Below are 144,179 nucleotides of genomic sequence, written 5' to 3' on the forward strand. Positions count from 1 at the left end.
TACCCTTTCCGCAGGAAGTAAAAATGGCCTTACTAAATAAATTTATGTTCAAGTGCAATTTCTTTATGGCACCAGGGAACAAGCATTTCAAACATCAAGAAATCATTAAACTGAAATGAGTCTCACTTGGCTAAAATTAAGCTGTTGTCAGTGATATCTTCCTTCTGAAAATTCTAGGGAATTTCTTTTTTTTTTTTTTTTTGCTTTTTGCTCTTTCCAGCTTCTGAAAGAGACTGCCTTTACCCCTTAGCTTGGGGTCCATCATCTATATTCAAAAGCATTCAATCTCTAAGGCTTAAAAACATTGGCCCAATTCACTCCAAACTTTGCTTCCCTTATCACATCTGCTTTTCTGTCTCTGACGCTCTCGCTCCTGCTTCCCTCTTCAACATATAAGGGCCCTGTAATCACAGATTGTTGGAACCGAGTGAGTTACAGAGAAACGCCACACTCTGAGACTAATTCAGGAGTCCTTTATTGCCGGCGACCGAGAGACAGCTAGAACTAAAAAATTCTCTCAGCCCCGAAGAAGGGGCTAGATGTTTTTTTTTATACCTTGGTCTAAAAAGTGGAGGCGGAGCCTAGCTGAAGCAATTTTACAGAAGCAGAACAAGCAAAAAGTTAAAAGATAAATGGTTACAGAAACAGTTACAGAAAAATAAACAGTTCCAGGTGCAAGGGCTTAAAGTATCACAAAGAGATAAATGCAGGGGCTTTGGGTACCATCAACCGAGTGCGTTCCCAGGGGCTGCTGGTACAGCTTGCCCCAGTATCTTAACAGTAAGTGCGTTCCTGAATGTGCTTGGAGTCAGCTTGCACCAGTTATGTCCTTAAGGGAAGGGGATAAGGGGCTGCAAATGAAGAAACCAAAATGGAGTCTGGCTCTCTCAGCTAAGTGAGAGTCAATCAGGTTAAAACAAGGTAGGGTATCACATTTCCCACTCATGTTTTTGGGGAATCAAATGATTGATTCCTCAGTTATAACGAGGGGGTTATATTGGGTTTTAAGATACATAAGTTTGACATAAGCTATGTGTTGCTTTATAAAGTTAAGAAACCAATTTAACATGCAAGGCCTGAAGACTAAACCTAACAAGAGGAGGAGGAGAGGTCCCGCCAACCCAGTAATTAGAGTAGTTAGCCATGGATTCCGGTTGAACATATTTTGGTACCGGGGGTGTTATTTTCTCGTTCTTGCTGGCGTCTATCTAGATTTTCTCTAACTCTTTGAAGAGTATTTTTATGACTCCAGACTGGTTTGCATAGAAACAACAACTTTCTTCTAGTGCTGCGCATAAACCTCCTTAGGAGAGAAATAGCAGGTCTAAGCCTCGGCAGTTTTGAAGAACTACTTCAGTTAGAGACTCTACCTGGGTATGTAGTATATTTACGGCTGATTGGAGATTGTTTAAATCAGCATCTACTTGTTGAGATAGGGATATTAATCCAGTTTCTCCTTGAATCAGGGCACTCATGCCGATGGCTGCTGACCCAGCTGTGCTAAGGCCGGCTAGAAGGGGTACAAGGAGTGGGGCAGCTTGGCGAAACCTTAACTGCAACTCAGCGGGGGGCAATGAGAGGTTGTCCTTCTGGCCCACTGTAGACATAGACCTGGGGCAGTACATGAACCAACACGCATAGGAGAGGTCCAGGTTCAGTCCCGTTGATGCAGCGAGTGAGGCCTGAAGTGCAGGCCAACCAAGTATTGTTGGGTGCCTGGTAGGAGACTGAGGCATTTAAGAAAGTAAGTAGAGATTGACTACAGGTAGCCTGAAAGGGAGAAGCAGGTAAGTTGTACCCGGCGCTAATTAGACAGGAGGCGTTCCCTGACATGTCTCCTAGTGTAAGGACATGGGGGCATGTATGACAAAAAAAGAGTTAATTTTAAGTGTGGCTTCTACTCCCAATCCAACATAATATGGGGGCTTGGCCTTTAGGCATAACCAACAATCTTGGGCTAGTCTAGCCTGGGTGAGATTAAAGAGGTGATGTACCCCATCCAGAATGGACATCAGACTGGGTTGGAGGTGTTGTCGTTGCAGCTGAGGTCTATGAACCAGGAATGCTGGTGGGACAGTTGAATCGACCCTGTCTGGGTGTTTTTGGAACATTGGGTCACCTAAATCAGTTAATGGTCCGATTGGCTTAGGAGGGCTCCATGGGACCAGGATTTTCTGCTGGATGGTGAGCAGAGTTCCAACATCAAATCCTGAGATATAAAGCCTTAATCCCCATGACATGCCGTAATACCACTGAGTTAAACTAGGGTTATGGACAGTTATAGTAAGAAGATTGCAGTTTCCCATAGTACACTGTCTAGAACAGGAAGTGCGGGCTATGGATAGGGTTGAGGACCTCGTTGATTCTCCAGAGTAAGTGGCCAAGTTTACACACCTCCAGTAAGGACAGAAAAACTGGTAAGAATCTCGACAACTAGAGTCGGGGTGATTTCCAGGACAGAGGTAAAAGTTAATGCTCTGGAGTCCTTTCTTTGCACCCTTGGAACTTCCACATCCAGTCTGGCTTCCGGTGTGTCCAAGCCCTGTAGCGAGGTCGACGTTCCCTACTCCTATGATCGGCAGATTGCATTGCTCTTTGAGGGTACGGGCAGGCACTGGAAACAAAGCACATAAATCGACTGCAAAAGAGACTTCCTTGGAGGTTCCCACCTTCCAGGTGGTGTTGGCAAACACGTCCTGTCATGAAAGAGGTGAGGAGAAAAGAGTAGGAAGGGGCAGGGGGCATAACAGGCATAAACAAACAAAAGAGGTAAATAAAAAGAATAAATTTGGTGGCTTCACTTGACTTAGGCGCAGTTTTAAGGGGCCTGGCCCGGGCTTGGGGACCCATGTTTCTTGCTGGCCTTTGTTGGCCTTTTTGATGCAGGAGTGATGAATCCAAGCAGGAATGCCATCTACTTTCAGAGCCGTCGGCGTGGTGAGGATGACAGTATGAGATCCTTTCTAGGCAGGAGTGAGTCCTTCCTTCTGGAACCTTTTAACATACACCAGGTCACCCTGCTGAAAAGAGTGGCAGGGTCCCGTCTGGTCAGGAACTGGATTGGGGTGTGCTCCCCGGACAAGTGGCTGGATGATGTCTTGTACCTGTTGGAGAGACTGCAGGTACTGTAACAAATTAGCTTGTGAGATTTCTGCTGAATGGGTATCCCTTAGCTTAGGCAAGACAGGCGGAGCCCTTCCATACATGATTTCAAAAGGTGAAAAACCAGCCTGGCAAGGGGTGCATCTTACTCTAAGAAGGGCTGAAGGAAGGAGCTTTACCCAATTTTCACCAGTTTCTAAGATTAATTTGGTAAGAGTACTTTTTAGGGTGTGGTTCATGCATTCTACTTGTCTAGAGCTCTGGGGTCAATAGGCACAATGGAGTTTCCACTGAATGTTTAATGCCTTGCTAACCAACTGAGCTATGGACGAGGTGAAGGCTGGTCCATTATCAGACCCTATGGCAACAGGCAGTCCATGTCGAGGGATGATTTCATTGAATAAAAGCCTAACTGCCATGGTAGCAGTTTTGTTTTTGGTGGCAAATGCCTCAGTCTATCCAGAAAAGGTGTCTAGTAGCACCAGGATGTATTTATATCCTGCCCGGTGTGGTTTTACCTTCGTAAAGTCAATTTCCCACCTTTCTCCTGGCGAGCCTCCCCGGAGGCAGTGACGTGGGCTGGGTTTAGGACCTTGTTTGGCGTTTACCTGAGCACTAGCCGTATGCTGGAGAGCTGCTTGGTTAGTTAAGTCCTGAAGGTGGGGGATCTTGAAATGGCTCTTTAAAAGCTGGGCCAGTTTTACTCCTCCCAGATGGGTGGTAGAATGTAGATGATTGATTAAAGCTTCCCCGAGAGCTTGGGGCATGAAGATTCTGAAATCAGGAAGAATCCACCAACCTTCCTGATTTTTACTGGCCTGAAGATCCGAAGTTTGTTTTTCTTCCTCTGGGGAGTATTCTGGGTGGCCTGGCAAGTCTGGTTGCGGAAAGGACACAGCGGGCAGCAGGGTGAAAGGCACGACCAGGAGCCGAGCTGCCTCTCAAGCTGCAGAATCTGCTCTTTGGTTACCTCGAGCAACGGCCGTGTCTTCTCTTTGATGTCCTTTGCAGTGAATTACAGCCACCTGCTGAGGGAGCCAAACAGCTTCAAGCAGGGTCAAAATTTCTTCTTTGTCTTTTATAGTTTTACCCGCGGAGGTGAGTAGCCCTCGCTCTTGATAGATGGCTCCACGTGCATGTGTAGTAGCAAAAGCGTATCTGCTGTCAGTGCAGATATTAATACATTTGTCCTTACCCCATCAGAGGGCCTGAGTGAGGGCAACCAATTCAGCCCTTTGTGCCAAAGTACCTGCCAGCAGTGCCTGGGCCCACAGTACATATGAATCTATAGTAACGGCCGCACCAGCCTTTCGTACTCCCTGTTTAAGGAAGCTGCTGCTGTCTGTAAACACAGTGGTATCTGCCTCCTTTAGAAGCACATCTTGGAGATCAGGTCGCCCAGTTTCTGTAGTCTCTAACAGTTCTTGGCAGTCATGGACAGGTGTGGTAAGGTGTGGATCAGGGAGCAAGGTAGCTGGATTTAAACACCTTGTGAGAGAGAAAGTTAAATGAGGCTGATCTAACAGTAAGCTCTGATACTGCAGGATGCGAGCATTCGACATCCATTTGCCAGAGGCACTTCGTAGCAAATTCTCTATGGCATGAGGAGCCGTGAGGGTTAAATTCTGGCCCAGAGTCAGTTTATCAGCCTCCTGGACCAGGCTTGCTGTTGCCCCTACAGCTCACAGACAACTTGGCCACCAGGAGGCCTCAGGGTCTAGTCTCTTAGACAAGTAGGCCACTGGGCATTGCCATGGTCCCAAAGTCTAAGTGAGTACCCCTTTAGTGACTCCCTGGCTTTCATGAACAAAAAGGTGAAATGGTTTTGAGATATTTGGGAGGACAAGAGCAGGGGCCTCCGTTAATACCTTTTTCAGGTTTAGAAAAGCCTGTTCTTCTTTGTCAGTCCAAACTAGCGGGCCATTAACTCCAGTAGCGGTATAAAGGGGCTTGGTGATTTCCGCGAACCCTAATATCCATAGGTGACTGTCCCACAGCCCCCGGGAATTCATGTACCTGTCTTTTGGTGGTGGGAGTGGAGATTCGCAGGATGGCCTTCTTTCAAGCACTGGTGAGTGCCCTTTTTCCCTTGTTTATCTCGTACCCCAGGTAGGAAACTCTGGGAAGACAAAGCTGGCCATTCTTGGCCGAGACCCGATACCCGAGTTCCTGAAGGAGGTAAAGTAGGTCCCTAGTATGTTGCAGGCAGCTGTCAGTAGTTTTAATAGCCAATAACAGGTGGTCTACATACTGGAGAAGAGTGCAGTGAGGGTTACTGGCTCAGAATGGTATAAGATCCTGTTGGAGGGCTTCCCCAAAAAGGGTAGGGGAGTTTTTAAAACCCTGGGGTAATTGAGTCCAGGTTAATTGGGTGGTGTCTCCCGAGCCAGGATCTGTCCATTCAAAAGCAAAGACAGGTTGGATTTTGGGGGCCAGAGGAATAGCAAAGAAAGCATCCTTTAAGTCAAGGACAGTATACATTGTATGTTCGGGCGGGAGCAGGCTGAGTAAAGTATAAGGGTTAGGCACAGTTGGATGGATGGTAACTGTCCACTTGTTAACTTCCTACAAATCTGTACAGGCCGGTAATCATTTGTTCCGGGTTTCTGGACCGGCAAAAATGGAGTATTCCAGGCGGACTCACATGGTGGGAGTATACCAGCTTGTAATAGTCGCTGAATATGGGGATCGATTCCCTCTCTAGCCTGCTGACTCACAGGATATTGTTTTACCTGGACTGGCAGCAGTGGCCAGGAGCTCTACAACTACTGGCAGATGGTGCTTTGCCATTCCTGGGGGGTTTGATTCGGCCCAGACTCAGGGAAACAGAGTCTGTAAATCCAGTAGGAGAGGATTAGTACTATTTCCCAGCAGTTGTGAGGGTGAAACTAAGAGATATTCCTCTGACAGAGGGGTGGTTAGCAGAAGCTGAGCAGTAGGGGGTGCTGTGTCCCCTAACATGATGTGAGCTTGTTGGGCCGAGAAGGAGATGGACGTCTGTAGCTTATGAAGTAGGTCTCGTCTGAGGAGGGGGAAGGGGCACTCTGGGACTGCAAGAAATGAGTGGGTTACTCTTTTCTGTCCCAAACTCACCTCTCGTGAGTGGGTGACAGGATATTCCTGAATAGCTCCCATAGACCCTTGCACAGCCACCTTTTTATTAGAGACACTGCCCAAGGGTATCTGCAGTACCAAGTGTTCCGCCCCGGTGTCAATTAGGAAGCGTATAGGCTGGCCCCCCAGTGTGGCAGTCACCATGGGCTCCCAGGGGCCAAGGGAGAGGGAGCCCCGGCCCCATCAATCATCAGATTCCTCCGCAGCAGGGAGGGTGAGGACCTTTTTCTCTTCTGGTTTTTCTTCTGGTTTTAATGGGCATTCCATTTTCCAGTGTCCAATCTGCTTGCAATAAGTGCATTGGTTTCTTTGTAGGGGAGCCTGCTCAGCTTTTGGCCTTTCTGGCAGGGACCCGGGATCCCTTGGCCAGTGCTCTGTGATGGGGGCCCTTCTGTCTTGGCTTCTTGGATGGCAGCCACGAAGATTTTTGCCTGTCTTTTTGATGCTTTGTCAGCAGCCCTTTCAGCTGCCTGAGCTGCCTGTTTTTGCTTTTTAACCTCTCAATTGTCAAAAACTTTCTGGGCTATCTCTAAAAGTTGGCTGGTGTTCATTCCAGCAAATCCCTACAGCTTTTGTAACTTTCTTCTATCAGGGGCTGCCTGAGCCACAAATGCCAAATTAATAGCACGGCTATTCTCGGGAGCTGCCAGGTCAAAAGGGGTATAAGTCCAATAGGCCTCTTGGAGGCATTCTAGAAACGCTCCTGGTGACTCATCGGGCCCCTGGACCACTTCAGTTGTCTTCGACAGATTCATGGGTTTTCGAGTGGCTCCCTTGATACCTGCAAGGAGATACCAATGAAAATTATCCAAAGCTCTCTTCCCACTTGAGGAGTTTGGATCCCAATCAGGCCAGGTAGAGGGAAAAACCTCCTCAAGGAGGTCTTGGGCTTCCTCCTCTGGTCTACTGGCTGATGTAAGGAAATACTTTCTGGCCTCTCTTTGGATACGGTCCCTCTCTTCAGAAGTGAAGGTTTAAAAGGAGTTGCTGACGGTCATCCCAGGTGAGCTGGTGGGTCCAGAGCACGGACTCTATCAGTGAGGTCAAGACTTGGGGCTTTTCAGAGAAGGGGGGATTATGAACCTTCCAGTTGTACAGGTCAGAAGTAGAGAAGGGGACATAAACTAAAAATGGAGCAGAACACTCACTGCCCGGGGGGATTTGGGACTCTCTCAGTGGGAGGAGGGGGGCCACCTCCTCCAGCCAAGGCTGTAATTGGGTGGCTATAGGGAGAGAGGCCACAGGGGACGTAGTCGAGGAGACAAGGGAAGATTCTGGGGGAGCAGGAGGGTTATAGGGCGGCAGACATGGGTGAAGAAAATTTTCCTCTTCTTCAGAAGGAGGCAGTACAGGAGGAGCCGAGGGAGGGGAGGGTTGGGGCAAAAGTTTGGTCCGGCTCAAAAGGACCTTGGAGGTGGGATCATGAATGGTGCATGAGCAGAGCCGTGGAGGAGGGCTCCAGACCAAATCTAGCCATTGATCAATGTAGGGAAACTGATCGGGGTGTCTGGGAGTTCCAGCAATGACCCGCTACACAGCCTGAACAATTGTGAGATTCAGTGACCCTTCTGGGGGCCACCCGTTACCAAACTTTGGCCATTCTACTTCACAGAGTGTCCAGAGTCTGCCCTTTTTAAGGTGGACTCCGTAATCATCTGAGAAGCCTAGAGAGAAATTCTGCAACATATATTGGAGAGTGCGCCAATCTCTACGGGGCCGGGAAGAAGAGTTTCCCATTCTGGAGGCAAATTAACAAGGTTTAAGCAGAAATATTAAACCCAGCATGGATAGAGATATTCCTGGCCTGGGGGGCTGCTGAATCAGAAGAACAGAAGTATTATAACCAGAAGAAGTAGGAAAACAGCTATAGCCAACGCTTCTTGCCACATAAGGCCTGTCTTCTCAAGCTTTGAGATCTAGGGAGAGGACAAGAGGCGGCTCCGTGGGATCCTCAGCCAGTGGGACCTAGGGGACCCCCACCTTCTTCTTCTTGACTTATGGCCCAAATATCTTTGGTGTTTCCACTACTCAAAGGCAAAAAGTTTGAACTCGGCCCTTTCTTTGAAGGGTTTAAGGAGGGAGAACAGAGCCAAGTCTTGGAGGCATTGGACTTGCTGCGACACAGGGAAACGAGACGTGCGGGGTAAAGGATGCCGATGAGGAGGAAAGGGGCCACTCGGATCTTCCCAAAGGTTGGCGAGTAGCCACGGAGGGGTAAAATAAGAGTCCAGACGGAGTAAAGCAGTATGGGCGTAGGTTTCTCTGCACAGTGCCTTATTTAAGGGCATGGGAAAAGTTACAGGATGACAGAAAAGGTGAGCAAGGAGATCAGCAGGGTGGCTATATTGGATCCACCACTAGTCTAAGGAGGAGGTGGACCAGTCATTGGGGCGTGGGGTATGGCAATCCAAACACCAGCAATCTTTATGGTGCCAGAAATTCCAAACAGGCGAATGTCTTCCACACCCTTTCCCATAACAACACCTGATTTGTTTCTGACAGAAAAGACAGGACTGGGATGGCCAGCCCAAATGACTAATGAGAGATTTGACCTCCTGGGATAGAAGATCTGTACTGAGGACCTTGAAGAAGTCCTTGCCCAGTCGTCTTGGGCAGTATCGATGACCTGACCTACGAAATTTAGACAGACACCAAACAGGACAATAGACACGGGGGTATATAAACAAGTATGGCAATTTTTATAGACAGACAAGGGGAGTGGGTCCCGTGATGGGATCAGTCAGATGCCTGCCTGGCTGCTCCCCTTGCGGGGACTTAGGCTCCTCCTGGCATTGGCAGGCCGGTATAAACCCCCGGCTCGGATCCAGCTATGCCCGATGCTGCCCTAAGCTTTATGAGGTCGCCACGGAACCGCAGGTGAGGGCCCTCTGAAACTCCATAGCTTTCGCCATGGAGCTACAAACTAGAAATTCAAGCACAAGCCCTTGAACTCCACATGTACTCACTCACTCACAGAGTTTATTACAATTTTTTATACCCGTTTAAAACCGAGGTCTCCTAGAGACCTGAACGAGAGAAGGAGAAGAGATAGAGAGAGACTAGACTTAACAGAGAAGACTGACAGAAACCAGGACGCTGTCCTCCAGCATCCTAGAGTGTGGACAGAGTCTGAGGGAGAAACCTAGTCAGAGCCATTTCCCTCCCAGGGAGACAGAGTCAGATCTGACTTACCTTCCCGGGACCGGAGACTGAGGACTCAGGAGTTGAATTTGGTTGGGCACACCAGCAGTTGATCCGTTCCCCTCTGGAAGACGGTGGCCTACGGGGCCCTGGAGCATCTTTAGGTGGCGCCTACCCTGTAAGCCCGCCGTTGCTCCGGGGGAGCCCGGAACGAGTCCGGCCCTCACCCGGTGGCGGATCTCGCTGGGGCCTCCAAAGTGTCATAACCGAGAGAGTTATAGAGAAACACCACACTCCGAGACTACTTCAGGAGTCCTTTATTGCCGGCGACCGAGAGACAGCTAGAACTAAAAAATTCTCTCGGCCCTGAAGAAGGGGCTAGATTTCTTTTTATACCTTGGTCTAAAAAGTGGAGGGGGAGCCTAGCTGAAGCAATTTTACCGAAGCAGAACAAGCAAAAAGTTAAAAGATAAGTGATTACAGAAACAGTTACAGAAAAAATAAATAGTTCCAGATGCAGGGGCTTAAACTATCACACAGAGATAAATGCAGGGGCTTTGGGTACCATCAACCAAGTGCGTTCCCAGGGGCTGCTGATATAGCTTGCCTCAGTATCTTACCAGTAATTGGATTCCTGAATGTGCTTGGAGTCAGCTTGCACCAGTTATGTCCTTAAGGGAGGGGGATAAGGGGCTGCAAGTGAATAAACCAAAATGGAGTCTGTCCGGCTCTCTCAGCTAAGTGAGAGTCAATCAGGTTAAAACAAGGTAGGGTATCACAAGATTACTTTGGGCTCAAACAAATAATTCAGCATAATGTTCTCATCACAAGGTCAGCGGATTAGCAATCTTAATTCCATCTGTCTCCTTAAAATCTCTTTGCCATATAACCCAAGAAATTCAAAAATTCCAGGGATTAGAATGTTCATACCTTTGGGGAAACATTCTCCGTATTATATAACCATTCTGAGGCCCCTACTAAATCATAAGCTAAAACTTATGATGATTATCTGGGTCCAGCATCCTTGGGGGGCATTTCGATCACAACCTTTGTTTTCCCAACTATGCAGAAAATGATTAACAGCAGGCCAAGCTTTTCAAACCCTGTACCTTCTAGATAAAAGCTGATTTTCAGAACTGGGCCTTGCCCAAGCCCCTGGGATACAACCTTTGAGCTGTTGGAATATTCTGCCTGATTAGATTGTTTTTGTATTCCTGATTCCTTGGGCCACACTGGACCGGTGTTACCAGATAACTTTATCCTGTGTGATTCATGGTGAATGCCTGTTTTTGCTGTGAGAAGGCTGGAGTCTGAGTAGATAGTCGATCATGCAGGCCCTGCACATATATGTGACTAATCCGCAATAAAAACCCTGGACTCAAAGCTCAGATCTGCTCTCCTGGTTGGCAACACTTTGAACATATTGTCACACACAGATGCTGGGAGAATGCACCAAGTCCTTGTTTGACTTTACTAGAGGAAACACTTGAAAAATGCTCCTGGTTTTTCCCAGATTTCTCCTATACTCCTTTTTCCCTTTGCTGATCCCAAAGTGTATCCTTTTTCTGTAATAAACCGTAAGCGTGAATACAACAGCTTTTATGTCCTGTGAGTCTTTCTAGTGATTCATTGAGCCCAAGAGTGGTCTCGGGGAACCCCACCAACACCAGTATTGTGAGACTGCAGAAAGTTGCGTTGCGCTGTCTGCCTCTTAGCATCAGCTTTCTGCTTGACTTCTCATTCTCTTGGCCCCATTCTACTTATGAGTCAGCAAACTCCTTAAGGATAAAGTGCTGCTATCAGTCTCCACTTCATCTCTATTCTTTCTGAATTTTGACTCCTTAATCCTAGTTTCCTTTGTACCTTGAACTTCATTTTTTTTCTTCCAAATCCTGTAAGACTGTAAAAATTCTGCTAAGGTAACATGCTTCCCGGTTGTTTCTTTTTATTCAGTTTCTCAGTTTGTTTGCACTGATGAAAAATTGACCGACGTAGAGCAAAACAATGCAGAATATTGGACTCATCACAAGCCATTTCTCTTTTCTATCAGATAACATCCACTCAAGTATTGTCTTCCTGCTGCTCTCTGATGACCTGTGGCTGATTTTGTTAGATGGGTTTATCTGATACAAGCTTGTCCTTCATAGGTGGGATCACATATCTCTCTATTCCCATCTATTTCTGCTTGTAATTTGACCAGTTCATTCCTGAGCTCATTCATTTCTTATAATTCCTTTCAAATCTTTCCAGTATCAGAGCTAAATACAGTCTACTACCATTCAACTGTCTACTCTTTTTCCCTAAAAGAACAAGATCGTTAGCTTCATAATCTGTGCTCCTATTTACCTTTCATGACAGTTTTCTTCCTGCATTCTCAAATTGCAATTTTCAACCTTACATCTAATTCCTTATTCAATGCCACATAATTTAGGTTTATCCAGAGTAGTAACGCATTCCTGATACCAATTTCTGGCTTAACAGAATGAAAGTTGATCACTCACTTGTGCTACATGTTGCTTTTGATTGAGATATAGCTTTGTTAGGCATAATTACTCAGAAAACAAGGGTGATGACAGCTGTTCAGTCTTATAGTTCCACTATACAAAATGTCTTCTTTTTTTACTTTTGCTGACAATTTTGGTCATAGTATATTGGTTATAACTAGTCACATGGCAAAGCCTAACTGTAAGGGGGCTGGGAAATATAATCTATGTTCCTGAAAGGAAAAGAACTTGGATATTGGTAAGCACTAGTAAAGTGCACCTCGGTAGCTGACATTTATTGAGTACCTATTTACAGCAGACTCAGTGCCACGAGACCAATATACTTCATTTTATTATATTCTTTTGTGTGTGTGTTTTTGAGAGAGAGTCTTGCTCTGTCGCCAGGCTGGAGTGCAGTGGCGCGATCTCAGCTCACTGCAACCTCTGCCTCCCAGCTTCCAGCAATTCCCCTGCCTCAACCTCCCGAATAGCTGGGGCTACAGGCATGTGCCACCACTCCTGGCTAACTTTTTTGTATTTTAGTAGAGGTGGGGTTTCACTGTGTTGGCCAGGATGGTCTCGATCTCCTGACCTCGTGATCTGCCCGCCTTGGCCTCCCAAAGTGCTGGGATTAGAGATGTGAGCCACTGTGCCCAGTCTGTTATATTCTTATAAAAAGTGTATAGCATAGCTATTAATAATTTTACAAGGCTGATGTAGATTTAGTGTTTGCCTACAGGTCACACAGCTAGTTAGTGCAGCAGCCTGGGTTTGAATCCAGAGTCTGACTCACTCTAACTCTGTGTATTCCCCTCTTGTGCATAAAACATTTGTGCTGTAAGTATTTGTTGAATGCATAAATATTGTGTTATGGTAGTTGATATAGTTTCATTCAGCTTTCTATTGGGAAAATATTGTTATTTCAGAACTTTATTTGTGACGGACATCATTAGAGAAATATGTCATGTGTCATATGTCATCTATCATCTCTGAAATATGTCATCTATCATGTCTTTAAATAACTGCTAGCTCAAAAGAGCTACATTCTGTAATTGGTTATTCACATCTATCCATGTATCATGTTAATTATCATCATCATTATAGTTATCTCCCTTTTCATGTCTGACTTTAGAAGAGGAATCTGACTTCTGTAGCAAATGTGTCTATTAGTTTGAGTTGTAGGTTGCAAAAGTAGGTACAGTAAAGAACTACGCATTCTGCTTAATAAAAATAAAGTATGTATTTTATGGATTTAATTGATATACTTCGTATGGGATTTTCAATATCAGTAGTATGGTATTACATTAAATTATGATTGGCACCATGCATATTTTAGTAGTAAAATCATTAAGTTATTTTGCTTAAGAAATTGGTCTTGGAAGAGCACACCTTTTGTGTCCTTTAGTTGTATATTCTGTGTGGGGCAAGACTGTGTCTTATAAAAATATCTTAAATCTCTCATTTTTATGGAATGTGAACTTAAATCTTATGTATGTGAGAGATGTGAACTGACACATAATACCTAGGACTGTTTCCCCTAAACATTTATAATTTATGTCAAAGAACAGTTGTCCTATTATACAATACAAAATGTGGTATATTGGTATATAAATATGAAATCATAAATTAAGATGAAATGCATTATTCATATATTAGGAAGAGAGTAGATTGCCTACTATGTGCCAGACACTGCAAGCTGCTATAGGGTGATGCTTCATATCTATTTAAAGGAAATTGGTAAGTTTACATAACCTGAATTTAAAAATGGGCACTTTTGCTCCCAATTTTTATGTCATTATGAGCAATCCCTGCATGGCAGTACCTCCTAAGCTTCTAAAATGAATAAGAAATGCTTCTAAAGGATGAGAATATTAAGTTTAAAGAAAGATGAGGGAAGTTTCTGTGAAATTAATCTTATGTCAGGAACGTCCTTGGGAGGAGAAATGGAAAATCACTGCTGCTATCACCCTTCCAGTTATAAAAAGAGGTTCATCGTTTTGGAATTAACTTGCTATGAAAAGAGCCTTAATTATCAGGTGTTTTGTATAACCATTTTTTTTTTTACAGAAAAATGTTTGTAACTTTGTGTGTTTTCCCTCTGAGATGGATGTGCTTTCTCTGCTAATTTTGGAGCCCTGCTGGTTCCTTTTCATCATTCAAATAGGACACAGCAGAGAGTGGCTGTCAATAAAAGAGCAATTTGTCTTTTAAACAGAACACACATAACAGCTCCTTTGCTGCCATAGCTATTGATTACAGCCTGAAGGGTTTGCCCCTCTTTTCAAGAGTCTTAAGATCACTGCTTCATATTGTTAACAAGGTTAAATTCCACTCAATTCCTTTTGCATAACTCAAACCGACATACAAGATTGAAAGCTGAATTTTTACTTCTTCGTGTTGCATTTCATAGTTATTAAGAAATTATACATATAGAGAAACTTGAGTTATCTTTGTAGGTTGTTATTGCAATGGGTTTTTTTTGTTTTTTATTTACAAAATTAGTTTTAAATTACAAACTCAATTTTAAAAGGGCCATTTTGGTATTGGCATATATTTTAAGAAAAGGCATAAGAGCTTCTGATTTGCAAATAAGTCAGACATAATAAGTGAGGTAATGCTGTGATAATGAACAATCTCTACAACTTAGGGACTTAAAGTAGCAAAGGCTTATTTCTTGCCCACATAGCATGTCCATCCTAAGCTACCTGTGAGCTTCCTTCATGTCCTTCTTATTCCAGGACCAAGGACAATGTAACCATCATCTGAAACATTTCAAGTTGCATGTCAGAGAAAAATAAAATGTAATACAGATACACTGGTTCTTAAGGCTTTCTTCTGGTAGTGATACACAACACTCCTGCTCACATCTTCATGGGACAAAGAGAGTCACATGGCTATGCCAAAATTCAAGTGCATACAAAAAGTTTAATTCTGCCATGTGCTCAGGAGAAGAAGCAAAATATTTGTTAATAGTCTTAAAGTCTACCACAGAAATCATATACACATTTTGGTATATTTTAAGAATGTGTATTTTCAGAGAATTTTGTGATTTAGGAAATTTTTTCTAGGTTCTTTATATTATCTCAATTTATGGCAGAAATATTTAGAATTTATCTAAAGAAGTATAAATGCACATGGACTGTAATAAACTTTTTTGACAAAGTAGCATCTGTGTAATGTCCAGACCTTCTAATCTGGATATCATTACCTTGTTATAGTTACTCATAAGGTTAATCTTCTTTTGATGACAAACTAATTCTTGACGGAAAGCTTTAACTTGGAACTTTAATGACCACAGATAATTAATTGAGAGTCATTAAACATAGAGTCTACTATGGAAACCATGCATAGTTTCTTGAATTAATTAATTTGATATAATCCTCAAATAATAACAGAAGTTAAGGCTAGTCTTGTTTAAAACTTCAAATCTTATAAATCCCAAATTGCAAATTCAAAATCCTCTCCTGACTGCAAATATTTCAGTGCTGTTATATAACTGTTCTCTGGGTATTAAGCTATTATACAATTGTTAAGTTTAGCCTAAAGCTCCTTCCTTGCATATTTTAAGTGTAGCATAAAGGCTTCTCTATAGGTAGTGAACCACAAACTAACTGGATGTGTTAACATACTGTACTCTACTCTTGTGCCAATCACTGACGTTCAGCCAATCAAGGATGGACAACTGTTCAAACCATGTTCAAATAAGGCAAACAAACACTGAGCTAGAACTGACCCAGCTGTCTCTACTCCTCAGTTCTGTCTTCTGTACACCACTTTCCTTTTTCTGTTTATAAATCTTCCTCCACGCAGCTGACCAAGCTGGAGTATCTGAATCTGCTGTGATTCTGGGGCCTGCCCAATTTACAAATCATTCTTTACTCAGTTAAACTCTGTTAGATTTAATTTGTCTGAAGGTTTTCTTTTAACACAGTTTTCCTAAAATTGATGCTGTTTTCCTATTGAAAAAAGCTTTAAATCTAGTTCAATGGTTCCTGAATTTGGTTGAACATTAGAATATCCAAAGTAACATACTAAACCTTTTTTATGGGTTTGTAGCTCAGGAAATGCCAGATGAGGGGATTTGGGAGGAAGCCTGAAATGTGTGTTACTCTGGAGATGATAATAAAATAATATCTTCCACTAAATATGTCAAATATTTTTGTAGATATACTAACTAATTATTGGGTGGTCACTCTTGTAAACAGAGAAAATGAAGCTCAGTCAGGTGGCAAGCACGGAGATTAGGAAAGTCAGAGTGAGACAGAGGTTATCCTTTGTTTTTACTAATAGTGTGATTTTGGACAAATTAGAGTTTTTTCTTTAAAGGTACATGACAGAAGTAAGTAATATATGTAATATATTTCTTGGCACACAGACTTTAAACAATATTGGCTTATATTGTGATTGTTCTTTCGGTTTATTATAGTTTTTGCAACTTTTGCTCCTGATATTATCTCAATTGAACTTTATGTAAGTTTTGACATTAAATTTAAGTTTCATAAATAGTAAAAGAAAGATGTCAGAATTATGAGTTCTTTTTCTTTTCTTTTTGAAAAATGTTCCAGGATACAAGAACCCTTTGGCTTCTGGGTTGATGTTAATTAAAATGAACTTTTTGGAAAGTTATTTTTCAGGTTATTTTGACATTATATTTCAAAATAGTTTGAGAGTTTTAGGGGGAAAATCTTTTAATATTGCGCCATTAAAAACATTTTCTATTTAATGTTTACCATTATAGTTTTGTTTTGTTTTTTTGAGGTGGAGTCCCACTCTGTCACCCAGGCTGGAGTTCAGTGGTGCAATCTTGAGTCACTGCAACCTCTGCCTCCCGTGTTCAAGTGATTCTCCTGCTTCAGCCTCCCGAGTAGCTGGGATTAAGGCATACACCACCATGCCCGGCTAATTTTTTTGTGTCTACTTTTAGTAGAGATGGGGTTTTGCCATGTTGGTCAGGCTGGTCTTGAAGTCCTGACCTCAGGTGATCCACCAGCGTGGGCCTCCCAAAGTGCTGAGATTACAGGCATGAGGCACAGCACCTGGCCAAAGGTGGCATTTTAAAAATCTTTTTTATTGTACATATTTAAAGTGTAAAATACGATGTTTTAATATACATATACTTAATGTAATGATTATTGCAGTAAAGCAACTAACATTTTCATTCCTTATACGGTTACCATTTTGTATGCTCATGGCAAAAGAACCTAAAATCTACTGTCTTAGCAAATTTTCAGTATATATTACAGTATCATTAATAATAGTAATCATTCTGCACATTAGCCCTTTTCATCCTGTGTAACTCCAACTTTCTAACTGTAAGGGGGAAGATAATTTCCTTTCCTTCCTTCTGAAGCATTGATAATTTGAGTCTATAAAGCAAACTGATAATAGACAGATTAGCAGAAAAAAAGCACACACATTTATCATGTGCACAAGAGTCCTGCAAAATATGAAAACTTAATGAAAGTGCCAGATGGCTCAAGGTTTTATACTGTCCTTAGGTCACAGAAAGAATAGGGGCTTGAAGCACTGCAGGACAGTTTATGGGAGGGAGAGAGAAGGAAAGGCATGGAGCAAAGGTGGTCTTGTTATACAGATGAAACTTGACAGGTAGCAGCTCTCAAAGAGTATGTGGTTGCCTATGGTACAAGTTTCTTTGTCAGACCCCTAGTCTCCTTTTCCTGTGAGATAATTATTCCAAGATCTAAGGAGAGGAGTGTTCATAAAAGGCCTGTTCGCCTCTGCTGTTTATTTCACTTTACTAATGTAAATTTCCTCTGCAGATACAAATCTGCCCCACAAATAGACAGCCTTTCAGCTATTCTTGTGTTTGCAACCCCTTTGAATAGCCATCTTGAAATATGCTGAGACATATACTTTGGGGTAAAATATTTTGTATTTTGTTCATAATTGTGCATTTTTTTAATATTAAGATAATTTATGCATTCCCTCATGGAGCCTATAAATGGGATGAGACAGTTGTAGAAGCTTGATGGTGTTTTATCAAATGTATTAAAAATTTACATGATTTTAAAAATATCTCTTGATAGATGGGGGAGAAAAATAAGTCTGTTTTTTTTGTCATTAGAAATGACATTCTTTAGGCTGGGCATGGTGACTCACACCTGTAATTCCAGCATTTTGGGAGGTCAAGGTGGGCAGATCACTTGTGCCCAGGAATTCAAGACCAGCCTGGGCAACATGGCAAAACCCTGTCTCTACAAAAAATACAAAAATAGCCAGGTGTGGTGGTGCGCACCTGCAGTCCCAGCTACTCAGGAGACTGAGGTGGGAGAATCACCTGAGTCTGGGAAGTTGAGGCTTCAGTGAGCCATGGTTGTGCCACTGCCATCTAGCCTGAGTGTGGCAGTCAGACCCTGTCATAACATAATATAACATCACATTATTTAGATAAGCTTCTTCAGACACTTATTTTACAGCTCAAGAAATGGAGGCCTAGAGCATTTAAGTCACTTGCCTAAACAAGAAAAGGTAAAGAAAATGGAAGGTAATGGGAGCATAATATCTAAGTCACTGAAATCAGGCATTTTTCTCAAATACTAATAGATTGGCTATAAAAGAAACCAAAATATTTTACCCCAAAATATTGTCATGAGATCCTTGGAGTATTGCTCTGCCAGCCCAAAACCTTTGTGACCCGTGGCATCTTCTGCATGAGTATTGCTTGCGCCCATTGGGCTTGTTCCGCCCACTCGGCCTGGCAGGCTGTGGTTGGCTTGTGCTGCTGGCCCAGATCCCATGCCTCCCAATGGCAAGCCAGGCACAGAACAGTGAGGGGTGTGTGCACAAGCTCAGGGTCCAGCCACTGTGCAAAGCCAGGTGTGCCAGCTGCAACAGGGTGGGCAGTTCCAGGCACCCGCACAGCTGCTGACAGAGGCTGCAGCTGAACCAGATGTACTACACGAGGCTTCCACTGTGGGCATCCACGTCTGGATGAGGGGAATGCAGTGGCACCCAGAAGCTTGGAGATGCCAGGAACGACAGAGCCACAAAGAGGATGTCACAGCCCTGTCTTGGGGAGCCCCTAGGTCTGAGGTCCCTTGAAGGGCAGCAGCTCTTCTCTCCTTCTCATTGCCCACAGTGTGTTGGGCCAGGGGGTTGAGGGCAAAGTTTCAGCCCTGTTTGTGTTACAGCCTTTTCAGTCACGCCATTCAGCAGGTCCCATGTTCTTGTCCTGCATCCAGGAAGAATGACGTACACAGACAACTGGAGAGTGAGTAAGGTGGAGAGAAGCTTCATTGAGCGACAGCTCTCAGGAGACCCAAAGTGGGTACCGCAGGCATGTCATCCCGAGTGTCCAGCTCTCAGCAGAGGAGACTGACAGTGGATAGCTCCTTTCCATAGGCAGGTTGTCCTGATGAGTCAAGGAGACCCGACATGGGTAGCTCCCTCCTGCTGCTGGTAGTCCTGGTGAGTCAAAGAGACCTGAAGTGGGTAGTTCTTTCCCGCATCTGGTGGTCCTCACATCTGTCTGAGTCTGACTCAGTCTGTTCTTTTTATGGGCTCAGAAGGGAGAAAGTGTGTGCTGATTGGTCCATGGGTAGCCATGGGTGGGCCCAGAAAAAGCACCATAATTTCTCAGTCCAGGTCACAGATTTCACCCAGAACTAGCAGTCCAGCCCACAGGCTTCAGGCTGGCCCTGGCTTGAAAGTGGGGTTTCACCAGGGACCCGCCCCTTTCCACCCAGGAACCTGTCTGCCTCCAGCTATAAACATGCCATTCATGGCACCCAGGCTGTTTGCACCAAGGGACACCTGCAGCCCCATGCAGAGCTGCCCTTAGTGCCCCCAGGCCTCCCTTCTGCACTAGTCAGTGACCAAAGTCCTGTGGGGGCCCAGGTGGCAAGGGGGGCTGCTGTGTCAGCACTGCCCTGAGCATGCACACACTCAGCAAGCTTGCAACAGTGCCCGGACTTGACCACAACTTTGCTCCAAAATCAAAGTGGACACTGGGAGCAGGGAGAGGCCGGGGAGTGGGAGCAGGCACTTTTGAGCTTGCAGGGGCTGGGGGGCTTCCTGGGCCCCGGAGAAAACAGGGATGCTGAGGTCTGGAGACATGGCTGGGTGGTTGTGGCTGGCGTGGGAGCATGGGGCTCCTGCCCTGTCAACTCGGTAAGGGGGCAGGGCTCCTGCCTCTTCCTGGCTCCCTCTGGACCCAGAGCACACGACCCAGCCGCAGCTCACTGGCTGCAGCCAGCCTCTTCACAGCAGCTCCTCCAGATAGGCTGCTGCTGCCATCAATATGGCTGAACGAAACTGGCAACTTCAGGTCTCTCGGATTACTTCCCCTTCTCTTAACCCTTTGTCTCTTTCAAAGCACAGAATGAGGCTGTTCTCTTCAGTTCCCTTTTCTACCTGGAAATCCCCCAGAACAAACACAATTGCCTTCCTTGTCCTCCCTGAAATCTCATTATCTATCTCAGACAACTGAGGAATACAACCACACCTGGATGGACCTGTTACAAGATAGTGCCTGCCTCTCAGGCTCATTCGAATTTCAAAGAGAATCATTTACAAGTTAATTTCTGTACCCTGGGCCTACTCATTGTCCCTAATAATCATTCACTGCTCCTCAAAGAGTTGTCTACATTCCCCATCTTCCATCCCCTATGAGGAAGGGTATATAAGCTTTTATACTCCATTTGCTTATTGGGTAATCATTATCTTACCCTGTGATTCTCCCCATGCAATGCACATTAAAATAAATTTTGTATGCCTTTTCCCCTATTAATTTGCCTTTTGTCAACTGGTTGTCAGCAAAACTGCAGAGGGGGACATGGATATTTTTCCTTGGTCCCTACCACTAACTTGCTAAAATTTGTTTTATCAGAAAGAATCTGAATATATGCAAATGAAATCTCATCAATGATTATGGGTGTTCACTAGTCTAAATATGATTGTTTACTATATAATATAGCTGCAATAGCATACTCATTTGAAATAAAATATTTAACATGTTGAAGTAGAATAGAACAATACTATAAAGTTAAATAATTTAATTTTCATAAGTGCAAGAGCTTGAGGAAAGCAGGCTTAATTGGAAATTATGGAAATTTTCTAAGATTTTGAAGAGATGTGGTGGTGAAAGATGCTGGCTTTCCTTTTAGCTGTCACTTCAAAATATATAGCTCCCTCTTACCTATCTGCAGATGTAGTACTAGATCTAACACTAAGAAGCCACAATTAAAGTCATAAAATGAACCAAAAGATGCTAGAGATGGACTGAGAGAGAAAGCTGAAATAGGGCAGAGAGAGGGAGAAAAGCAGAGGCAGGTGATTGATTTCCTGATGAAACTGATGAGAGGAAACCACAGGCAAGTCTTAAAGTGGGTGTAAGTCTGTGTGAGAAATGTTGATGAAAAAAGCCAAACTTTGTAAAATATTTAAAGAGGTTTATTCTGAGATAAATGTGAGTGACCACGGGCCAAGGCACAGTCTCAAGAGCTCCTGACACCATGTGCCCAAAATGGTTGGGTTACAGCTTGGTTTTATACATTTTAGAGAGATGTAATTCACCAATCAATACATGTGAGGTATATATTGGTTCAGCCCAGAAAGGTGGGACAACTCGAAGCACAGGTTCTGAGGTGCTTACAGGTCATAGGTAGATTCAAAGATTTCCTGACCTGCAATGGGTTGAGAGTTAAGTTATTACCTAAAGACCTGGAATCAATAGAAAGGAGTGTCTGTCAAAAGATAAGGCATTGTGGAGATCAAGGTTCTTATTACATAGATGAAGTCTCATAGAGGACCAACCTTAGAGACAATAGATGATCTATTTAGACCTTTAAGAGGTGCCATACTCTCAGTTAGTCTCTTCACAGTTGGGAAGGCCTGGAATGGGAGAGATCTATTTACGTTAATATAGATTCTTTACAGATGCATATTTCCCCCCACAGAAGACAGTTTTGCAGGACCATTTGAAAATATGGCAAATAAACATATTTGAGGTAAAATATTTTGATTTCCTTCTTTATGTGTCATGTGATGTCAGACTAGAGTCAGGTTGGAATTAGATATCTTATTGATACAAAGAGTCTGTTTTGTCAGTCTTAAGATCTCTGTTTTAATGTTAATGCTGATCAGTTGCACCTGAACTCCAAAAGGAAGCGAGTAGAAAGAAGCATGTCTGACCCTCTCTTTTCTGTCATGGCCTGACCTACCTTTTCAGGTTTCCTTGGGTTTGCTTGGCTCAGAGTGAGATCCATTCAGTCAGTTGAGGGGCTTAAAATTTTATTTTTGATTTACGGAAGTGTTTCCAGAGACAGATCAATTAGTCATGAAAGATCAAAAGGGAGTTTATGAATAAGTAATTCAAAATAAAAGCTATTGGAAATTTAAACTATTTTGAGCCTTAAAGGAATGTGATTATGGGCCCTTAGTCATGTGACAGGCAGCTGTAACCTTTGTTCCTCTGATTGTAGATTAGCCTTTTGTTTATCTACATTGTTTTGCAAAATGTTGTAAAAGACTAAAGGGTGCCAGAGAAGACCCCCTTCCCTTTCCACTGTTGATTTTCATTATAGATTAACTTCCTTTTTTTTCTTTTATACAAAGGCCTCAAAACTATCACATCACATTGTCTATGATGGAATGTTAAATATATTCTTAAATTGGAAAAGGAAAACAACTGTAACTAACCAAACTGCTGTAACTCATAAACCAGCCTTTTGTGAAAAATGTTGTAATCTTGTCATTGATTTGTTTTCTGCCTATATAAGCATGAATTGTCAGCTTTGGAGCACTTACCTTGTTTCTTTGGAGTCTGCGTTAGTCGAGTGGCTATTCTCAGCTTTGCAATTGAATAAACTCTTTTAAAATGGATTATGATTATTTTTATTATTTCAGGTTGAAAGGAAGAAGCAAAAATATCAGGCTAGATGAATTCCTAACAGGAAACAATATCTGGGTATTGAAAGAAGTGCAGTTGAAGAAACATATGGATGGCTGTGAGTTGTGTGTGTACCCGGAGTTTGCTAGGTCAGGAGTTTATTTCTCAATGAACATATGTACAGGGGTTTAATGGTTCTGGTCTATCTTTTAGAATATAACTGATTAGTTATTTATTTTGTCCTAGAAATATCTACATATGTTTTAATCTTGGAAGAGACCTAAAATATTTTTAGTGATAAACAAATACTTTTGCTGCTAAAAGTGCAAAAATCACACACTCTGGCTTTCCTGTTCATGCTTTTTCACTTTTTCATCTTTTGTTTTAGAATCAGGAGTTAGATGTGCAGGTTTGTTACAAAGATATATTGTGTGATGCTGATATTTGAAGTGTGAATGAATCTGTCGCCCAGATAGTGAACATAGTAACCAAAAGTTAGTTTTTCACCCTTGCTTCCCTACCTTCCTCCTCGTATTGTATTCCCCAGTGTCTATTATTCCCACCTTTGTGTCTATGTGTATCCAATGCTTAACTCCTACTTGTAAGTGAGAATATGTGGTATTTGATTTTCTGTTCCTGAATTAATTCACTTAGTATTATGGCTTCTAGCTGCATCCACATTGCTACAAAGGACATGATTTTCTTCTTTTTTTATGGCTGCAAATTTATTTCAATTATAATTTTATTATCTATGGAATAGGTACCCTAATACTCATATATGAGCATGAGTATTTGGAGGAATTTAGGAGGTAAGGGAGATGTTAGAAAAGAAAAATAGCTCAGACCAGTCTGAGCTATGTCAGGCATGAAAAAATTGTCAGGTCCAGAAATACATGAGAGTGGGACTTTACTTATAGCCCCCCACCCCCATATCCTCACACATGCATGGGTGTTTAAAGAATTTCTGTTTTTGATTAGCTGCCTCACCCGTTATCTTTATGTTCCTGGAATTTGTGATGCAAATAATGATGTATAGCCAATCAATAGCTTCTGTAAATTCTTGGTGAACTGCATCTTCTTTTCCTTTAAAAAAATCTCCTTTTTTTTTTTTTCTTTCTTTTTGTAGAGAGGGGGTCTCCCTGTGTTGCTTGGGTTGGTCTTAAACTCCTGGGCCCAAGAAATCCTCCTGGGCATCTCAAAGTACTGAGATTGCAGGCGTGAGCCACTGCACACAGCTTTAAAACCTGCTTGTCACTGTTGTTAATCAGAGTGTTTTTGGGGCTACTTCAATTTATGCTCCCAGGTTGCAATTCTCAGGCTTGACCCAAATAAACTCTCTGCTTATATTGATCTTGCCTCAGCTTCTTCCTTTTAGTTGGTTTGATATTTAACATTGTGTCTGGCGTATGGTAAGTACTTAATAAATGGTAGCTGTTGTTAATTTTTTGTATTTGCTCTGTGTCAGAACTGCTGTTTGATTTCTTATTGTAGCAGCTGAAAGAACAAAAGCATTCATCCTTCTTGGATTTGCATTTTGCAGTGTAAGCAGGTGGTAAATATGTGCCTTCAGGCATCCCCCTTGGGTACATAATCCTATATTCCTGGCCTGAGTTCAGTTCCATAGATTTTATCTCCCAGAGATATTTGGAGAGATAAATATATAACAACGAAGAAATAAAGAAGAGTTTCTTCCATAGACAAGTTTAGAACTGCATTTGGAGAACAGTGACAGCTATCCAGTACTCCCATGGGCTAACTGACTTAGAAAAGACATTAAAAGGAAAATAAATGAAATTGAGAAATTTCAGTAATTATTTCTAGAAATTCCTCTACATCATAGACCACCAGTTGGCAAGTGCTTCTGTTAGAGAGATAGAATGGAGGAAGACGTTGTGATACAGAAACCTGTAGCTGTCCCTTTGAAATTCACTCTTTCCTTACTAATAGAAATAGGAGAGTATTGGCTGACCTTCCTTATAGTTGATGATGGCCATTTGACACCGTTCTTTCCAGTGAGATATAAGTGAAAATTATGCTGCCATAGGGGCAGGAAAAATAATAATTTTGGACAGGAGCTGTGGCTCATGTCTGTATTCCCAACACTTTGAGAGGCCAAGGTGGGAGGATCATTTGAACAAGGAGTTTGAAATAAGCCTGGGCAACATGGTGAGACACCGTTTATACCAAAAATTTAAAAAAGTAGCCAGATGTGGTGGGACATTCCTGTACTCCCAGCTACTGGGGAGGCTCAGGAGGGAGGATCATTTGAGCCCAGGAGATAGAGGCTGCAGTGAGCCATAATTATGCCACTGCATTATAGCCCAGGTGACAGTGAGACCCCATCTCAAATAATAATAATAATAATAATAATAATTTTCTCTCTACTAAGTTCTTAACTGAGAACACTGTAACAAAAGGCAGTTTAGTAAGAGGAAAACACAATTTTATTTACATCTATACCTCATATATGCATGTATAAACTAAAAATAAAATTCTAAGCCCCTTAGCTGACTGAAGGGACCATCTCTTGGCCAAGGGAACCTCAAAGTAGACTTGAAAACTGTGTTCTAGGCCATGATGAGATGGGAAGGTTGGACATGCCTCATTATACCCCACTGCTTGCTTATTGCAATTAGGCTTTCTTCACTAAGGCCTAAACAAAAAGTAGCCCTTTCAAAAGACTCCACCACTAATATCCACCAACTGCCTGTTGCTTCCCCTCCTTTTTTTACCTGTTAAGAGACCACTGACCATGGAGGAGTTCTGGCCAGTCTATGGAGAATGCCCAATAAGAGTTTTTGTGTCCTCTCCTTTATTTTTTGACATCAGAGGGCTGAAAACTCCACCCTCAGATCACCGCTAGTTTTTGAACATGGAGACTCGTGAAGCTGTATTGCACATGTGTGCACATGTGGACACACACACACACAATTTCTCCTTTCATAAATATTTATGACTCCTCCTACTGCTTATTGAATATGTATATGTGGCCACCCTACTCAGCATAAATCCCTGTTCCCTTTGACCCTTCCTCAAAGTATCTGTTTCTGGCTTCTGGCTGGAGGCTATGCTTCCCAGTCTTTCAGAATGGCTACCTGCAAGCTATAATCCTCTATAAGAAACAAAGTCTCCTCTTCTCGTTTTCTACATTTATAAGTTGTGTTTTTCTTTTAAGCTAACACATGGGAGATACTAGGAGAAAATGAGGTGGCTTAGAATTCAGGCTTGAAACCATTTTCAGCTAAAGACAAATGGAATTGTCACAATATACCCCAACAGACAGACCAAATGGACTTTCTGTGGCTACAATGAGACAAAGCAAAACAACAACAACAAAAAAAACCCTAAAACAAACAAACAAACAAAAAACTCCAGAATTTCATGGCTAGTAGGATGAAGGATTGTTCATGTATCCTGTTGTTGTTAATTTACATAAGGTTTCTTTTCTGTAATTAAACAGAAACCAGCTCCTGAAAAACATTGCCAAAACAACTATAATTGAAAAATTTTCCAACCAATACTAATAAATCACTGGACTCCAACTGTCAATGCCCTTTCCTTGCCTTGTGGTCCTGCCAGCACTCTGATTGGACAAAGACCGTTTTTATCACATTCTTTATTGATAAGTGACCATAGATCTTAAGCCAGTTTCAGTCAGCTTGCAGAGACTATGTCCAAATTCTTTTTGCCCTAGAGTTTACCTTTTGACATAAACAGTCGAATCCCAGCTGAAACCTCACCCCCAGGTCAAAATGGAATGTATGTTACATACAAGTTTATCCAATTTTCAAGCACATGACTTCCCCTATAAATATTCATGGAATTTTCCCAACCGTGCTCTGTATGTATTTAAGACTGACTCTGTGAGAGTTTTTTGGTGGGTAGGTCTATGCAAACCAACCCCAAAGTCCCAGGAAGCTGAGAGGCTGAAGAAAGAGGTTGATACATCTGGTATCTAGAAACATTTAATAGGGACTTAGAAACAGAAGCCACACCTGTGGCTTGTGCAGCAGTGAGGCAAGATGATGGGTTCCCACACTATTAGCCCCCAGACCCAGAGGGGTTTATCTATTGTAGGGGAGATTACATGTAGAGGAGAGGTGCACATGCTTCAGAGGGAATGGGTAGAAATTTGCCCTAATAGCAGGATTTATGATAAGTACTTGTTCTTACACAAGGGACAGTAGATAAATTGGAAACCTCAGAGGCCCTCCAGAACTGGGGTTAATCAGAAGCCAACATGGCAGATTAGCATCCAAGATGGAGTTGCTTTAGCCTCCAGATTCCACTCCACTAATTTGGCTTTTATAATCTCACACACCCTCATCTTCTGTTATGGTCTCTGAGCATTTAGGGAGAGTACTTGATAGGATATAGGTTTAGCAGAAGTGCATTGGTGATGGGAAACAGATCAGGCCCAGTGGGGTTCCAAATGAAGAAGATTCATAGGCTATTGAATCACCTCTAGTCTTCAGAATATCATGCCTTCAGTTTCTTAGAAGTAAAACAACGAGAGATACACACCATTATATGCCAGTTTTTAAAGAGCATGAAGAAAACTAAAACCCAGCTCTTTTTTAGAGGCCTCTTGTAGCCAGCAAATAGTTCAGAATTTAGCCTAAATTGTAGGAAAATAATAAAAATTCAAAAACAATGGTCAGGACCTAGAATCCAATTTTTTCTCTCTCCAATTTCTTCATTTCTACCAAGGATAAATTATGGCAGGAACAATTTATTTGCAAAATTTTAGTCTTGTTATAGTGAGACATAATAGACCAGCTCCCCCTTCCTTCTGTGAAGCATGCACTTTCAAATTTTCGCAAAAGTCGCATTTCCCCAATTTTGGTGTTTCAATTTTTTCTCTTCTATAGTTCAGTGAGTGGGAGGGAGTGGTGCCAGTGGCTTCTCTCCTGTTTGGCAAGCAGGAGAGAATGTTACTGCTCTTTTACTACCACTGCTCACAGCTCGGCAAGCAGGAGCATTACAGGTCTTTTGCTTCCACAGTTCGACGACTTCCAGGTTCTTGTCCTGCAACCAAGAAAAATAAGATATGCAGACACCTGAAAGTGAGTAAGGCAGTAGAATTTTATTGAGCTACAGAAAGAAAGCTGTCAGCCACACAAGCAGAATGAAAGTGGGTAGCAGCCTGTGAGGCTGAGTCCAGGGTTTTTATGGGCTTAGAAGAGGTGAGTGTGTACTGATTCGTCTGTGTATGGTCTTGGAAAAATCACTTTTCAGTTGGCTAAAAGGCTTCATTCAGAAGGAACCAACTGAGAGTGGGTAAGATGGGAATAGAAGTTCTCACTCTGGTCAGGGACTCTATCTGGAACTGGCAGCTCAGTTTTCAGGCTTTAAACTGTCTTTGGCTTGAAGGTTAGGTTTCACTGGGAATCTGTCTCTGTCTGCCTATGAATATGTCTGTCTCCTGCTGCTATCAATCCCCCATCTGAAGAGGTACATCTAGCTGTTAGGATAGGGACAATGACCGTTCATACTGACAGGGAGCATTGTTTTGGGAAAATGGCAGTCAGATATCATTCAGAGACCTGTAAGTGTCCCTGATAAAAAGGAAGCCATCATCTAAGGCTCCATTTGCATGACCCTTTGGAGTTTGATGGCCTTTAGGCAAGAAGAAACAAATTTTACAAGGAGGTTAAGTATGCATGGACCAAATATAAGTATTATACAAAGAGGAGCTAAAAGGGAACATTTAGTGCCAGAGATAAAAGAAAAAAGTAAAGTAGACTAATTATTCTGAAAACAATGTTGTGGCCAGAACTGTTTCACCCTTGTGAAGGAAACTAAATCTTGTATGGGGGAGGATAGTTACATTTTAGAAGAGAGATAGTTGTTTAAGGGAGTAGATAATCCCATGGGTGTTCAGGATTAAGGGGTCCTTGGCAAAGACACCTTATAGTGAGGAACAGAATGAAGATAAGAACAGCAATCATAGACAGGACTATAAAGAGGATATCCATGAAAGGTTAATTATAAACACTTACCTTTTATGACTTTTAGCTTGAGGTCTCTGATTTCTGCACACTGGTGCTTTTGGTGCTCTTCTGGGTCAACAGAGGTAATTCTATCATTTCCCCAGGCCTTTGCTTGAGTGTAATGAACCTATTCCAGTGACCTTCACTAATGAAGGAGGAGAAAGAAGTATAGTGTAATGTTCCTCCCACTCCAGGCATACTGGAATATTAATGTTTGAAGAGGAAACAGAAGTTATTCATCTAAGCATTGCCATTTCTAGCCAGAATTTTGAGGGAAGGCTCTGGGTTTGGAGTTAATAATTTAGTTCTACATTTCGTATTTGCCATTCTGTAGTTTTATGATTTGGGGTAGATTATTTAACTTTCTCACATAAAATATATTTTACCTAACCTGCTAAACCTTACCTTATTTATTTATTTTTTTTTTTTTGAGACATGGTCTCATTCTGTAATTGATCCTGGCGTGCAGCGGTATGATCACAGCTCACTGCAGGCTCCACTTCCCAGGCTCAAGTGATCCTCCCACCTCAGGCTCCTGAGCAGCTGGGACTACAGGTGCACACCACCCACATCCAGCTAATTTTTGTATTCTTTGTAGAGATGGGTTTTCTCCATGTTTCCCAGGCTGGTATCAAACTCTTGGGCTCAAGTTATCTGCTTACCTCAGCCTTCCAAAGTGCTGGGATTATAGGTATGAGCCACCACACTCAGCTTAGTCTGAAGTTTCTTATATATAGAATGCTAAGGATAGCTGGTGTGCTGTTTATCTTTCAGAATGGAATTAATAGATGAGAACCCTTTGTATGAAAATATGCAAACAAAAGGACAAAAAGTTACTTCTGTACCCTCTGTAGTCCCTTAAGGAAATAACTTATTTTTTGTTTCCTTTACCAGGAATTTATATTCTAACAGTTCCTCCTTATTGGCCATTAGTAAAATTCCCAGGTGTCTATTTCAGGGCTTCAGACAATCAAGTACTTATTAAGAACTTACATATTCTTAGTATTTTTGTATTAGACATTAAGATTTTATGTTCCACTTAGAAGATTAAGAATAATAGGTCTAAATATACTGTAGCACATACACTTCTTTGTTTTGAAAGGCTTAACCAATCATTTGTTACTGTTTTTCCGTTTTTGTCTTGTGTAATAAAAACACCTAAAAATAAACACAGAAACAAACATAAACCAGTATTAGATCGTTCCATTGCAAGGAAGTAAATACTTAATCAAGATAGTAACTGCTTCTTAAAATGGCAGGTATATGTCATGTGCTCACACTCCCACATTGCCTTAAGTTGTTCATTCTCAGAAGTAAATGAAAAGCCAGCCAAGGTCTCAGATTTAATATCAATATTCTATTTAGACTCAAATATGTGTACCTTGGGTCCAAGTAGGCACATCTAAGCCCATGTATTTTCTTTTATAAAATGATCATATTGCAACTCTTTGCTTTCATATTATGTATTTCAGAAATAACAAAAACATCAGATAATGACTTTCCAATGTTTTTTCATGATGAAAAATGTCTGGATATATGGAACTCACTTTAGTTTCCATATGTACATATCTAGCTATGTAACAAAAATGTGTCACACACATATGACACAGAAATTAGATGTGTTAAATATGAGACTGCTTTCTGGTTTGCTATTTTATCTTAATAGTATATAGACATACTCTCATGAATCTTTAAATTTTATTTTTGTTTATTTACTTATTTATTTTGAGACAGGGTCCAGCTCTGTTACCCATGCTAGAGTGCATTGCACAATCATGGCTCACTGTGGCCTCGAACTCCTGGGTTCAAATGATCCTCCCACTTCAGCCTCTGGATCAGCTAGGACTATAGGTATGTGTCACCATGCCCAGCTAAATTTTGTATTAATTTTGTAGAGACAGGGTCTCGCTATGTTGCCCAGGCCAGTTTCCAACTCCTAGCCATAAGTTTTCCTCCTACCTTGGCCTCCCAAAGTGCTAGGATTACAGGCAGAAGTCACGGTGCCTGACCCACTTATAATTTCTTCAGGTGAGTTATGGGGGAAAGTGTTATTGTCTCAGTTGATGTAGGGAAATCCACATGCAATCTAAGACCTCAATGGGATATTAAACTTAACCTTATTCTCAATATGAAACCAGCCCAATTGTCACATGTAAATGATATTTATGGATTTTTGAAAAAAATAGAAATTGATCCTCCCAGTCTTAAGACATGAAATTTACATTTGTATCATCTGAGTTCCTTCCTTAGGAAACTGACCAGATCACAATATCCAGACAATGAGAAGCCAGCCCATTCATTTGCTTCCTTATCACTCCCTAATTCCTTTCCATAGGTAGCTATCCCTTCCCCCACATAGCTCTTCTTTTCCCCACTATATAAACCTCTCAATTTTAGCTAGTCCGGGAGATGAATTTGAGACTTATTTTCCTTTCTCCTGGTTGGTGTCACCCAAATAAAAAGACTTCTTCCCTGGTAATACTTGTTGTCTCGATAATTGGCTTTCCGTCCAGTAAGCAACAGGACCTAGATGAAATCCCTGGAGTTTCAGTAACACATACTTGCACCACTCTCAGGAACATCCTTAGGTTTTCTTGAGAAAAACTGAAGGGAACACATATATGAATCTGCCTTACAGAATCCAAAAAAATGGCATTTATCTTGTTTATCTACAATGTCTGAAGCTGAGGTCAAAGAATTGAACTTTTATGAAAGTAAAAAGATTTTCCTCTCCACTTTTGTAGCACTCTTCGTTTCTTTTCAATTAGGTACCCTCTCCCACTCCATTACTTTAATATTCTGCCCTTAACCTAACTGATGAGCTGAGAAGTTGAGACAGAGTAGGGATGGGACTCAGCACGTGCCAGACCTGGCCCTTTCACCCTCACACATGCATTTTTTCCATACCCACCAATTGTCACAGCTTACACCACCACCTCTACTGGAGCCACTCCTGATGATCACAAGACCTTGAAAAAACTAAGATAAGCAGCACCCTACCATAAATATTAAGGGAGTTAAAAAGCAACTTCTCACCACAACCCTTGCTCAGAGGAGTTGACCCTATTGTGTGCAGGTGGCTGCACACAAGAGCAGAAGAATGACCTATCTTCGTGCCTGACCTCATTATAATACTAAAATCCACACCCAGGGAGAGGCTTATCTACCATTTTGTGATAATGTAGTGTATGTACTAACATGATTTCTCACTGTGCTTGTGTGACCTGAGCTCCACCCTGCACATGTAACGATTGTCACATACCTCATACATACTCATGTCACCTTTCCTAAAAACACAGCAAAGGCCTGCCCTTAGCCAGCTGACTGGAGAACTCACGTGCCTACCTTGGCTCCCTGGTATTGGAACATAAGCCACTAATAAAGGGCCTTGTCTGGGAAACTTGCTTGGCTTTGTGTCAATTTCTATTGCACAGGAGCCTAAGAACCTGTGGTCAGTAACTGAGGCACCTGTAAACATTGTTCCTCCAGTTTTTCCTTTCTTCCCAGCAATGAATTCAGACAGGATATATTGGTGGCTCTGTTTAACCAAAAACTACTCAGTTTTTCTCTATACCCTTATGAGGATTAAATGAATGGAGATAAATCATGTCTACAGTGGAATCAAAAGTTCTCAAACTTGCCTGTTCAGGATAACTCTTTCTTATAGAAGTCAATTTTTTCATATATATTTTTTTATTTCTGATCCCCTCTTCCCACAACTTCTACCTCTAATTTCTATTCACTTTATTTTTATAGCATTTTCTTTCTCCTATGTAGTTCTGTGAAGGGGGTCTGTAGTGGATATAATCTATATTTAGTACATGATTAATTTTGTCTTTGCTGAGGTTTTTGTTTTTTTTTTTTTTTTAACAGCAAGCTTGTCCTTAATTTGCTGAGTTCTTGGCTATATTTTGTTATGTCCCAAATGTGCTGAAGTCTCCTATCACTCCTACAACTGCAAAAGAAACATCATTTTATAGTTTCATCCTTGTTTTGTTTTTTTTTTCCCTACATTGTAGAGACTTCAGAAGATGTATATACTACATTTTATTCTGAGATTTCTAACCTAACTTATTGTCCTTTTTTCAGTTTTCACATTTTATGAAAGTCATGCATACATGTAGTTTGAAAAGTTGTAGTTTACACTGAAGACTTAAACCAACAGTCTTATGTCCCACCCATCTCCAACTTTAATTCCCTCTTCCTAGAAATAGCCACTCAGTTTTTTTACCTGTTTTCTCTAACATCAACATCCATCTTTCTAAATAAAATTTTTGTCCTATTTTTTTGTTTTAGATATTACATACTGATATCTTTCTCTGGAAGAGAACTATGTAACTCAAATACGTTCCTCTTCCAATATTCTAACACTTTCTGTCCTCCAATTTTCCCCCGTATAACATACTATTTGCTTAGAGTAGTATGTATAGAGATTTTTATTATGAGTATGTAATTTGTACTCACATTTAAACCACAAAATGTACCATTAGTATATTCCCTTTTCTGTAATTTTTAGTTGTCTTGAAGTTAGTAATTGCCTCATTTCCTCATTTTCCAGGTTTTTATGTTCTAATTAATTCTAAAAATAGCCTCTGGAATTGTTAATTTTCTCTAAGGTACATTCAAAAAATTATTTTGTCCTTTTCCTTCCTGCCTGCCTTTTTGTCTTCCCCCCTTCCATGTTTTCTATCCCTCCCTCCTTCCTTCTTTCTTTAATTTTTCTGGACTTATACCCCTTTGACTCCTTCATACTCCTTCTTTGGACTTCAGTATTCTCTGTCATGGTGTGCTGCATAAATCACACTTGGATGTCACTTCACCAGTAACCTTGGAGATTTCCTTAACCTGTCATCTGTGATGATGCAATGTCCTATTCTCTGCCTTGGTCTGGAGTAGAGTTATTTCTAGAATGTTGCTGGGAAGGGTATATGAGAAATATATATTTTTTGATATTTTATTTATAAGGTATCTTTACTTTCTCTCAAAATCTTCAAGGCAGTACCCTAGTTTCTTCTAGCTTCAGTATTGCCTCAGAGAAGTCCAGTGATATGCTGATTCCTGGTCCTTTGCATGATATATGATCTTTTTTAGTCATCATTTCTTGGATGTTAATTTGTGTTGTAGTGTGTATTAGTAATTCGTTCCTTTTTATTGCTTAACACGATTCCATTGTATTAAGATGTTTTGTTTATCCACTCATCAGCTGATGGGAATTTAGATTGATTGTATGAATTTCGCTTCTGCAAATGTTTTTATACATGACTGTGTGTGAACATACATTTTTGTTTTTCTTAAGCAGGTAACTAGGAGTGGAACTGCCAGGTAATATGTTAAATGTAGGTTTAAATTTTCAAGAAACTGCCAAACTGTTTTTCAAAGTAGCTGTACCACTTTACATTCCCACCAGCAATGCATAAAGGTCTCAATTTTTCACATCTTTGCCAATACTTACACTCTAAGTCTTTTTCAATTTTAACTATGCTACTTTGCATGTAGAGGTATCTTATAGTTTTAATTTGCATTTCTTGATGACAAATTCTGTTGAGCATTTTCTCATGTGCTACTTATCATACCTCATAATGTGTCTATTAAAATATTTTGGCCATTATTATTATCAAGTTGTAAGAGTTTTTTATAGAGTCTGGATTTAAGTCCTTATTAAGATATATGATTGGCAAATACGCTCTCTCAGCTGTAGCTTGTCTTTTCATTTTCTTAATGAAGAGCAAAAGTTGTAAATTTTGATGATGCTTAACATCAATTTTTATTTAATACATCATGCTTTGATGTTATATTCGAGAAAAAATCTTTTCCTAATACAAAATTATAAAATTTGCTGGGTGTGGTGGCTCACCCCTGTAATCCCAGCACTTTTGGAGGCTGAGGTGGGAGGATTGCTTGAGGGTAAGAGTTGGGGACCAGCCTGGGCAAAAAAGTGAGACCCTATCTCCATAAAAAATTAAAAGTGAGCGGAGCTAAAGTTGGGAAGATCACTTGAGCCTAGGAGGTCAAGGCTGCAGTGAGTTGTGATCATACCACTGCACTACAGCCTGGCAGATAAAGTGAGCCCCTGCCTTGAAAGAAAAAAAGAAAAATTATACAATTTTTTCCTGATGTTTTCTTTGGTAAGTTTTTTTTTTCACATTTTGTACTTATTTTTAAGTCTGTTATATATTTTGAGATTAGTTTCTTATGTGGTATGAAGTGTAGGTCTAAAACAAATTCATCGTTTTGTATGTGGATATCCAGTTGTCTCAGTAGAAATTGTTGAAAATGCTATCCTTTTCCCATTTAATTACCTTGGCACTTTTGTTGAAAATCAATTGACCTTTCATTTAAGGATTTATTTTGGGACTCTATTCTGTTCCATCGATCTATATGTCTATTTTTATAACAATACCGCACACACTCTCAAATACTTCAGCTTCATAGGGTACTATAAAGTTGATTATGGTAAGTCCTCCAGCTTTTCTCTTCTGTTTCAAAATAACTTTGTTCATTTAAGGTCTTTTGCTTTTCCAAATCAAGTTTCGGATCAGCTTATGAATTTCTGCCAAAAATGTGGGATTTTCATAAGGATTGAAACTGTAGATCCATTTGGGGAGAATTAACATCTTAACAATATGGATTATTTCTGTCCATGAATATGAAATGTCTCCCCTTTAATATTTAATTTATCTCAGCAATATTTTATAGTTTTCAGTATACAGGTTTTTCACAACTTTTGTTACATGTATTACAAAGTATTCTACTCTTTTTAATGATGTTGTACATTGTATTGTTTTCTTAATTTTAATTTTGAACTTTTGTTTCTAGTATATAGAAATACAGTTGGTTTTGCTGTATCAATGTTACATCTTGAAAATCTGTTAATTTTTTTTTTATTAATTCTAGTAGGTATTCTGTAAATTCCTGAGGATTTTCTACATGAGGAGTGATGTCTTCTGCCAATAAAGAAAAGTTTACTTCTTCCTTTTCAATCTGGGGGAATTTACTTTCTATTTCTTGCTTTATTGTACTGGCTAGAACTTATAGTACAATATTAAATGGAAGTAGTGAGAATGGATGTACTTGTCTGGTTCTTGATCTTAGGGCAGAAACATTGTCTTTTATTATACGTATATTTTTTAAGCTATAGGTTTTATGTAGATGCATTTTAATTGGTTGAAGATGTTTCTTTTTATTCCTATTTTACCGAAAGTGTTTATCATGATTAGATGTTGGAATTTGTCGAATGTTCTCTCTGCATTTATAGAGATGACCTTGTGGATCTTGTGTTTTTTCTTCTTTATTCTAATATGGTGCATTAATTAATGAATATTTGATTTTTTTGCATAATCCATGAGAAGTAAAATGATGTTATATTAATCTTAAATTTCTGGGATAAATGACACTTGGTCATGGTGTGTAATTCTTTTTAATATATTGATGATCTAAAAACTATTTTGTGGCTGGGTGCAGTGGCTCATGCCTGTAATCCCAGCACTTTGGGAGGCCGAGGTAGGTGGATCATCTGAGGTCAGGAGTTCGAGACCAGCCTGACCAATATGGTGAAACCCTGTCTCTATTAAAAATAAAAATTTAGCCGGTTGTGGTGGTGGGTGCCCATAATTCCAGCTACTTGGGAGGCTGAGACAGGGGAATTGCTTGAACCCAGGAGGCAGTGGTTGCGGTGAGCTGAGATGATGCCACTGCACTCCAGCCTGGGCAATTGAGCAAGACTCCGTCTCAGAAAAACAGATAAACAAAAAACCTATTTTGCTCAAGATATTTATATGTATACTCATGAAGAATATTTTTCTCTAGTTTTTATTTTGCATGATTTTACCCCCTAGCTTTAGAATAAAGGTAATATTGGCGTCTTAGAATGAGTTGGCAAATATTCCCTCTTCCTCAATTTTTTTTCTTCTCAAACTTTTATTTATTGGAGATTAGACCTCCTGAACTAATTTTCTAAAGTTATTATCTCATTTCTCTTATGCTTATCTTTTTTTGTTATTGTCATAAAATACATATAATGTAACATTTTCCCTTTTAACTATTTTATGTGTATGGTTCAATGCAAATACATTCACACTGTAGTGCATCCATCACCATCATGCATTTCCAGAACGTTATTTTCCCAAACTGAAATGCCCTACACATTAAACAATAACTTCCCATTCTCCTCACTCCAATCATGGCAACCACCATTCTACTTTCTGTCTCCATGAATTTGTACCTGTGTACTCTATGTACCTCATGTAAGTGGGATCGTATAATATTTGTCCTGTTGTGACTGGCTTATTACACTCAGCATAACGTTTTCAAGGTTCATCCATATTGTAGCATGCATCAGCATTTCCTTCCTTTTTAGGGCTCAATAATATTCTATTTTATGTTTATCCCACATTTTGTTTATTCATCCATGGACATGTGGGTTGCTATATCCTTTTGTCTATTGTGGATTATGCTATAATGAGGAGTATACAAAAATCCGTTCAAGTTCTAGCTTTCAATTTTTTGGGGTGTATGCCCAGAAGTGGAATTGCTGAATTATATGGTAAACTTTTGAATTTTTGAGGAATTACAACATCATTTGTTACATTTATTACAAAGTGACTGTACCATTTTACATTCCCAGCAGCAATACACAAGAGTTTCAATTCCTCCGCATCATGCCAACCATTTTTTTTTTTTTCTTTGAGAAATGGTACCCTTCTATTACCCAGGCTGGAGTGCAGTGGTGCAATCTCAGCTCACTGCAACCTCTGCAGCCAGGGCTCGAGTGATCCTCCCACCTCAGCCTCTCGAGTAGCTGGGACTATAGGCATGCACCACCACACCTGGCTAATTTTTTTTTTTTCTTTTTTTTGTAGAGAGCGGGTTTCACTGTGTTGCCCAGGCTGGTCACAAACTCCTGGGCTCACGTGATCTTCCAGCCTTGGCCTCCCAAGGTGCTAGATTATAGGAATGCACCACTGTGTTCAACCTCCAACCATTTTTTTAAAATTAATGATTGACATTTGAATGGGTGTGAAATGGTATCTCGGTATGGTTTTGATTTGTATTTTGCTATTGATTAGTGATGTTGAGCATCTTTTAATGTGCTTTCTGCCATTTGTGTATCGTTTTTGGAAAAATGTTTATTTGCCCACTTTTTAGTTAGGTTTGTTGTTAATTTTTTGAGATGTTTCAAAGTCACATATTTAGATCTGTTATTGCAACTTTTATTTCAGCTAAAATTTAAACATATAAATATATATAGTTTTGCTATTTTCTATCCTCTCCACCTCCTATGGTGCGATATTTTCTATCTCTACAGAACAATGAGTTAGAGGTTAATAATATTGCATTTACTCTTTGTATTGCCTATATTAACTAGGCTATGATTCCCTTTAAAGATTTTTATTTTGGACTCTATTTTTTATGTTATAACTACCAGTGATTTTAAGATCTGTAATTTTCTGTTTATATGTAACAGCGAGTCTCTAAATACATTAATTTAAATTGACATACATATTTGGCCAACTGGTAGGCTTTGTTTTGGGTGATCTTGCTAGTCTGTATCATTGGAGGATGCCTCCCTCCCTATACCAGACTTTATCTGATTTTTATCTTTTTTTAGAACCATTTTCCTACAGGGGAATCTTCTCTTCTGCTTGTGAGGAAGGAGCCTTGAGTCTGGAGCAGAGTTATAAACCTAGCTACATGTGTTCTTGGAGATGAGTCATCTCACTATTTAGAATTCAGATTTTCACTCAGTATCTGTATTTTGATTACATGTCTTGCCTTTAGCTATGTCTGATTTTCCTGAGTCTAAGGATTTTTTTTTTTTTTAAATAGAACTTCCTTCTTCTGCCAGGTATGTGGGAGACATGATTCCCAGTGCACAGTATAGTGAGAATGTCTGGAGTTCTATCTCTCTCTTCTTTTTTTAAATGTGGAATTTGAGTCAAACCACCAGCTTTTAGCCCAATTTGGCATACATTAGTGGTTCTGCCATTGGCTGAATATTAGAAGTGTCTTGAAGATTTGAAGGGAAACAATATCAAACAAACAAAAAGTGGAAAAGATAGAAAAAAGAAGGGGAAATCATCATTTACTAGCCAGAGATCCTGGTAGATAGAGGGTTTTTTTAAAAAAAAACGCCTGATGTGACTGTACAGGGTTTGGAATGGCTGCCTTTCTTTTCATCTCTAAGCCTTCCATAGTCCCTGTCTTACAGCATCTCCTGCCACTGTTCACTTTTATAATGAGGCTCTAGCCACATTTTTGCTGTTTCAATAACACTCTATGTCTAAGCTTTTATGGGGGATGGTGGGGAGAAAATTGTTGCCATTGTTTTCCTTTTGATTTGAATCTCATGATTAAGATTTCTGAATTCTGCTTCCTTGCCTTCTTCAAGAATCTATTAAAATATCCGAAATTTTGCTTTTTTTCTAACCATCTGATTTTAAATAGCAGCACTCAATTTCTTATTTTTTTCTTCATTCTATGCTTCATTTTTCTCCATAGAGTGTTTGTTAATTTTAAAATACTACAGTTTATATTTTACTTCTTAACTTATCTTCCCTTGCTTCTTCCAGTTAAGTAAATGTTCTATGAACCAGGAATTTATATTAGTTCCATTCTCAGTTTTTCCTCCAGATTCCCAAAGAGAAACCTAGGTATAATTCTATGTTTAATAAAAAGTTGTCAACTCAAGAAATAAGTAAATGAGTTAACACATAGTAATATTTCAAAATATGTGAGAACAGTAGAGAAAAACATAAATATAATATAACACTATACATTTTATTTCTCAGCTTTTGATAGATCAAACAGACCCCTAAAATTAGGGAGATAGTAGGTATTCTGAATAAGATTAGTACTAAATTATTTTATGTTTCCAATGGTAAAAATAATATGAAAGATTAATAAAATCTTTATAGCTAATATAAAAAAATTTAAAAAATAACAGAAGTAGAATTGAAACCTACAAATACTTGAAAACAAAACAAAAATAAACTCCCTTCCTAAACAATTCTTAGTCAATGCAAATAATGATGAAACATCTGATTTTAAACTTCTTAAGTATGTGTCTCTATGGATTTGACTAAAATAATAAGTAAAATAATAAAATAACTTCTTAAGTAAAACTATAAGCAAACAAAAACTCTGCATTTTGTCAGTAATAAGTAATATCACAATCACCTTATTTGACCCAGGGACTTCGTATTATAAAATCAGTCAGAAGAAAAATGCACTTGCATGTGTATTGAAATTCCTTGAAAACATAGATATACAGTAGCTTCCAAATAACCAAGGAATATCAATATAAAATAAAAATATATTTAAGTACGAATATGTTGGAAAAGTTTAAAAGTGTATTTTTCATACGTATTCCTTTAAAATATTTATAAATTCTTTACCCTTGTATTCAAATGTGTTTTCTTATTACATTTCATACTTAGTATTTCAATAAAAAACATTTTCTCTAAGGCTAGTAATAAAATCAAGTTAATATCTTTCCATAGACTTTTATTCACTTTTCATGTTATGAATCTCCTTTTGTTGTTAAGAAAAGTACCCACTTGCGGTTCCGAAGAGCCACAACTCTCATCTTCAAACAGGTCAATGCTCTAAGCAATAATCCCACAACTGGAGACAATGTATAAGGCAATAAACTCCTCCTGTTCCATAAACAGTGAGCCCTGAAAGCTAAGTGTTTATGACAGCAGGAGCTTTACTGCTGAATGACATTTTCTAGTACTCTGGAAATATTGTGGAAGTGAACAGAGAAAGATTATCATGGCAAAGATATAAAGACTTTAACATTTTTACCTTTTTTTGTAGAATTTGAAGAATAAATAGAATTGATAAGCAAGAAACTATGTTTATTGCATACAAGAATTGTGTAAGCTATTTACTGAGTTTATCAAAGGCAGGCCTTTGGATCCACTCTGGTGAGAGTAGGTCACTCAAAACAATGCCACTGGATTTAGGAGCATTCTCTACTGCCTAGAAAATACTAAATGAGGAAAAAATAAATAAATAGGTAAATAATGTGTGCACCAAATGGTGGATCACACTGTTCATGAAAAAAATATATGTTGGCCGGGCGTGGTGGCTCACGCCTGTAATCCCAGCACTCTGGGAGGCCGAGGCGGGCAGATCACGAGGTCAGGAGTCTGAGACCAGCCTGGCCAACATAGTGAAACCCCATCTCTACTAAAAATACCAAAAGTCAGCCGGGCGTGGTGGTGGGTGGCTGTAATCCCAGCTACTCGGGAGGCTGAGGCAGGAGAATCACTTGAACCTGGCAGGCAGAGGTTGCAGTGAGATGAGACTGCGCCACTGCACCACAGCCCAGGTGACAGTGCGATACTCTGTCTCAAGAAAAAAAGGAAAATATATATGTTGATAACTTTTTGCTTTTAAAAGTAATAATGCTTATTGGGGTAAATACAAAAATAGAAGAAAAATTTTAAAACTGTGTATACAATCATGACCCAAAGACTTTTCCCATTTTGAAGGGTCTCTTTTCAATATTTTATTTTTACTTATTTCTTTTTATTATTTTTATTTAAAAATATAGAGATGGAGTCTCGCCGTGTTGCCCAGGCTGGTTTCCAACTCCCGGTCTCAAGTGATCCTCCCACCTCAGTGTAAACTGGGATTACAGGTGTGAGTCACTGTCCCTGGACTGTTTTCAGTATTTTTCAACATGTATATATGTCTTGAAACTTTAATTTTTAAGTTTTTATTGAAATTCTTGTTCATTTTAATTTAAAGTTGCCTTAACTCCATAAGATGATTGAAAGACTCTTCTCCAAATTTCTCAAATCAGAAGAAAGTACTGTTAAAAGTGTCAGTTGTATTCTTTTCCACACTTTTCTATACACATGAATAATCATATATATACATAAATGTGGATATATGTAAACAACTTTATTTATGAAATAGACAAAATTTTAAATCTGTACACTATTGTTTACAAAAATTTAAATTCTCTTTTTTTTTACTTATAATTGATAGGAATTGATATGAACATTTCACATTACTATATGGTATCAATAATTGTCATTTTTAATGGTTGTACTAACATTCTATTGAAAGAAAATGCCAAAATGTAAACAGCATTTACTTATTGTTATATACTTGGATTATTTGAATTTTTCGGCATGTAAGTTATATTTTGACAAACAACTTTTTGGAATTAATTTTTTTTTAATATTTGATTTGGAGTTAATGAAAGAAAACTCTTATCCTTTAGTACAAAGTTGCCTTTCTAGTGTGTTATACTATTTTTATATGCCCACAGCAGTGTGTCAGAGTCATTAAAACTTAATCATTGGAAACTTGTAAACATAGAAATGACATAATGTTATTCACAATTTAGATGAAAAAATAGTGGGCAGAAGTAGTTAGAAACTGAGTGCAGCAAATAAGGCAAGAAAAATTATGTGAAAACCTAAAAATATTTAATAGCACAAGCAATTATTTATGTACACACACATATGTGCACACGTGTTGTTTGTTTTTTGAGGCAGATTCTCACTCTGTCACCAAAGCTGGAGTGCAGTGGCATGATCATGGCTCACTGCAGCCTCAACCTCCCAGGTTGAAGGGATCCTTCCACTTCAGCCTCCCAAGTAGCTGTGACTAAGGCATGTACCATCACTCACGGCTAAATTTTTTTTTTAAATAAAGATGGGTTTCCACTATGTTGCCCAGGCTGCTCTGGACCTCCTGGGCTCGAGTGATGCTCCTCTTGCCTTGGCCTCTCAAAGTACTAGGATTACAGGTATGAGCAACCATGCCCAGCCTAAATTACATATTTTTAAATACTCTGTTCCAAGAATTGTTTTAAGTCTCTGGCAGGTTCTTGAGACAAGGTCCAGATACTCTCTTCTGAATATATATAATTAAAATAGTTTATATATATATAAGTGAACTTGACATATTTAGAGCATAATGGGGAAAACTTGGTCAAAATGACTTCATTTTCAGGCTTGATGACTAAGTGAATGATAATATTATTTTTTTCACCCTTTTTCTTGCTCTGTTTTTGCAACATTCCCCTCCTTCCTCCATCATTCGTAGCGCCATCTCAACTAAATGACTCTTACTCATTTTTCAGGACTAGGAAAAATGTCTATTCATCCAGGAAACCCTCCATGACCTAACCACATTTAATACAATGCTGTTCCTTGGTGCTTTCTTATTCCCTAAACAGACAGAGGGGTGGTGTCTTTTACGTACTTATTAAATTTCAGTACTAAATTCTTCTGTTAGTAATTCCAAGTTCTATTGTTCCTATACTTCTGAAGGAAAAGAGTGGCAAATCAGAAGAGAAGAATTGCAAGCCTAAGAAAGCCAAACCATCCTGATATTCATAGGTTTCAGTCATTTCCTTAGAAGCATTTTTCCCTCAATCATCTCTTCAATGACAAGGTCCAGTGTAGAATAGCAGCTTGCCAGCTTGACATGTACTTATTCTTTGCCTTCCTCTCTCTCTCAATTAACAAGTTCCTGTTATTTTGCTCTTCCATCAAGTCATAGACAATACTATTATGTGGTTGAATTAATTTAATGTCACGCAAGGTCATAAATGGCTGTACAAGTGTCATCTTTTATCGATTTATGCACCATTTGCCATGAGCTTGACTCAAAAAATTCACTTACTGCTGTTTCACTTCATTTGGAAGAATCATAACTGCTTAGATCTTTTAGAATGGATAGTCTCTTAGGAAATAGACTGAGGTATATTTTTGAAATTCAGTGCTATGAAACATATAAACTAAATCATAATGTAGTTCTGTCTAAAAATGATTTGTTTTCCTTGAAAAAAGCTATTCTTCATAGTTAGAAAACAAAGAAACTGTTTTATTCTACCACTTAGTTGATTCTACATAAGTTTCATAGGTGTAATATTATACGGGCATTTTGCATGTGGTCAGTGCTCTTAAGGGCTTTTCCCACAATCGTAATTTATTTTTGGCTAAATTTTCTAACTTAATCATGACAACATTCTGAAATTATTAGAAATCTCATGAAAATAAATTTATTTATTTATTTATTTATTTATGTTTTTAAAGTTTCCTCTCAAGAAGAGAAAATGTTTTATTTTTGACAATAATGTGTGTACATAGTATATATTCACATCTTTGCCATTATCTTATTTGGACACTGAGACAACATCTTATTTTCAATCAATTCTAGATGTCAAAATATGTGAATTCACATTCTGTTAGGAAATACAAAAGTAAAAATGTAAAAATTCTTTAAAATAAAAACTCACTTTTTTCTAGCTTCTGTGTTTTTTAACTTAACAATGTCATCTTGCTCTATAAATGTTCACAGAAATATAATTAACATTATTAATTTTTCTTTGTTTCTAGGTGAGAGTTGTTTTACAGGCACTTTCAAACCTAGGGACATTGGAAAAATGTACAATATTTGTTTTGTAAAATTTTCTTAAAATATGTTCAGCACCTAGCTCAACAATATATTCTCTATGAATTTCTTCCCAAACTGTTTAGCTAATATTGACCTCTGACTTCTCTGAAGTTGAGGGTGCCAACTTCTTCCTTTGTATCATCTACAACAGGGATCTGTACAGTTTCTGTAAAGGGCTAGTTATTAAGGGTTTTGGGGATGATATGGTTTTGTTGTAACCGTTCCACCTTTACACTGGATGTGAAATCAGCAATATGTAAGTGCATGAGCATGATTGTGTTCCTGTAACACTTTATTTAGAAAAACAGGTGGTGGGCTGGATTTGGACAATAGGCCATAGTTTACAGACCTGCGGTCTATAGCAAACACTAGTAATGAGAATACCCCCAGTGGCTAGATGGGTAGCATGAATGCAGCAAGCCTGGTGCATTTGTTTGACAGATTAATTTGTTTTGTTTATTAAGGAGGTGGAACTTCCGTAAGAAAAATATGTGTTTTCCTGATTTTTATAAATAGATGTGTTAGTTCATTTTGCATTTGTTATAAAGGAATACCTGAAGGTGGGCAATTTATAAAGAAAAGAGGTTTATTTGGGTGACAGTTTTGCAGGCTCTATAAGAAGCATGGTTCCAGCATCTGCTTCTGGTGAGGACCTCAGGAAGCTTCCAATCAGGACAGAAGGCAAAAGGGAGCTGACATGTCATGAGGGAGGGAGCAAGAAAGGTGGGAAGTGCCACACTCTTTGAAACAATCGGCTTTTGTGTGAACTAATTGAGCAAGAATTTATTGCCACAGGGAGGGCACCAAGCCGTTTATGTGGGATCCACCCCTGGGATTCAAACACCTCCCACTAGGCCCCTCCTCCAACACTGGGGGTGGCATTTCAACATGATATTTGGCAGGGGAAAATATTCAAACTGTATCAAGAGATTTTTATTGTGTTTTCTCACTTCTGATAGAAAGAGTTGGGCATAAGAAATATTTAATTATTTTTCACTTTACTACATAAATAAGGACAATGTCACAATAGACTCTATGCTTTGATATAGGTAGAACAGCAAGGAGTAGTGAGGACCATGAAATAGAAATAACACCATATGGGAGAGAGGCATAGTGTTTCAGATATTCCAATTTTTCAAATTTAAAAAATTATATTAAAAATTCCCCCAAATTTAAGTGTTGTAAATAATTTAAAATATTACACAGGTCAAGAAAGTGTAGTTTGTATAGGACATTTTTACTGGCTAAAGTTGAACCAACTATTTGCAGGATTGGTCTGACAGCACATGGCATAAAAATAGTGTGTGAAAAACAGATGCCAATTTACTAGTTTACTATGCTCCGTTGGGGGTCACGTGTTAGATAACTGAAAAAATATAAAGCCTGTTAAATTAAAAAGACTAGAAATATCAAATATCTCATTTTCTCTTACAGACACAAACTAGTTTATCAGTTGATCATTGGCCAGAAAGATAGGTCTAAAGGGCTTCTTTGATCAGAACCTATGTTACTCAATTATTGTCACTAGAGGAGGATTTGTGGTGGTTTTGTTTGGTAGCACTTTACCTTCTCATTCTTTAATATATACATATCAGCTATTTAAGCAGATAAGATCTAGTTGATAATCACAAGTGCTATTTATAAAAAATAAAATAAAACATCTCCAAACCTATCCAACTGTGGTTAATAGTGAATGTTGGTGGCCCTGTGTGGTGGCTCACCCCTGTAATCCCAGCACTTTGGGAGGCTGAGGCAGGCAGATCACCTGAGGTCAGGAGTTCGAGACCAGCCTGGCCAACATGGTGAAACCCTATCTCTATGAAAAATACAAAAATTAGCCAGGGGTGGTGGTGGGTGCCTGTAATCCCAGCTACTCAGGAGGCTAAGGCAGGAGAATCTGTTGAACCCAGGAGGTAGAGGTTGCAGTGAGCTGAGACTGCACCACTGCTCTCCAGCCTGGGTGACAGAGTGAGACTCTGTCTCAAAAAAATATAGTGAATGTTGGCTTTGCCATAGGATGATGTTGGGTACCGATGGTTTGACCACAGTTCAATAATTAAAGTCCCAAGATTCTCATTTTTTTGAAGAGGGACTGGGCAGGGGCTATCTTGACTTGTGCATTAGATGAGAAATAGGATGATGAGGGTTCTGTTGGACGTAATGAAAAGGAGAGGAATCCTCATCTTGGATAACAGGAGGCCCTAAGGATGGAGGAACATCTGTTCAAAGCTTAAGACCAAGTTGATGCAGAAAGCACATGTAGAAAGAAGAGACAAGAAAATGACCATATTGAGTATGCTGATAGGTAGACTTGAGAGAAAAGGTGGATACTAAAGTTGGGTAAAAAAAAGTATTAAAAGATCAGGATTAAGGAGCAGATGAACTGTGAGTGAAGGTAAAACTCAAATGAGCCTAGAATTTGCCCCAGATAATACACAAAGATTTATTTTCTTATGGGGAAAGATATAGACATAAAAATTAATGTTTAAAGGTAAAAATCATTCACTATGAGCCTAGTGAATTCTGTGGCAGGGATTTAAAAATGGTTACTTCATCAGTTTCCTAAGCCATTATCCCTTCAAATGTTAATGGAGAGAAATGAGCCATGCCCGAAACCCAGGCATTAGTAGCCAATTGTAATGAGGAACTCACCATGAAGCATTCTTCACTGGGAAAAATCCTGGAAATGTCTAAGTACTTTGACATATTTGTAAGCAAGAAAGCAACACCACTGTGAGCAGTTACCAGATGCTAGTGAGGCTCAGGGAGAGCTGGAGTGATGATGGCAGTGTTGCAGCTCTGCAGTCAAGGCAGAGAAGATACAGGAATATTTTACTCTTTGAATTTAATCTAATTAAGAAAGATAAATTTTGTTCTAATTTTTTCCCCATTGTAAGAAGTTAACTACAACTCAACTCAATCCAAGGCAGATTTGGCACAGCTTTTGGATGAGTTCCTTATTTCATATGCCTAGTAGCAACATCACTGGATGAGTTCTCAATTGTATTGCAGGAGGGATGTGTGACTGTTACAGACTAAATTTGGGTGCAGCTATTCATAGTTCATAAGTCTTTGGAAGGTCTAATAATTTGTGTAGAGTGAATATATTAACACAGTGAAGTTCTCTGAGAGTCTTTTTATGCATTGTATTCGTATCCACAGGTTTTTAAGTAGATTTTCTTTCCTGGCTTTCTCTTCCTCTTTTCTTTTCTCAGCAGCAATAGCTATAACCCAAATATGGCAGGCACATTTCTTGGAACACGTGCATTCATAAGCACAGTTAGTGATGAATGACAATATTGAAAGAAGAGTTTATTTTTTTAAATGCCCACTAAAGACAGACGATTAAAAACTTCAATATGATTTAACATAAATTTGTCAAAGCTATATTTTGAAAATACTCATACATTTAAATAAGAAGCTCTAAAACCCCACAAGAAGCCATTTAATATTTCACATAGCTGCAAATGCATATATTATTTGAGGTCAAATTAAGCCATAAAATATAAATGTTAAATTGTAAAGGAAGCATAAAATTCCATCCCAGATTGATTGTATAATATCTTAGCGGAAGACAGAGGTATGTGATCCAGGTTCTGATGAAAACAAAGATTTTTGGTTTTGATAAAGATTCTTTGCCTGATCAAACTTAGGCTCCTGAAGCTTCTCCTAGGTCCATCTGTGCTCTTCAGGTTCAGTAAGAGCCCTGCTAAGTCATTTTAGCAAAAACTTTCCCATTCTCAATATTTAATTGGATTTTCAACCCTAGCCTTCCCCAGGTGATGTTTGGTATTCCCTGAAGAAGCCTCAAGGGGGAATAACCCATTTGGCCCTATGCGGCAGAGATGAACCTTTTCTTGACATTAAAAGGAGGCTTTTTATTTAATGGGTAATTTTTCTTAAAACTTGGAGCATTTCAACTACTATTTTACCTTTAAAAACACCCTTACAAAGAGGGTTGCCAAATTTAGCAATAGTACAGGATGCCCAATTAAATTATTCATAATTGTCTGTGCATATGCTAAATGTGATAAAATTAAAATATTCTATGAGCCACATTTCTACTAAAAATTATTAATGTGAAATAAATTATGTCTCTAAATTACATATCTCTTTCTTCATTTGTTGATTGCTGTCTCCTTATTAGTTCCTTATTTTTCAAAATTTGCTTATAAAATTTTATGCAGTTACATGTGTTCCATTTACATTGTAACGTATCTTCTACAGTAGTCACATTCAATTTATTTTATTCCATTGCCCATTAAATATTTATCAATAAGGAGACACCTCAATATTAGCATTATAAGCCAGTATACTGAATATGCCCTTGTTTAAAGTTAATAATACTGAAAATTGTTCTATAAATTTGATTTGTTAATCCACATAATACCACCTGTCATGACATAGTTTGTTTTTCCATTCTGTGGAATTACAGTGCATCCCTTGATCAATGACCTTATTAAATGGTGTCCACCAACAAAAAAGAACACTGTCATCAATTTTTATTCCTATCTTCTTTTACATGACACATAGAACTAAATACTCTTCCTTCCAGCATGTTATCAAATGGAATTATCATGTGTGATTTTGATAAAACTACAGTGTTTCAAGTAAACTCAAGTGTCTCTCAACTATATTTGTTTAAGAGAGCAAATGGATTTTTAATGAAAGAAATTGAAAAATACTGAATGGCAACACAAACACAAAAATACTTTGCTAAGTTTTAATCGTAAAATTCCTGAAAGAGGAGGAAAATTTTATGATAATAATGTCAATGTCAATTAAAAGGACATCAGATGTTCTTTGAGCCACATTATGCAAGATATGGGCAGGACAACCAACACCTTCCATAGAATGAATCATGCTTTGTTTCAGTTGTGAATGAACACGTCTGCCTGTTTACATAAACATCCACCACAATTTTATTATCTTCACCAAAAGCAATACAAATTTTCTCAATAACTTCTAACTCAATATGAGAGTCTCCACAAATATTTGCTATTGTTTCTGGAGTCTCATATGGATAAGATTTTGTTCACAATATCCTTATAAGAAGCCTTCTTCAGAAGAAAAAAGATTGCACTACCAAAATAAATAATGGCTTCTTCATTATTATTACTTGTACCCTTGAATGTGCCAAAAAAGTGAGCCATTTAGATATTTAATAACATCTGTAATAGTAAATGGAGCTATCATCCTTTTCTGTTTCAGTACATTTCTTTCTGGCAGTTGAAAACTTGATTGCAAATTTGGAATTAAATATTTCTGGATATATTCTCAAGCAGTCTCTTGAGCTGAAAGGCTGATAATATTATATAGTGCAGAAAGTTATTATTGAATCTTCTTCGCCTGAATTAAACTATCAAAAATTCTAATTTTGGTAAGGATGTGAGCAAGATGGTGGAATGGGAGGTTCCTTGATCACAACGCACCCTGCAGCAATAATTTTGCAGCTATTTATAGACACAAGTGTTTGGTGGAGTTTGGGGATTCAGGTAGAAGGTTATAAAAACCTGGTGGAGCTCAAGACCTAGAAGGGGCTGGGCACAGTGGGTCATGCCTATAATTCTAACACTTTGGGAAGCTGAAGCAGGAGGATTGCTTGAGCTCAGGAGTTCAAGACCAGCCTGGGCAACATAGCGAGACCCTGTCCCCATTTAAAAAATTACACACACATACACACACACACACACGTCTATAAGGGCTCTTTTGAAAAGACAGACCTGTGCCCAGGCGGCGGGATCACCAACTGTGGTGTTAGCTCCAGATCCAGAAATGGCTGCATCCCACTGTGAACATAGCTACAGCCAGGTTTTGTCTTGATCTTGTCACCAGAACCATCTACCAAGAAACCTGGGAGGAGTCACTCTCGTTTCTGCCTCTGGTGACAGAACTGCTGATGTCAGTACCAACTGAGGACACTGAAAAGGCAACTTGGCTCCGCCACTTTTAGCTGAAGTTTGAAAGCAGCCCTGCCCATAAAGGGTCCAGGAGAAAGATATTCTTGTTTGAGTCCCTGAGGCATACTTGCTAATCTTGGCAACAGAGCAGATCCCAAAATGGCCATATAATAAATGATTCCAGCCCCTCTTAGATGTCATCTTCTGAGAGCAGTCCTGCTTGTACGGGTACATGCCAGGAGACACATTTGTCCAATGCCCTGGAAAGCAGGCCTGCAGAACTTGGTCCCAGCTGTGGACCCTGAAGCAACCCTGCAACTTTGTTCCAGCCCCTCTCAGCCATACTACAGCAAATACTGCCTGCCCAAGGATCCACTGAGTAACACAACATAAACCCTCACAAAGTACCTGGAGGAAGACACACCTCTGTGCACACCTAGTAACAGTCCAACTGTCTGCAGACCCTCATTCCAACACCAGCCCTACTGACCAAGGTCCTATAGGCAGTTTAGTTCACTCAGTCCAGAGAGGATTCACTCCCACTTGGGCCCCCGGTAACAGTCCTGACAACTGGCAGAACCTACTATGAACCCGGCAGCAGCCATGTGAACTGATTCTAACACTACTCAACCACAGTACCACAGGCAATCCTAGTATGCTAGGGACATGACAGAAGAAAGTCTTTACCTTCCAAAAGCAGTGTTTAAAGGTTGAAAGGAATGTTATTTCCCTTCAGATGCACAGACATTAGTGCAAGTCTATATGGATAACAAACCATCATTTGAAATTAGCCAATAAAAGGAACAATAAGAAAATTAAAAAGAAGAAAACATAAGGAACCCATGGGACACCATGAGGCATATGAATATAAAATTATGGGAGTCCCAGAGGAGAAGAGAGAAAAAGGCAAAAAAAAAAAAAAAAAAAGTTATTTAATGAAATACTGGGTAAAACCTTCCTAAATTTTGAGAGTGATACGGACATCCAGTTTCATGAAGCTCAAAAGATCTGAAGCATGATAAACTCAAATAAGTATATCCTGAACACATTATATTCATTTGTTAAAAAAAGAGAATCTTGAAAGCTGCAAGAGAAAAGAGATTTGTCACATGCAAGGAAACCCCTATGAGGCCATCAGCAGACTTCTCAGCAGGAGCCTTGCAAGCCAAGAGGAAATGAGATGATATATTTAAAATACTGAGAAAGAAAGAACTGCCAACTGAGAATACTACATCTCACAAAGCTGTCCTTCAAAAATGTAGATAAAGACATTCCTAGAGAAACATAATCTGAGGTAGTTCACCACAAGGACAAGTCCATTACAGAAATGCTAAAGGGAGCTCTTTGAGGTGAAATTAAAAATGCCAAGTAACAACATGAAAACATATGTAAGTATAAAACTCATTAGCAAAGGTAAATGTATACTCAAATTCAGATTACTCTAGTTCTGTAAGGGTGATATATAAATAACTTTTTATATTACCATAAAATTCAAAGACAAAAGTACTAAAAATAACTATAGCTATAATAATTTGTTAATAGACACACATTATAAAATGATGTAAACTGTGATATCAATAGCATGAAATGTGGAGGAAGAGTAAAAGTGGAGTTTTGCATGTGATTGAAGTTAAGTTGTTTTCAACTTGAAATAGAATGTTTGAAGTATAAAATAATTTATGTAAGCCCCAACATAGCCACCAAGACAAAAACCTCTCATAGATACACAAAGGATAAAAGAAAAAAGAATACAAACATGTTATTATAAAAAATCAACACAGAAAGACAGCAAGATAGGAAGAAAGGAACAAAGGAACTACAAAACTGAAAAACAAAATTGCAAAAATAAGTATCTATCAATAATTACTTGAAATGTAAATAGATTATATTCTCCAATCAAAAGACATAAAGTAATTGAATAAATACATAGTAAGATTCATGAATATGCTGCCTATAAGAGAGACTCATTTAAGGACACACATTGACTAAAAGTGAAAAAACAGAAAAAAAAATTCCATGAAAATGTAAGCAAAGAGTGCAGGGGCTACTATACATATAAAAAAATAACTGACGTTCAGTCAAAATTTGTCACAAGACACAAAGAAGGTCATTATATAATGATGAAGTGATCAATGTATCAGGAGGATATGACAATTATGAATATATGTGCACCCAACATTTTAGCACCTAAATATATAAAAACTGATATTAACAGAGCTGAAGAGAAAAATAGCAATACAATAATTGTACAGGGCTTCAATATCCCACTTTCAACAATGGTTAGATTATCCAGGCAGAAAATCAATAAGGAAACTGCTTACTTGAGCAACACTGTAGACCAAATTGACTTAGCCGACTTTAAAATTCCATGTGAAAAATCAAAGTATTTTCAAGTATTTTTCTAATCCCAATGGTATAAAACTAGATACCAATAATAAAGTCAATTTAAAATTTTTTCAGTGTGGAAATTAAACAACACACTTGTGAACAGGCAATGAGTTAAAGAAGAAAGCGAAAGGGAAGAAGAAAAGGGAAATAAAAAATTATGTCTTAAGGGAAATGAAAATGGAAACACAATATACCAAAACCTTTTTGATACAGCAATAGCAGTTCAAAGAGAAAAGTTTATAGTGATAAATGCCTACATTAATAAAAAGACAGTTAAATAAACAACCTAATTTTACATATCAAAGAAAAAGAAAAAGAACAAACTAAACCTAAAATCAGCAGAAGAAATGAAATAAAAAAGATCAGAGAAGAAATAAATGAAATAGAGACTAAATAAAAGATCAACAAAATTAAGAGGTTTTTTTGAAAAGACAAATAAAATTGGCAAACTTTTAGTTAGACTAACAAAGAATAAAAAGAGTGCAGACTCAAATTATAAATAAAAGATATTACAACTGTTATCGCAGTTGTTGGATAAGTTCCAGAAACACACAACCTATCAAGACTGAGTCATAAAGAAATACAAAATCTGATCAGTCCAACAGTAAGGATATTGAGTCTATAATAGAAAACCTGACGAAAAAGAAAAATCCATAACCAGACGGCTCCACCGCTGAATTCTACGAAGCACTTAAAGAAGAGTTAACGCCAGTCTTTCTCAAACTCTTCCAGAAAATTAAAAATGAGGGAACACTTCCAAATTTACTATATGAGGCCCTCTTTATACCCAGACCATAACATAACATCACAGATGTTATGTACATATATGATCATGGAGATTTCAGAAGTTAAGCTCTCTTTAAAAAAAAAAATCTGTTTTTCTGTTTGGAGCAGAGGTTGCAAAACTGTGATGCCTAATAAAAATATTGTGTAAAATATTGTGCTCCAAAACCAAGAATTAGCCCAAATTGGCAATAACTGTGACTTAAAAACTAGATCCAATTAGATCTTCACTGTGGCTATGCAACTTTTTGCTTTGTGGCCTGAAGGTTTTTACTGAGGTAACAACCTCTTATCTCTTGCCCCTTCCCTCCACCACAAAAGCAAAAACAAACAAAAACCACCTCTACAGCTTCCTTCTTCTTGGCTGTCTTTGGCAATGCTTCTGAATCCTGAAAGCAAAAGAACCTACTGAAATACATGAGGAGGATGAAAACACTATATGCGATGTGTAAAAACCAATCTAAGAGTACGAACCCAGAAGGAAAATACAAGAAGGAAGGCTGAACAGCCGACTACCCTTAAGAGATACAGAGAAATTTTTTTTAAAAATAGGGAGGCTATTACTCCTCTGGCCCTTTTTCCACATTATCTCCCAATTAGAAGAGTGTGGAACCAAAAATTTAAACTCTGTAAAGGTAATGGCTTTGGAGGAGGAGCTAGAGAAGTGAGTAAATTATAAAGAAGTACAGCAGTAGCTTTAGCTGTCAATAAGTTTCTTTGCTCTGGCATTGCCAATGTCAATAACAATCTTTGTTGGTGTCAGTGAATAGGGATTTTTTTCAAAGAAGACAAACATATGACCAACAGGTCCATGAAAACGTCCTCAATCTGCAAATCAAAATAACAATATGATATTATCTCGCATCTGTTAAGATGGTCATTATAAAGAAATAGAAGTGATCACAAGTGTTGGCAAGGGGGTGGAGAAGAAGGAACCCTACCATTGTAAACTGTTTGTAGAAATGTAAACTAGTACAGACATTATTAAAAAAAAGTATGAGAGGTTCCTAAAAAAATTTAAAAAACAGAAGTCCCACAGGATCTAGCAACCCCACTTCTGGGTAAATATCCAAAGGAAATGAAATCAGCATCTCAAATAGATATCTGTACCCTTCCTCCATACTCACTGAAGCATCGCTCATAATAGCCAACATATGAAAATAACTCATTGAAGCAGAGTAAAATGGTGTTTGCTAGGAGATGAGGAATGAGGAAATCAGGAGATGTTTGTCAAAAGGTGATAATTTATGACTTTTTGGTACTAGTTGAATAAATCAGACATCTCGTATGCCTAGCTGTTAGTATATGCTGGTTTATATCTTACTTTCTACCATTTTTGATAGTGAATGATATTAAATGAACAATTGCATATTGTACAAATTGCTTCAAAATAATTTTTCCTTGTTTAATAAATTACCACCTCTTAGGTTATTTGTCCAAACATTTACACTTTTTTTTTTTTTGGCATTGGGGGTTCAAATATGCACAACTTTAGGAGTCCAATGTGCTATCTATTACACTATAGAGGCACCTTCAAATATATACAATTTTAAAAAAGCTAACAGTAATTTTCAGAAGAAATGAGGAATGAAATTTGCTCATCTCACAGTGTATGGGCAAGTCTGTCACTCACAAGTCTGAACTCATAAATAAATGTAAACAGGGGTTGAACTGTCGAAAGACTGGGAATATGTGAATGAATGAATAGAATTCACACCTGATGTAAAAAACGAACTTCCCATTTGCCTGCAAGAGAGACCTGTTCTTCGAAGGCACAGCTTTGTTGATTTTATGTGAGGTTTGGGGAAGGTCAGTGTTCTGGAATTCTCGGATTTTCAGGAGCAGAAGTGTTTAGGGATTGACAGACTTGCAGCTGTGTTAGTAAAGTCTTGGGGGAAAGGCCACTCTTGATGGCTGACTTTCAGTAACGCGGTCGCAGGAGCGAATTACTCATTGGCTGACTTTCTGAAGTTTGGGACTGTAACTGATTTGCTAACTTTCCAAACTATAGTTACTATTCTGAGGCTGCCGCTGATTGGCTGATTTTCAGAGCAGGTTTACTAATCTGAGGTTATCTCTAAAGATGTTTTCTTGTTCAGAACCTGGGATTTTAGCCAAAAGAATAGTCTTTTTCTTTCTTAAATATGAAAAAATAGTACATTTAATTCTCATCCCTTCATTTTGGTTTTTCCATGCCAAGCTTGCAGGAGAGATCATAAGGAATTGTTCAAATTTTTATTTTCAGTATTATGATATTCACCTAGTGTTGCCATCTTTTAAGTAATTTAAACTCTAATTACTATGGTCTAAAAATATCTCTAACTGCTGACTTTTTAAAAAATTTAACATAAGGGCCGAATAGAGGGCATTTAAAGCATTCTGACAAAGTCAACATAGGATACAGGAAAACATCATTAATTATACAGCATGTCATGTGTATATACAGGATGTTCTGCAACACTACTTACAAAGTTATTTCTCTAATTAGGTTTTATGTATATATGGGGAGCACATCGTAATGGTATTCTGAATAGAAAAAAATCCAAACACAGATTGACACCTGCTTCAAACTTTTCATCTTAATGTCACAGCTATGTTTTTTAGATTTTTAATCAGAATTTTAAGAAATGTCCTCTATTTCAGGAGATAAACACATAAACACCAGCAAATCTGATGCAGAAGGTCATTAGTCTCCAAGCAATTCTAAGCTTTTTGATCCTGGATAAGAATAACAAAAAATTAACGCTGGAAGAGACAGGAGAAATTTGAGGCCCAGATAAGCAAAATAATCTCTGCTCGGGATCATATTGTTAATATTAGAGTTAGGGCTGAGTTTGGATTCCTGGTGTCCTGGCTGTCATTCCAGGTTGCTTCTTCATGCTGTAGTTTAGTGAATGCCATGGACTTGACAGTTAGTCCTAGTTCAAAACTTTCTGTTTCATGAATATGGGCAAGTTATTTAATGTCCTTGAGCTTCAATTTCCTGTCAGCAAAATAGGAATAATTATGTTTTCCTCATAAGATTTGTTGTATAAATTGAGATAAATTACATGTTGTACTTGAAACAGTGCTTGGTGAACAATCTATATTCAATAAATTTTAGCTATCATTGTTATTTCATTGTATCATATCACACTATTGTATAAGAAATCAGCATACGACAAAGATAATGACTCTATGGCAGTTGAGTTTATGTGTGTAACCATCTTTCCATTTATGGTAGTAAGGTCTGTTACACACATTTATCTGAAAACCATCTGAATCTGAGAATAATTATTTGCCTACTTTTGGGGGGCTATGGGGGAGGTGGACAGGGTCTTACTCTGTCTCTCAGGCTGGAGTGCAGTGGTGCCATCATGGCTCACCACAGCCTCGACTTCCTGGGCTCAGGTGATTCTTCCAACTCAGCCTCACAGGTAGCTGGGACTACAGGTACATGGCACCATGCCCAGCTAATTTTTTATATTTTTTGTAGAGATAGCGTTTTGCCTTGTTGCCAAGGATGATCTCGAACTCCTGGGCTCAAGTAATCTGCCCACCTCGGACTCCCAAAGTGCTAGCATTACAGGCATAAGTCACAGCATCCAGCCACCTATGTATTTTTATTTATTCATTTTAATTGATGCATTGCAATTGTATATATTTATGGTACACAAAAAATTTTATGCTGTGTTTTAATGCATACCTATGTTGTATAATGATTTAATCAGTTCCTGATGCTTGTTCTTTCTAATTCATGGGTGTACAATCTTTTGGCTTCCCTGTGCCACACTGGAAGAAGAATTGTCTTGGGACACACACATAAAATACACTACCACTAACCATAGCTTATGAGCTACTAAAAAAAAAAATCACAAAAAAACTCATAATGTTTTAAGAAAGTTTGTGAATTTGTGTTGGGCTGCATTCAAAGCAATCCTGAGCCACATGTGGCCCATGGGCTGTGTGTTGGACAAGCGGCTCCACAATCCCCTAAGGTCTTGGACTCCTCCACTGGGTTCTCAGCATTTGACGCTGCAAAGAGGAAGGGAGAGAGATCACGAATGACTGTGCAGGTTTTGAAAAGCAAGGCCTGAGAGTGACATTTATCATTTTTGAAAGTTCTCATACAGAGAATACCGATAAATGTAGTCAAGTTGTGAGCCCACAGGGGTAAGAGAAATAGAATGTGGAGAGCATGGCCAACACCAACAGAGAGACTGTAACATGCTGATTCATATGAGACACATAGGAGGATCTGAATAACCTACAGATCATTTATTTGCACCAAATAGCATGAGTGAATTGGCTATGTGTCATCATTCCATAAAACAGGTGAAGAAACTGAGGACGTAAGTGAATTATGCAAGATTACCCACTGAGACAAGGACATAACAATTCTTTTTCAGGCACTATGAAATTAAATCTAAGGTTCTTGATTCTATATCCATGTAAATACTTAGACTAGAACCCTAGATTAATGTTTCAGTAGAAAGGTATTTAAATTAATTGGGGTAACTAACTTGCCAGTCACTGAAAACCCTTCTTATGTTTTTAATTGCTTCAAAATTAAACTTTGATTCTACATCATTATTTTTTGGAGGCAACAAGACGGATTTTACAGGTCCATTATTTTCCAGATTGTTCTTAACTGCTTTTCTAGGGCTAAAAGATTAATTTGCATTTGTTTTTAAAATAAAATTTTAGTTTGGTAAGCAAAATGTCCCATTTTTCTAAACCTCATTAGCTCTGTGAATATTCATAATGCCTTAATATTTCTTTTTAAATTCTGTGCTTACTTAAGTAATATTTTTCTTGAGGAATTTTCTGAAAGCAGCAATACTATGCCCTAACATATTAATGAATTTTAGGCAAGTGTTTTGTGTATGTTTAAATCTTTTAAGTTATTAATTAAGCAAAACTTAGATTATAAATAATAGCAATATTTAATATAAAAAAGCAATAATTTCTGAAATGGGAATACTGGATATTTTTATACAGATTATCTCAATGATACTTTTAATGAGTAAACTTGGAACTTGGTAAGCAAAAGCCTGTAGACATTATTTTAACCTTCAGTTTTTCTTTTATTAACACTGGATAATCAGAGGACATTTGCTTTTAGCTAATGTATATTTACTGGACTTTTTGAAAGGTACTGAGGATAAAGGCCAGTAACTCAAACTCCTAGTGAGACCAATTTTATTCCTGTTAGGTTTTTTTTATGTTTCTGCTGAATAAATGTTTGTCATATGAGTAGATATAAATTTACCCATTAGAATTAGCATTCATTTCCAAAGCCAGTTAAACTTTCATATTGATATTGTTAAAGAAAAAAATATTGAATGACATTTGTTACACATAGTAAGACAGGCATTATTCAGGATGATTGCAATAGGTAAAAGGACCATTGCAATAGAATTTTTCAGTGGGAGAAAGAGATTGGGTTCAATTCCTAATACAGTATGGCCAAGTAGGAATTTATAGCCAAGAAACAGGGTAGATCCACAGGTCAGAAGATAAGAAATTGTAAAGAGGAAACATCAAGGGGTAGGCATGTGGAAGTCAAAATAAGAGTGTAGAGATGAATCTCTAGTATTTTATTTGACATGAAAGAATTGCAGTTTGAGCCACAGATACAGACTGGAAACTCTTTGGTATATCTGAAGAGCAAAGAGAAAGTTGGGGGTTTTATAAAAAAGGAGTAATGTTACGTGTGGTCCCGAGAGAAAGTTCATTGGTATTAGTAAAGCTTTGGGGGTCGGGGGTGGCAAGCTCTAATTGGTAGGCAGTGGTGGTGAGCAAAATTAGTCCTAGAGTTTCAGCAAATTATCTCAGCAGCTATAGATAAAATTGGTTTCAGGTCAACACAGGCAATTTCAGCCATCATATGTGCAGAGAATTACATTTCTAGAGCAATGTTATGTACTCTGAGTGCTTTTTTCCACCTGGCCGCTCAACTCTCATTTAGTTGGGTGTGAAAAGAATGACCCAATTCAGATCATCAACTGTCACAGGATATTTTGGCTAAACTGACCTAACAAGATTGTTGCTGAAGGCTGACCTGGGAGATCAGACATCTGGGGGATGATGGAGGATGAGGAAACTGATCATATAGTGAGAGTGATCAGATATCAAGGGTGGGGTGAGGGGTTCATGTTAAACTGATTTAACAGAGTTCTTGCTAAAACTGTATTTTTTAAGGCAGTGCACAGATGGGCCTACAAGAAGGTGTAGGAGCATGACTAAGCAAACAATCTTTTTCAGTACTTTACAATAAAGTTTCAGTTTATATTAAGTTCTTCTTGCATTTATCCAACCAGGCTAAGCTAGTTGTCCTTTCATAAATGTCACCATCCTGATTTTCTGACCTATGATTAGGGAATGAGCTTTCAAAATAAATTTCTTTAATATTTTTTTCAAGTGGCTTCTTTTTTTTTTTCCTTTTCTTTTCTTTCCTATAGAGCTGGAAAGAGGAAAGAGCTATAGAAATTACAGCATACTCTATCTTTTTGTTCTTTTAAAAATTTAGATGTGTAGTAGGTCACCAAAGTTAAAACAGCCATTCACTGTTTTAAACGAATCTTTCTTATGTTTAACTGATTTTTTTTTAAGGTGGAGTGCTTCAAGTCAGAAGTCTTAGTTTCCACCTTTTTTTCTACAAAGAAGTCACGTGAAGATGAAAACCACAGTATCTTTTGTATAGAATTGTCACTGACAATCCCTTTTTACATGTTATAAGATCATCAAAAGGTGCCAAGTTTACCAGATAAAATAGAGGATTCTCAGTTACATTTTTATTTCCTCTGAGCAATGAATAATGTTTTAGTGCAAATAGGTGCTGACAGTTGCTGTTTATCTGAAATTCAAGTGTAACTGAGCACCCTGTATTTTTGTTTGTTTAATCTGGTAGCCCTAAAGCATATTGTTCTCTCTTTCTCAGTCCCACTTCTCAAATTTTGGAGTAAGGAACTGGACTGACACAGTTTAGGTCATGTGTCCTTTTTGAGTTTCACGGTCCACTGCCAGGACAAGGAGTTACATTTTTTTTAAGAGAAATAATAACTTGTCTTGGGTTAGATACACAGACAAACAGATGAGGACCTAAGCAGGTTTAGAGTTGGGCATATACAGAAGACAGCAAAATAGTTATGATGGTGTTCTGAGCTCTAGTTTCTAGCTTGTTGCTATGGCTCACTCTTGTTTGTCTTCTTGAGTTTTCTCAAGTACCTTAGCTCCTTAAATTCATTATTAAAGCTGCGTCAAAATGGATACCTCTAATTTGCGACCAAAAAATCTTAACTACATTATTCTTAGTGGTAGTTTCAGATACTATAGAAATATTTATTGTAACAATATCTGCCTAATAAGAACATTAATTGTTTTATTTTAAAATATTAACATGTTGGAGCTTACCAGGGCTTTCACTACACTTCCCCTCTATCCAATCAAAGACTCAGGATTTGACAGTGCATCCAATTAGAGGAAAATAATCTTGACACTATGCAAATCTGGTAAAAAGCAACACTGGAGAAGAAAGGATGATAAGTCCTGTTCATCTACTGCTCTTTGGTAAAGGATATGGATTCCTCTTGTCAAAGTGAAATAATTGAAAGGATCAGAATCAAATATAAAAGAATTTATTAAATTGCAAAGTTAGGATAGCCATATGGGAAACACAGACTCCAAAGGAATGGAGTCAGTGCTTCAAACCTGAAAAGTTAAGCTTTTGCTTACATAGGCAGAAAACAAAAAAAAAATTTAATAAGATTATAACATTTTCCATAGAAGGCTGGTTTATGAGTTACAGCAATTTGGCTGGTTAAAGCTGGGTTTTTTTTTTTAAACATCTTTTTTTGGTTCAATTTAAAGAGTCTATTTAACATTCCATCTTAGACAATATGATAGTTGTGAGGTTTTTGTGTAAGAGAAGGGGAAAGTTAATCTATAATGAAGATCAACGCTTAAGAGGGAAAGGGCCTTCCCTGGTGCCCTTTAGTCTTATAACATTTTACAAAACAGTGTAGATAAACAAAAGGCTGATCTATAATCAGAGGAACAAAGGTTACAGCTGCCTATCACATGACTCAGGACCCATATTTACATTCCCTTAAGGCTCAAAATAATTTGAAGTTCCAACAGCTTTAATTTTTAATTACTTATTTTCACACTCTTCAGTCATTTGAAGGACATGTTTTCCTTTTCTGTCTAAGATTGTTATCATTGAAAAACAATACATCCAGACAGAAGAAATATGTTTTATACAAAATATTTGGAAACCACTATCTTATAGAGCATACTACTCTGTATGTTTTGTAGACACAAATGAAGAGGAAACTAGTCCCTGACTTTGTGATATACAGAAATTACCATATAGAAAACAAACTTTTAAAAAGCTTTGCCTTTTATGTAGGTCATGAAATTTAAAACCTAGGTCCTTGGCAGGGTGGATTATTTCCCTAGAATATCAGAGGAAGTGAGACCATTTTTTTCTGGCCACTGACAACAAGTTGTAATTTACAGAGCTAGAGATGAGAGAGCTAGCCTTTGTAGCCATTTACATTTAATGCTCAGTTATATGAAGTTACGTGCTTCAAACTTGCATACATAATATGCTATTATAGACTATTTATAGTTCAGATGTTGTTTACATGAGTGAAATAAAGAAAAATCTGTCATTCTGTATTACTCAGTACCTTGCTGGTAGTCACAAGAAGAAACAATTAGAAGCATAGAAATACTGTAAGACTTTTGTAATTGGTGCTCTTAAGAAGTCAGTTTAAAACCAATGATTTTGATTTTTATTAATAGAATAAATAAATCTAGTAGTTGGCATCACCTAGAGCTAAATGAATTAAATAGATTTGTTTTTAATCTGCTGTTATGAGTAAGGACATTAGATATATTTCACTTTGATGATTTTGCCAACTGCAAAAATCTTTGTCAGTATTTTACAATAAAGTCTCTCAATTTATACTAAGTTCTTCTTGCATTTATACTATACTATATACTGTATAGTATATATACTTGTTTTTTTTTTTGAGACGGAGTCTCGCTCTTTCCCCCAGGACGGACTGCAGTGGCGCTATCTCGGGTCACTGCAAGCTCTGCCTCCCGGGTTCACGCCATTCTCCTGCCTCAGCCTCCTGAGTAACTGGGACTACAGGTACCTGCCACCGTGCCCGGCTAATTTTTTGTATTTTTAGTAGAGATAGGGTTCTGCACTATAAATCTGAGAGCTTTTAAAGGGTAAGTTTTTAAAGTAGTGTTCTATGGAAGTGTAGGGGTCAAAGGAAAACTTCTCCTTTGCTCTCTGAAGGTTCACTGAAAAATCAACTGACAAATGGCAGATTAATTGGAGAAAAGGCATACAGATGTATTAATGTGCACATGGGGGAGAACAATAAAATGATTGCCCCAACCCTCCAGTGGGGCCCAGATACTTATATATAGCCTTATTTCAGAGGGGGTGGGGAATATATGTAATTTTCTTGAGGGGCCATAAATTATTACTAGGGAGAATGTATGAAACAAGGAACAGAGATTAATCTGTAAATACTTCTCTTTGGAAATTGAATGAGACTAACAGACAGATATTATCTTGTGAGAGTCTATTGAGGTATGGTTACATTCTTGGTTTTCTTTTCTCCAACAGATAATGAGATAACAGGGAGGGTGTATTAATCTGTTCTTACACTGCTATAAAGAACTACCTGAGAATGGGTAATTTATGAAGAAAAGAGATTTAACTGACTCACAGTTCCACAGGTTTAACAGGAAGCATGACTGGGAAGCCTCAGGAAACTTACAATCATGGCGGAAGGTGAAGGGGAAGCAAACACCTTCTTCACATGGCAGCAGGAGAGAGAGTGAAGGGGGAAGTGCCACACACTTTTAGGCCATCAGATCTCATGAGAACTTACTCACTATCATGAGAACAGCAACGGGGAAACCCACCACCATGATCCAATCAACTCCTGCCAGGCCCCTCCTCCAATATGATGTGAGATTTGGGCAGGGACACAAATCCAAACCATATCAGAGAAGAAAAAGCAATTGTTATCCTCGAAGGGTGGAGGGGGAAGGATCTGATCTTTATGTAGATAGGGGAAAATCCTCTTCCAGTGTCTATTGATTTTTAAGGGCCTTTAATTCAAAATACTCATTATACCTGGGAGCCATATTTTGGTGTGAACTTCCCCAAGCTCCTTCAGAAGACAAAATTTTAAATTGCAAACCTTCAATTAAATTTCCAATTAAAATTCTGAACCCTAAAATGGGTGGATCATACTCATTATGTTTAAATTTCCTTCTAAATTGAAGATAATATATTCAAAGCAGCTTAATGACCACAAACTGGCTAATTTTAAATAATCATCAGCAAATTGAATGATTATGTATTTTCTGTATAGTTTCTCTCAACACAAACACAACTCACTCTTTTAGTTTTCTGTCTATTCTAATGAAAAACATGACTCTACTAGATTTAAATTGTTAACAACAATTTTTTTCCTCAAAAAAAGGTTTTCTGTATTTTAGTGTCCATTTGCTAGCAGACTGACGTCAACCCTAATATACTCTTCATTCATTAATTCATTCATTCAACAAATATTTATTGAATGATACTGATACTGTGCCAGGTCCTGAATGGATATATGAAAGTAGAAAAAAATATCAAGCAGGATGCATTCTCTACAATTATTGAAGGTATTGGTGGTACTGGGATTCAGAAATGTACAACATAAATTAGCTTTTAATTTTTTAAAAAAATATGAAATCTAAGCTGTAGTTTATATTAGCAGAGAGATTTAATAAGAAACCTATGTGAACAGCTGGGAAAATTTTCCTCAAAGTCATAGCCAGAGCTTCATATCCAAAGGATTGGCAGTGTAGGACAAATTTTGAGATAAAATAGAAAAAATAAAATATCTGGGGAACGTGCATTTTGGCTGGCCAAGAAGCAGTGCCAACACATATGGCCACTTCTGAAGGACTAAGAAATTTAAAAAAAGGGAAGATAATTCTGTTCATTTGACCCTCTTAGTGCTCACTGTATGTGAAAAACAAACATATGTTTATGTTGGCTCAACAGTATTTTGTGCTTCTTGACAAAGTCAAAGGATTACAGTGTTCATTGATGGAACTTTGTGAAATTATTTACATCCCAAATCACAAGTAATTGGCCCTACTAATTGGTCTAGAGTTGCCAGGTTATTTTCTGTGCACAGTAGGTGGCATATTTTTAAAGCAATGCACACAGATTAATGAGGGATTTTGTTTTCATCTGGTTATGCTTCCATGCATAGGAAATCTGGCAGAATCTCTTTGAAATTCTCTTCCTGTTGAGGCGATTAGCTAAAACAACTTCAGAGACAAATGTTAGCCCATATTTATCTTTTGTGAGGCGTGATGGAGAAGCCAGCAAATGTTTCAGTTAAACAGTCCTAGACATTGAAAGAATGGGCGGAGGAAGAGAGAGCCAAGTCAATATTGTACAAGCTAGAGAGAATAGTTTTCTCTGAATTCTAACCACCCCTAGGAATATTATGAACTATTTACTCTTCTAATTTTATGTATTTAAGATAAATCCTTCAAGTTTAGATTCACTGGTAGGCATATTCTTGGCATTTAAAGGAGGCACTTGGTTGTGAGAATGAACAGTATGTGTAAGGTCATTTAAACTGATGAAATACAGTTGAATTTAGATTTAACTCTCTTTTATTTCTCACCACTTTTAGAGAAGGTATACTTTCCAAATTTAAAAATGTGCAAACTGAGTTGAACCAATTTGCTAGTGATAATAAAGGACAGTAGATTCAGGAAAATGATAGTGGTTAAAGATTCAGAATTAAAAATGACACTGACTACCTTGAATCTGAATTATTTGACTTATTAACTGTTGTAGCCTTGGAAAAATTCTCTAACCTCTTTAAACATCTACTATTATCATCTTAAAATACTTGAAGTTATTACTACTCAGTGAGATGATGGATGAGAAGTATATACCACAGTGTCTGCCCACAAACAGTGAAAAGATCCTATTGGGGCATTCATCATTTGGTTCAATTTAAAGAAGTCGCGTTTCTAAATTTAGGAATTTATTAATCATCTGAATTAAGATTCTCTCTTATGAGACTACCTTTCTCATGGACACAACAACAGGTTATTATTTATTCATTTCATGTTGAGTATCACATCATTGATGATTGTTAAATCGAGAACATCATTAAATGGGAATGCTGAGAATGAGCATCCTTGCCTTGTTCTTGATCTGAGGAAACAATTTTGTCTTTCACCATTAATGTAGACTCCCCTTTTTAGTTTATTGGTCACTCTAGAGATTATAATGCATATTCTTAAGATTTGTTATGTTTCTAAAATTACAATTTTTTTGGAAAATTCAAGGCCTGTGGAATACCTTATTAATTGTTAACCCTTTCTCTTTAAAAGTTATTTTACAAAGCTATATACTTAAAACCCCAAAATATTATTATTGTCGTTTTACAGCCAATATTTACTTAGACTAATTCAGATTAATCAATATAACCTGTGTTATACCTCTACATTTCCCTGAAGAGTACTATTTAGTATTTAGTATTTTTCTTAACTTGGGTCTTTCAATATCACCTCTCTCAATTTTGATGTAAAATTTTTATAATACAGTTATCCCCATTCAGTGGTTCACAGACATCATTCTATAGTCTTCCAGCTACAGTGATTTCTGTTGAGAAGTCAGCAGTTTGTGTGCTGCTATTCTGCTATTTGTGAAGTAATATATGTTTATGTTTTACTTTGGTTTCACTTAATTTTTTTGTCTTTCATATTAATTTTCTAGAATATTTATGGTTCTTATGATTTTATATGTATCTTGTGCAAGGTGTTTCTTTTTTTGTTTTTGTTTTTGTTTTGTTATGAGATGGAGTCTTGCTCTGTTGCTGCGTAGGCTGGAGTGCAGTGGTGCAATCTCAACTCACTGCAACTTCCGCCTCCCGGGTTCAAGCAATTCTCTTACTTCAGCCTCCCGATTAGCTGGTACTACAGGCATGTGCCACCATGCCTGGCTAATTTTTGTATTTTTAGTAGAGATGGGGTTTCACTGTGTTGGCCTGGCTGGTCTCAAACTCCTCACCTCAGGTGATCCACCCGCTTTGGCCTCCCAGAGTGCTGGGATTACAGGCACGAGCCACCGCGCCTGTCCTATAATGCTTCTTGGATCTATAGTTAATATATTTAGTTGATATCTTTTAAAAGTTATCTTCTTACTAACTTTGTAACTAGTATCTTTCAACAGTTTTTGAAAGTGGTTAGCAATTATGCCCAATCCCTTTGTCTTCATTCCTTCCAATATGATAGGCCATTTTTCCATGCCACTAAGTCCATTTTGTTTTTTACTTTATTTCATCTTTTTTAGACATCTCTTTCTCTTCAATCTCTGTATTTTATTTTGACTTACTTTTCAGTTTAATATTTTTCTTTTTATTTTATTTTCGTCTGCTGGTAATCTCATTCATTGTATATCTAATTTAGTTATTTTGTCATTTCTAGAGTTTTCATTTGGGCCTGTTTGATTATTTCTCCCTCTTGTCTTTTAAATAGTGAGGGCCTTCATTCTATGACTCCAAGGAAGTGAATTAAGCCATGTGAGCTTAGAGATGACCCCAAGCCTCAGATGAAAATGCAGCCCTGGCTCTCAGCCTGTAAGACTCTTTGTAGAAGATCCAGATAAGAAGTCTCTAGACTTCTGATCTACAGGAACTTGGGTAATATGTGTGTGTGTTTTAAAGCTTCTAATTTTGTGGTGTTTAGTTGTAAAGCAACAGAAAACCAATACACTCACCATGTCAATCATAAGCACAATTAATAAATAGTGAAACTGAATAAATCTTAACAAGGCAGTCAAGTACTAATAAAGAATATCTGCATTGCGCAAAGGTAACTGCTGGCTAAGCCATGTTCCTTCAAGCGCTGCAGTAACCTTATGGGAGACCATTTTTAAAAAATCATCCATCCTGGTGCATAGCTTTTTATAACAAACAAATTCCATAAAGCCCACCTGCCAATAAGGAAGAGCAGTACTAATATTTTAAGACAAACGGAAGGGAAGATACTGAGTTTTCTAGATAAGGAAATACAAGATTTAAGGACTGTTACTAGTCCTAATTCTGGAGAACAATCAGAAAAGAAAAGAAATAGAGAAGTTTCAGTTGCGTGACTCATCTCTTAAAAGGGAAGTACAGATTTTTTTCCCCAAATCTAATTGAAGCCACCCATAGCAGAAACCTTATTATTGTCCCAGAGAAAGTGTTTATAATTAACAATGTTCTGCTTCTCTTTCCAGATGCTAAAATAGCCATATCTTTTAATAATTATGCCTGTGGTTTTTGAAATATTATTTGTAGTTTCTGTCTGGTGGCCTCATTAAGTTAAATTACATAACTTATATAACCTCCTTTTTTTGTCTCTCCAGACAGAAATACTGATTGCTTCTTTCCCCACAGGGCTGAGTAATCTCTATTTCACTTTGCTTAACATTGTATTGCATTTTTCGAGTAGATATAAATGTAAATGGAGGTAATGATTATGAGAAAGGATGTTGCCTGAAAGATTTAAAACAAAAGAAGAAATATAGACTTGGCATCCATATAGACAGAATAACACTGAAGTTACTAAAATCTAAGGAAATAACAGTTCAAAGCTGCAGAAAAAATTTGCATTTATAGGAGGAATGCCTAGTGTGCATTTGGTCTTCTTAAAGACCAAGGTCTGTAACTTCTGCAACTATGCTTTGGCAAACTTGTTCCTGAAAAATGATTATTTATTAGTGAAAATAAGTTTGAAGAACCTTTCACAACAAATAGTGCTTTGATCAAACTAGCTCTTCACTCCGCAAAAGCTTTAGAAGGCTGAGCCAGACTCATGCATCGATAAAATGATCGAATAAATAGATGCTAATACTAGTAGTAGCAGGGTGTGATTCCAGAGACTCTCACGTAATTTTTGCAAGAGCACCCTGTTAAAAAAGAATGGCTCCTACTCATGTCTGTGGAAGAATATTGTCTTCCATAAAATTAGAAGATTGACTGTAGGTTCGTTAACAGCTTCATTAAAGGTCTAACGCTAGCTTTAAATCCAAATAAAGACACCCTCAACTGCCTGAAAGTCAGAGTAATCAGTCTCACAATAAGAAAGCAAAACATCTAATTGCATCTTTAATGAAATGAATCATGTGACCCCTTATTCATCCTTGATAGTTACAAGTGCTAAGGAGGAAATCTGAACTAAGAAATAGAAACAAAAAAAGACAATGACAAGAGTATGACTTGAATACACTGCCTCTTTTTAGAAATCAGCGTTTTTGTATTCATTGGGTTGTAGGTATATCTGCAGCTAATGGGGGTGTGTGTGTGTGTCTGTATGTATATGTGTGTGTGTGTCGGTATGTATGTCGGTGTGTATTTTTTTTTAAAGGGAGCTATATGGTTGGACCCAAAATATTATAATATGTACCTCTTAGTTAAGTATTTATGTGTAATTTATATTATTGTATAAAAAATTTATACTTGTGCAACTTACATTATATGAGAATTCCAGAATAAATAAAGTTTAAGCAGTGTAGAAGTGTGAAGAGCAAGAATCCCCATTGGTCATTTAATGCTTTTTTTCTTAAAAAAAAAATTAACTGTTTTTTTTCTTTCTTTTTCTTTTCTTCCTTTTTTTTTTTTTTTTGGTTACCTTCAGGTTCCTAGTGCAGCTCTAACCCATTCTTTTAAAATATGTATAACATGCTATGTGTGGTGGCCCATGCCTGTAATCCCAGCACTTTGGGAGACCAAGACAGGAGGATCACTTGAGCCCAAGAGTTTGAGATTAGACTTGGCACCATAGTGATACCTTGTTTGTACAATTAATAAAAAACTTAGCCAGGCATGGTGGAGCTTGGGCAATCGAGGCTGCAGTGACAGAGTGAGCAACAGAGTGAGACCCCATCTCAAAAATAAATAAATAAAATAAAGTATTTGTAGCAGGCTCATTAGCTTTTGTCTTTTTTTTCCCCTGAAACGAAGTCTCACTCTGTCACCCAGGCTGCAGTGCAGTGGCCCAATATCTGCTCACTGCAACATCCGCCTCTCTGGTTCAAGCGATTCTCCTGCCTCAACCACCCGAGTAGCTGGGACTACAGGCATACACCACCATGTCAGGCTAATTTTTGTATTTTAGTAGAGATGGGGTTTTGCCATGTTGCCTAGGCTACTCTTTAACTCCTAACCTCAGGTAATCCATTCGCCTCAGCCTCCCAAAGTACTGGTATTACAGGAGTGAGTCACTGCGCCCGGCCCCATTAGCTTTTGTCTAATGTCTTTTTTTTCTTTCTTGTGGATTCTATACTTTGAAAGTATGTAGCCAATAATCTTGCACATAATTGTTTATTAGTCTAATGCAAATTATTCTATTTCATTTTTTGAGTGTCCTAATCCTTTTCTTTGTTGCATTTTCTACTTCTACCGATGGTGTTGTGTTTCATTACATATTTAAAAAAAATTTTCTGTGAGCTTATTTTGAAGCACACATTTTTTTTTCTTATAGGATTCTATATGATGTCTGTTTTTGAAGTATCATGCTAGAACAATTTCTATTTTGATTTTGTCTGGGGGCATCACTTGTTTGGAACAAGTTTTTAATAATGGTTTTTGACTTGGGATTTCTTTACGACAGCTGGGTAGAGTACATTTGGACTCTAAACTCTGTGGGGTATGATTTCACTTGTCCATGGGATAATTTCTTTCTACTCAGATTGAGGAGAAACATTAGATTTATTGTATACTCTTTTGGGTTCATATATCAAATTATTGATTTATTCTTTATCCAGAATTATATCCATTCCAGCAGTCTTGATTTTTTCAGAGACTTAAGTTGTAACTCCATACTTCCTGTGTATCTGAGCCTTAATCTCCTATTCCCGGAGGAATTGAAGGTTGAAAGCTAACCTTCTCAACATTACTGAGTCTGAAACTCTTTCATGGCTGCAGAAACATCAGCTTATGCACCTATTGCTTTGGCTTTCATCATATTCATTGTTTTGGTACTTGAATTTTTGTTTTTGTTTCTTTCATTTTAAGCTATAACATTTTTTAAAAAGAAAGAGACTTTTTAATTCAGCATCTATTGCCATCTATCATTGGAGTTGTTAGAAAAAGATTTTTAACATCAGTGTAGTTCATCAAATTGCTGGGAATAGAGGTCCACTTCCTCTTCTACATGGCTACTGCAAAGTCATTTTTGATACGGATATATATTTATTAATTTATTCTCTAATTCACTTAGTGATGGGTATTTAATTTCTTTTTTTACTTTTTGTAATTTTACTTATTTTAGTGATAATAGTCTTAATAAATAATATCCTGTGCATACATTCTAAATATGAGACAATGCCTCAGTAATGACATTGTTGCTTTAATGATGATGTAATTTTAAAAATTTTAACAGATATTATTAATCATCTTTCTAAGGACACTATAAAAATTTATTGTTGCTTGAAGGATTAAGCTATTTAATAAAGATAAGTAAAGAAATTAAAATATTTTTCTTAGAGTTTTGATATGAAAGCTTATAATTTAATACTTGATCTTCTAAATTCTGAAGGTGACTTTTATTTAAACAGAAAATAAATTATATAACACAAATGAAAGCAAAACACATAGATAGAATAATAAATCTGTCAACTTTGTGCATGGTTAACCAGGAAAGTTGAGATTAAGTGCACTATTTCTGAGACAAGAAACAAAAAAGAGATAAATTCTCACCTCCAAATAAAACTAATTCCAAACATCAACTCATGGTTAGTTGTTAGTTTTTTGCTTACTGGCTAATGCCGGGACCATTGCTGGTGCTTGATAGAATCCCTGGGGAGGCCATGGTCTGTGGTCATGTCAATGGAGTATCAATATGTGAGTTAGATCACTTTCAAGATAGCAGATAGAATAATTGCTTCTGTGAAATTTGACAGCTGCAGCCTTTAAAATTTATATTGTCAAATAATTTTAATTTCACTGTGGGGTGCTTGAACTAAATCTCTGTATTTGTTGACTGAAAATTTTTCTGTAAAACCAACCCAGTTTATCTGTTCAAAGAAGTTTCTGTAACTGATCCAGTTCTACTAACTATGCCTGAAATATATTTCTCATATCCCATGATCATATCTTATCTTACATAATAAATTTTCATAGGAACTTCTTACATTAAGTGACTATGTCATAAATATTTTTGCATGGTACACCCACCTTCAAAACATACACTAATGCGCAGAACACAGGATTTGGCACATGGATAATGTAATATTAATAAATAGGTTGTTTAATTTTATACCAGCGATATTTTATAGGGGGAAGGCAATATAGAGTGTTCCTTAAGGTAAGAATGTTACTGTAGTAAAAACCCTCAGAGTAACTGAATTTATGTCCTTACTTTTTCCTCAGTTTTGAAGATGATCATTTGACAGAGTAATGTCAGCAATGACAAGAAGAAAAACGTTTTTCGTAACTATTTTGAGCTAAATGTTGTGCTAAGTACTTTCCAAACATCATCTGTCCTAAAATATATAGCGATCCTATGAGGTAGATGCATTTATCATTCCATTTTACATTTGAGGAAACCAAGGTTTAGAGTTTACTTAAGGTACTTAAATCACATAGCTGGTAAGCAGTGAAACTAAAATTTGAGTCTAGAAAATCTAAATTCAGGTCTGGATTTATAACAGCTCTGTAATACTGCCTCTGTGTCTTCTCTTATCCTCTTGAAGCTAAAATTATAATTTCAGTGTTCAGTAAGCATACCACCACCTTTTTAGACAGACTTTTGTACACTATAAGAATAACATATCTAAACAATTCCAATAAAAAGAAAAGCCAAAACCTATTTATTTTCAATTAACTCTTGATTATCTATCAACTGACAATCAGTGGTATCAAGGTCTATTTTTTTCCCTTATCTGGACTGGGGCAGAGCCAATTTGGGGATAGTCAAATGAAAAGGAATTCAAAGCAGTGTCACAGGTCTCTGAATTTATGTCTGCTATCAAATAATGGTAATTCTAGCATTAATACTATTGGATCAGGAACTATACTTAGAGTACAGTCAAATGATATATTTCAATAACTCTTTTCCACATGAATAAAGCAAAACCTGAGAATATTAAGTGACTTCACAAATTTGTGCAACTAGTAAGTAGGGGTTCCAGTAATCAAATCTTACGCAGTATTCAATTACTTTATTCAACAAGTACTTATTAAGAACCTATCAAACGTCAAGGACATTTCTATGTAAATAAAACTGACAAAATTTCTTGCCCTTTTAGAGTTTACATTTTATTGGAGATATATAAGTGGATAAGTTAAATATATTTTATGTCCACTAGCAATAAATTCTATGAAAAAAACATGTAAAATGGAAAATGAGAATAGGGAGAGTTTGAAGAAAGGTGGGATGGAGGTGTGCAGGTTACAATTTTAAATAAGCTGGTCAGGAAAGTACTCGCCAAGAATTGAAGGAAGTGAGAGAATGAAGCATTTGGGGGTCCCTGCCTATGATGGTTTATTTTGTGTGTAAACTTGGCTGGGGTATGGTGCCAAGTTGCTTTTTTAAACACCAGTCTAGATATTGTTGTGAAATTTGTGTTTCTTTTTAGATGTGATTAACTTTTAAATCAGTAGACATTATGTAGAGCAGATTAACTTTCATAAAGTGGATGGACCTTAGCTAATCAGTTAAAGGCCTTTAGAGAAAAAGCTGTGCTCCCCTGAATAAGAAGGAATTCTGTCTCCAGACCGCAACATAGAAATTCTGCTTGTCGGCCGGGCGTGGTGGCTCACGCCTGTAATCCCAGCACTTTGGGAGGCCGAGGCGGGCGGATCACGAGGTCAGGAGATCGAGACCATCCTGGCTAACACGGTGAAACCCCGTCTCTACTAAAAATGCAAAAAATTAGCCGGACGCGGTGGTGGGCGCCTGTAGTCCCAGCTACTCGGGAGGCTGAGGCAGGAGAATGGCGTGAACCCAGGAGGGGAGCTTGCAGTGAGCCTAGATAGCGCCACTGTACTCCAGCCTGGGTGACAGAGCGAGACTCCGTCTCAAAAAAAAAAAAAAAAAAAAAAAAAGAAAAAAAAAGAAATTCTGCTTGTCTCCAACCTATGAACTTAAAGACTGCAGCATCAACTTTTTTTTTAGAATTTCCAGCCTGTCCTATGAGCATCAGACTTTCCTGCCTTCCAAATGACTTGAGACATTTCCTTCAAATAAATCTCTTATCTATTATCTATCTATCTATCTATCTATCCGTCTATCATCTCTCTATCCTAATGGTTCTGTTTTCTGTTTTTCAGAATCCTAATACAGTACTGCTATGGCCTGAAATATGTCCCTCAAAATTCATTTGTTGAAATTTAATGGCCAATGATGATAGTATTAAGAAGTGGGTTCTTTAGAAGGTGATTAAATCATGAGTGTAGGGCACTCATGGAAAGGATTAAAGCCCATATAAAAGGGCTTGAGAGAGTGTGCCCACGGCCATCTTGGTGAGGTCTTCATCATACACCTAATGCTGACACCTTGAGCATGTGCTTCCCAGCCTCCAAAGCTGTATTATTTGTAAATTACCCAGTCTCAGGTATTTTTATAGCAGCACAAATGAACTAAGATATTTTATTCAATTGATTCACTCAATAATGTCTTTTTTTTTAGGTTTAATAGGTGTGAGTTGCCATATGAAGGACTTGTAATGCAATGTTGAACAAAAAAGTGACAGGAACCTTGACCACATGGATTTTCAAAATAACAATGAGGACAGACAGAATAAATAAGATAATCATAAAAGAATAAAATATTAAGACTGTGACAGGTGTTTGAAGGAAAGGAATTGGTGTCATTAGGGTAAAGGATAGATAGAGCTTGATCTAACCGTGGACAGTGGTTGAGCAGGGAAAGTTTCCCTTCAAAGTACAATCTGAGCTCATATCTGAAGGAAGAATAGAGCTAAATTAAGACTATTGAGAGCTAGGGTTTGGATCATGATGCTAAGACTCAGAAATAAAGTATGTTTCAGGTATAGAAATACGAGTAAAATATGATGATCAAATGATCATCTGTCATATGATAATCAAAATATATGCAAAAGTCATTGGCAGGAGGACGTATGATTTGAGAAGCAGAATGAAGGCATGTGTGTCTAAAACCAGAGGTCAAGGAGCAATGTGGTATGAAATAGGATTTATAAGGGTGAATAAAGGCCAGACCAGGCAGGGTCAGTACCTTTATTGCTACTGACTTCTGATTGGGTAGTTGCTATGGGCCAAATGTTGGCATGCCCCCAAAATGTAACTTAACTGCCAATGTGTTCGTGTTAAGAGGAAGGGCCTTTAAGAGGTGAAGTCATGAGCAAAAAGCACTCAAGAATGGAATTAGTACCCTTATAAAAGGAATACCAAGGAAACTGTTTGCTTCTTCTGCCCTCTTCCATCCTGTGAAGGCACTATTTTGGAAGCAGAGAGCACATCTGCGCTAGACACTGAAACTGCTGGCGCCTTGATCTTGAATCTCCCAGCCTCCAAAACTGTGAGAAATAAATTTCTGTTGCTTACAACTAACCCAGTCTAAGTATTTTATTGTAGCAGCAGGAATAGACTAAGACAGTAATCTACTAACATTTTCAGAATATGTTCACCTGTAGTTTTCTTATTTTATTTTCATACCATCCATGTGATACAGATAGTTTAAACTAGAGTTGACAGATGGAGTCACAGATTCAATTTAATGCCCAAGGTCCCAAAACAAGTTAATGTTGGAAGGGGGAACCAAATGTTATGAATTCCAATGCTGGGTAAATTCTCCCAGGCCATGCTGAAAATTTAATTTGATTTCCAGATCTCTTCCTTCTTACTTGATTTTTGTCAATGATATTTGATTGTGCATCTAAAACCAAATAGCAAGCATACAAAATTGGTGTAGTTTTGTAGACTAGAGATTTCAGACCCTTGTCTTTTTGTCTGGTACTTTGGGTTTAATATTAAACCACTATCAGTAGAAACTGCAGCAATTTTTACTGATATGCTCAAACCAAAATTCTTAAAATAATTATATATTTTTTCAGTTCTTGATTTTATTTTAAATTATTGTTGTATTTAATACAACTGTGAGACTCAAGGAGCTTGATTATTTATACTCTGTAACTGTGAATCTCTCTTTATATATCGATTTATGTAAATGTTCCAATGGGATTGCCTTCACACAATGTGATAAATTCCATATACATGAAATGTCCTCAAAAACTAAGAAATATGGGAATTCTATGAAAGTATTTAACGAGACCAACTTGTGCTGGTTCAATATTATCCTTCTGTGATAAAAATGATTCCAAACCTAAGCTCTAAGAATCATTCCTCTACAAGTCCAACATTATATGCTAGCCCCAGTTTAGCACGGGAGGTAGATTTATAGGGGAATTGTGTACGGCACTATAGGGATATTTCTCACTCACTTAGTATCAACTAGAAAGTTTTCCAAAATACAATCAATATTCATAAATGCTTACATACACAGTACACATTTGGCTCAATTGAATCCACATTCCCATCAAACACAGAATTCCCAGGATAAAATAAAGCAATAATACCAAGACCAATTACACCATGGGGGCTTTAATATCTCAGAAAACTTTCAGACACTTATTTCTATAATTTAATAATTATTAACACGATTTAAAATTCATGTATTCATATTGAGTATTTCTAAAAATAGCTTTAAATAGTATTTGTTCTTTAAATACATGTAATACTTTGTGTTAAAAAATAATAAAATGTATCTTTTACAAATCTCTAGCCCTTCTTTTGCTTAACAATATTTTCATAGGAACTATTTTATTTGAGGTGGTGCTTTGTGACTATTTTGTTCTACTTCCCTGTACTTTTTAATAGTACCTCTCAGCACTAATAAATAGCCATTTCATTTGGTGTTTTTAGAGTTTGATATATAAAACCTTACAACAAATTCCAGTCCCAACCCACTCCTAATTATATCCCTAAATATTTCAATTTATTTGAATTTCTTGGAATGCTAGTTACATAATTCTGTGTGGCAAATAGGGGAGTAGTCAGGAAAGTATCTCCTAATACCTGTTGTCCTATTTTTAAAGTGGTCTGTAACAGGTCTGAAGCCACAAGAAATGGAAATACCTTCATTCCATAGATAGAGACATGAGGGACTTAACAAAAACTTTTAACCAAAAGATTAAAAGAAAAAAAAGCAGAGATAAGCTAGTCATGGCAGTTTTATAAATGCTCTGTACTTAAACATGTTAATTAGACATACATCAAAAGTGTTTTAGTATTAGCGAAGGGGTTATGAATGTATAGGTTAATGAAGACATAAAAACAGCTTGTAATAACAAAAAAGGGTGCAGTGAACATCTCTTTTCATAGGGGTGTAGACAGCATTTTGGGAAATACACAGAAGATGCAATACTAAAAGTTTCATTGTTAGAGTATGCGGTTGCAGACATAAGCAGGAAGGAGAGCACCCCAGCACCCCACCCCAAGGAATGTCATGTGATCATTAGGTGATGATCAGGCAGTTGTTAAACTGTCTCTTTGAAATGATAATTTGTCACAGCTGGCCAGAGGAAGACAATATTCCAAGAGAGAGAAAATACCTGGAGTTGGTGATCAGCAGTTTCTGAATAAGATCTCAGCAGTTGGGCGAGCAGGCTCAAGCATGCGTACTAAGCAGTAAAATGGCAAATGTATGATCTTCCTCTGGAGGCATTGGACTGGTACAGGAAAATCACCCCTAGAGAACACGTGCACAACCTCAGTAAATGCAATATGCATGCAGTCACCTTCCCAAGTGCTGACTGACACTGGGCTTGGGTCAGGTGAGCAATAGCCTGCCTCAAGGGAGGAGAAACGCAAATCCCAGAACCAAGCCAATTATAAAAATCCCAAGCCAAAGGCTGGATGGGGCACTTGTATCTCTCCAGTTACCAGCTTGGCCCTTCTTCAAAGTGCATGAAACAGCCTTTGCAAAAATCATAACTGACAAAATTATGACAGTGAAAGAGATCAGACCTAACCAACCCATCTTGCTTCTAACCTCTAAGTTGTCTTGGTTCATTCCTGGGCATAGGCCAAGCTACACTCGGGAAGGAATTTACGGATTAATCTCTGAAACAAAATTGATAATAGCCCTTTCCTGAAAAAAATAAAACCCCTTCTTGCTGGGGGATGAGCCTGGCTTTGTAGGACTAACAAATTAGCTGGAAGATTAGAGGTTATGGTTTAGGGGCCATGCAGCCTCCAGCTGCAAAAGTCTGAACCTCTCCAAATTGCTCCTGCGACTAACATCACTGTTGTAAAACCTAAAATCAGTACTTAAGATATTTTGCAAGACCCTGCATTCTGATGCAGCAGATGACACCACCCAGACCAATAATCTGGCTCAACCAGTTCTGCAATCCCACCCAGGAACAGAAGTCAGCAAGACTAACCCACTTCAACGCCTTATGATTTCATTCTCAACCCAACCAATCAGCACTCCCTACTTCCCAAGTCAGTATCTGCTAAATTATCCTTAAAAACTCCAGTCCCTGAGTTTTGGGGGAGACTGATTTGAGTAATGATAAAACCCTTGTCTCCCACACAGCCGGCTCTGTGTGAATTACTCTTTCTCCATTGCAATTACTCTGTCTTGATAAATTGGCTCTGTCTAGGCAGTGGGCCAGATGAACCCATTTGGTGGTTACATGTACTTTGCTTCCTTTTGCTCCTGCTCTAAAATTTGCCTCAGTCTCTCCCTCTGCCTTAAACCTATTTCTGCCCCTTGGCCAAATTCTTTCCTCCAAAGAAGTAAGGATTCATATTTGCTGCAGACTCGTATGGATTCGCCGCTGGTTACATCATCATTAAAATAAAAATTTAGTTTGTATTAAAATTTAAAACATCTGCTCTGCAGAAGACACTGTTAAGAGAATCAAAACACAAATGACAGATAGAAAAAAATATTTTTGCAAAATACATATCTCATAAAAAGAACTTGTGTTCAAAAATACAAAGAACATTTAAATCTGGCTCAAGTCTACAATACTAGCACTTTGGGAGGCCGAGGCAGGTGGATCACGAGGTCAGGAGATTGAGACCATCCTGGCTAACACGGTGAAACCCCATCTCTACTAAAAATACAAAATAATTAGCCGGGCGTGGTAGTGGGTGTCTATAGTCCCAGCTGCTCTGGAGGCTGAGGCGGGAGAATGGTGTGAACCCGGGAGGCGGAGCTTGCAGTGAGCCGAGATCGTGCCACTGCACTCCAGCCTGGAGGACAGAGCAAGACTCTGTCTCAAAAAAAAAAAAAAAAAAAAAAATTAAATCTCAACATTATGTAAACAAAAACTTCATTAAAAAGAGCAAAATATCTGAACAGACGGTTCACCAAAGAGAGCACACAAGCATGCAAATTTTTTTATCATTTGTCTTTAGATAATTACAAATTAAAACAACAAAAAGGTGCCACTGTACATTGAATACAGCAATCATGCTCTTAGGTATTTACCCAGTTGATTTGAAAATGTTTTTCTGGCTGGGCAGGGTGGCTCACGCCTCTAATCCCAGCACTTTGGGAGGTTGAGGCGGGCGGATAACGAGGTCAGGAGATCGAGACCATCCTGGCTAACATGGTGAAATCCTGTCTCTACTAAAAATACAAAAAATTAGCCAGGTGTAGTGGCATGTGCCTGTAGTCCCAGGTACTCAGTAGGCTGAGGCAGGAGAATCACTTGAACCCCGGAGGTGGAGGATGCAATGAGCCGAGATCGCATCACTGCACTCCAGCCTGGGTGACAGAGCGAGTCTCCATCCACCTCCCCCCCCAAAAAAATGAAAGTGTTTTTCTGCACAAAAATATGCATATAGATGTATACAGCAGCTTTTTTCCCCCCATGATCATTAAAAACTAAAAGCAACCAAGATGTATTTCAATAAGTGAATTTTTATAACACACTGTGGTATATCTGTAATGCCTGAGGTTCTTGCCTAGCCACACCAAAGAATTGGTGTGCTAGCTGACCACGGCGAGTGATAGAGACATGGACCGAGAGCGAGAAAAAACTGTAAGCTTTATTAAGCAGAGTGAAAGTACAAAGCTTCCACAGCATGGGAGGGGTCCTGAACGGGTAGCCACTGTTGGTTTTGGGTGATTGCCTTTTAAACTCTTTAAAGCGGGAGATACATGAGGTGGGAAGCTTGTTACAGGAGCCGGAAACAAAGGCAGTAAATTATTTTGTGACATGTCTTAGATTTTGAGGAAAACCGGAATTGCAACTTAGGTTTTATCTACTTTAGGACCTTGCAGCAGCATGGCAAAGGAGACAGGATCTTACAGGACTTTACAAAGTATGTTTACAAGGAATCTGAATTGGGAGTGTAGATAAGGTCCACTGGTCACAGAAAAATGAGCAGTTAACATTCCTTTATTTTAGTTTCAGGGGCGGGGGAAGGGAGAGAGGGAGAGAAGATACAGGGAAACTTACAGCAAATTTTTCACTGTTTATAGCTTTCTTGGGGAAGAAAACACATGCACGAATCCTGGTGTTAGGAATATTTTAAGCGTATATCTTCAATATTATTCATCCAGGACTGAAGTAAGTCCTGATGCAGGAAATGAGTGAGTTTCACAGCTTTCTGAGCCCCTACTTGACCCAGGAAGCCCAGCTGGCACCTCCTCTCAGTCCTGCCTCTAAACAGGACACCCCAACTGCTGTTGGGAACCGTGTGGCAGTCGTTCTGGCTACTTCCTGCTGGTTAGGGGTGAAGAAGGGGCCCTGCAGTTTGGTGTCCTCCAGAGGGGAATTTTCTAGGGTAATTGAGGGACCAGCGGGTTGATCCAGGGGTCCTCGGTAGAAGCCGTGAGCTGAGCTCATTTGAGGTTCCATTTGTAAGATCATTTGTAGCTTGATGGCTTTGATCCTGGAGGGAACAAATTTGACAAGAGGTTAAAAATGCAAGGCCCAAAGGCGAGTAATAGTAGGATGGCTGTCACAGGTCCTAGAAAGGGGAGGAGCCAAGGTATCCATTGGTTAAACATATTCAAGGGTCCTGAGTGTTCAAGCTCCTTTTTCCTACTTTCTATCTGTTCTTTTATTTCTTTGACCTTTTCAATAATGATTCCCAACTGGTTAACAAAATAGCAACATGAACTGGGAGTTAGAGTGCAGGGGAATGCAGAAGAAGGCATCTTTGAGGTCCAAAACAGTGAACCATTCTTTCTCTGGTATTTGAGAGAGCAGTGTATAAGGGTTGGGTACAGCAGGATATAAACGAATTACTGCCTCACTGATGATTCTGAGGTCTTGCACTAGTCTCCACTGGCCATTTGGTTTTTGTATTCCTAGGATTGGGGAGTTGCAATGACTGCTGCATTTTCTTACTAATCCTTGAGTTTTTAAATGTCTGACAATATCCTGTAATCCTTTGAGAGCTTTAGGCCTTAAGGGATATTGCCATTGATAAGGAAAAGTGGTGGAGTCTTTTAGCCTGATTTGAACTGGATGGGTATTCTTTGCCCTTCCAAATTGTCCTTCCAAGGCCCAGACTTCAGAATTGATTCCTTCTTCAAGGAAGGGACAACAAATGGGTAATTTGTTCCCCATATTCATGTAGATAATAGTCCCAGCTTTGGCTAATATGTCCCTCCCTAATAAGGGTGGGAGTTTCGGGCATAACAAGAAAGGCATGTGAAAAGAGCAAAGTCTCCTAATTGCAGCTGAGGAGGCGAGAGAAATACCTGGTTACAGACTGTCCTAAGATTCCTTGGATAGCAACGGACTTTGAGGACAGTCATCCTGGGCAGGAGATTAAAACTGAGAAGGCTGCACCAGTGTCCAGGAGGAAGTCCACTTTGTGGCCCTCAATGGTCAAACTTACCTGGGGCTCTGTGAGGTTGATGGCATGAGTGGGTGCTTGCCCCAGGCACCCTCAGTCATGTTGCTGAATCATCTGGTTGGGTGCTTCTGTCCTAGAGGGTCTTCATCCTCTGGGGCAGTGTGCCTTCCAGTGATTGCCTTGGCATATTGGACATGGGCAAGGGGGCAGTTTGTTTCTGGTTGGACAATCTTTCTTAAAGTGTCCTTGGAAACCGCAATGATAACAAGCCCTACTAGGCAATTGGCCTGCTCCTCTTTTGGTTCCCTGTGAGCCACCAAGGTCTGCCTGTCTGAGAGCCATGACTAAGGCTGCAGTCTTTCTCTTATCTCGCTTTTCCTTTTTGGCCTGCTCCTCTTGGTCCCTGTTACAGAACACCAAGGTTGCCAGGTTTAGTAATGCCTCCAAATTTTGTTCTGGGTCTAAAGCAGACTTTTGGAGTTTTCTCCTAATATCAGCTGCTGCTTGGGTGATAAATTTATCCTTTAGAATAAGTTGGCCTTCCAGGGAATCTGGAGTTAGGGAGGTATGCTTTCTTAGGGCCTCCCTTAGCCTTTCTAGAAAAGTGGAGTAGTTTTCCTCTGTTCCCTGTATAATTGTGGATAGCATTGAGTAGTTCATAGGCTTGTTCCTAGTCTTCCTTAACCCTTCTAAAATGCAAGTTAGCAAATGCCTGTGGCTCTAATCTCCATGATCTGAGTCAGTATCCTAATGAAGGTCTACAGTGGGGACTGCCTGTTGCCCTGTGAGGAATTTTTCCCTCTCCTCCAGGGCCATTCAATCGTTTACCTGGCTAAGTTAGCACAGATCCCCAAATTGCTGGGCTGCTGTTAAAGCTGCTTCCTTTTCAGTAGGACTTCAGGTCTGATCAAGAAGTAACATGATATTTCTCCATGTTAGATCAAAGGACAGCCCTAATCTTTGCAGGACATCTATATAGCTATCAGGATCACCTGAGAATTTTCCCAAATCTGCCTTGATTTGTTTTAAATCTGATAGTTAGAAAGGGACATGCAGGTGAATGGGCCTAAATTTTCTTCCTACTGTTTATAAGGGACATAGTTTGGGTGTCTGGCTCGTGGAGTTTACATTTTCTTTCCAGTGTGCCTTTAACACTTTGGTGGGGCCAGATGGAAGAGAGTCAGTGGGGGAGGAGAGTGAGGCTGAGGGAAGAGGCCCTGAGTATGGAGGTAATTGTGGGCCTCTGTCATTTGGGCAAAGCTTGCAGGCTTGGCACAGGGCAGTATTGTCACGAAGGGCAAAGAAAGCCTGTACGTAAGGGACTTCACTCCATTTACCTTCCTGTTTACAGAAAATCTAGTTGTAGAAGGATGTTATAATTAATATTTCCCTCAGGGAGCCAAGTTTCTCCATTTTGTAAGGAATACTGTGGCCAGGCAGTGGTACAGAAGAAAATCAGTGGCTTCTTTTTTAAGGTTTCAGGGTCGAGTTTGTCCTAATTATTCAGGATACATCTTAAGGAAGTGTCTGGTTTTGAAGGTGTGGTGCCCATATGGAATTTTAACACAGGGGTGCCTACACCTCTAGTTAGTCCTCGGACTCGTCTTCCCTTAGGGCATCCCCTAAGGGTCAGGTCCATTTATGCTCAAAGCTCATGGCCACTTTTCCTGAGCTCTCCATCTACCGGATTTAACCATGCTTACCGGTGGGATGGAAACTTCCCTTGCCCCTGCCGTGCACCCACTGACCACTAAATGGGGCACAAGGACTGTTTGATTTATTGTGGTCCTTCTGCCAATGTGTCCTACCTGTTCCAGAGTGGCAAGTCCTGGGTCTGGGGTGCCACTGATGTTTGCATACTAAGGCCCAATTTATGAGAGCCTGGCCATGGGAATCTCTGAATTAGTGACAGGAGGCTTAATTAGCTTAAAGGTGGTGGTGGATGTCCTCTAGGCCAGGACCAAGAGAACAGCTGCTGTACTTTAGCCCTCTGTCTCCACTTGCCATCAAAGGAGTAAGCCCCTCTCTTAAGGTGGTACTAGTATCCTGTGTCCCAACTGACTATATTTTCTTCCATCCAATACCAATTATTGAATGGTTGAAACAGCAATTCAATGGCTCTAAGACCCGTGCCTATGCACCACAGATTGTACTCGAGAGGCCCCAAGGAACGGGAAAGTTTATTTGGGGAGCAATGGAAAAAATGCCCTAAGGCTTCTACTATCCACATGAAAATTACAGACCTGTCTTTAAATTGTCCTGATGTGGGGGACCATACACTATGGTGGGGAACTGGCCCTTCAAAATAGTCATCAAATGGTGACACCTGTCTAAACCCTGGAGGGCACCATGAACAGGGATCTTCTGGGCACCACCCCAAGAATTTAAGACTTCTAAACAGGAAATCTTGATCCTGCCTAGAGGGAATAATTTTGCTTTCAAGGTGAGGAAAGAAGTTTAACTGGCAGACAATAGGGCCCAGGAAGCGGGAGTCAGATGTGGCTGTCTCACGCCCAGTAATCCATGCAGTGGGAGCCTCTGGCGGGGCCATGGTCTCAACCAAGATATCTGGGAGACCAAGACGTCTGCTGATCACTCCCAGGTGTACTTCGGGACCACCATGAAAAGCAAAAGAGTTAGAACTGGTTTCGGACAAACCAATGCTCCTGACCCCAAAGGGTCGGGGGTTGTCAGAGAACCCTTTCCAAGACAGCCTTGACACCTGTGTCTTTAGTCTGGTCGCTGTGCTATTCACCTTTAAGTCGCAGACAGGTGCCCAGTATTTAGCCTCCTAATTCTAAGGAAGGACAGGACAGAATAGCAAGTGAAAGAGGTCCAATTGTACTCACTGCATGATGATCTAGATACCTTTTCTGGAGTCTCCTGTCTGGCTCGCCAAGATGTAACACCTGAGGTTCTTGCCAAGCCACACCAAAGAAATGGTGTGGAAGCTGACCACAGTGAGTGAAAGAGACATGGACTGAGAGTGAGAAAAAGCTGCAGGCTTTATTGAGCAGAGTGAAAGTACAAAGCTTCCACAGTGTGGAAACAGTCTTGAATGGGTAGCCACGGTTGGTTTTGGGTGATTGCCTTTTAAACTCTTTAAGGCGGGAGATACGTGAGGCAGGAAGCTTGTTACAGGAGCGAGATCAACAAAGGCAGTAAATTATTTTGTGACATGTCTTAGATTTTGAGGAAAACCGGAATTGCAACTTAGGTTTTATCTACTTTAGGACCTTACAGCAGCATGGCAAAGGAGACAGGATCTCACAGGAGTTTACAAAGTATGTTTACAAGGAATTGGAATTGGGAGTATAGATAAGGTCCACTGGTCACAGAAAAACAGGCAGTTAACATTCCTTTTACTTTAGTTTCAGGGGCGGGGGAAGGGAGAGAGGGAGAGAGGACACAGGGAAACTTACAGCAAATTTTTCACTGTTTATAGCTTTCTTGGGGAAGAAAACACATGCACAAATCCTGGTGTTAGGAATATTTTAAGCATATATCTTCAGTATTATTCATCCAGGACTGAAGTAAGTCCTGATGCAGGAAATGAGTGAGTTTCACAGCTTTCTGAGCCCTTACTCAACCCAGGAAGCCCAGCTGGCCCCTCCTCTCACATCCATACTGTTGATTATGATTCAACAATAAAAAGAGGAAATAGGCCACAAAAAGACGTGAATAAATTATAAATGCATATTGAAGCCAGACTGAAGAAGCTACATACTTTACTATTAAACTATGACATTTTGGAAATGGCAAAACTATAGAAATAGTAAAAAGATTAGTATTTTTCTAGGAGTTCTAGGAGAGGGGCAGTGGACTGAATAGGTGAAGCATAGGAGATTTTTTTTCTAGAGTGGTAAAGCTAATCTGTATGATAATATAATGGTGTATAAACAACCCTATATATTTTCAAACTGTAGAACTTTACAACACAATGTAGGAGCCTTGATGGATGCAAATTTTAAAAGTAATTTCTGGTTAGGCACGGTGGCTCACGTCTATAACCCCAGCACTTTCGGACACCAAGGTGGATGGATCACCTGAGGTCAGGAGTTCAAGGCCAGCCTGAGCAATCTGGTGAAATCCTGTCTCTAATAAAAATACAAAAATTAGCCTGGCGTGGTGTTGGGCGTCTGTAATCCCAGCTACTTGTTAGGCTGAGGCAGGAGAGTCACTTGAACCCAGGAGGTAGAGGTTGCAGTGAGCCAAGATCGTGCCATTGCACTCCAGCCTGGGTAACAGACTGAGACTCTGTCTCAAAAAAAAAAAAAAAAAAGTAATTTCTGAGATTGGGATATTTCAGTGCAGAATGCAGGAGTGACAACACAGTCTCCTTCTGTTCAACATGTATGAAACAATCTCACTGAAGAAGGTGCTGGGGGTATGGTGTCAATCTAAGTAACTGGAAATGAGTATCATGTGTAAGATTAAAGGCTAAAGAAATCATATGAACACTGTAAGTATTAAACTGTGTTCCATGGGGATACAGATTCACAATTCTGAAACCATTATATATAGTTCAGTTGTAGCATATATATATATATATATATGCTATAATCATATATGTAAGATATATAATTATTCAATTACAACACATATATACTGCAATTATATAATATATATTTGAACATATAATATATGCATATATAATTACATATTATATACACATACATATAATTATATATGTATATATAATATATACAATTATATATAATTGTAATATATAATACATATAATATATAAAATATATTCAACTATAGCACATATTTAATATGTATAATTATATGTGCTATGATTGAACAATTAAATACATAAATGGTGAACTGTGAGAGCCAGGTTTCTCATTCTTGGAATGTTAGTTTATAGGTAAGCATTTAGTAGAAGCTAGAATGATTCATGTGATAATATAATTTTTAGAGTTAGGGGCCCACAAATAAACTCATATTTAGTTCAATAGAGATAGTTTCACATAGACATGTTTATTGATACATATGCATACATGGGTTAGTAGTCATACATATGTTTCCTTGCTCTGTCAGTTGAGAACCCCAGAGGCAATGACATTCCAGTATCAGTGACCACACCAAGTGCCTAAATCTTGATTTTTAATATTATTCTTAAAAAGAGGAAGGAGGGAATCTGGAGAGAAGTGGCTGATTCCAGGACTGAGAAAGAAAAGTTATTTAAGATGACCTTGAAAGAAGAAAGTGCTCAAATAAAAAATGAGCTCATAATAATGAGAGTGTGTCAAAGGAACACAGGAGCCAACTAAAAGAGCTATCAATGGCCAAAGCTGAAACAGTTTCAGCAACAAAATATGTAATTGTACTATTCGATTATAAACAAAAGTATAAAATGAATATCCATGAGTCCATACTGATATAAATAATTGAATAAATAAATAAATGGAAGCAAAGAGGCAAATTTGTGCAGAAGAATTACAAATAACTTATGTAGACATTATGCTGCATTAGTATTAAGTGTGGGCTGCTTGTAGTGACCTCTTTCCAATGAGTACAGTAAGGAAATGATATAAAAAAGAATAACTATTCAGTGGAGAAACATGACAAACTACCTCAAGCAGGTGATCAAGGTAAACAGTGATGTCATGTAAATATTATGAACCATTTGTATATGATGGAATTGGTAATTTATCTCGGTCATCTTCTTCTCAAAAACCCATAACCCTAAAGTAATGATGAGAAAAATCAACAGACAAATCTCACGTGAAGAATGTTTTATAAAATACATGACCATGATTCTTCATAGCTATCAATGTAATCAAAAACAGGAAAGGCCTGAAAAACCTCACAGTCAAGAGAAGACAAAGAACACACAATGGCTAAATGTAATGTGGTATCTGAGATGAGATTCTGAAACAGCAACAAAAAAAATTAGGTAAAAAATAACAAAATGTGAATGAAGTATGGATTTCAGTTAATAATAATGTGTCAGTATTGGTTCATTAGCTATAACATGTACTGCAGTAATGGAAGATGTAATGATAGGGAAAAGTGGATATGGAGAATGTGAGAACTCTGTACTATCTTTGCAAGTTTTTGGTAAATCTAAAATTGCTCTACAATGAAAAGGTTTTATATTAATATAAAAATGAGCTAGGACCTGAAGAATAAAAAGAACACAGAATATTCTAGGTAAGTTTTTTTCAGGCAGAGAAAATAATAAGAATAAAGTATCTTGGATGAGTGTAGTGTAGCGAATTCAAATAATAGAAATAAAATTAATTGGTATGGAAAGATGGAAGTAATATAAGTATCTCCAGGTATGTAGATGATTATGAAGAACTTAGCATATTTAACCAAACCACTGCAACCTTGCATGATGTTGCCATTTCTTAACATTCATTATGGGATCTCTTGTCATAACAGACAAAACTCTAGATTCTTGATTTTATATTTTAAGTTAATAGCACCCGAAAGTTTGATGACTCAATAAGCTATATTTGTTATGCCAGAACGAACAGATGGTATAATGCTTCAAAAACATGATGGTTCACTTAGGCAGCATTCCCTGATGGCATAATTCATATTTCAATAATTTAGCAAGTTAATTGAGGAATAACTCAGAATTAACTATTTAGAAAATAAAATTAGCATCCAAATTGACACAGCAAATTAAATCCTAAAAGAAATGAAATGCAGTGGCTGAGAGGATCATAAAAAATGCTAACAAATGGGATTATGTAGCAGCTTTGCAGTTTCCTGTTATTTGGCAAGGAAAACCTAGAAGGCCATTTTTATGTCTGGGTCTAATAGTAGATATATAAAATTACATGGATCAAGAAGTAGGAAATAGCATAAATGTTTGATTCAACTCATTGTAAATAATTCTCTTCATTTTCTAAAGAATAGTAAAATTTTTATGTAATTTTAAACAAGTATAGCCTGGTATCATTGGGTAATGTGTCACAAATAAAAATTAATATTATTCTCAACAACTTTTAGTCTAATTTCATGTGTTTTCTAGAATTGACATAACACGACTTGAACTCCTGATTTAATGCATCTTATGGTCTTGCTTATCATTGTTCACAAGTTAATTTATTTGAAAACGTGCTAAATAAAAATTCTGAAAAGGCAGAAGATGTGATTTGTAGAGTCTGAGAATAGTATGACATGCTTACAAGCCAACAAGATATTCTTCTGAGCTGGTACATATGTTTTATTAGGTTACTGGAGTAAAATACATTTTTTCTTTGTAATTTTATGCATTTAGTGAGATTATATAATTCATTCATTTCTATTTTTTTCCTAGTATTTTAAGTATTTCACTTTTTATGTATAGTTTCATATTGACATAAGAAGTAATAGTGGAATTCCATTTCGTTTTCCTACATTATTGTTCAGCTGCCTCATCACCATTTACTGAGCAATTCATACGTTCAAATAACCATGTAATGCTTCCTTTATTATGTAATCAGTGCCCCTCTCCCATGTCTTTTCATCTGTCCAAGCACCACTTAGTTAAAGCCTTTAAACTTCAGTTCCTTTATTGTGATAACCCAATGAAGTGGTCACTGTTTTTATAATTTTCTTACAGATGAAGCAAATGAGGTATAAAAATAATAATTAATATATCCAAATTCATAACTTACAAAGTGATGATAAACTAATTACTAATATCTCTTGAATATTAGTCATTAGTTACATTAGAACATTTTTAGATATTGGAGTTTCTCTCTAACTTAATTTTTAGATATCGGAGTTTCTCTCTAATTTCTAGTTTATTTTGTTTATTTATATGACAACCACTTATCTGTCACCAGAAACTATTCTAAGCAACTTACAAATATTAACTTACAGCAATCTTATGAAATCTACATTAATTTTATTTCTAGTTACTATGGGGACACTGAGGCATAGGGAGGTGAAAAAGTTTTCCGAAGGTCATGCATTCAAACTCAGGGAGGGAGACTATAGTCTGTGCTTTTAACTATTATGTTCTGTTGCTTCTGATCCTTTGATTTGTCCAAATAATCAAGGTAATTTATATATCTAAAGAAGATGAAATAAGAGACATCTTACTTATAATGCAGAGTAGTTATACTCTTCAAAAATATCACAACATAAGAATTTGCAAGGCCAGGAGTGGTGGCTCACATACTTGTAATCCCAGCACTCTGGGAGACCAAAGCAGGAGGATCGCTTGAGCCCAGGAGTTTGAGACCAGCCTGGGTAGCATACTGAGGCCCCATTTCTACAAAAAATTTTAAAAATTAGCTGGGTATGGTGGCATGTGCTTGAAGTCCCAGATACTCCAGAGGCTAAGGTGGGAGGATCACTTGAGCCTGGGAGGTGGAAGCGTGAGCCGTTATCATGACACTGTACTCCAGCCTGGGCAACAGAACAAGGCCTTTGCTCTGAAAATAAAAAATATGCACGATAACTAAAGACATTGGTATAAATTTCTAAAAATGATATACCTATATGTCAGCAATAATTAATTATTAAAATGCAATGAATAAGTACTCTAATAGAGGAATTTAAAGCATCATAAGATAGAAAAAGTAAAAGAAAGGATCTAAAAAGAGATAAAACATATGTAAAGCATGGAAGCCTGCTTTTTTCGTTCAAAGATAATTATATGCGAAATTAAAATTTATGTTTCCTCTCTTTTTTTCTCCAAGCCTGAATTAGATCTTGTATGGCTTGAAATGGAAAGATGTTCTGTAAGAAAAAAGAAAAACCATTTTAGATAGCATAGTCTCCTGCAAGGGGATTCTCTCTAGATTAAAGTGATTTTCCCACTACTAGTTTAGATACAGAAATCTATTTTTCTTTGAAGGGGTGCATGCAGCTGTCTCCTGAAGGTTATACACTATCCAGAGGATCTTTTGGTTTTCCATATTCAGATGTTTGGTTCAACACAGACCAACCCTCTTCTATATAATAAGGAGACACATGGGTTAATGCTCATGTATCTCATGTGTTTCTACTTATTTATTTATTTATTTATTTATTTATTTATTTATTTAGAGAAGGAGTTTCGCTCTTGTTGCCCAGGCTGGAGTGCAATGGCATGGTCTTAGCTCACTGCAACCTCCACCTCCCGGATTCAAGTGATTCTCTTGCCTCAGCCTCCTGAGTATCTGGCATTACAGACGCCCACTACCACGCCCGGCTAACTTTTTGTATTTTCAATAGAGATAAGGTTTCACCATGTTGGCCAGGCTGGTCTCAAACTGTGGACCTCAGGTGGTGCACCCGCCCTGGCCTCCCAAAGTGCTGGGACTATAGGCGTGAGCCACCACACGCAGCCCCCCATGTGTTTCTTTAAAGCTAAGTCTTCTCCAAGAACTGAAGGTCTGGAATGACAATGACTAAGACTAAATACTTAAAATAATAATTTTACATATAATGTCTGTAAATGTAAATACATAGTTACAGGGGGAGATTGTTAGCTAATCAACCAGTCTGATTCCTCTTCTTCCCGAGTATGAAATGGGATGATGTTTTCCAGTGTCTTTTATGTAAGCTGTGGCCACTTGCCTGGGTGATATATACCCTTACGAACCTCTGTTTTGTCTATCTAGCGTGGAGACAAATCTCAGAGCTATGTTATGAGCTATGAATTGAGGATAATGAAATCACGGGATAAAATGACCCTGGGTCCCTAATACACACATGGAGGAGAACTGCTCACCACTAATGGATACCTATTTAGAATTTAGGGAGTCAGAATGAAATTTTTATTATGTTAAATTACTGACTCCTCGGAGTCTGTTGGAGCAGCCAGAGTTACTTTCAGGGGTAGATTCTCTCATATCTAATTTCATATTATACTATGTTATGAATCAAGAAACTTAAGGTCAGGCGTTAATGAGCTGCTCATCAATGTTCTATGTGGGAAATCTGATATTTGTAGCTAGATTTTCTGAATCCAAATTTTTGGTGTTTTTTCCTATGCCAAATTGTCAAATGTTGGTTTCGAATATGTTTAAAAGCTCAGGTCCTAGGGCCAGAGAAGCAGCTATTTAAATAATGATTCTAACCATTACTAAGAGTATGAGCTTTCAATTATTTAACTTTTCAAGCCTCCATTTCTCTATTTGGGGATAATAATAGCTTTCAGCATATGTTGTGAGAATTAAGAAATATACTTCAAGTAAAAGCTTATTAGAATGATTGAACATAATGCCAATAAATAGTGAAATAATAGCAGTCCCTTTGGTGCTTAATGATGAGTTTTCTAATGTTGAAAAATTTGGGAACTTACCCTCTCTTCCTTTCCCTATGAATACATTCTCTTTTCTTCTGTTTTTAGTCCCAGATTTTTGTATAAATAATCAGTTTTCAAACTTGGTACTATCAAAAGTTTTCTAATATTAGTACTAGCTCTTTGTATAAATAATTAGTTTCCAAATGGCACAAAATTATCTACTGAGCTTTTATTTTCTAAGAAACAGACACATTACACTAAAAAATAATCTCAAATTATAAATAATATACATAAACTTACGGAGTAAAAATGAAAATTTTCCTTTTGTTTCTCATTATAAGAATTTGCTATCATAATGCTAATAACTGAAGTATATCATGATATATATACAGTGTGTATGTTTTTATTTTTATTGAATTTTTTATTTGACTTTAAATGTATATAAATATAAATTTAAAAATTCACAAATTTTAACAGTCCAGTTTTTTCTTATTAAAGCAATTTCAGTGAAATTTTAAGTTTTTTTAGATCAATTCATTATTTACAAGACATTTTACCAAACAAAAAATGTATATGTATATATAGTAATTACATGTATGGATATATAGTTGCATATTATAATGATTAATTAAATGTTGTTTATAGAATATTAAAATGTATAATTACATACATTTTGTAGATATAATCATGCATATTTCAAGTAAGATAAAATATTAAAACAAAATAAATACACCCTGTATATATAATTTTATTGTTTAGTAGGAAGTCTTGTAATAGTAAGGAGATAATGTGGAAAACATTAAAAACTTAAAAAGAACTGTATATGTTATGCTTAAATTGCTTAAATTAAGGAAGGGCTGCAAACTGCAGACTTAAAATTTTGAGCTGATGTTTTCATCAAGGTAATTGAAGTTCTACCTGCTGTTAATGCCTAAGTGTTAACACAACCACATCAAAATAAAATACAGTAAAGAGAGAGTAAGGGTGAGAAGTCTGGGGATGAGTTTGAGAAAAGTAACAAAGCATCCCCAGAGTGTAGTGTTTGTGAGCTTTCACCATGGCATACCATGGCCAGGGCCACAAAGTGCAGAAGGTGACGCCATAGCCCAAATGTCACTTCGGATACTTGCAAAATAGTGCCTGTGTGGCTCTGTAAGCAAATAAATATGCAAATAATGAGCTGTATCATTGGTTTCAATTAACATATGAAGCTTGCATTAGATGATGAGGAAGAGATTATTTTAAAGCAGTGAAGAAAACAACTAGATTACATTATGCTAAAAGGAGATATTATTGCTCTGGTATAAAATGTCCCCAACTGTTATAGAAATGATCAATGAAGTGAGAAATTGTTGAGGAGGCAATGCAGTTTTTGTTTGCTTGTTTGTTTAAGGTGTCCTTTGTTGCAAATGGAGTTCATTCTAAAACATTTGTTTCTATTGTTTTGATTAAATTTATATCATCAGATCACAATAAATGCTGTTATTTTATTTTATTATTTGTTTTAAGTATAGTCATAGGACTGGTTTTGGGGTTGGAAATCCTTTAAATTGAGAATGCTGATCCATTATGCTGCAGTACTTCTTAGGTTCCCCAAATCTCCAAAATATTACTTACTGGGCCATGGGTGTAAATGCGTAAGATATTTGGTATATACTCATTACTTCCCTTGTCCTACCTGAGTGGGAAGGAACCTCAGGGTTAGGAGATGGTAGAACTCATTTTTCCTGTGTGTTAAATTTGTGAATTACCCTGTATTTTGCTGATCCTTAAAAAGATTAACCCAATCAAAAGATTTAACATGGTTGAAAGTAAGATCAATGAACAAACCTCAACCTTGACTGGTTCTCACTCTACATACTACAAGGAATGACTGCTAACAATTTGAAACACCTATCAATATTTTTTTCTATGCCTTTTTATACATACATACTTTGTGTATAAATGTGTGCATATGCATATTAATACATATATACATATTTTGTAACTATTATTACATCATATATTGTTATGCAACCTACATTATTTTATGATATATTTTAAAGGTATTTCTGTCGTAAACGTAAGTCTATGCCACTCTATTTTTACTTCTGATGTAGATTTCATATCATGTAACCAGTCCCTTTTTAATGGGAATTTAGTTGTTTCTATATTTTTACTATTTCAAACAATGCTATAAAGAATAGTTTTTGGGCTTGGTGTAGTGGCTCATGCCTGTAATACTAGCACTTTGGGAGGCCGAGGGGGGCGGATAACTTGAGGCCAGGAGTTTGAGACCAGCCTGGCCAACGTGTCAAAACCCCTTCTCTACTAAAACAACAGAAATTAGCCCAGGCATGGTGGCACATGCCTGTAATCCCAGATATTCAGGAGGCTGAGGCATGAGAATCGTTGTGCCCAGGAGGCAGAGGTTGCAGTAAGGGGAGATCCTGCCATTGCACTCCAGCCTGAGTGACAAAGGGAAACTGTCTCACAAAAAAAAAAAAAAAAGAAATTGTTTTTCATTGGCAAATATATGAGTATTCCTATAGTATAAAATCCTAGATATAGTAGAATTGTTAGATTATAGGTCATACATGCATTTCACATTTTGAAAAATGGAATAAATTGCCTTCTAAAGAGTGGTATTTATTTACACATATAGTTATCAGCGCTAGATTTTAAAAATATTTTAAATGTGTACAAATCTAATTGCAAAAAAGGGAAATAACATGTTATTAATTTGAAGAAACATATTAGAAATTAATACTTTGTGTTTAATATTTTCAAATAATTTTGCTAGTGGTTGTTTACTTTTGAAATTTATTTTTTTTTTAAAATACCTGGACTATATAACAGCTGCTCCATTTTACATTCCCACCAGCAATGTATGTGGGTTTTAATTTCCCCCCAACCTTACTAACGCTTGTATTATCCCTTTCCCCTGCATTGTAGCCATCCTACCAGTTGTAAAGTGGTATTTTGGCGGTTTGATTTGCATTTTTTTCTAATGATTAATGATGTTGGGCATATTTTTATGTGCTTATTTTCCATTTGCATATCTTGTTTGGAGAGATGTCTATTTAAATCAGTTACTCAATTTTTAATTGGGTTATTTTCTTATTTTTTCGTTTTAAATGTTTTTCTATATCTGGATATATGTCCCTTATTAGATATATGATTTACAAATATTTTTTGAAATAGTTGTGAAGAATTGGTGTTGTTTCTCCTTCAAACATTTTAAAGGATTTGCCAGTGAAGACATCACTTTGCAGGCTTTTCTTTGTGGGAAGATATTTTAAGCTTTTCCTGTTCACCTTGTTGGTGAATAGGACTAGACTCCTGTTCTAGTGTCTTGGAGGTAGCTGAACTCATGAGACCTAACACTGGGAAGATGAGATCTGCAGCAGTTTAGTAGTCAGATAGACCCACATGCTGAGGGAAAAGGACATCTCACATCATGCAGGACCACATGGGGGTTACATTCAGGAATAGAGTAAGCAACCAGCAGCTGTAGTATCAATAGGGTGAGATGCTCCCTGGCTTCCAAGAGAGGATGGGATTGGCTTGCTTGAACAATTCCACAGGCCAGAAGGGAACCAAAACTCAGCACTCAGGAATAAGCAGGAACTGTGCCTGCCTTTTTGATAGTGAAGGTTGTTGGGCCAGGGGCTTTATCTCCAGGAGTAGAGTGAGGAGGGAAGTTGTAGTTATGTCATTGAAGGCTCTCCAGATTTTACCAAATATCAAGGAAGCACATAGTATTGAGCCTTAATTTTAAACCTTACACTACAGAAGTTTTGGTTACTAATTCATTTCTCTTATGTGTGACAGGTCTGTTCAGAAATTCCATTTGTTCTTGCATCCTTTTGGGTGATTTGGGCTTTTCTAGGATATTGTCTGTTTCATCTGTTTATCTAATTTGTTGTCAATTTTTTTCATAGTATTCTCTCATTATTTTTATTTCTGTAAGTTTTACAGTAATAACCCCTCGTTAATTTCTGATTTTTGTAATCCAATCCTTCTCTCTCTCTCTTGCCCCTTTTTTTATGGCCCGTGTAGCTAAAGGTATGTCATTTTGTTGATTGTTTCAGAGAACTACTTTTCGGTTTCATTGTTTTCCTCTATTATTTTAATATTCTGTATTTTACTTATTTCTGCTTTTATATTTCTTTCTTTGCTTTGCTTTCATTGTGTTTACTTAGCGAACATGTTTCCAGTTTCTTAAAGTGGAAGTTGGTTTTTTTTTTGAGATCTTTCTTCTTTCTTAATATAGACTTTCACAAAAATAAGTTTTCTATTAGTACAGCTTTTAAAAAATATTCTACAAGTTTAATATGTTGTATTTTATTTTTTCTAAAGTACATTCTAACTTCTCTAATAATTTATTCTGTGACCCATTAGTTATTTAGAATTGTGTTGTTTAATTTTCATGTTGACAGTCTTTTTCTATGAGTACTGTGAATATGTCATTGCACTGTCTTCTGGCCTTCATGATTTCTAACAACTTAAATTCCAAAAGTGTTTCTCTCCCCAAATACATTTTAAATGTTTGCAATCATCTGGATTTGAAGAGGGTTATTTACTGGAGCACGGGCTAGTGACCAGCTTGAAAAGCATTTCATTTGGTTACACAGTGGTGCAAATTGATGTTTTGAGCTGCCTTGGATGAGCTGCCCTGGATGAGCTTCTAATTAGTGGGCAGGCCTGCGATACCTAAATCGCCACATCTTTCTTTGTGCCAGAAGATGAATATGCTATTTTATGTAGTTCCCAAATGTATTCGAAATGCTATTTTATTTAGTTCTAAAGTCTTTATTCCCTGGCTCCTAATATGAATAATGAATAAATCAATACATCTAAAATAAGCAAATGTGTATAATTCTGTATTTTGCACTGACTTAGCTTTGTTAATTGTGAATTATTAAATGAAAATGAGAAATGTTTTAAAAGTACAATAACTTTAATATTAAAACCAGGCTTCTTTTTTCTTTTTTTATGTAAGCTACATCTAGAGAATAAAATTAGGTTTAATCCCCATGTTTATTATTACATTTTTACTTTAAAAATGGTAAAACTTCAAATCACTTTGTGAAATAAGCATGTTAGAATCATAGCACTACAGAGTTATTAAAGCTATAAAACCCTTAGGAGCAAGTGATAAGAAAGGAGTGTCATCAGGTAATGAATTATTTCTTTACAAAATATCCTAAATTGTCTTTAGAAAGGAGGGCTTCAATATAGGTTTTCAATTCAAGGAGCGTGGCTTTTTTTTTTTATTATAGTGACTTAAGACGTACTTGTTTTTAAGTCTCTCTTAGAACATTTGTTTATTTATTATGCAACTCTAGAAAATGTTTATTTCTGGGGAATGAATGAAATGGCCTATATTTTATTCATAACTATGTCAGTACAGCAATCTCTAGGGTATTTGGAAAATTTGATATGATAGCAGTAATAATCCATAGCATTTTAGTCATCAAATGAACAGAATCTTGCTGTATCCTGATTGAACAGTGATACATAATAAAACTTTTTTAACATTTGAATTTCACAATAATGTCACCTGAACACTAGATTATTAAGTTAAACTGGAGTCTGTTTTTATCTTCTTGTAAATGAGGTCACTTCTTTGGAAGCGACAATTTATGTTTTACAGCCTCTTACTAGGTGTGTGACCTTGAACAACTTGTAGAACAAGGAATCTCTGGAATAAAAGGAATTTTAAAGGTTATTCACAGAATGCATAAATCCTCTTTCTTGAGAACCCCTACAGAGTAGTCATTTTGTTTCTACTTAAATATTTTCAATAACAGGGAACTTACTATGACCAAATGAACTCAAACTGTTTTCAGACAACTCTAAGTAGTAAGAATTCTGTTTGTTCATTTTGTTCCTTTTATTGTTTCCTTAACACTGGAAAAGGTGATAACAACAGGTGCCTATTTAAGGACAAAATATATATTGTATATAAAAAATAAAATGTACACAGTGAAGCTTGGATACAACTGTGAAATACTCTAATTGCATATAGTGTAATAAACAACATTGTTTTTCACAAATATTTGCCTCTATTCTCCGGGGAACAATTACACTTCATCACCCATTTATATTAGTCTTGGCCATCTGACTTGTTTTGGCCTATGGAATAGGAATTGAAGTGACAGGTGTCACTTTGGGGAAGAATCTTTGAGAGCTAACACATGGTCCTATGTTCCCTTTTCCCGCTGTCCTGATGACCAGCAGTGCTTCAGATAGAATGCTCCCACATGCTGGATCCTGGAATGAAGACAATATGGAGTCCAGCTCTAGTTGATTCCAAATGCAGCTGTCACATAATTCTCTGAAATTTTTGGTGTTGTAACAAAAAAAAAATTATGCTTTTTAGATAATTTTTTGCAGACTTCTCATCACTGTGAGGAGACTCTCTTTTCCTTAGTCCCTATATGAACTTGATCTTCTGCATTGAAGAAGACAGGAAAGTTCACTTTTTTGTGCTGGCCACATAATATTTCGATAACTATATTATAGGGTCAAGTGGGTGTTTATTGGATGAATTGAGTAATTTTTCTCTAAATAGTGATATTTTATGATATTATTTTGATAAAAATTCATTTGGACTTGTTATACTCTTTCTGTAACTGAAGAGGTACAAATAAGGCTAACCTTCAGATCTGTGTTGAAAACACGGCAATATGTGGTTCCACAATAAGGGAGCAGAACTCAGCACGGTGAGGTTAAATAACTTCCTCAGAATAAATTAGAGATACTTGGAACTGGAGATTCTACTAAAGTGACAAGACTTTAGAATTCACTGCAGTTCTTATAGGACAAATATGAGACGGCTGAAAACAGCATGTCTCAACTGTCCTCACATGAATTAACCATCCTCACCATTCATCAGATGACTTAACAGCATCTGAGGAACTCTTAAGTCTCTAGGGCTAATGTTGTGATTGGACCTCCTGTCTATTAACATATTCCAATAATAGTGTCAACAAAATATCTTTTGCACCATTTTGGCTTGAAGGAAGTTCAATACTAGAGAATGATGTCAACAAAATTCCGAAGACATCGATCGCATAAAGACAACTTAATTGATGAAACAGCTGAGAGTACATGTAAAGATGTTGCATGGGAGCCCATCTTCCTCAGGAACCCCAGAGAAGATCTAAGCTTGATGTAAATTGATTTCAAAGGGTAGGAGTAAGAGGTGGGACTAATAACAATAAGATTAACTGAAACTCTGTGAGCAAGGTAGCTGTGTGCTTTAGCTACCTTATATAGTCTCCCTTTTCCTCCTTCCTTTATGCAGCCTGGCCCTTGCATTAAAAGCAACATAACAAAAACAAACACAAACAGATGAAAAAGAACAAGAGTCCTTCTCATTAAAGAAATTTAAATAACCTCTTTGGAAGAACTAGGGATATTAGCTTGGGTGTTACCATCTTAGAGTAAATAGCTCCTCAGGTGGTGCCTGGGGTGGTAGGAGCCAGCTGACTTGTCAGTTGTCTTCCTGATCTTGCACCTAAGGTAAGCCTCCCTGTGCAGGATAACCCTCCCATGTGTACTTGGACATTCCCTCAAGCTTTTCCATTCAGGGAAGAGATGTACAAGGGAAACAAAACCACTTATACCACAGCAAGCGAAACACAAATCAGATACCTAGAATAATCTTTTTTTTATTTCCTTTATAACATGAAAACAATGTAAGATCTTCAGGCATACAAGGAAAGATCAAGGTTAAAATAAAAACAGAATAACTTACCTTAAAGGACATATAAGACTGACAAAAGCTAAAAAGAAATACAACCTAATTCCTACCCTCAGTTATTTGAGAAGATACTGCATTCATAAAAAGCATAATATGCTAAGAAAAAGAAAAAGTCAAATAATATATAAGATTTCTGGGAAAATTAAAATATAATTGCTAATGTTTAAACATATTATATGAGTTTACATTTTAAGTTTAAGAAACTTTTCTGAACATCAGTCTAAAACACAAAGAGTTGAAAATGATGAGAAAAAGATGGAAATTTAAGAGGTCTATTCTGAAAGTATAACTTTCTACCGATTAGAGATCCTAAAAGAGAGAATAAAGAAAATGAAAGGGAGGGCTTAATTAAATAAATGACAGGATACCTCCTGGATTTGAAGAAAGGCACACAACTTTATTTGTTTAGAGACAGGATCCCATTCTGTCACCCAGGCTGGAGTGCAGTGGCACAATCTGCTCACTGCAGCCTTGACCTTCAGGGCCCAGGCAATTCTCCCACCTGTGCCTTCGAGCAGCTGGGACTACAGGTGCATGCCATCATGCCTGACTAATTTTTGTATTTTTTGTAGAGACGGGTTTCCACCATGTTGCCTAGTCAGTCTGGTCTTGAACTCCTCCTGTCAAGTTGTCTGCCTGCCTCAGCCTCCCAAAGTACTGAGATTGCAGGTGTAAGCCACTGTGCCTGGCCTAGGCATGCAAGTTTAGATCTAAAAGGGGATTTTAAAAAATCAAATTCTAGACTTAGTATGACAGAGTTTCCAAACTCTAAGCGTAAAGAACATAATTCTGAAAAACTTTGAAAAAAACATCATCTGCAAAGAAGGGAGTTCACAGTGTAGGATACCAGAATTTAGTGGTAGTAATCCCTTCAAAGTAATATGGGAAAATAATTTTAAACCTAAAATTATATATTCATAAACATATTAATCAAATATAAAGACTTAACAAAGCAACTTTAAGGTTTCAGAAAATGTAACTCACGTATTTTCTAAGGCAGGAACTGAGGATGAATTCCAGCAATACAAGGTAGAAAGCAAGAAGGGAAATACGGATTCTAGGAAATAGTTATCTTGATTCAGCAGAGAAATAAGTGGAAATTCTCAGATTATAGTGAGAGTACAATATATAACTAGCAAGAGAATAGTTATTTCATCGTTAATCTAAACATCAAAAAAGGGGATTTGGGGGCAATAGATATATTAAGGGATGTGACACTTTCAAGAATTTAATACAATCATTTGTTCTTGTCAGCAAGAAGAAAATAAAAGGCCATTGGCGACTTGTGAGGGAAGAGAGGAAATGTACAGTTAAGTCATTACCCAAGTCATTAAGAAGTAAAATAAAACATGGCATGATCCACTGAACAACTGGAGAAAATAAAATCCGCTTGACTTTGCACTTAGGAACACTTCCCTTCAAATATAATAGCACAGGTTTCCTGACCTTAGACCCTTAGAAAATATTATGCAATATTAATAAACCCCTTGATATTTGTACAGATATGTTAATGTAAAGTATTTTTATTGCTTTTAAACTTTGCAATCAATCTTTAGTAAAAACACGTATTATGTATTTGTTTATAAAAAATTAATGTTATCAGCCTTACCAATGTAAAAAAATAAAGGTAAAAATGGAAAGAAATTAGGGGTCAAATGGCTAGTAGAGATGGAAGGAAGGAATCAAAATACTATTATCTTACATAGTGAACAGTTATAAATTATTAAATTGTTGCCTAGATAGCAAAAGAAAGTTTTGAGAATATTATTTAATTTTACTAAGTTAACCAAAAGAGAAATTTAAACTAGTAGAATCTTTCAAAAATAAGAGCAGAGGAGGAGGAGGCTCAGGTCATATAATGGGTAGAAACAGAAACATTTAAAAGCATTTATCTTTGAGGAGGAGCTACACTGGTTATTCTTACTCTAAAATCTTTACTCTTTTACTGTTCGATAGTCTGCATCATCAGTTTAATATATTATGCTCTTTAAAATATATTATATTATGCTCTTTAAAATATTTTATTTCATTGTATGGGTAGTCTTAAGAATATATAGTTTGGATTTCCCAATTGAAAATGGAATTCCAGCTCCTCAGAGGTCTGATGTAGAGGATCACTTGAGGCCAGGAGTTGGAGACCAGCCTGGGCAACATAACAAGATCCTTGTCTCTTAAAAAAATTAAAAATTAAAATATGTCAATTTTTATTTGAATTTTAAAAATTAAAATATGTCAAGTTAAAAAACTTGACAGTGGACATGATGTTAATATTATTATGTTTACTATAAAATGTGAGCAATTTGAGCTACTTGTAAGAACCTGTTCTGAGCAGAAATTACTTTGGGGACAGCTAATAATTGGCTTAGTGATATTACTTTTCATTTGTCAGCTCTTTTCATATCTTTGGAGACAGCCATTAATAATATAGCTAAATCAATGATCCTATCATTATTTTCACATCAGTGGTCAGTAACAGATGTATAATAGACTGAAAATGGTTATGATTCTCAGGTCATTATAGTAAAATTGCTTAAAAAGAGAAACCCACATATTTTTAGCTTTAAGGCATGCCAATAATATATTGACTTAAACACTGCCTTATAGTTTGAATAAAGCCGTATTTTTGGTTAGACAATTATACAAGTGTAAAGTCAAGACTTTATATCATGTATTTGAAAGCCTGCCAAGATTTGACATTTTATATTTGTCTTACATTTGAGAAGATACTATTTTTTTTTGTTAGAATTTGTGGGAGAGAAAAAAAGCTATAAAAATTCAATTTCACATAAAATTGTTTGAAATTGCCTTTCACTTGGCTAAATAGCATTATTGATTTTGCCTTTTATAAAATAAAAGCTTAATAAAACTATACAACTTTAATTTCAAGGAGAAGAAATATACATATATATATGTATATGTATATATATCACATAGTCTGATACCCTTCCTTTGGAAAAATAACAAAGGTTAGTATTTTCATACCAAATCTATGAGCTGTTATGATGTTCTCCTAGAGAATGAATCATGCCATAATTAATGATTAGGCCAATTTATAATGATTGCTCTTTTGCATTTTAGGTGGGTGCTATTTAATGTGGAGGACCACAATGCAGACAGATGAAGAAAAGCTTTTTATATCAATTGATATAGGCTGAGAAAATGATGAAAGAGGCAGTATTTTAAGATTTGTGTTGCTACGGACAGTAGAAAATAGAAACACACATGGGCAAATTGAAGTGTAATATTATCACAATTTTGGGGACTATACCAGTAATTTTCAAAGATTCTACTGGTTCAAGCTAGAAAGTTTCATACAACTTACTGTTTTGCCATTAGCAGAAGATTGGAACAAAAATTAGTTTTGTCTGGAGGATTCTGAATGAAAGTTGTTGAAATTGCTTTATTCTAAGTAAAACATACCATTATTGAAACATGATTTCAAGAATATCATCAATATTTATTATTTATATAGGCTTTTTCAATAAAGTTGTACCTGCTTTATATGTGAAGTAGAAGAAACCATTAAAATAAATAACTTTGGTAAATAAGAAAAAAATTATTTCTGAAATGTTCAGAAAATTTAGTGTCTTAAAAAAAAATTTTCTTCATTGCAAATACTTTTTTTTTAGTTCATGATCTGCTGAACACTTCATTTCTTGAGTAGTTCAAGAAAAGTTTTCTAATTTCAGTTACCAATAGATATTTACACATGGATCTCAAAATCATTTACAGCATTTCTTTGTCCATACTGCCTGTTGAGAGAGAGATATTTTATAAACTTGGAAACTTTTTATCAAAAGCAGAGATAGAAAGCAAGGAAGCAGAAGATTATCGCTGTGCTGTGGATGGATCAGACTACACAGAAAATTAGCATTAATTTGTGAAAACCTCTTTTTTATTTATTCACTTTGGAAACAAATTTGCATGCCATCCTCTCTGACTTTTAAACCAAAAATCACTGTTACAAACCAGAGGAACCAGTCCAGATTCATTGTGGCCTGAAATTAAAGTGTTGGAGAAATATAATTTAAAACAAAATCCCCTCTTACTTCAGAAAACCTCTCCACAGGGTAGAAAAGGAAGAAAACAATTTTATTATTGAATAAACATTAAATCAGAATGTGATACACAGCACAGGCAATCCACTAAAAGATTGCAAAGATAAAAAGACGTCTTTCCTTTTTATATAGCAAAGCAGATATAACCTATTACATGCATGTTATTAAGATAAACAATATCTAGTTCTCAAGAGGATTTGACAGCACCATTTGTCACCATTCAATGGATGACCACCCCTGGTAATTGGGGTGGTCATCTTTGTTTGTTAACTTGCTTTATCCAAAGAAAAAATACATTTCCCATATCTTTATGGCAAGAGTTAGTTTTGAGCAAGGCATTGGCCAAAATTAGACTCCTGCCCTCCTACAGAAATTGGGAGGTAGGGGCATTATCTTCCTTGATGATTACATTTCAAGAGATGGTTCCCAGGTCTTTGATTGAGACATTCCTGGTCATCAATCTGGCAAGGGGCTTATTTAGCTTTAAAAATCATTTAGGTCAATTTCAAAGAAGCAGAGAAAGAACTTAATTAAAAGTTTTCTAAAATAAATGCTTTCAACAAGCAGCATTAAACCTCCTATCTTCAACTTTTATCCACCTTTATAGCTCTTAGGGGGAAATAAAAAGGACGTCATGAGCTGAAATTCTCTTCTGAATCACTAATATTGGTTTTTGAAAAAAAAAAGCCATTGATCTTGGTAAATGAGATTTGTAGCTTAAGGATATGCTTACTCACTGAGGTCTAAGCTTTGCTGTGCCTAAACTTATTCAAATAATGAAATATTGAGTAAGTATATCTGAGATAATATTGAAAAACTAAGTGGTCTTTAACTGATATTTGACTGAAATTGCTTATGCTTACATAGCAGTGATAGAAATTTGGAAGATGTATTGGTACTGTTATATTTGAGTAGTCTTCGAGGTAAGGGTTCCAGATTTAACAAATGAAAATTCAAGACACCCAGTGAAAAGTGAATTTCTAATAAATTCAACTGTAATGGCCTGTCTTGTTTTATCTGTCAAATCCACTCTGAGGTGCAATGGTTGAAGCAATAAGGCATTCAAATTTTAGTTAGCTAAGTACTAAAAGTGTGAATGCCAGCAAGAGGGACAGTATTCTTCCCATCTGTTATCTATAAAATAGCTTAGAAATTTTAAGCTTATCAAGAGACTTTATTGTTTCCTAGGTAGAACGTTAACCTGGAAGTCAGACTAATATTAGAAGCTGGTGGCAATTAATATTTATTAAATGCTGGCAGGGTACCAAGCTCAGTTGTGTTCTATAAGCATCATCTCATTTAATTCACACAACATTTTTATGAGCTATAGACTAATATCATCCTGTTTTACAGGTGAGGAAATGATTTTAAGATAAGCAATACTAATAATCAAAATTGTGCTTTAAATCCCAGTTTGGTCAAATTGAAGGTTTACTTTCCTAAACTATACACTCTACTACCTTCCAGATGACATAGCTTCTAGAATCTATTTCTTTTGTTTCTAACTTTGCAGCCTTCCTTGGATGAGTCACTTAACCTCTGTTTTTCAATTTTTACGTATATGAAATCTGAGTATTAAATTGGATAATTTCTTGATTAGTACAATTATGTGATTTTTGTCAAGAAATTAGAATTATGCTACTGAAGTATGGGAAATAGAGATGTGTATAATTTGCCTTTATATAGATTCTAAGGTCAACTATGGCACACAATGTTTTTCATACCCATGTATTTCTTCCCGGTATGTACTACAGCATTTTATATAGACTCTCAGTGGATGCATGAGTAAGGGTTGGGATCACTGAGTTGTGTATTTCTTCCAGAAATATGGAATTCAAAAGGTCATTAAGAAGAAAAGAAATTCTCAAGTTCCTTCTGAATTTCTAATAACACGGGAAATGAGGTAAGGATACAGGAGAGTAGTACGCTGAAATGATAGTGGTGAGCCATTCAGGTTAGTTAACAGGAACTAATGACTGGGCTTCTAGAACTCTGTATATGCATGTGAGGCTCTTTTGGCTGTCTTAAAATTATCCTGTTCCTATGTTCTGGAACAAACATTTTCTTCCACCTCCTAAAGTTTTGTTCTTTACTTGTAACTTCACTGGTCCTCATTATTCTTCAGAGCAGAGAAGGGGCATTCTTCAAAATAGGCGTAGACGCTCTCTCTCTCTCTCTCTCTCTCTCTCTCTCTCTCTCTCTCCACCCCCAACCACCCCCCCGCCCCATCTCTTTCAGGCTTCTTTTTACTAAAATAACAAATTCACAGACATGCATGTAAAAAATCCCAAAGTGACTCACTTAAAAAGTGCCACATGTAACTATATAGAAGCATAGTTTCTGAATAGGAATTATAGGAATTATGAATCAATAAGACAGGAGGAGGTACACAAAAGCAGACCAGAATATAGACCAGTCATGACACTGTGGCATAGTTATCAAAAGGTATAGTGACATTTGTAGCTGACAAGAAGGTGATTGTTGTGCATATAAACTCTGAAACTCTGGGAAGTGTAGACCTGAGATCATGTATTTCAGGTTTAGAAACTTGGCATTATCAGCAGGTAGGCTGGATTTAATAAAACCTATGTGTCTAAAATGCAGAAAATTGAGCTTCAAGAGAAGATTAGAGGGACAAACAATATAAATTGCAATGCAGTGATGCATTACTAAAAGGTGAGAGCTAAAATAAATGTTATGGTAGTTAATATTAGGAAAATAACGCAGACCAAAATACGTAAACCATGAATTACTAAAGTATCATAAGGCTAGGCCATGCTCATGAAATGAAAAAAAAAAGTGGGATCAGAAGAAAGGACCATGTCTCTTCCTATGTTTTTTACATTCACAAATTTATTCTACAAATTTTTAAAAGGCTAATTTGAATAAAATTTATGTAATATAAGAAGGATTGGCAACTAGAACTAAAAATAAAGGCTTAAGCATATGATGTGGTGTACCTAAGGGAATCTTTGAATATGGTTGGTACTATTTTACTAGAAAGTAGGTAAAAATATTTACAAGAGGTTAAGTGTGAAGAAGTATGAAGAATGAGATTTATGGGTCATTATGGAGAAGAGAGATAGATGGAGGAATTCTCAGAGCATAGAACAGCAATGGCAGAAATTGCCAAAGTTGATTTCATGAAGTTGGTGGCAAAACACTGAAAAAAATGTACATAGAATAAAATGAGTTAAGGGGATTTTATAGTACACTCTTGCCTCCTATAACTTCCAGAACACTGTGGAAGCTACTTATAGAGAGATTAGGAAGTTTAGGGGAAAAAAAATGTTTATTTTTTCAGAAAACTCAGAATGTACATATACCAGCAATTGCCAAAAGGACTGCCAAAAGCAGTGGATCTTCTAGGTCAGAATAAAATGGAGAACCTCTTTACATAGATGTAGATTTCAGGACTGTATTAGTTAACTGTTGCTAGGTAATAAAATACCTCAAAATTTCACATTTTAAAACAACAATCATTTGTTATCACACAGTTTTTCTGGATCAAGAGTCTAGGTATAGCTTAGCTTGTCCTCCTGTTTAGGATCTCTCTTGAGCCTCAAATCCAGTTATCAGTTGGAGCTGCTCTCATCTAAAGGCTTAAAAGAGGAAGGATCCATTTTCAGGCTTACTTACACGGGCTGTTGGCCGGCTCAGAAGATTCACTTCCAAGCTCAGTCATATGGCTGTTGGCAGGCCTAAGGCCCTTGTTGGCTGTTGCAGAAGACATTAGTTCTTCGCCACGTGGGCCTCTCCATAGAGCAGCTCACAACTTGGCAACTGGCTTCTCTCAGAGGGACTAACAGAGAAAGCAAGATTTCGGTAGTCACATCCCATGATTTTGACATATTCTATCTGTTAAAAGCAAGTCACTAGGTACAGTCCATAGTCAGTGGGAGGAAGTTACACAAGGGTGTAAATACCAGGGTGCAGGAATCAATGAGGCATATCTTAGAGTCTGCCCAGTACAAAGACTTTGCTCTATGCAACAATATTAGATGATGAACAGCAAGTGGCGAGAAGTGGAGTTGACTGCCTGGACTCAGACTATCCAAGCATAATCATCTTTCATTCTCAGAATAAATTTTAGCTCATAAAGATTAAAAAAATTCAATACAGAAAAAACAATCTCTTCTAATTTTTTTCATAATATTAATGTCTGGCATAAGTAAGGAACTGTGGCATTTAGTGATGCTCTTTAGCTTAAATAAGATTAAATCAGGACAGATTAAACTGTAATGACTAGAACTAAGGAATTTAACCTAATGTTCTTAACTGAACAGTAAAGAACTCCCAAGATGAGTTTATTTAACCACATATTCTAGTTTTTTGTATTTTCTTTTGTGAAAGATGTACTTTCTTTATATATGCTATTAGACAAGGACATTTTCCAGCAAAATGTTTATCACCTGCCTGAGCAGCTTTCCTTTATCAAAAGTTAAGAGGAACAATTATAAGGCATTACATATATTGATAAACTAAGCATAATTCTGAGTAGTTTCACATTTAGGGAAAAAAAGATAAATGTTTATCTCATCTGCATGATTTTAAAACAAGGATTAAATACAATAGAGTAGGCAAAGCAAAATACAGAAAAAAAGTCCTGTTAAGTAAGTCTACCATATTATAGAGCCTGATGGGATGAATGTAAAATCTATATAAAGAAGATGTCTATCTATCTATCTATCATCTAATCTATCTATGTATCTATGTATCTATCTATCTATTATCTATCTATCCATCAAAGAATGGAATTTAAAATATGCCAAACAAGATGCTTTATAATTTAGGCATGTTTCTGTTTTGTGTTTTCAGCTTTACATTCTTATTCTCTAAGGTTTGAGTGTTTTTTAAGCAAAGAAATTTGGTTTATAAATGAGAGTCACTTATGTCTAGATATTGCTTATTAAATAATTCTTCTGAGAGGTAATTTTAGATTTGCTGTAAGCGATTAATCAGTGTTTCTTGAGATTCTTAGACACTGGTAAAACAAAACGGAGAGGGAAATTAAAGAATCACGCAGTCTATGTTGGAAGAGAAATGGGTGATTCTTTAGTTTATTCGTCATCATCTCCACCTTCAAGTGCTCCTTCCAAAGCATACTGTAGCCTTTATACATTTCCAAAGATAGAAACCTCTTCACACTGCTTATTTTATTGTTAAATATCTCCAATTGATTAAGAGATCAACTTATGTAATGCCCATATCTACCCCTCTAAAATTTCCAAAAATCAACCTTTGCTTTGCTTTTTGTACTAGCATAGAGAGCCTAATCTCTCCCTAGATGGTGACCTCCTTCATGAACAACATCATGTCTTTTTCTTGTCTCTAGATACCACATGTCTTGTAAATGATAAATATTTCAACATGTATTTTTGAATGAGTAAACTACAATCTTTGAGCAAACTATGAGGAAAGACTTAGTATTATAGTTTTCCTTCTAAATTATCATATGTATAAATGAAGGCAAGTGATTTGTTTTCTAGGGTCAGGATCACTTCTTTGTCTCCACAAATGCATAGGAGAATAGATGAACTATTTGTGCTTAACTATATGGACCTTATCTCCTGTGCTCCATGAAACCAAATTTCTTCCTGTAATAAATTGCCCTCTAGGCATTCTTAACTTTGCTTGTCTCCTGATTCCTTCCTTGAACTTCTGGTTTTCAACTTCTTAACTTATTTTTTGACCTGTTTACACTTACTCTAGCCAGCCCTAAGAACGTTTCCACCAATCCTATCCCTGACCTGATTTGTTCTCCCTTGAGGCCATCTAAACTCTAGAATGGTGGATTCTTCGTGTGTAGTGTTGAATTGGGTGGAAATTTGGTCACTTTCTTTGTGACTGTTTGCTGAATAGAAGTGAATGCCTAAAACATAATGTTTTATGGTGCAGACTATAGTGTATCATGGTGAACGTTCCATGTGAGCTTGAGTACAATGTGCATTCTGATGTTGTTGGGTGCTAGTCTATAGATGTCAATTATATACAGTTGATTAATGATGTTGTTTAGTTCAACTATGTTCTTGCTGATTTTAGCCTGCCGGATCTGTTCATATCTCACAGAGGAGTACTGAAGTCTCCAACTATAATAGTGCGTGCTTCCATTTCTCCTTGAAGGTTTATGAGGTTTTGCCCTACATAGTTTAATACTTTCTTAATAGGCAGGTACACATTTGAGATTATTATATCTTTTTGGAGAAGTGAGCCCTTTTTCATTATGCATTGTCTATCTTTATCCTTAATTACTCTACTTATTTGGAAGACTCCTGTGTCAGCAATTAATATAGTCTTGCTTTCTTTTGATTAGTGTTTCCATGGTATATATATATTTTTCATCCATTTACTTTAATTTACATTTGTCTTTGTATTTAAAGTGAGTTTCTTGTACACCAGTATATTGCATCTTATTTTTTGATCCACACTCAGAATCGCTATCTTTTAGTTGGCATACTTTGATGATTTGTGTGCAAAATGATTACTTATATATTTGAATTTATGTCTACCATATTTATTACTGTTTTCTATTTGTTGCTCTAGTTTCTCATTTTTATTTTTTCTTCAACTCTTTTTCTACCTTTTACTGTTTTAGTTGAGCATCTGATAAAATGTCATTTTTCTACTTTCTTAGCATGTCAGTTATACTTTTAAAATTTTTCTTTAGAATTTGAAGTATATATTTACAACAAATCTAACTTCATTTTGAAATAAACTAAGCTGCTTTAGAAGTAATGTGAGTACCTGATAATTATAAAATAATTCTAATTGCTCCCTCCTGTCCCTTGTATCACTGATGGCATTTACTTCACTTATATATAGAAATACATAAGGTTATATGTAATATATATGATTATATATGCTTATATGATATATATGGAAGCATATATAATCAAATTAGTACATGTACATATATACAAAATGCTTAGTAAAAATACATTGTTGCTTTTATTATTTTGAGAAAACTGCTATGTGTTAGATAAGATTGAAAATAAGGCAAAGTAAAAATTTGTTATTTTACCCATTTCTTCAATGTTTTTTTCTTTATGAAGATCAAAATTTCTGACCTATACTATTTTCCTTTTCTCTGAAGAATGTCTTTTGACATATCTTGCAAGGCAGATCTACAGGAATGAATTTCCTCAATTTTTGTTTGTCTGAGAAAATCTTTATTTCTCACTTACTTTTGAAGGATAATGTTGCAGGGAACAGAATTCAATTTTTTTTCCTTTGTCTCAATGCTTTAAATAATTTACTCCATTCTCTTCTTGCTTGCATGGCTTGGGAGGAACAGTCAGATATAAGTCTTATCTTTGTTCTTTTACAGGTAATGTTTCTTTAGCTTTTTTCAGGATTTTTTTCCTTTGATTTTCTGTAGTTATAAAATGATATTCCTAAGTATAGCTTTGGTTTTCTTTTTTTTATCCTACTTTGTGTACTCGAAGATTCGTGGATTTGTGGTTTGGTGTTTGATCGTAATTTGGGAAAATTCTCAGTTATTATTATCTCAAATATTATTGTATTTTTTTTCTCTCTTTCTTCTACTTCTGGTATTCCCATTACATATATGACTACCTTTTGTAGTTGTCCTGCAGCCCTTTGTTATTCCATTCTGGTGGTTTTTATTCTTCATTGTTCTCTTTGCTCTTCAGTTTTTATTTTTTTATGCATATCCTAAAGCTCAGAGGTATTTTCCTTAGCAGTGTTCAGTCTACTAATAACCCTATCAAAAACATTGTTTCTGTTACAATGTTTTTGATCTCTTGCATTCCTTTTTGGTTTGTTCTTAGAATTTCAATCTCTCTGCTAAGATTACACATCTGTTCTTTTATACCATCTATTTTATCCATTAGAGCCTTCAGCATATTAATTGACATTGTTTAAATTCCCAATCTGATAATTCCCATAACCTTAGTAGAGTTCCGATGCCTTCAAAGTGCATTTTTTGGCTTTTAGCATGCCATGTAATTTTTTCTTGATTGACAAACATGATGTGCTGGACGAAAGAAATTGCAGTAAAAAGGTTTTTGCGAGTGCGATGGTAAAGTGTTGGGGAAAGGAAGTGTTCTAGAGTCCCAAGGTAAGATTTCAGTCTTTTAGTGAGTCTGGGCCTTTGGACTGTGAACTTCACAAGTGCTTTCAGACATTGTTCCTTGGGTGGAACTGGGTGGCTAGAGATGGGCTAGAGTTGGCTACTTCTCCTAGATCAGTCAGGTTCTGAAAAAAACCCAGTAGGTTAGACTCAGCTCACAGTTTCTCTTGAGTGCAGCCCGTGTTAAGAAGAATAGAGTATTCTGGTGAATTTAGAAATTATTTTTTCTTCATCTTTTGCCAGATATATGCAGATATTTTTCTCTTATATTCACTATAAGAACCTGCTCAAACCACTGGAGATAAAACTCACAAAACGTGGGAGACCGACTGCTTTATAACTGGATGCCCTGGAGTTTTAACCTTCAGCTTGCCCACACTGAGCCTCTAGTGAGTCATCAATTACTGTTCAGATTTTCCTATTCTGATGTTGGTTCTTGTGTAAGTTTTCACTCACAAGTCTCTGTTCTGGTAAGCCTTGACTCCCTGTATTCATCTCCACAATCTTGGGGACAGCAATTTATGTCTCTTCACTTCTCTTAAGGGTACAAGATGAATGGTTGATTTTTCATTCTCTTCAGCTTTAGGATTGTTGTTAGGATGGAAGTGGCAACTTTCAATCTCCTTAGATGTAGAACTGGCAACTGGAAGTCTGTTTCTATAATTTTTAACTTTAGAAAAGTAAGGCAAAAAAATTGTTGAGAAACTGTGAATATAGTAAGTATTTCCTTTTGTAAATATAATTTTGTGGGTTTTATTTGGGTTCAAATTCTTATCATGATGTCTTATTCATTCATGTATTGAGTATAATTGATATGCCATGTAAGTTTAACCACCTAAAGTCAGTTTGACATTTCTAAGCAAAGCCAAGGGTTACAAAGAAACTGGTTGTCATATTTTTATGAATTGACATTCAAACTAAAACTATAAAATGGCCTTCAGAGTTAAGAATGTAGAGTACCTTGGTTTTTAATATCTCATGGGTGAAAGAGGAAGGAGCTCTGAAGATTCTTTGATCTCAATTGCTCTTGAAGGAGTTGTTGCAATAATACTCAATAATGTCTGGTGTCCTGATGTATTTGAGAATATTTCCCCTAGATATTCCCTAATTAGAATACAGCCAATTCCTACTGCCTTTAACCCATTACCACTAGGCAAGGAAGGAATAGCAGAGCAATCTGGTAGTCATTAAGAATATTTGAAGGTAAATGTGTTCTACTGGGATTAAGCATTTCATTCTCCTGATAATAAAATTATATTAGCTTCATAGGTATTCACAATATACTTTAGGCTATTTTAAAACAATTAAGAAAATAAAGAATATTCACTTCCTTGAGTTTGTTATTGTTGTTGTTGGTCTGTTTAATTTGTAGCTTGGAAACAGAGCAGACTCAGCTGAGAAAATTAAAAATGATAGTAATATAAGTTCTTTCAAACCTTAAGAATGAAGGGTGAGAGCTCACTATGCTTCAGAATGCATTATATAGCTACAATGTACTACAAAATATCCCTGAAGTGAATCATTACTTAAAAAACCAAAAGCCAGTTAATTAAAAATACAGTGTAATTTACCCTTAAAATATGTATATTATTTTGTAGGCACTATGAAAATATGCACTCAGGAGTTAAATATATGAATGAAAAATAAATAAACTAGCCACCAAGGTAAAATATCAACCATGATTACATCCAAATATTTGCCTTTCTTGTGTTTCTATGTGTGTCACTAGGCAGGACTAGTGAAAAACACATAGTGAGTGCTGTCTGGTATAACTTTAACTATTTAGCTTTAACTAAACTCAAGGGGGTTCTTTGAGTTTATATTTCACTATATTTCCCTAGTTAATTTACTCTTTCCCTCTGTTGGATGTTATAGTACCTTTTCAAATCTTCCATATTTTCTCTCCATCCTTACTCACAGGTGATGATTTATTACTTTGAATGAAGTGTTCATGATCCCATCTCAGGCTAATGCCTCCACTTATGTATAAAATACACTCCATTTATTTTGTCTACCCAGGAAATCAGCTCTAACTATTCTTCCTTCCTTCTTTTGCATAAACATGTTATCTTTATCATCTTTTAAAATGATCTTCTTAAAAAATTATTTTATTTCAATAGTTTTTGGGGAATAGGTGGTTCTTAGTTACATGGATAAGTTCTTTAGTGGTGATTCCTGAGATTTTGTTGCACCCATCACCCGAGCAGTGCACACTGTACCCAATGTGTAATGTTTTATGTCTTATCACCCTCTCACCTTCCCCCAAGTCCTCAATGTCCATTGTATCTTTCTTATGCCTTTGAATCCTCACAACTTAGCTCCCACTTATAAGTGAACACATAAAATACTTGGTTTTCCATTCCTGAGTTATTTCACTTGGAATAATGGTCTTCACATGAACCCTAGAACTTAAAGTATAATTTTAAAAAAAGAATAATGGTCTTCAACTCCATCCAGGTTGCTGCAAAAGTCATTATTTGCATCCTTTTTATGGCTGAATAATATTCCATGCTATATAACTCTGGGTAGATACCCAGTAGTGGGATTGCTGGTTCAAATGGTAGTTCTACCTTTAGTTCCTTAAGGAATCTCCATACTGCTTTCTATAGTGGTTGTACCAGTTTACATTCCCATCAGCAGTGTAAATGTATTCCCTTTTCACCATATCCACACCAACATCTGTTATTTTTTATTTTTAAATTATGGCCATTCTTACAGAAGTAAGGTTAACACCACTAATTGTCAGAGAAATACAGATTAAAACCACTTGTGAATGGTTTTAATTCACACTCATTCGTAATGAGTGGTTTTAATTTGTATTTCTCTGATAACTAGCGATGTTAACTACTTTTTCACGTTTGTTGGCCATTTGTGTATCTTCTTTTGAGAATTTTATATTAATGTCCTTAGCCCACTTTTTGATGTGATTTTTTTTTTTCTGATTTGTTTAGAGTTCCTTGTAGATTCTGGATATTAGTCCTTTGTCAGATTCATAGTTTGTGAAGATTTTCTCCCACTCTGTGGGTTGTCTGTTTACTCTGCTGATTATTCCTTTTGCTGTGCAGAAGCTTTTTAGTTTAATTCAGTCCTATCTATATTCGTTCTTTTCCATTTGCTTTTGGGTTCTTGGTCATGAACTCTTTGCCTAAGCCAATGTCTACAAGAGTTTCTCCTATGTTATCTAAAATTCTTATGGTTTCATGTCTCAGATTTAAGTCTTTGACCCACCTTGAGTTGAATTTTGTATAAGATGAAAGATGAGGATCCAGTTTCATTTTTCTACATGTGGCTTGCCAATTATCCCAGCACCATTTGTTGAGTAGGATGTCCTTTTCCCACTTTATATTTTTGTTTGCTTTGTTGAAGATCAGTTGACTGTAAGCATTTGGCTTTATCTATGGGTTCTTTATTCTGTTCCATTGGTCTACATGCCTATTTTTCTGTAATTACCATTCTGTTTTGGTAACTATAGCCTTCTAGCATAGTTTGAAGTCAGCTAATGTGCCTCCAGATTTGTTCTTTCTGTTTAGTCTTGCTTTGGCTATGCAGGCTCTTTTTTGGTTCCGTATAAATTTTAAGACTTTTTTCTATTTCTGTGGAGAATGATAATGGTATTTTTATGGGAATTGCATTGAATCTGTAGATTGCTTTTGGCAGTATGATCATTTTCACAATATTGATTCTACTCATTAATAATCATGAAATGTGTTTCCATTTGTTTATGTCATCAATAATTTTTTTCAGCAGTTTTGTAGTTTTCCTTGTAGAGATCTTTCACCTCCCCAGTTAGGCATATTCTTAAGTATCTTATTTTTTGCGTAGCTGTTGCAAAAGGGATTGAGTTCTTGATTTGATTCTTAGCTTGGTTATTGTTGATGTGTAGCAGTGTTAATGATTTGTATACATTTATTTTGTATCCCAAAACTTTATGAATTCATTTATCAGATCTAGGAGGTTTTTGGATAAGTCTTTAAGGCTTTCTAGGTATACAATTCTATTATCAGCAAACAGTGACACTTTGACTTCCTCTTTACTGATTTAGATGACCTTTGTTTCTTTCTCTTTTCTGGTTGCTCTGGTTAGGACTTCCAGTAGTGAAAGTGGGCATCCTTGTCTTGTCCCTGTTCTCAGGGTGAATGCTTACAGCTTTTCCCCATTTAGTATAATGTTGGCTGTGACAGATAAAGAATTCATAAGGTTGATTATTAACCTACTCAAGGAGATACCAGGGAAAGGTGAAAAACACCTTAAAAAAAAATTAAAGATACTTTACAGGATGTGGATGACAAATCCTTCAGAGAAACAGATATTATAAGGCAAAAAATTCATAACTTTTAGAAATGAAAGATACACTTTGAGAAATACAAAATGCACTGCAAAGTTTTAACAATAGACTAGAGCAAGTAGAAGAAAGAACTTCAGAGGTCAAAGATAAGTCTTTAAAATTAACCCAATCAAAGACAAAGAAAAAAGAACAGAAAAATGAACAAAGCCTCCAAGAAATTTGGGATTATGTTAAATGACCAAACCTAAGATTAATTGGAAAGAGGGAAATCTATAAGTTTTTCCAAACTTTTAGAAATTTAAAAGATTTCCCTCTTATTTGAAGGAACAATTGAGAAAAATTTTTCTGGCCTTGCTAGAGATATAAGCATCCACATACAAGAAACTCAAAGAACACTTGGGAAATTCATCACAAAATGATCATTGCCTAGGCACATAGTCGTCAGGTGATCTAAAGTCAAGACGAATGAAAGAATCTTAAGAGCTGTGAGCACAAAAGCATCAGGTAACCTACAAAGGAAAACCGGTCGGATTCACAGCAGATTTCTCAGCGGAAACTTTAAAATGCTTTTGACTCCATTTCTCTTTCCTATCACTACCCCATTCCTCTGATTCTTGTTAGAGCATAATTTCTCAAAAGATTTGGCTTTGCTCACTGTCCTTATTCCTGTGATCCTCCCTAACTCTCTTTTACCTGCTCTAAATAGGCTTTCAACACAACAAACACTTCTATGAAACTATTTGCTATATCCAGAAGTCATTTCTTACTTTCTTCTTGATTTATCAGCAAGATTTGATGCTGATGATAACTCTTTTCTTTCTAAAACTACATTTCAGGTGCCCTACGCTTACTGTTTTGTCTCTGGACTTACCGGCTGCTCCTTCTTGCTGTTATCTTACTTGTTTATCTTCTGACTATCCTAATATTGCAAGGGCACAGATCTCAGTCCTTGGGCCTCTGCTCTTCTTTGTCTATATTTAATGTCTTGGGAATTTCAGCCAGTCATGATATAAATATCAACTATACAGTAATGACTTTTTTTTTTTTTTTTTTTGAGAGGGAGTCTCGCTGAGTCGCCCAGGCTGGAGTGCAGTGGTGCAATCTCGGCTCATTGCAAGCTCTGCCTCCCGGGTTCACGCCATTCTCCTGCCTCAGCCTCCCAAGTAGCTGGGACTACAGGTGGCTGCCACCACGCCTGGCTAATTTTTTGTATTTTTAGTAGAGGGGTTTCACCATGTTAGCTAGGATGGTCTCGATCTCTTGACCTCATGATTTACCCGTCTTGGCCTCCCAAAGTGCTGGGATTACAGGCGTGAGCCACTGTGCCTGGCCTACACTAATGACTTTTAACTGAAGGTCAGATTTAGGTCAGATTTCACATATATGTGTTTCCAGAAATCTCTGCTTAAGCATCTAAAAGTCATCTCAAATTTAACATCTAAACAAAATCTGGTTATTCCACCTCAACTTTCTCATTCCCCCTCATTCCCCTATTCCTTAATTATTGGCAGTGCTATTTTTCCAATTGCTCAGATTGAGCTTGGGGTCCCTCTTGCATCATGTTTTACTCTCACACCTCAATACACAATCTGACAGAAAATTATTTCTGCTGTTTCATTTTAGTAAATTTGGAAGCTGACCACATTTGCTACCTTTACTGCTATCCAGACTATACACTGTCATCTCTCCCTTGTACTACTGCATCAACTTCCTTAAGGGTATCATTGCTTCTACTCTATCCTGTCCATGGTCTCTATACACAACACAATAGTGAGAATTATCTTAATAAAATGAAATTCAGATTGTGTCATTTCTCTTCTTAGAACCTTCTAGGATAACTTAAAAGAGCCAATCAAACTAATGGTTGCTTCTGCTAGGGGCAAACCATTTTTAAAAATATTCTTTTAATGTTAACATATCATTGTATAAATATCATTGTATTATTTGTACACTGTATTCTCAGCCATAATGCATATAACTATACAAAATGGAAGTGAGAAATAGGTAAAATTCCCTTGTCTAGTTTACAAGAAAACTTAGAGGCAAAGGAAAGTGCTACTTAATCAATGCTTTTACACTTTTTGTTGCCACAATTTACTGGATACTCTATTTCTTCAAAAGCAGAAGAAGCATTATTTTCAGATCATGTCTCGATATGGAGCTTAGTGGTCTTTATCAGTATATACTTAAAGAATGTTTATTTCTTAATGATACTGAATTTTGTAATGAAAACCCAAATGTGCAAATAGTTATAAACAAGAGGGGTCACAATTGTTTTAGATTGACTTCAGAAACCATTTGTTTTGTATTTTGTTTTAAGAATTACAGGAACATAGCTACAAATGATGAGTTTGATTTGGAAATGTATTCTTTGGTCATATAAAGATGGGATACAAATACCTTGGGAACTTTCCTTTCCTGTATTATGCGTAAGTCTCCCCAGCACCTATTTTCAGATTAAAGAACTCACTTTTTAACAGCTATGGTCTAAAAATTAAGGTCATCTTTTAAACACTATTAACTGTAAATGAATTTTTATTACGGATTTTGTAATTTTCTAACAAAAGTTACTAAAAGAATGCTTGAAAAGATGATGTAATCTTTCATAAGCTAGTAAAAATTTCTTTCTTCTATTTTTAACTTTCTTCTGATTTTTAAAAATTGTGTTCATGATTGACACATAATACATGTATAAAGGATGTTTTCATACGTGTGATGTTTTCATATGTGCATACATTGTATAAAGATCAAATCAGGGTAGTTATCATGTCAATCACCTCAAACTTTTAGCATTTAAAGTTTCAGGTGAGAACTTCAGAGTGACAATAGTTTTCTGTTTATGGCTTCTTATTACAGGGTCATATTCAGTACATTAAACTTAATAAAAACTTCGTCTGTTTATGTGGATTTGTGAATATTTTATATATATACTGCACTTCAGTAAAATATACTGTATGTTGACCAAAATGAATTTGGTTTATTAGGAGAGGATAGCACCATTGCATGCAAATATTTTGCATAATTTATTCATGATTCATTGTTGGTCTATTAGAATACTCCATAATGATTGAAGATGCCAACTCACATTAAAAATAAGCTTACAAGATCCTGGTTAATAAGCAGTAAGTCCAATGTATTAATTGACAATGAAGATCATTCTTTTCTATTAACTACAATGTTCAGAGTCCCTATTTAGGATATACTTTTCATGATCACTAAATTAATAAATGTAAGGTTGCTTAGTAACTACTGTAGGATACAAGTAGAGGAAGGTAAATTATTACAGGGGATTTTTCATTTAGACCATGATGACACTCAATGATATATTTCTTTTTGTAAACCAAGGTCTTGTTGCTAAGGGCTGTGTACTGCCCATCAGATTTGGTGTCTTTCAGTCTGAACTATTTCAGAGCAACCGTGACACCTTGCAGCTGTTGAGCTTCCCTTTTCTAACTTCTAGGCTGTGTTTTTTTTTTCTTATTTATGTACGTTTTCTTTAGATAGAATGCAATGTAGATAATGAGGTTTCAAATTACTAAAAATGCATTTTAACTCTGCTTACATGAGATAACACTTGGGATATTTTGATAATTTTATTGGGGCTTCACAATTTTTTGGCCATCCACATACATTGACAATCACTTTATTTACTACATGTGTTATTAACCATTTCGTTTGTGCACAATTTTGTTCAGAGGGTCATTTAAGCTTCAAGTTATTTGAGGTAACTTTATTGTCTCACTCATGTACCTTCTACATTATTCAGATAATTTATGAACTTGTTTTCGTGTGTTTAAAACAATTTTTAAAATGTTAGGTTTAAAAGATTGAAAAAAAAATATGTGATAATTCATTACCCTTTCTACCTGCATCCAGCTATATGAACATGAATCAGTTCAGAAAGATCAGAATATATCCTCCTTTCAGAGCACAGTTATTCTTGAAATCTATCCCATTTTTTGACAAGTCTATGAACACAATGGCATCATTAGCAATGATTGCAGAGTCAGAACAAAAATTAGTATTTTTGTTTGGAGAATCTCAGAGTTTTCAATTAGTTTGGAAAGACATATAATTTTCTGACTATTCCTTTCCTGCTATTCACCATCCATTACTGACATAAGTCAAGCAACCATTGGGAGTCAGAAAAAAACAGAATAAATTTTTATGCTCGTGCATCAGCATTTTCTAAATATCTCCCAGAAGGCATGCATTCCTTCAGCCTCACTTGTAGGCTGGAGAATAGACACACATGCATGTAACTCATACATTTCAAAAAGAGGGACAGGACTTGTTTTGATTTCACTGAGCTACTTATACAAGTCAGTGGTCCAAGTCAACAGGGTAATAGTATAATTTTCATGCACAATGAACCCTCAACAGTTTTTATAAGACAAAACTAGAGCAGCTCATTAAAATGGCATTGAGGGTAAAATCAGAAAGACAAAATGCCAGCTACTAATGGTTGAGGGTAGGCAATAAGGCAGGAGGAAAACATATCAATTAATACTTTGAAACAATCTCACCACAGTGTATCCTTTTCAGACTTTTACGTTTGTCTCTGCCAATAAGTTTGATACTTGGTTAATTACTATCTTCTGCATTAATTGCTATGTTTATTAGTATTTTCTCATTTTTCTAAGAGTTATGTCAGAACATTGAGACTGGAAAGTGTTGTTCACTCTGGGTTTTTTTGTTTTGTTTTGTTTTGTTTTGAGATGGAGTCTTGCTCTGTCGCTCAGGCTGGGGTGCAGTGACATGATCTTGGCTCACTGCAGCCTCCGCCTCCTTGGCTTAAGCAATCCGTCCTCCTCAGCCTCCCAAGTAGCTGGGATTACAGGTGCACACCACCATGCCAAATTTTTGTATTTTTTTGTAGAGACAGGGTTTAACCATGTTGCTTAGGCTTGTCTGAAACTCCTGGGCTCCAGCAATTTGACTACCTCTGCCTCCCAAAGTGCTGGGATTGGAGGCATGAGCCACTGCACTCAGCCCACTCTGTTTTTGAATCTGCTATGTTTCTTGACAGTCTCAGGCACCTTGACTAGTCAATTAATCACTACTTGTTTAAATTTTAGTTTATTGAATGAGGAATATTTGCCAGTAGGAACAAGCAATAGAAAATTTTATGATATAGCAAAATATAATATTATGATCAAAGAATCTAAGAGAATAGAGATGATAATGTAAAATTTACAGCAATTTTTCTTGCTTTATCTTTTCAGAGCTATTCAGAAATTTAAGAGATGTATTGTCTCCTGCCCTCATACCCTATTTTATTGCAGTAGAACTGAGGCTTAATTATGTAAAATGACTTCCCGGGGTCAAAAGTTCATTTATTACCGAGCTGAACGTAGAATCTATTGATATTACTAAAATTTGTTATGTAAGGTATTGTTGACATCTGTGTTGTTCTTATATTGCATGTAAATCTTTATAGAACTTTATAGCAGCACGATTTGCAATTGTAACAATGTGGAACCAGCCCAAATGCCCATCAATCAAGAAGTGGGTAAAGAAACTGTGGTATATATATATATGATGGAATACTACTCAGCCATAAAAATGAATGAATTAATGGCATTCACAACAACCTGTGTGAAACTGGAGACTATTATTCTAAGTGAAGTAACTCAGGAATGGAAAACCAAACATCATATTTTCTCACTTATAAGTGGGAGCTAAGCTATGAGGATGCAAAGGCATAACAATGATGCAATGGACTTTGGGGACTCTGGGAAAGGGTGGGAAGCGGGTGAGAGATAAAAGACTACAAACTGGGTTCAGTGTATACTGCTCGGGCGATGGGTGCACCAAAATCTCTCACAAATCACCACTAAAGAACCTACTCATGTAACAAAATACCACCCGTTCCCTAAAAACCTATGGAAATAAAAAAAATATTTAGAAAAATTTTGGTTTTGTCCTAACATGTTTAACTATAACACAATAAAAAATCTGACCTAATTTGGAGATTCTGAAGTAATTTGGAGATTCTTATTTATTTCCATCTCTTCATCTTCTATTTCTTTAGAAGAATGTGCTCTTGTTTGTTTTTTAATTTTCAGTCGAATTAAAAATAAAAATAAAATCATATTTCAGTTCTATGATTTGAGTGCATCTCTTAAAAGTTCATGTGTTGAAAACTTAATTGTCAATTCAACAGTGTTGGGTGGTGGGGCTTAATAAGAGGTGATTGGGTCATGAGGGCAGAACCCTCTTGAATGAATTAATGTCATTAACATGGGAGCAGGTTATTCATTATAAAAGTGGGTTGTTATAAAGTGAGACCAGGATGAACATGGTGGCTCACACCTGTAGTCTCAACACTTGGAAGGCCAAGGCAGGAGGATTGCTTGAACCCAGGAGTTTTAGATCAGCCTGGACAACATGGGGAGACTCTGTCTCTACACAAAGTTAAAAAATTAGTGGGGTGTGGTGGCACATGCCTGTAGTCCCAGCTACTTTAGAGGCTGAAGTGGGATGATGGTTTGAGCCCAGGAGGTAGAGGCTGTAGTGGGCCATGATGCTGCCACTGCCCTCTAGCCTGGACGACAAAGTGAGACCTGTCCTTGCAAAGTAAAAATAAAGAAATAAAATGAGTCCAGCTGCTGGTGCCTCCCTGTACCTTACGCACTTGCTTCTGTCTTTTGTCTTTGACCATGGGATGACCCTTAGCAGACACTATTGTCATGCTCTTAGACATCCCATCCTCCAGAACCATGAGCCAAATAAACATCTATCCTTTATAAATTACCCAGTCTGTGGTATTCTGTTACAGCAGCAGAAGATGGACTAAGGCACCAGTAACTGTTTCTTTTATTTTTTTTTTCTTACAAAAGAAACTTTCTAGTATTTTATGGAAATAAGGCTTGATTATTTTGCCTTGTACTTTCATGTCCTTCTGTTCTCTCTTTTCCCCTTCATCCTTTCTTTACAAGGAAATGTTTAAATTAGAAATGTGGTACCCTTTACCACAGTAAAGTAAAATATAGAAACTTCCATAATCTATTAAAACAGTTGTTCTTGCAATCAAGACAAAGGGGAATTTATTATTTAACTTCAAATATCAAATAAGAAATATGTCTTTTGAAAAGAGTGAAAAGATGATAATCCTTTGTGATTATAGATTTTTTCTTCTCTAATTTTTAATTCATATTACAGTTAAAGATCTCTAAGCTGCTCTTTATCTCCAAACAATTTTTTACTATTAGTGCCTTTTAAATTCTGAGTATAACCAGCATGAAATGTTTTAGTTATTCTAAGTTATAACTGCATTTTAAATCCAAAGTCCTTTTATAAGTTGATAGGAATAATAGTTATCATTTCTCAAATGCTCAATTATGGCATTGAATTCTTTCATATTATTAAATTTAGTAGTAATCGTTGTTTGTATGGATAAGCTATTGTACTCATGTTCAATTTTTTTCCTTCCTACTAGTAGACTATTAAATAAAAGTTAAAATTGTCATATTTACTAATTGTGTAGTTCAATATTGATCATTTGATCACTCACAATACAGAGTTTGTCAATGTTAACTGTAACTGTTACCTTTCTGTGAAATTTATGAGAGACAAGATAAAAATGATACTTTGTAGAAAGCAGAGTACAAGAGGAGGCAGAGTATAAGAGAATGAATCACTGTCAAGGGCAGGTTAGGCATCATTGTAGCAATTAGTATTTAATCTTCTTTGTGACTGTATCAAAATGTCATCTCAGTTTGACCAGCAGTTTGACATTTAATTGCTGGAGAGTTAAAAGCTCAGCCAAGCACATAGTGAGTGGTTAAAGGTGTGTATCTGTATTCCCACTTCCACTGTTTAAATTGAACTCAGCAAAAATTAGTAGTGAAACCTTAGGTAAGTTAGTTAAACATGTTAAGTCTGATTTTCCTAATTTGTAAAAGTCAGTAATAATATTACCTACAGTAGTGGTAGCTGTTGGTATGAAACAAGGTTTCTATACATGTGGTAATTTAATAAGGATGCTATGTAAAAAATGTTAGTGCAATGTTATGCGTAATTTTAATGGCTGGGCGCAGTGGCTTACCCCTGTAAGCCCAGCACTTTGGGAAGCCAAGGCGGGTAGATCACTTGAGGTCGGAGTTTGAGACCAGCCTGACCAACATGGTGAAACCCCATCTCTACTAAAAATACAAAAGTGAGCTGGGCGTGGTGGCAGGTGCCTGTAGTCCTAGCTACTCAGGAGACTAAGGCAGGAGAATCACTTGAACCCAGGAGGTGGAGGTTGCAGTGAGCCAAGATCATGCCCTTGAACTCCAGCCTGGGCAACAGAGCGAGATTCCGCCTCAAAAAAAAATTAATAATAAGAAGAAGAATTATAATGACCATACTAATCTACCACATAGAAAAAACCCATGACATAAATCATTATCCAGGGTTAATATTGTGTCTTAAGTAATGTGGTTATATATATATATATTTCCCTGTGGCAGCATAGAGAATATGTTAAGAGGAAAAAGAACTATAGTAGACAGAGAAAAAGAAGCAAAAAGAGAAAAAGCCTCCATAATTAAAGAAACGATTATCAGCCTTTTTCTTTTTCTTCCCAAGTATGAAAAAATTTTCACAGTAAAAATGGTAAAATTCATTTTTCTATTATAATATTATATAAGAATTTAAGATTTGAGATTAGAGTTTTCTCCAATTGGAAGAAAATGGGCTGGAGAATGCATGTTGAGGTCAAAGCATTTGTGCTTCAAGATACAAACTTGGATTCCAGTCCTAGTTCTTCAACAAACATGTGTGACAATCAATAAGTCACTTCTCGGGAATGCAGGTTACTTATATGTGTAAAGTAAGTTGGAAAGAAGTAGCAGTTTTCAACATGTGCTCTATAAAAGTTGGATTTCTTGGTCAAATAAGTTTGGTAAATGTTGCATTCCATATCTCCCTGTCTGAAATTCTCACAAGGGCCTGAACTCATTAAAGCCCCTAAAAGTCTTGTAGTAAAAACATCTAGCTATTTTTTTTACCGAGGTTTTACAAGTCTATTTAATCATGTTACTCTTTTAATAACAGCCTTGTAGAACTGCTATTCAATGGGCTAAACTTTAGAAAAACTGGACTAGGGAATAGTTGATTTCTTCCATGTTTCCACTCCACTTCATGAACTTTGGTGATAAGGAAAGTGCATATTAACTTTATTAGAAAATCTAATCAATTAACTGTTTTCTTCTGAGTCACCTGGGGGTAATGACTAAGGGAGGGAGAATATTGAGCTATTAATTTCTTCTATATGTCTGTGGCACAAGGGTCACAGAAAGAAAATTAAATTTGGTTTACTAGAGCAAAGTAAAACCAGGTATTTTTATTGTTTGTTCTGTGATACGAGAATAGTTAGAGAAGACCACAAATGCTTGACTGTATCTATATCAGAATAAACAATAATAAACAAGTTCTGAATTTCTAAATCTGTAGTTTATTCTTAATAAAGCTTTTTATTCTTCTTTCATGCAAATAAAATATAGCTAGCATTTGTAGAAAGGTTAATACATAAAAATACAAAAGTAGTTTTTCAGAGAATTGTTGTCACTTATTGGAGCTAGGAAGCACATTTGTTAGAGTAAAATAGGAAACTTTTTTACTTTTACTTGAATAAATCATTCTGTAGGTTTTTCAGTATAATTGGCCCTATGACTTGCCTCAAAGATTATGGTGAATGAAATTATCCATTCATTGATGGTCATGTTTTGAGTATGAGCTTTTATACCCACGGATAAAATAAATCACCCAAGGAATGACCATTCTCCCTGCAGGACTGCAATCCAGTCTTCATTGGACAGAATACGGCTACAGCTCCCTGGGTGGTGGAGAAGTTGCTGAGGTGCTGTGCTGGCAGAACTTGCTAGAAATCTGCCCTCTGGAGTGCTGGGGGATGTGGTTCACAGAAATGTCCCCTACCTCTGGAATCACATGCATGCTAACTGAGGGGGTCTGGGGAAAGAGTTATAGGGGGAAGTAGTTTACTAGAGGCACTTCCTAAAAAGCTATCTGAAGGGTGCCAGAGGAAACTGCTGGTTATTGGGTACTGATAACCAATGTACCCTGTGGGAGCCAAGCACTGAAGAAGCTGTTCCTTGCAGGAGCAAGACTCTGGGATAACATATGCAAAAGAAAGTTGGTGCTGGAAAAATATTTGCTGCAGGAGCCTGGTAAGGGAGCACTAGAATGAAGAGAAGAAAAGCCCTTTCTCCTGCAGTGTCTCTCCAGTGCCCTGTAATGACCAAGCTTAACATCATGCCAGCTGGCAAATGATCTAAAGAGTCCGACTCTATCTTTACAGCAGGAAATGAAGGATGAATTTGGAACTGAAAGGCAATAAATTGATAACGGGCGCACATACTCATTATAATTTTGGCAGGCATAGTTCCTGAATTAAGAGTGTGTATATATGTTTGCATAATTTAAGCTTTATTTTAAAATTTATAGGCAGAATTCTGTAATAGCCCCCAAGGTTCCTATTCCCTGAGTACACACTTTATAGAGTCTCCTCCTGTTGAGAGCAGTGAGAACCTGAAAATATGATTGGATCACACTCTTGTGACTCTTGGGATTATGTTACACATCTTTTGACTTTGAGATGTTTATCAAAAGGGAGATCATCTTGGGTAGGACTAACTTGATCAGGTAGCTGAGTCCTTTGCGCAAAAAAGCAAGACATCAGAGAGCTGCTGTTCAGTTGTTCTAGAAGTTGTCACAGCTCTGTTGCGATGGGACCCATGGAGGAGGTCATCTGGCAGAGTGGTCTCTAGAAGCTGAGACAGATCCCCACCCAAAAACTACCAAAAAATGGGAACTTCAATCATACGCCCTCAAGGAAATTAATTCTGACAATAACCTGTGAGCTTAGAAGAGGACTCCAAGCTCAGATGAGATTGCAGTTCCTGCCATCATCTTGATTGTAACTTTATGAGTCCCTGAGCAAAGAATCCAGGCATGCTGTGCCTGGACTTACACCTGCAGAAAATGTGAGATAATATATCAGTGCTGTTTTTAACTGTGAAGTTTGTGGTAATTTGTTATAAAGCAAAAGTAAAACAAATATAAATAGTATTTTTCTTGCTTTCTCCCTACTGCTCATCTACAAGAAGCATTCCTTGCTATTTCTGCGCTCCTATCTAAGGTCAAATGTTTTTCATTGTCTCTCAACTAATTTCTTATGGCAAATAATTAAAATGTTGCCTAATAAATTTTAAAAATGATAAAACACTTCCCAGAACTAATAGCTACTTGTAAAATATGTCAGTGGTAGAGCTTTGCTAGAGCGTTCCTGATAATGAAATAATAAAAGCTAGCATTTATTGGTAACACACATGGCGTGTGAGACAAATACTTTACCAGGAATTATATATTAGTCATTTTGAATTCTTCCAGTGGATTCTATGAGTTAGACTGCATTTTCATCCTGAAGTTTTACAACATTAAACGGCTTGCCCAAAATACAACAAAGAGTGATTGATTAAGGTATCATATCCAGGATTGCCAGTGTGAATCCCAAATTAATTGCACAATACAAAACTGCCTCAAACTGAAGTGACTGCGGTTTGGATTGACTGATAATAACCAATTCTGATTCTAGCACTAATGTTTACAAAATTTTTTTTGCAGACATTTTACAATAATGCTATGTTTGGAGCCACATGGTAGGAACATATAATGTTAAAAACATGATTCGAAAAAAATATTTTAGTAACTATGGCAGGTACTACTAGTTATCTAGAACATTCATTCTTTCTTCCTCCTAGTTAGATGGATTTGTCTGAGGACGTGATCCCCCATCTACTCTCTACATTTCCTTAATGATGCTACTAGTAAAATTAAAGCCAAGCAATTAAACCCTACCTAATGATATGTCAGCAGAAGTGATGCAAATGAATTCATAATCACATTCTTAAAAAAAAGCAACTTGTAACTTTCCATCAACTCTCTCTCTCTTTTTAACTACTTCAGGTAATTAAATGTATGGACATAATGGTGGGTGAGGGCCAATTTTTCCAGAATTAACTTTAAGATGTTTTCCCCTATTTCCTTCAAGATCCAGTGCATGATATTTATTAGGTATAGCCTGAGACAAGAACAAATTACAAAACTAAACAGATGGAGCATATTCTATTCAGTGCATTGTGGAGTTATGGGAAAGTTAGACATTGAGAGACCTGGGCAGTCAAATGGATGCATCCTGAAGGAGAATGGGAATTTAAAATGTGTGTGTTTTCTACTCTTCTATCATAAAAATAAGTATTTTAAAGTTTTTCCACCAACAGTAAAGCAGGACTAATACATGAACTTTGTACTGTTCATAAATGTAATTATCTGAAAAAACATAGGCAACAGTTTCTTGATATTTTTATTTTTTATATGAAACAGGAATTTTACAAAAAGGGATAATAACCATTTGCTATGTGGTAAGGTTTGGGGGTGAAGGACAAAATATTTTGAAACTCTGTGAAAGGTAAGGGAATCAGAGCAGAGCTTCCCACAGCAGAGTTAGGGGCACAGTCTCTGCTTCATTGTGCTAGAATTACACAATCTTTCAAGACTCCAGAGTCTGCTCTGTCTTCCTTCTGTTCAGTGAGACAGCCCTTCCTTCCCAGCATTCACTGCTCACTTTAGATGAGTAAAAGTAGATCAAAGCAAGAGAGAGAATAAAAAGTTTGTCACAAAATGATTTTAGAGCCAGTTGTATCTGGGTCAGAATCACATATGGGGAGCCCAGAAAGAAGATTGTTAGACCATGTATAAGGCCAACTAGTATGTATTTTATATATTCTTAAAATTTAACATGCATTAACCTTCCTCTCATGGGTTCCTTTTAACCTTAGTAATGAAAAAATGTGTGAAATTATGAAGACAAAATTATATGACACAAGAAGCCTTAGAGCTTATATAATCCTGCCCTCCCATTTGACTTTTATTTTATAGATGAGAGAACTGAATCCCAGGAAGGTTAAGTGGCTTAACCTTAATTCACACAAATATTTATTTATATAGCAAGATCCAATATTAAGAACAAAAGCAGTTTTTTTCCTGCTTCTTCACCCAATATATGGTCTTTGATTCATTGGACAGATAATAAACTTTAATGAACGTTATTTTTATAATATTATCTTTTAAATGTCATTTTCAATACCACGGCATTTCCAGGTATTGTTAACAAAAGGAAAAAAGTGGTAGTTAGAAACATAACACATCATTTATCATATTCCCCTAGCTCCACACGTTTTGGCAGTTAACATTTCTGTATTTGTGTTCTTAGCTACCCTTACACGTTTTGAGGGATAAATCTTAAAACCCTCATATAAAGAATTAGAAAGAGCGACTATGTGAACAAAAATAAAACCAGGAAATATGACTTTTTCTTTTACGTATAGAAGATCATATGAGACTCTTCTGTGACATGTATTCATAAAAGTTGTACATTCTCTGCAATGGAGTTACCTTTGGGCTTTGTCAAATCTTGTTGCATAACAGTCATATATGGAAGGGGTGGATTACAAGGATATAAAAGATTAGTCAGAATGTTATTAATCTACTCCTGGGTGAATTATTTCATGCAGCATAGCTATCAATAAATCCAGAAGTCTTCAGATAAGTTTTAAATGGGCTCTACTGTGCAAAGGAGTGGGGTAAGCACACACAGAAGTCAGTTGCCTTAATGCTATCATATTTAAACAGGCTTCAGTGCTCAACATGCCAACATGCTTGGAAATTCTTCAATACCATGACCTCTAAAAGCCCAGCTAATTTAGTGAAAAGAGAAACAAGGGTAAGTTATTTTTGAGAGAGTTTACTACCTCCTTTGCTTGTTAGTTGCTTGTTCAATTCCCACCTACTCACCATTGTGGACTGAATGTATCCCCTCAAAATTTGTATGTTGAAGACCTAATCTCCAATATAATAGTATTTAGAGACGGGACCTATGGGAGGTTAGATGAGGGTGGAGCCCTTATTGAAACCATCCCTCTAAACTTTATAAAATTAATCAGAGAAGGGAGGGGACAAAATGAAAATAAACCAAGCCTGAGCATATGTAGCATTAATCATTACATCAACTTTCTCTCTGACCTGCTTTCTCATAGTGTTTGCCTGTTGTCTTAGAATCATATAGACCATAGATTATAGTTCTCCTTAACTGCTCTATTGATGAAAACTTGAACATTATAAAATGTTAATTTTTCCCGTTGAAATATTCTTTTAGGTCCTGCATACCAATGAAACTGCTGACATCAGCTGATCTGAATGACCCAACAAAAAGCTTACATACACAAAGAATGCAGTTTTCACATCCTAATCATTTCATTCTCCTTACCCTGACCAATCAATGATCCCAATTTGCCAGTCCCATACCCTCCACAATTTTCTTAAAAACCCCAGATCAGTATATTCCTTGGGGAGATGGATTTTGGTGTTTTCTGCCATCTCCTTGCTTGGCTGTCCTGTGATCTTTAAACACTTTTTCTGCTGCAACCCTGCTGTCTCAGTGTACGGATATGTTACTGTGCAGAGGGCATATGAAGCTGTTGGTCCTATAATATTATGATGGCATTAGTGGCCTTATAAGAATTAGAAGAGAAGCCAGGCACATTCGCACGCACCTGTAGTCCCAGCTACTCAGGAGGCTGAGGCAGGAGGATTGCTTGAGCCCAGGAGTTTAAGGCTGCAGTGTGCTTTGATCATTTCTTTGAGTAGCCACTGTACTCTAGCCTGAGCAACATAGCAAGATCCCATCTCTATCAAAGCAGGAATTGGAAGAGAGAGAGAGATATAAATTTTTTCTCTGCCTATGCACACTCATAGGAAAAGTCATGTGAGGACATAGCAAGAAGGCAGCTACCTGAAATCAAGGAAGAGAGTGCTCACAAGAATCCAATCATGCTGGCAGCCTGATCTTGACACTGTAGACTCAAGAACAGTAAAGAAAATAAATATTTCTGTTATTGAAGCCACTTGGTTTATGGTGTTTTATTATGGCAGCCCAAGCTGACTAAGACATTCACTATAAAAGGACAATTATGTATTGGACAGTATCATTAATATAGATGTATAAGGAAGAATTGGGCAATGAATACATTAATGACAGGACATAAGAATGATGATGAGACATTTGAATAAGAAAGATAATATTACTTGCAGGACAGAAGAAAAAAACAGAGCCAGAAAGAAACGTGAAACATAGGTGAGAATGAACCTCTTCTTGGTGATAAAAATGGGTAATATAAATAATTTGAAGAGGTGTTTATATCTATTTAGATGATATTGAAAGTGACAGAGATACTGATGGATGTTTTGCTGTGCATAAAGAATATATGTGTCTTCTTTTGAGAACTGTAAGTAGTATTTTAAAATTCAATAAATTTAATGAAACAACCATGATGCAAAGATTGAGCCAAGTGGAATCCCTATTATATTTGGGTTGTAATATGCTTTCATTTAACTCTTGAAATAATGTTATGAAATGTATTTAGTCATTGTATTTTTTTGTTAAGAAAATTAGACCTCAGGGAGATTAGGCAGATTTTCAAGATTCCATAGCTTATAAGAAGTGGAATAGAGATTATAACCCATGTCTAACTAATTTCGAAGTCGATAGTCTTCATTACATTACACTACACAGAAAATTTTCAACATGGAAAGAAACTGAAATATATGAAGACAGCCTAATGAGATTACAAAGACAGCCTAATGAAATTACAAAGGCAATTGCAAAGGATAGTCATCCTTTCTCATATATTCAGTACTACTGTGGGTCAGCTTTTTCTTTTACTGAGATGATGAACTTGGAGTCTGTCCAGATTGTAAGAGAACTTAAAGCTCACTAAGTTTATCTATTATCTGAACTTTACATTGTCATGGACTGAAACTAACAGTGCAGATAGAAGGTATGGTATCATTGTTGTGGTGTATTAAAAGTAGACCAGATAGAGAATGAAAGAGCCTAAAATCTGGTATTATTACAGTTTGTACGTATAACATTTAAATGGTATTTAGCTTTTGTAAGCCTCAATTTCCTAGGGCATTCAAATCAGTTTTCTCTAATATTTCATTATGTTCTCATTATTTCATTGCTTCTGTAATTCTAAAGTGGAAACTGATTTTTGTGGCACATATACACCCTTAATATTTTGATATTTATCTATCAGTCTAATATTTATATTAGATCTGAAATTATCAAGTTGCATAAGTGAAAGCCCTATCAGTAATGATGCCTGGGCCCAAAACATTTAAAAATGGATCTGGAGGCAGCTTCAGTTAATGTTAAAGTGAGGTAGTTAGGATAATCTCTTCTCAGTAGATAGTAATATGGAATAAAAACAAAACATATGTGTGTATATAACCTAAATATTATAGATATGTTTATATATGTATATGCACATGTGTTCGTGTTTTATTATTATTTTTAAAAACAGTGTAAAGTAACCAAAACCAGGGAGAAATTGGAGATAAGTTTACCCTTGAAAGACTCAATTGAAACAGATCAAAACTGAGATCTTTTGGCTTTCTTTCCAGAGGTTGATCTCCAATCACCTCAGCTAAGGCAATAGAAAATTACATCCTTTGGAGCTGGAGGTGGCACAGTGCAGAGTTGAGGGCTGGCAGGATAAATGACAATTTAGGGGAAATTTCAGGAAGTGAGAGACCAACAAATGAGGTGAGAACTAAAATATGAGTATAATCTCTGCCCATATCCCCTGACTTCCCCTAAAACTTTCTATGTAGATGGGAATCCAAAGCCTGGTGAACAAAAGGGACACAATTCAGAGAGGAATCTACCCTTGAAAGACAGAACTCGCAAGTGCACTGCCTGAGTGACAGTGCAAGGCTCAACCATATATACCTCGGGTGACAGAAAGCTGAAGACTTAGTGGCCTGACATGGCAGAAGACAGAGTTCAGGACTACCAGAGCAGTTAGAAATTTAGTGGAGATTCCAGTAACAAAGGAATTACACAGCAAGTAAGCTCCTACATCTGTATATAAACTTTCCTCAAATCTTTGACTGATCCACACAGGTTCAAGCAAATTCTAACATGTATAAGGAAGTATAAAGGGCCTAGAATAGAAAATGAAATTTTGAAAAAGTAATAAAGTTGTAGCACTTATGCTACTGATTTTATGACTTATTCTTGAGTAAGAAAGACAGTGTACTAATGGCATAAATATAGACATATTATCAATAGAACAGAAAGGAGAGTCTGGAAATATGTGGTCAATTAACTTTGACAAAGGCTTGAAGGTAAACAATAGAGAAACAACTGTCTTTTCAACAGATAGTATTAAAACAATTATATTTCCATTTAGAAAAATAGATCTTTACCTGTACCTCACACCATGCACAAATATTAACTTAAAATGGATCATAGCTTTAAATGTAAAAGCTATGACAATAAAACAGAGAAAATGTTTGCCACTTTGGGGTAAGACAAAATTTTAAGGGCATAAAAAGCACAAATAATGAGAGAAATAAGTTGAATTCCATACAAATTGAAAAGGTAAGCCACACATTGAGATAAAATATTTAAAATACATATGTCTGACTAAATAATGCAAAATACCTATAAAATTTAAGATAACAAACCACCCCATTGGAAAGATGGACAAATGATTTGAACACTATAGAAGAACAAGGCAGGATGCAGTGGCTCACATCCCAGAGGACTGGGAGGCTAAGAAGGGAGGATCGCTTGAGGCCAGGTGTTTAGGAACAGCCTAGGCAACATAATGAGATCCCATCTCTACAAAAAATGTTAAAAATAATTAACAGGTGTGGAGGCTGGTGCCTGTGGTCCTAGCTACTTGGGAGGCTGAGGTGGGAGGATCACTAGAGCCCAGGGATTAGAGGTTACAGTGTACTATGATAGTGCCACTGCACTCCAGCCTGGGTAACAGAGAGAGACTCTGGCTCAAATGAAAGAAAAAAAGCACCACATATTTTTATGGCAAAAAATCACATGGAAACATTATTAGTCATCAGGAAGATTTTAAATAAAATCACAATGAAATATGACTGTGTACCGACTTGAATGGCTAAAATTGAAAAGCCTGACCGTATCAAGTATCAACCAGAATATAAAGCCACTGGAATGTTCAGACATTTCTGGTAAGAATGTAAACTGCTACACTTTGAAAACAAGTTGGGTGGTATCTCATAAAGTTAAACACGCACTAACTGTAAGATCTAGTGGTTACACTTCTAGTTATGTATGGAGAAAAATCAAAACTTATGTCACAAAAAGACTTGTACAGGAGTACTCTGAGCAGCTTTATTCACATTAGACCAAAACTGGAAATTCAAATATCCAATCAAATATCCAACAGGTGAGTAAATAAAGACAAACTAGTGTGTGTGTGTGTATACATATATATATATATGCAATATAATGCCATTGAGGAATAGAAATAGATACACTACTAATGTCTTCAACAACATGAATTAATCTCTGAGATATTATGTTGAATTAAAAATCCAGATATTGCCTGGTATCTTGATGTAATATTCTGAAAAAGACAAGCAAACACATAATGATAGTGAAGTGCTCAGAGGATACCTAGGGGGAGAAGGAGGTAGAAATTTATTGCAAAGGGGCAGAAGAGGGACTTCTGGATTTACAGAACTATTCTCTAACTTGAGTTTGGTCATGGTTGCCTGAGTGTATATATTTGCTAAAACTTATTAAACTAAACAATATGTGCATTTTATTATATACAATGTATATCTCAATAAAGTTGATTAAAAAGATAGATGATTAAATGCAAACTATAAAAGAAGACGAAATATAAATTTTATTTTATTATAACTATTACCATTATTATTTTACTATCCTAAGCTTTTTTTCTTGGCAAGAAATACCTGGTAAGATTGTATTTTTTTGTTTTATTTGTTGCTTTTAGGTAATGGTAAGATTTGATGTACATTTAAAAAGCACATTGAATATATCAAATTACAAAATAAACCTTTTTTTCAACTTTTACTTTAGATTCAGTGGGTACACAGGCAGATTTGTTATCTGGGTATACAGCATGATGCAAAGATTTGAGGTATGATCCCATCATCCAGTTACTGAGGGTAGTATCCAGCAGTTAGTTTTTTCAGTCTTTGCTCCTATCCCTCCCTTTCCCCTCTACTAGTCCGCAGTTTCTATTGTTCCCATCTGTATGACGCTGAGTACCTAATGTTTAGCTCTCACTTATAAGTGAGAACATGTGGTATTTGGGTTTCTGTTCCTGCATTAATTTACTTAGGATAATGACCTCCAACTGCATCCATGTTGCTGCAAAGGACATAATTTCATTCTATTTTATGGCTGCATAGTAGTCTATGGTGTATATGTACCACATTTTCTTTATCTAGTCCACCATTGATGGGCACCTGAATTGATTCCATGTGTTCGCTACTGTGAATAGTGCTGCATTGAGCATGTGAGTGCATGTGTCTTTTCAATAGAACAATTTATTTTCTTTTGGATATATACCCAGTAATAGGATTATTGGGTAAATGATAGTTCTAAGTTCTTTGAGAAAGAACATAAAAAACTTAAGCTTTTCACAGTAACTGAACTGATTTATATTCCTATCAGTAGTGTATAAGCACTCCCTTTTCTCTGCTACCTAACTACCATCTGTTATTTTTTGACTTTTTAGCAATAACCATTCTGACTCGTGTGAGATGGTTTCTTATTGTGGTTTTGATTTGCAGTTCTCTGATAATGAGGGATGTTGAGCGTTTTTTCATAAGCTTGTTGGCTGCTTCTATGTCTTCTTTTGAGAACTATCTGTTCATGTCTTTTGCCTATTTTTAATGGAATTATACATTTTTTGCTTGTTAAATTCCTTATATATTCTGGATATTAGACATTTGTCAGATACATAGTTTGCAAATATTGTCTCCTATTTTGTAGGTTGCCTGATTACTCTCTTGATAGTTTCTTTTGTTGTGCAGAAGTTCTTTAGTTTAATTAGATCCCACTTGTCAATTTTTGTTTTTGTTGCAATTGCTTTTGAGTACTTAGCCAAAATTTCTTTGCCAAGGCTGATGTCCAGAATGGTGTTTCCTAGATTTTCTTCTAGAATTCTTATCCATTTAGGTCTTATATTTAAATCTTTAGTCCATCTTGAGTTAATATTTGTACATAATGACAGAGAAGAGTCCAGTTTTTTCTTCTGCATATGCCTGGCCCACTATTCCAGCACCGTTTTTGAATAAATATTTCTTTCCCCATTCCTTACTTTTGTTGACTTTGTTGAAGATCAGATGGCTGGAGGAATGTGGCTTTATTTCTGGTTTCTCTATTCAGTTTCATTGGTCTTGTTCTTGTACCAGTACCATGCTGTTTTGGTTACTGTGGCCTTATAGTGTAGTTTGAAGTCAGGTAATTTGATGCCTCCAGCTTTGTTCTTTTTGCTTAGGATTGCTTTGGTTATTCAGGCTCTTCTTTGGTTCCATATGAATTTTAGAATAGTTTTTTTCTAGTTCTGAGAAAATGACATTGATAATTTGATAGGAATACTGTTGAATCTGTAGATGGCTTTGGGAAGTATGGCCATTTTAACATATTGATTTTTCCAATTCATAAGCATGGACCATTTTTTCACTTGTTTGTGTCATTTATAATTTATTTCAAGAGTGTTTTATAGTTTTCCTTGTAGTGATCTTTCACCTCCTTGGTTATAAATGGGATTGCATTCTTGATATGGCTGTAAGCTTGAATGTTATTAGTGTATAGAAATGACACTGGTATTTGTACACTGATTTTGTATCCCAAAACTTTACTGAAGTCATTTATCAGTTCTGGGAGTCTTTGGCAGTCTTTAAAAGGGTTTTCAAGGTACAGAAACATATTATCTACATAGAAAGATAGTTTGACTTCTTCTTTTTCTATTTGGATGCATTTTATTTCTTTCTCTTGCCTGATTGCCGGGCTAGCACTTCCAGTACTATGTTGAATAGGAGTGGTGAGAGTGGTCATCCGTGTCTAGTTCTTGTCCCTGTTCCAGTTCTTAAGGGAATGCTTCAGGCTTTTGTCCATTCAATATGATGTTGGCCTTGGGGTTGCCATAGGTGACTCTTATTTTGTGAGCTATGTTCCTCTGATGCCTACTTTCTTGAGGACTTTTTTTTTCTTTTTTTTGGAGATGGAGTCTCCCTCTGTAGCCCAGGCTGGAGTGCAGGGGCATGATCTCAACTCACTGAAACCTCCACCTTCCGGGTCCCAGTTCAAGCAATTCTCCTGCCTCAGCCTCCTGAGTAGCCAGGAATACAGGCACCCACCACGATGCCCAGCTAATTTTTGTATTTTTAGTAGAGACAGGGTTTCACCATGTTGGCCAGGCTGGTCTTGAACTCCTGACCTCGTGATCTGCCTGCTTCGGCCTCCCAAAATGTTGGGATTACAGGCTTGAGCCACCGTGCCCAGGCTCTTCGGGATTTTTATCATGAAAGGATGTTTAATTTCATTGAAAGCTTTTTCATTAAAAGCTTTATTTCAATAAGCTTTTTAATTCAAAAAGCTTTTTTTTTTCAGTAAAAGCTTCTAATAAGATGATCACATGGCTCTTGTTTTTAATTCTGTTTATGTGGTGAATCATGTTTATTTATGTGTGTATGTTGAACCAACCTTATATCCCAGGAATGAAGCCTGCTTGCTCACGATGAACTAGCTTTTTGATATGCTGTTGGATTCAGTTTGCTAGTATTTTGTTGAGGATTTTTGCTTCTATGTTTATCAGGGGTGTTGGCCTGTAGTTTTTTTTCACTGTGTCTTTGCCAGGTTTTCGTATCAGGATGTTGCTGGCTTTGTAGAATGAGTTAGGGAGGAGTCCCTCCTCGTCAATTCTTTTTGGAATATTTCGGTAGTATTGGTACCAGCTCTTCTTTGCACATCTGGTAAAATTTGGCTGTGAATCCCTCTTGTCCAGGGCTTTTTTAAATAGGAAGTTTTTAAAATTACTGCTTCAACCTCAAAACTCGTATTGGTCTGTTCAAGGTTTTGGTCTGTTTAGGGTTTTAATTTATTCCTGATTCAATCTTTGAAGATTGTGTGTTTCCAGAAATTTATCTGTTTCCTGTAGAATTTCTAGTTCTTGTACATAGAAGTGTTCATAGTAGTCTCTGAGGAGCTTTTGTATTTCTGTAGGATTGTTTGCGATGTCATCTTTTTCACTTCTGATTATGCCTATTTGAATCTTCTCTTGTTTTCTTTGTTAATCTAGCTAGCAGTCTATCAATCTTGTTTATCCTTTTAATGAACCAACATTTACTTTTGTTGATTCTTTGTATGCAGTTTTGTGTCTCAATTTCATGCAGCTCTGCTCTGACTTTCTTTTCTTCTGCTAGCTTGGGGGATACTTTGTTTTTTGGGTTTTTTTCGTTTGTTTGTTTGTTTAGTTCCTACAGGTTTGATGTTAGATTTTTTTTTTCTTTTTTAAGACAGAGTCTTGCACTGTCACCCAGGCTGGAGTGCAGTGGCGTGATCTCGGCTCACTGCAACCTCCGCCTCCCAGGTTCAAGCGATTCTCCTGCCTCAGCCTCCCGAATAGCTGGGATAACAGGCACCCGCCACCACACCTGGCTAATTTTTTGTATTTTTAGTAGAGACAGGGCTTTACTATGTTGGATAGGCTGGTGTTGAATGCCTGAACTTGTGATCCCCCCCACCTCGGCCTCTCAAAGTGCTGAGATTACAGGCTTGAGCCACTGTGCCCAGTCAAGATTGTTAATTTGAGACCTTTCTAACTTTTGCAGGTAGGCATTTGGTGCTATAACTGTTTCTCTTAACACTATTTTTTGCTGCATCCCAGAGATTTTGGCATCTTATGTTTCTGTTTTCATTTATTTCAATAATTTTTTTGATTTCTGCTTTAATTTCTTGTTTTAATCAAAAGTCATTCAGGAGAAAGTTGTTTAATTTCCATGTAATTGTGCGGTTTTGAGAGATCATCTTGCTAGTGATTACAATTTTTATTCCACTGTGGTCTGAGAGTATGATTGGTATCATTTTGATTTTTTTATATTTATTGAGATTTGTTTTACGGCCAAAGGTGTGTTCAATATTAGAGTGCGTTTCACGTAGAGATGGGCAGAGTGTGTATTCTGTGGTTGATGGATGGAGTACTGTGTGGATTTCTATTAGGTCCAGTTGGCCAAGTGTCAAATTTAAGCCCAGAATATCTTTGTTAGTTTTCTGCCTTGATGATCTGTCTAATGTTGTCAACTGAGTGTTGAAGTCCCCCACTATTTTTGTGTGGTTTCCTAAGTCATTTTATAGGTTAAGAAGTACTTGGCTTATGAGTCTGGGTGTTCAAATGTTGAATGCATGTAGATTTTGAATAGTTAAGTTTTCTTATTGAATCGAACCCTTTGTCATTATGTAATGCTTATCTTTGCCATTTTTTAATTGGTTTAAAGTCTACTTTATCTGAAATAACAGTAGTAACCCTTCCTCTTTTTACTTTTCTGTTTGCATGGTAGATCTTTCTCCAACCCTTGACTTTGAGCGTATGCATATCATTATGTGTGAGATGGGTCTCTTGAAGACAGAAGTCTTGTTTTCTATCCAACTTGCCAGTCTGTCTTTTAAGTGCGGTATTCAGAGTATTACATTCAAGGTTAATATTGCTCTGTGAGATTTTGATTCTATTGTAAAGTTGTTAGCTGGTTGCTTTGTAATTTCTATTGTGTGGTTGCTTTATAGAGTCTGTGAGCTATGTACTTAAGGGTGTTTTTTAGTAGTAGGTATACATCTTTTATTTCTATGTTTAGAACCATCTCTTATAAGGTTGGTATACAGGTAATGAATTCCCTCAGCACTTGATTCTTTAAAAAATATTTTACTTCTCTTTTGTTTATGAAGCTTAGTTTAGTGGAAGATGAACTTCTTGGCTGGAATTTCTTGGCTTTAAAAATGCTAAAAAAATAGATCCCTAGTCTGTCCAGGTTTGTAGGTTTTTGTTGAAATGTTCACTGTTACCTTGATGGGATTTCCTTTGTATGTGGTCTGACCTTTTTCTCTAGCTGCCTTTGTGATTTTTTTCTTAAGCATTGGACTTGAACAGTCTCATGACTATCTGCCTTGGTGGTGTTTACTTTGTAGATGGTCTCTGGATTTCTTGTATCAGGATGTCAACATCTCTAGCAAGATTAGAGAGATTTTTCTTGAATTATTCTTCAAATATGTTTCCCAGGTTATTTGCTTTTTCTCCTTCTCTTTCAGGAATGCTATAATAATTCATAAATTTGATCACTTTACATAATGTCATGTTTCTCAAAGATTGTTCATCTAAAATTTTTTTTTTCTTTCTTTTTGTCTGTTTTAATTTCAAAGGCCATTCTTTAAGCTTTGAAATTCTTTCTGATGCTTCATCCAGTCTATTGTTAAAGCTTTCAATTGTATTTTGAAATTTCTTAAGTGACTTTTTCAATTCCAGAAGCTCTGATTAATTTTTTTAGGATGTTTATCTCTTCCTTTATTTCCTGGATTGCTTTGAAGTTTCCTTGTGTTGATTTTCAATCTTGTCGTGGATCTCATTGAGCTTCCTTGCAATCCATGCTTTAAATTCTTTATCTGTCATTTCTGAGTTCCCATTTTAGTTAGCATTGCTGGAGAGCTAGTGTGATCCTTTGATGGTGTCACTACCTTCAGAGTTTTCACAGTTCCAGAATTCTTCCACTGGACAGAATTCTTGTGCTGATTTTTTCTCATCTGTAGATGCTGGCACCTTTAATTTTTGTATTTATTTTCTTGCAGGTAGGAGTTTTTCTTTTTCTTTCTTTCTTTCTCTATAATATTATTTTTTTTCTTTCCCTTTCCCTTTCATCCTTTCCTAGGGGATGTGACTATGGAGAATAATGGGTGAGATCTTTTAGTTTTGTTTCTATGTAGCCCTATGCACTTCTGTTTTTTGTTTGTTTTTTATTTTTTAAAATTTCTTCTGAAAAAATGGGATACACATGCAGAATGTGCAGGTTTGTTACACAGGTATATGTGTGCCATGGTGGTTTGCTGCACCTACTGAACCATCCTCCAAGTTTCCTCCTCTCACCCCCCACCCCATACAGGCCCTGGTGTGTGTTGTTTCCCTCTCTGTCTCCATGTCTTCTCATTGTTCAACTCTCACTTGTGAGTGAGAACAGGTGGTGTTTTGTTTTCTGCTCCAGTGTTAGATTGCTGAGGATGATGGCTTCCAACTTCATCCCTGTCCCTGCAAAGGACATTATCTGATTCCTTTATATGGCTACATAGTATTCCATGGTGTATATGTACTATATTTTCTTTATCCGGTCTATCATTGATGGGCATTTGGGTTGGTTCTATGTCTTTGCTGGTATAAATAGTCCTGCAATAAACATACATGTCTATGTGTCTTTATAGTAGAATGATTTATATTCCTTTGGATATATACCCAGTAATGAGATTGCTGGGTCAAATGGTATTTCTGATTTTAGATCCTTGAGGAATTGCCATACTGTCTTCCGCAATGGTTGAACTAATTTACATTCCCACCAACAGTGTAAAAGTGTTCCTATTTCTCCACACGCTTGCCAGCATCTATTGTTTCCTGACTTTTTAATAATCACCATTATGACTGGCATGAGATGATATCTCATTGTGGTTTTGATGTGCATTTCTCTGATGATTAGTGATGTTGAGCTCTCCTTCATATGTTTGTTGGATGCATAAATGAATGAACTCCCATTCACAATTGCTACAAAGAAAATAAAATACCTAGGAAAACAGCTAACAAGGGATGTGAAGGACCAAGAAGAACTACAAACCACTGCTCAAGGAAATAAGAGAGAGCACAAACAAATAGAAAAAACATTTTATCCTCATGGATAGGAAGAATCAATATAATGAAAATGGCCATACTGCCCAAAGTAATTTACAGATTAAATGCTATTCACATCAAACTACCATTGACATTCTTCACAGACTTAGAAAAATCTATTTTAAATTTCAAATGGAATCAAAGAAGATCCCATATAGCCAAGACAATCCTAAGCAAAAAGAACAAAGCTGGAGGCATCACGCTACCTGACTCTAAACTATACTACAAGCCTACAGTAACCAAAACAGCATGGTACTGGTAGCAAAACAGATGTATAGACCAATGGAGTGAAACAGAGACCTCAGAAATAACATCTACAACCATCGATCTTCGACAAACCTGAAGAAGACAAGCAATGGGGAAAGGATCTCCTATTCAGCAAATGGTGCTGGGAAAACTGGCTAGCCATATGCAGAAAACTGAACCTGGACCCCTTCCTTACACCTTAGACAAAAATTAACTCAAGATGAATTAAAGACTTAAATGTAAAACCCAAAACCATAAAAACCCTAGAAGAAAACCTAGGCAATACCATTCAGAACACAGGCATGGACAAAGACTTCAGGACGAAAACACCGAAAGCAATTGCAACAAAAGCCAAAGTTGCCAAATGGGACCTAATTAAACTAAAGAGCTTCTGCACAGCAAGAGAAACTATCATCTGAGTGAACAGGCAACCTAAAGAATAGGAGACAAATTTTGCAATCTACCCATCTGACAAAGGCCTAATATCCAGAATTTACAAGGAGCTTAAACAAATTTACTAGAAAAAAAAATTACATCAGGAAGTGGGCAGAGGATATGAACAGACACTTCTCAAAAGCCCTATGCCCTCTGACTGTAGTTTTTATATTGGGCTGTGCAGTTTGACCTACAAGCCCGTAGATGGTTCTTACAGGTAAAAGCCAGCAGTGGCCAATATGGCTGGGTTTGTACTTGAATTTTTTCACTGGGAGAAACTCTTTGTTGCCTCAAGCGATGGGGTTGATTCGTGGCATGCACAGTGGTCTGAGTTCTCTGCACAGCCCCAGTGAGGCAGAGGCCAAGATGGGCTGGACCAGACCAGTCAAGCCTGCCTCCAAATCCCTCAATGGCAGGCACAAGCACCAGCAGCAAGGGAGAATTCAGTGGGTGGCCACCAAGTGACCACAGGCGTGCCTAGGAATGGATCTGGGAAATCTCTATGGCCCTGAATTCTCTGAACAAGAATGGTGGGTGGCATAAACTCCTAATCCAGTAGTGTGAGTATTCCAGATGACTGAAGATCTTCCTGAGCACAGAATGGAAAGGACCCTGCTGGACCTTGATCTATGTTAATAAAGAGTGGGGCACCTCAGGCTGCAACAAGCAGGTGCTCCAAATGCCTGGATTCCTCTCTGGTGATGGAGCAGAGAGAGCGCTGCACCACGATCTCAGGGGAGCAGGCTGGGGCATCCAGCAGTAGTATACCCAGACCATTTCTAAGTTTCCAGGCTGGCCCTGGCTGCAAGTCTCACCAGCCAGGAGAAACTGGAGCTGTAGCAACTCTCCTTCCACCCCAGGCCTGTGGCGAGACAGAACAGGATTATAGTGCCTACTGGCTGTGGAATCCCCTCTCCCACTCCAGAGCAGGTGTTTTGGTCTCTGGTCTGAGACTAAAATGTCTGTCTGGCCATGATGCTGGGTCACCAAAGAATGGCTGAGTTTGTGTGCACCTAAATGAAAAATGGCATCCTGCCCTTGGTCCTGGGTTTGGGAAAATGTCTGCAAGTTTTCCTGGTGTCTTTTTCTCATTGCATCTCCAATCCCCTCCCCAAGTTAGTTCCAGGACTTAGGAAAAACAAAATGTTTTCCCTCTTCCTGGGTTGCTTGGATCCCTAGTGAAAAGATGAGTCATAGAGGGAGGCTCTCTCTCTGACATTCTGGGACTTCGCTCCTTTTATTAGCTGGATACTGTCACAGGAGCTGTTTGCTGGCATTTTCCCTGTGTTCTGGGGTGTCCCTCATGATCCCAGTGGATTCCCACTGTCATTCTTGAATTAAAGCTCACAGAGTTGATCTTTATGCACTATTTTGCTCTTTCCAAGTGGCTAAGGCATGGTGAAAGCCTTTAATCTTCCATCTTGGAAAAAAAATACCATAAAAGAAACTTCTGTTGTAATTTATTGTGCAGGAAAAGAATGTATAGTGCGAGAATTCAGTTTAAAAATTCATATATAAATACAGATGTTAACGTAGATATATAAAATGTATGACGTATTCATTGTTTTACTCGGAATATGGTTAAATAATGGAGAGCGGAATTGAAAGTTACATACCATGCCACAGTGCTCCAAGGGTTATCTAAGAAGTTCTTCATTTTAACACTCAATTAACTCTCACAGCACTCCTGGCAGAAATTATGAACTCAATTTAAGGAAAAATGGAAGGGAAAGATAAATGAACTTTCTAGCTGCCCGAGGCTTTACCAGTCTCTGTCAAATCTTGGATTACTTAATTTTGCTGGCACCTCTTGGCTTAGTGCTAGTTGCAAAAGCATTAAGGGTAATCATCAAATAATTTGAAGGAGTAACTAATGATTGCCTATATTTGAGGAGCAGATTCTCCTATTTAAAAAAGAAATACTTCAATTCGTTATACTTCCAGGAACCTCAGTTTCATTTATAAAGTACTATTCTGATCAGAAAAAGAGATCTTTTTAAAATAACTGACAATAGAATATCTGGGAATGTTTGAAGAAGTGAATATAGATCACTAGCCTCAAAGAAAAACTTTACGGGGTGCTTCCAATTATTTTTGGGCTCTTGCAGAATTTAGAGAACAAGAGATGCACTCAAAATTATAGGTTGATGTTGAAGAACATTGATGGAGTGGAGTGACTGTTTGCCTATTAGCTTACTCCTTACACTTAGAG

At 37.0% G+C, this 144,179-nt stretch overlaps 2 long non-coding RNA genes and 1 pseudogene across 6 annotated transcripts, besides 6 other annotated features; 1 reads left to right on the forward strand and 2 right to left on the reverse strand.

The window, feature by feature from the left end:
- Positions 1-453: 453 nt before the first annotated feature.
- On the reverse strand, positions 454-19,327 carry LOC105378308 (uncharacterized). Of its 2 annotated transcripts, XR_945968.3 has the most exons (4): positions 18,436-19,327; positions 9,978-10,050; positions 9,409-9,759; positions 454-6,997 (listed from the first exon to the last, which is right to left on the reverse strand). It is a non-coding gene; the product is annotated as an uncharacterized LOC105378308 (long non-coding RNA). The 2 variants fall into 2 exon arrangements; XR_945967.3 differs by having other exon boundaries at positions 9,409-10,050.
- Positions 18,546-19,071: an enhancer, noted in NCBI's record as "H3K27ac hESC enhancer chr10:54724279-54724804 (GRCh37/hg19 assembly coordinates)". NCBI's record gives its function as "activates a minimal SCP1, AML or CMV promoter by ChIP-STARR-seq in primed H9 embryonic stem cells {active_cell/tissue: H9 hESC(primed)}" and the evidence as "EXISTENCE:reporter gene assay evidence [ECO:0000049][PMID:30033119]".
- Positions 20,020-20,369: an enhancer, noted in NCBI's record as "active region_3379". NCBI's record gives its function as "activates an Ori minimal core promoter by ATAC-STARR-seq in GM12878 lymphoblastoid cells {active_cell/tissue: GM12878}" and the evidence as "EXISTENCE:reporter gene assay evidence [ECO:0000049][PMID:35858748]".
- Positions 20,020-20,646: a biological region, named in NCBI's record as "NANOG-H3K27ac-H3K4me1 hESC enhancer GRCh37_chr10:54725855-54726379".
- Positions 20,122-20,646: an enhancer, noted in NCBI's record as "NANOG-H3K27ac-H3K4me1 hESC enhancer chr10:54725855-54726379 (GRCh37/hg19 assembly coordinates)". NCBI's record gives its function as "activates a minimal SCP1, AML or CMV promoter by ChIP-STARR-seq in naive H9 embryonic stem cells {active_cell/tissue: H9 hESC(naive)}" and the evidence as "EXISTENCE:reporter gene assay evidence [ECO:0000049][PMID:30033119]".
- Positions 22,044-22,579: an enhancer, noted in NCBI's record as "OCT4-NANOG hESC enhancer chr10:54727777-54728312 (GRCh37/hg19 assembly coordinates)". NCBI's record gives its function as "activates a minimal SCP1, AML or CMV promoter by ChIP-STARR-seq in primed H9 embryonic stem cells {active_cell/tissue: H9 hESC(primed)}" and the evidence as "EXISTENCE:reporter gene assay evidence [ECO:0000049][PMID:30033119]".
- Positions 26,291-84,137, reverse strand: LINC02672 (long intergenic non-protein coding RNA 2672). 4 transcript variants are annotated; one of them, NR_186378.1, is made up of 5 exons: positions 83,938-84,137; positions 76,851-76,987; positions 29,767-29,840; positions 28,692-28,827; positions 26,291-27,717 (listed from the first exon to the last, which is right to left on the reverse strand). It is a non-coding gene; the product is annotated as a long intergenic non-protein coding RNA 2672 (long non-coding RNA). The 4 variants fall into 4 exon arrangements; NR_186377.1 differs by having other exon boundaries at positions 83,919-84,137; NR_186376.1 differs by having other exon boundaries at positions 28,692-28,881; positions 83,919-84,137.
- Positions 83,734-84,233: an enhancer, noted in NCBI's record as "H3K27ac hESC enhancer chr10:54789467-54789966 (GRCh37/hg19 assembly coordinates)". NCBI's record gives its function as "activates a minimal SCP1, AML or CMV promoter by ChIP-STARR-seq in primed H9 embryonic stem cells {active_cell/tissue: H9 hESC(primed)}" and the evidence as "EXISTENCE:reporter gene assay evidence [ECO:0000049][PMID:30033119]".
- On the forward strand, positions 92,312-92,567 carry SNRPEP8 (SNRPE pseudogene 8; annotated as a pseudogene).

Source organism: Homo sapiens, chromosome 10, assembly GCF_000001405.40.
Source record: "Homo sapiens chromosome 10, GRCh38.p14 Primary Assembly".
Taxonomy (NCBI): domain Eukaryota; kingdom Metazoa; phylum Chordata; class Mammalia; order Primates; family Hominidae; genus Homo; species Homo sapiens.